General features: G+C 36.9%; 4 protein-coding genes and 1 pseudogene across 5 annotated transcripts; 2 read left to right on the top strand and 3 right to left on the bottom strand.

The window, feature by feature from the left end:
- The first annotated feature begins 586 nt into the window (after window positions 1-586).
- LOC140154995 (DNA damage-binding protein 1-like) lies at window positions 587-39,508 on the top strand. Its single transcript, XM_072177664.1, has 25 exons — window positions 587-768; window positions 8,215-8,363; window positions 9,961-10,077; window positions 11,308-11,453; window positions 12,805-12,880; window positions 17,853-18,065; window positions 20,565-20,723; window positions 21,365-21,448; window positions 21,755-21,871; window positions 23,084-23,186; window positions 24,202-24,277; window positions 25,077-25,185; window positions 25,622-25,800; window positions 26,545-26,708; window positions 27,977-28,084; window positions 29,144-29,351; window positions 30,531-30,865; window positions 31,867-32,031; window positions 32,841-32,935; window positions 33,919-34,089; window positions 35,171-35,280; window positions 37,020-37,189; window positions 37,727-37,829; window positions 38,441-38,564; window positions 38,945-39,508. Exons 1-25 carry the CDS (start codon window positions 708-710, stop codon window positions 39,023-39,025), a joined length of 3,423 nt encoding a protein of 1,140 aa, XP_072033765.1. The 5' UTR covers window positions 587-707; the 3' UTR covers window positions 39,026-39,508.
- LOC140154994 (uncharacterized) lies at window positions 3,106-4,689 on the bottom strand. The gene has a single exon (XM_072177663.1). It carries the CDS (start codon window positions 4,599-4,601, stop codon window positions 3,168-3,170), a length of 1,434 nt encoding a protein of 477 aa, XP_072033764.1. The 5' UTR covers window positions 4,602-4,689; the 3' UTR covers window positions 3,106-3,167.
- Window positions 39,509-42,748: 3,240 nt separating the features above from the next.
- LOC140154358 (meiosis 1 arrest protein-like) lies at window positions 42,749-60,576 on the bottom strand. Its single transcript, XM_072176925.1, has 12 exons — window positions 60,453-60,576; window positions 57,477-57,634; window positions 56,576-56,758; window positions 54,774-54,887; window positions 53,295-53,481; window positions 52,387-52,476; window positions 52,044-52,132; window positions 50,067-50,202; window positions 46,407-46,519; window positions 45,340-45,582; window positions 44,249-44,381; window positions 42,749-43,869 (listed from the first exon to the last, which is right to left on the bottom strand). The coding sequence occupies exons 1-11, from the start codon at window positions 60,493-60,495 to the stop codon at window positions 44,289-44,291; spliced, it is 1,449 nt and encodes a 482-aa protein (XP_072033026.1). The 5' UTR covers window positions 60,496-60,576; the 3' UTR covers window positions 42,749-43,869; window positions 44,249-44,288.
- Window positions 60,577-64,023: 3,447 nt separating this feature from the next.
- On the top strand, window positions 64,024-104,398 carry LOC140154993 (battenin-like). 2 transcript variants are annotated; one of them, XM_072177660.1, is made up of 15 exons: window positions 64,024-64,230; window positions 71,759-71,838; window positions 72,257-72,324; window positions 73,867-73,941; window positions 75,843-75,895; window positions 80,725-80,759; window positions 81,340-81,446; window positions 83,124-83,153; window positions 84,964-85,018; window positions 86,233-86,429; window positions 87,368-87,513; window positions 88,580-88,699; window positions 89,774-89,884; window positions 102,021-102,183; window positions 103,841-104,398. In XM_072177660.1, exons 1-15 carry the CDS (start codon window positions 64,171-64,173, stop codon window positions 103,921-103,923), a joined length of 1,383 nt encoding a protein of 460 aa, XP_072033761.1. In that variant the 5' UTR covers window positions 64,024-64,170; the 3' UTR covers window positions 103,924-104,398. The 2 variants fall into 2 exon arrangements, with proteins under 2 accessions (XP_072033761.1, XP_072033763.1); XM_072177662.1 differs by lacking the exon at window positions 83,124-83,153 and having other exon boundaries at window positions 64,025-64,230; window positions 103,841-104,397.
- Window positions 92,723-94,405, bottom strand: LOC140154992 (G-protein coupled receptor moody-like; annotated as a pseudogene).
- Window positions 104,399-114,384: the final 9,986 nt, after the last annotated feature.

The raw sequence follows: 114,384 nt of genomic DNA, 5'->3' as shown, positions 1-114,384 counted from the left end.
TTATAAGTAGGCCTACGGTATAATAGGCATACATGCAAATGACACACTCAAGTACATGCATCGGCACATATTAATATTTGAAAAATACATCAGTTTTGGACGCAATTGAAAATTTGCGCATAGAGGCCCCACTAGGTGCTGACTAGACCTTTGACAATGCATAAAAAATGACTAGGTAGTTTTAAGAGTGGCTCAATCCATCCAAGTTTATATCAAAATTGCCGCAAAAATTTTGGTTTTTCCCCTCAAACAGGGGGGGTGTCAAGAAAATGCCCCTTCACCCCCGGCCTTGCCCCTCCGTAGCGCCGCCACTGATAGCAGCTTCCACCACAATATGATCCCCCCAACCTATCATTCAATCAATCAATTTTTCCTCGTCATGAGATTTTCGTATCACCAGCGCTTATTTTTATCCCCTCACCCCTCTTCCTTTTTTTCTCAAAAAAGTTTTTAAAGTTTCTCTCATGACGATATTTCCCGCGGAATCCCATGTGAGGTCACGGAATTACTTCCTGTTGTATAAATATATTCCGTACAACAATAATGCTCCTTTGTGAATACAGATCATAAGTCGGTATAGTTGTCACGTTAAAAATGTGTACCAGCGAGCGAGATCTGCGCTAGTTCTGGTTGGATTTACGATATCGTTAACTTTTCACTTTATTTTGTCTATCTGCGGTCTTAATTGAAGTTTGATTGCGTGCATCATGGCGTATAATTATGTAGTAACAGCTCATAAGCCTACAGCCGTGAATGCATGTGTCACAGGTGAGTTATAAGACTTGAAATCTTTGATTATAAATAATGTAAAAGAATCAACCCCACGAATTCAACACCCATGACCACCTGTGTTACACAACATGATATAACAATATTAACATTATAAATCATTCCCTGCCTTGATAGTGATACCAGACACGAGCTCACCACGTCTAAAAGCGTGTCAGTCTTATTTCTAAAGATTGGTAATGGTAGCGCATTCATCAGATACTATTATATAAATTTCTAATCTATTAGTATTGTGGACACGTAACATTACCCTGACCTGAGACTGAGTATTAAAAGATAGTCACTTGAATTGTGCTGAGCATCAAATTGGTCACTTATCGCTCACTGTTCAAAATGTGACATCTACACCAATTACAGTCCCCGAAACTGTCTACTTTTTAGCCGACCTCAATTCCGAAACATTTAGTGAGAGTTAAAAATGCGATCCCCAACCCTTCTGGTTACCTTTGGACGAATTTGTCGAAATCTCCGCGGAGTCTCCGTGTCTGAAATTCCCCGGTACAAACATCGAAAATGTCGCAATTCTCAGTTCCGGTGATCTGGATCTGGATCTGGATTGGTTACTCCGTATAAGCAGGTACCTGCATCTCAACAGAGGTTTTGACCTTTGAATCCTAAGCTTGGTGTGCGGTGCAAGAAATAATCATGGAGAACTAAGTAAAATGGGTCCGGATGGCAGTCTTGAAGGCCTTGAAGTCAGTAATGTCCAGTATGCTGTGAGGGAGGCTGTTCCAGTGAGGTATTGTCCAAGGGAAGAAACTGTTTTCGTAGCTGGTTGCTTTAACTTGAATTTGCATGTAGGTTGAAGGGTGATGGCGTCTAGTTGGTCTGGTTGGTTTGGTCAGATGGTCTTGCCAGTCGATGTCAACTAAGTTGTGGGTGATACGGTACATCATGGAGAGTCTGGTTATCAGTCGGCAGGTCTCTAAACTGGTCCACTCAAGATTGGTCAGCATCTGAGTCACACTTGAATCACGGGAGTAGTCGTTGAAGCAATGACGAGCTGAAGATCTCTGGATCATGTCAAGGAGATGTTTTTCTTCTTTGGTTGACGGGTACCAGGCAGCTGTGCCGTAATTTAGCTTCGCTGAATCAAGGATTGGTACAGGCGAGACTTGACATCAGTTGAACAAGCACGGAAATTCCTTCTGATGACTCCCATGGTTCTTCTGCAATTACTGGTCACTTTTTGGATGTGGTCTTTCCACTTCAGATTGTCAGCAAATTGGAGACCAAGGTATGGATGGGTCTTAGTAGACACCAGTTTGTTTCCCCAAAGCGAGTAATCAGAAGTAAGCACAGTCTTCTTAGTCGTGAAGTGCATGGTATAGCACTTGTCAGTATTAAATGTCATTAACCAATCAGAACCCCATTTAGTGAGGGCGTCCAAATCTTGTTGGAGGATGGTAGCATCTCCGGGAGAATTTATTTCACGGTAAACAAAAGCATCGTCAGCAAAAGTCTCGTCTTTGTGCCGCTACTGACACAATCAGGCAGGTCGTTAATATATACGAGAAAACTCAGCGGGCCGATGACCGTTCCTTGGGGAACACTGGAGTCAACGTCAACTGGAGATGATTTTTCTCCTTCTAGCACAACACACTGTTTCCTCTTAGTCAAAAATGATGAGATCCATTTATGGATTTTCCTCTGATACCATAGTGATGATATTTGTGGAGAAGTCTTTTATGCGGGACACGATCAAAAGCTTTTGAAAAAGCCAAGAGCATTGCATCGACATGCTTGCTGTTGTTGATTGATTGAGATATGTCATTGGTAGTGAGAACAAGTTGGGTATCACAACCCCTTCTTCTCTGAAAGCCATGTTGAGAGTCATGTAAAATGCTGTACCCGTCAAGATGTTTCATGATGTGGCTAGTTAAAACATGCTCCATAATTTTGCAACATATCGATGTCAGCGCTATTGGTCTGTAGTTTGAAGGGCAGCTGCGATTGCCTTTTTTAAAAACAGGGGTAATGTAGGACATGAGCCAGTCGTCTGGTAGATCTCCTGTCTCCAAGCTCTGATTGAAGAAGGACGAAATAATCGGTGCCAATTCCATGGCGCACAACTTTAAAATCCTGGCAGGGATTTGATCTGGGCCAGAAGCCTTGTTTGGTTTTGTCTCATTAAGAAGCTTGTAGATCCCCTCCGGGACTATCTGAAGGTCAACTATGTCAGGGAAACTCTGACTTTCCATAGATGGAATACTACTAGAGTTTTCTTTGGTATACACAGATTTGAAGTAATCATTCAAAATGTTTGCTTTCTTGTAGCTGTTATCGGTCGTTTAAGTCACCTGTCTTTAGCGGCGGCACACCAATGTTGTCTTCACGCTTAGACTTTACGATCTTCCAAAAAGCCTTTGTGTTTTCATTTAAGTTCTCCCCATGGAGTCGTGAATGTGTGACATCTGGGCGTGCCTCAGTTCTTTTTTATATTTAGTTCTGTATTCTTTAAATTTCTTCTCGTCATCAACAGATTTTGTTTTCCTCTGATGATTGTACAGTCTCCGCAGCTTACGATGCATGCGTTTAAGTTTAGTACTAAACCATGGAAGGTTGTGTCTTGTGGTAACACGTTTCTTTGGGATGTGCTTTGTCATCAAATCAGATAAATTTGTCTTCAAACTAGTCCAATTTTCCTGAACTGTGAATGAGTCTATGTTTTCAATAAAAGTTTTTCCAAACGAGTTTAAATCCTTCTTGATTGACTGTAGGTCAGCTTTAGAGTACAAGAAAATTTCTCTTGGAGGCTGTTTTTTGTGCACAGGCTTGATGTTACTGATAACTTTCACAATGCTATGGTCACTAACACCAATACCAGGTAAATTTTCAACCTGAGTTATCTGAGTTTCATTGGTTGTCAGAAAGAGGTCGAGGATTTTATCACCTCTCGTGGGTTCAGTAACCATTTGCTGGAAGTGATAGGTAGTGCACATGTCTAAAAACGTTTTACACTGAGTAGCAATTGGGCTGCCTGCTTTGACAGAGTTTGTAGGCCAATCTATATCACGGAGGTTGAAATCCCCTGCAAGCCAGATGGTGCTCGGTTTAACACGGAGACTGTTTATGTATGCAAGCGACTGATCAAGTTGTTCTAGCGACTCACGGGAAGTATGAGGATTATAATATGCACAGACGAACAGCGGTTTGCTGTTTGCGATTTCAATTCTCACCCATAAGAGTTCAGCATTTACATCCAACTCATCCAGATGAATGGCGGGTAAATTTCTGACAGCGATCAAAACACCTCCATACCCATCTTCGCGGTCTTTGCGAAAGACTGTGTATTCGCTTGGAAAAAGCTCACAGGAGTTTACAGAGCTGTTTAACCAGGTCTCTGAACCAATTATCACATCAGGTTTTTCAGTTTCTAACAGCACCTGGAATTCAGCTTGTTTATTCTTCAAGCTCTGAAAGTTTAGATTGAGAATTTTAATCTCTTTCACAGGCTTCTTTTTAGGACAGTTTTTGAAAAGTTTTCTACGAGATTTTTGTTGATGTTTGTCATCAAAACAGTTCTTGTTTGCAACTGGGGTAGATGCTTCCTTAGGTGACCCATCGTGGACGCTGTCGCCAACAGATGAGTCATGGCTACTAAATGAATTTCCGGTACTAGAGTTTGTTTTATTTACGTGATCGGTTGGATCGGAGTCATCAGATAAAACCTCAAATGAGTTTTCAACAGGAATACCCATATAGTTGTTGTCAAAAAATGAGTCTGAAAAGGTCGGTAGACCACAATTTGCACATATCCAGGAAACACTTGAGTTTGCCAATTGATCATAAATGATGGAATTCATTCCCATGCAGTCCACATGGTACCATATATAACAATTGTCACATTGCACACCTCTATCAGGGTGATAACCAACTTCTTTGTTACAAATACCACAATCAGCATCCTCATGAATGGTAGAGTTTGTCTGGGGTGGGCCTGGGTTTGGGTTTATATCGCCACCCAGCACTAATAACAAGGCGTGAATCCAGATTAATCTTCTAGAACCACGAGCGGAAATAACAGTTTTAAAAGTCTTACGATGGAAGAACACAGTAGATGCATATCCATACAGGTTGGTCACTTCTTGGTAATTCACAGGCAAAACAATGGAAATTCTACTTACAGTTTCTTCTTTGGGCTTGACATGGGTGGCTTGCCTCAATGGAACATGGGCAGCATCTTTAAACAGGGTCAGGACGAGGACATATGTAACACCACACAAAAACATCTTGGCACAGATCCAAAACTAAATCCACAGGTGTATTCCGTCAGCAGGAATAATCCCACAACAGATGACAGATGGCAATCCTCTGTTTCCGCGAAAACCAGTGCAGAATGGATGAATCAATCAAGATGGCCGCGTCCAACAATCAAAATGGTCGCTTGGCAAGAAGGTGGCTGAGATGTTACGTAATCAGGTGTAGAACAATACCCTTGGCCAGCATTTGTTAAAAATACATCAAAAGTTTGAAAAACGAAGTTACAAAACTAAAGATTGGCCAGCGGAGGTTCCAATGGTGGATATATAAACAGCGTATAGACCTCAGCGAGCGAGTAATACTAATATTTCAGAGGTGACCTTTCAAAACATCCGTCGTGATGCAGGATAGGCCGTATACGTATACAGTACAGATTCACAAGGTGCAAGAAATCCTTAAAATCTTCAGTTTAAAAATCCCGTAGGCGTTAAAAATCCGATGAACATGTAGATCAAAGTTAAAACTTCACCAAATGTGAAGGATGGGTGCAGATGAAGTGCGAAAATAACAGATAAAATAGATAAAAATTTGATGCGAAGCTCCGCGAAAATTTAATGCTCCCGCACCAGCTGAGGTCAAAGGTGGTCATCCATCATGATACTATATCCGCAACCGCTGTTTTCATACATGAATATGCATATCTCTGACCCCTGTAAGGTCAAAAACGTGGCGTTGATTTCAACCAATCCGATCCACCGTTTAATAAGCAGCTTGATACTGACGTCATATCTGAGGTGACCAGGAGGCAGGAGCTACCATTTTGGTAAACTGAACTCGACTCGTGCGTTCTTTTGGTTCACATAAATCGAACAAAATTTTCAATAACAGGTAATAGTATGATTTCAATTTTTTATTAATGAAGTTACTTGTAGTTTTGAGGAATGACAAAGTTGTTTTTGGAAACTTAGATGTTTGTTTCAACTGATGATGTAGGATCGCAAGGTGAGTGAATTCGTGAAGAGATTTGCTTGTTTGAGTGATAGCAGGATACGGGATGTAGGCTAGTCCTCTGTGTTTGACCGGCTCCGACGTCTCAATTCACGACGTCTCAATTCGTACCTGCTTACCAGACAGCAATACTGCCAGACAGCAATACTGCGTATTGCTGTATGGAACCAGATATAACGTAACATAGTCTCCCGAGTCTGACTCGAGACCCGGCGAAATGTCTTTCCGCAGTAACAATTGTTGAATTTTTAGTAAATAATACTAACTTGAAACCTATTTACTTACTTCAATATCATCTATAATACCTTTAATCAGTTTTAATCAACTTTTTAACATCAAAACATTGCTGGAAAATAACGAAGCAAACTTTCTTATGATATCATGAAAAACCTGTACAAAATCCCCATAGGAAAAGTGGCGGCTCTAGCCTCTGTACTTAATTAGCTAATTATGACATCAGTCCTTGACGACCACCGTAACAACAGATGACGCCCGGGGTATTTGAACTCTTTTTTTAAAACATGTGATGCATAACAAATGATCAAGGTTATGAATTGTATACTAGAGGAATAAAGGTATCCCCCGATTACAACGGATTAGTAATTGTTATGCGATTATGTTACTAGTATTTGCCATGATCCAAAAGAGATAACTTCCATTCAGAAGAGATAACTTCCATTCAGTTAATATCATGCAGCCTCACTACAGGGATTTCCTATAGCAGCGCATTAATCTGTCGGTCCGTGCCATGTCACTTCCGGTTGATGATGCGACTCACGGTCAGTGAAAACAAGTCCCTGATTCGATTTTTGTTGATGATTTCTGTCATTGGTGTTATGTAAATTTCGATCGCAAATAGTCAGTGGAATCAAACAACGCTTCTAAGTCTTCAGAGTGGAAGAAACTTACTTGATTTACCGCTTATATACTGACAAACTTAAAATTAAATTCCATGGTGGAGTGTCGTTTTTTCCGAAATTGAATGTCACTCCAACAACATCGCTGTAGTGAGGCTGCATGATATGTCGCCCTTTTCTTTGCACCATGGACCATACAACCCTATTGGAGGGTTCTGTTCCAGTATTCCTGTAGATGTAGATGTAGATCGCTATGTAGCCTCCTTCACAGCCGGTTTTTGTTGTTCATAACAGACTGTGAGCCACATGCAGTTTGGGCCCGAGACTAGAGATAGCCCGGATGTTGGACCGACAGAATAGTTACTTTAATTTCGTCTTCCAAAATTGTTCAGTTTTATCTTTTAACATAAGATCAGGCTCAAAATGACAAAAATTACATACCAGAATGGAATGATAGAAGCATATATCATAGTGAAGGAAAATCAAACCGTGAAGCCTGTAGATGAACATACCGGTAGCTAGGCTTGAGAGATATCGCACCCTGCGATATATATCGTGATATTAAATCCTTATCGCGATGACGATATGTAGAAATAGTGACAGGCGATATACTTAAATGTAATTGGTCTCCCATCCACTCAGCAGGCCACGATCAACTAAATGTTTAATGTGCATGAGGGCAGCAGTGGTCTCCCATCCACTCAGCAGGCCACAATCAACTAAATGTTTAATGTGCATGAGGACAGCAGTGGTCTCCCATCCACTCAGCAGGCCACGATCAACTTAATGTTCATGCAATGCAATAGCGGAATTGCGGAAACCATGCACAATTATAATGGCAGCAAATGGTTTCATACTGTTTTTAATAACGTTTCGGATTATAAAGAAGCTGTTTTGAACGATGGCAGTGGATTGAATAAGTATGTTTTGTACTTGTTTATTTGTATACAAATTGCTTCACTGTTTGCCGGGCCGTTTTGCACCCGTATACCAGTGAACTTCTGATATATGGCATGCATGCATGTATGGATAAAAATATCGTTAGATGGCGGTATCGCGATATGTTTTTGGCTGCGATATGCAAAAGACTGACGATGCCCAAGCCTACCGGTAGCGATGATGTTCACTGTTCAGTCTTCCAAATTTGGTCGCAAAAGGGTAGGGTTTCAATTCCTGATAAAAATACTATTTTATTCTTTGAGATGAATACTAACCAGCCCCAAAATTTAGTTCTAAGTTGGCCTAGTTAGGGCCTATTTACAAAATATGTCTATTTTGGGACATGGAGCACTAAAGCAAAATGATGTATACATTTACTTAATTACATATTTGATTGAAATCTGTTTTTATTATTTAGGCAATTTTACGTCAGCCGATGACTTGAACCTCATCATAGCCAGAAACTCTCGGTTAGAAATATACCGTGTTACACCAGAGGGTCTACGACCTGTCAAAGAAGTGGGTATATATGGACGCATTGAAGTTATGGAACTATTCAAACCTCCGGTAAGTTTTGCCACAGAGATGGATAAAAGCCATTGAAACTGTATTCTCATGAATAGAGTGCTTGCACGAAAGGTCATTAGTTCAAATCATCCTCCAGACACGCTCCATAAGATATGCTAATGCATACATGTAGTACAAAGAATTACTTTGATCAATACCAGTTAAACAGGTGATTGGTATTGTACTCCATGCATTTGCATGTATTCTGGAGTGTGTCTGGAGGATGATTTGAACTTATGATCTTCCGTGCAAGCACCCTATATTGTGATTTGAGGCTTACTACTTGCTTTCAAAATTAGTAATTGTGATCAATAATTTTTATGAGGATGGTTGATTAACAATCTGTTTATGCCCTAGGTGATTCAATGCAAAGAAATGATTGCATTTTTGGGGTTGGTTTACAAGATATTACCAAATGATTGCAGCGAAAAGGGCTTATTGTGGGGGTACATTTTTCATGTATACATGTGTTTATTTCCAAAAGTGTACACCGCTGACAAAAATGTGTATGCCAAAGCTACTGTAAAAGTGGTATATTTGTGTTCACAAATATTTTTAAAATTTAAAACTTCCATTACCATACTGCTGAAGTTTTTAACAAAAACTTACACACTAAAGAACCAGTTTTGTGCAAGGTTGGAAGGGCATGTGCAGGGTTGGCGCGATTTAAATCAATTGATTTAAATCATGATTTAAATCACGATTTAAATCAAATGATTTAAAAAAAAAAAAAAAATCACTGATTTAAATCAGTTTTTACCGTTTTTGATCAATTTAAGTTAATTTCTATCTTGAATTGCCTGTTTTACTTCATTTGTAATGTTTCTACACCTTTTGGATACAATTAAATACCTCTATGATGTCATTTTATCTACTGATAAAAAATCATTTTTAAGGTGCAGAATTCAACAGGTTTTTTCCCATGATTTTACCAATTTTTTTCTTTGAAATCTTCACATCTGAAAACATGTTTTGATTTTTTTGTAAATACCTGATAGTATTGTGCATATGTCTAGCATTCTACTGGTCTCTTTAGACTTTATCATGGGGTATAGCAGTTCTTGGGATAAAATAAATCAAAAAAATAGATTTAAATCAAAAAAATCCGATTTAAATCAAATAAATCGATTTTTTTGATTTTTTACAAAAAATCAAAAAAATCGCCAAAAGGACATTCACATATCCAAAAAAGTTTTATGATGACAGTAGTTTCCATAAATTTAGTTTGAGGATATATTGTTTTAGCTGTGTGCATATATGTATCCCCAGCTGGGATCACTATCTTAAATTATGGTATATTTGTGCCTTGGGCCACAGTAGTATCATGTAGCAACATGCTACACAATTTTTTCAATTTGCTAAGCAATTTTGGAGTTAAGTAGCATTTTTATGCCATAGACTTGCACACTGAAGTATGTGATATACCAAGAGAAAAGTAATGAAAGCAAATTTTGCTACGCATAAAAAATGCTTACTTCCAACACTGCACAGTAGACAGTGATTTCCTCTAAAGTGTGCCAAGGCATGGGGTTTATTGCTTTATGATCGCTCTATATGTCACTGCACTTTTTTTTTTTTATTACACTACTAATTACAGGGTCAAGAAAAGAGCCACCTGTTTATCTTGACAGCAAGGTACAATGCATGTATCCTGGAGTATGTGAAAGATGAGGATAGTGAAGATATTGTCACCAGAGCTCATGGAAATGTACAGGTAAAACATAGTCAGTAAGGGCTCATATTGAAATACCCTACCACATTTTCACACAGAAAGAAGGCAGGATTCCCCTCGCTAAGCGCGCGCCTCAGGAAAGCTCGGTCATAAAATGGATGGATTATATGCATCAGTGATACACCCTGCCCAGGATTTTAACAAAAGAAGGCTAGCACAGGAAAGCTGCAGGATGGCGTACACCTTCCTGTGTAAGGGAATTTCAATATGAGCCCTAACTCAACATCATCATCATTGTGTCATTGAGTTCCACTGTACAAACGAAGAAATATCACAATATGTGGGCTATAAGCCCAATCGCCATTCTAACTTCCGGTTTTTGAGAGCAGTTTTGGGACACTTTGACCTCTGTCATATCATGAAAATTGACATAATTTTTATTAATTTTCTTATTATTGTCATAATGTTGATTATTAAAAATACTGAAAAATTAATTTATGAAATACTAATATTTTTTTATATTTGTTTTAATTATTGTAAAACATTTAAAATTAGATTTTGTACGTACAAAAACCCAATATTTCTGAATTTTCTGAAAGGTCAAAGGACAAAGTGTCCCAAAACTGCAAAAACTGTCCTACAATGCATTGCAAACTTCCAATGCCGATTTGGCTTATTTGATGGGCTCAACTCAGTGTTGAGGCTTTCTGGCTAACTGCAATTGGCTATATTGAGATGTAGCTAAGTAGAATTGTGTTATATCTACAATATGAAGTTTCATAGGTTAAGGGGGTACTACACCCCTGGTCAATTTTGTGCCTATTTTTTGCACTTTTCTCAAAAATGATAGCACATTGGTGACAAGTAAGATATGCATACATACAGCATATTATAGGGGCAAGGACTACAACTACTCACTGAAAATTCAGCAACTTAAGGCAAGTAGTAATTGATTTATTGATCACATATTGGTTTTCCCTCATTTTTTACTGTAACTCCACAACTGTTGTCTGTGCTGAAATAAAATTTCCAGTGCAGTAGTTTTGCCCCTATAATATACATATTTACTTGTCACCAATGCGCTATAATTTTTGAGAAAAATGAAAAAATAGGCACAAAATTGGGCAGGGGTGTAGTACCCCCTTAAAGTTAAATGATTGGAAGAATCTGTGGGTGTGAGTGATTATTTTGGCACCAAAATCTCAAAATGGTCAAAAAGTGAGTTAAGGCTTTCTGGTTCTGAACCCTTGTCTTTTTTTCTTTGTGATACAGGATCGTATAGGAAGGCCTTCAGAAACTGGTCTGATTGGAATCATTGACCCAGAGTGTCGAGTGATTGGTTTGAGGTTGTATGATGGTCTCTTTAAGGTTATTCCGCTAGATAGAGACAATAAGGAACTCAAAGCCTTCAATATCAGGTAGGTGTCAAGGGTAACACTAGACTTAAAAACTTGGGGTCCAAGAAAGGGTCCATAGGCTCTTTACTACATGAGAAGTTAAATTTTAGGAGTCCAACACTTGGGAGGTCTTGGACCACCCCTGGTAGGTACTAGACAGGCAATTGTGTTCACAAGTATTGCCAAATAAATTTTCTGGCAGTTCAAGAAAAACAAAATGACAGAAATGTTTGTGTAACAATGAACTTTAACGAAGATGCACACAGCTGTTTCATACACATGAAAAAATCTGTCAAACAAACAGATTCAAGGACCTGCTGATACGTGTGACAAAACTAAGGCAGTTAAAATGAAAATATTGGTTCTTGTCCCTGTCTACATAGTTTTTGGAATTGATCCATATTTATTTGTTTCAATTTTCAAGTATGTCTTTTGATTTTAAAATTCCAGCCATTCAGTATGATGATAAGTTGATTTATGCTAATGGATATAGGGTAGTTTTGCCATCCATGTTAAACAAAATGCTTTGTTGGATTCATGCTATAATTTCTGTTTCTGTTTACATTTCTGGAATTCCATAGGGAAAATCACTTTCATTATCACTTCAAACATAGAATTTACTAATGTGATAAGTGTGATGTAATCAATTTGATTTCTTGAATGTTACTAAACATTTACCAATAAAACTAACTTTGAAATAATTATATGACTGTTTACTAAGTGTTGTGTGAAAATGAAAGATGTCCATGACTTAATGGCTGGATGAGCACAAATGGAAGACAAAAATGGCCCTATTCAAAAGTCATAAAAGTATGCCATGCTTGTTAACTGCAAGGTGCATTGGGACAAGGAATGGGACTGGTGACCTTACAACTCACTGTGTTAAGCTCTGAACCAAGAAGGGGATTTGCAAGGCTGAATGATCATGAATTTATTGGACATTAGTGTAAATGTTCACTTGGTGGGGATTTTAAACTGCACTCAACCAAGCCTCAACCACATGAGTTTTTCCAATTGTAACAAGCCATGAATCAACTTTTGTGACTTCTGAATAGGGCAGCTTTTGACTTCCATTTCTGACTTTCGAATAGGGCAGTTTGTGTCTTCCATTTGTGCTCATTCAGCCATTAAGTCATGGACATCTTTCATTTTCACACAACACTAAGGAAACAGTCACATAATTATTTCCAAGTTTTGTTGGTAAAAAGTTTTACCTTACAATGTTATGACAAAATGTTGAGAGGGGGACTTATTTTTCGTGATGTGTTTATTTATGATAGCATTTCTTGTTGGTGCGCAGAAAAGAAAAAAGAAAACTGCAGTGGTTTTTTGAAACATTGGTAGTAAAGTTCAAATACTATTTCTTTCTTAGATTGGAAGAGCTGAATGTGATAGATGTTCAATTCCTTCATGGATGTCAAGTTCCAACTATTGTGTTTGTTCATCAAGTAAGTAATACATAAGTAAAGGAACCCTTCCTCATGGGATTGTTGTATTTATACAGCCACCTGTCATTGAGATTTCTCCATTATCTGGCTGAGTAATCCTCAAAGGAACAATATTTTAGAGCATTAGTAACGGCAGCAAATTGTGATACAAGGAAGCATTTATATGCATTGATGTTCTTATAATGTTTGCATTGTCATTATTGTAACCCCTCTCCCATTTAGAACTTCGGACATAAGGCTAGAAAAATGGGGAGAATCCAGGAAGCTCCAACTTTGAGGGCAAATCTTGCCAGTGAGAAATATTGCTATCTTTGTGGGGAATAAATTTGGCTTCTCTTCTTGAGAAGTTTTTGAACAGTTTTTCCATACCTCTAAGACATTCAATGATGGATTGTATATTATCTTACTATATACGTCTAGCCCTTTTCTATTCACAGATTATCCATTGTATTCCTTTTGTTTAAGGTTTGTTGCCTCGACCATTACCTAGAGTAATGGAGGTAGCTAGCTGCCCAGAGACCATTATCAACACAATAGCTCAAGATAACGGTCTCGGGGCAGCGAGCTAAACAAAAGGAACACCATGGACATTCTAGAAACACTATGGAAAGGATCACAACATACATGTAGAATCCGAGTTGGTTACTTGTCTCGGATAGTCTCGGAACAAATGCTTTTACAGCTCGATTTAAATGCAAATGTTACATGACAAGAGAAAATTATAGAGGGCTCCTGAAGTCCGTATAACAGTAATTCATATAACACCACTGGTGCTCAGTTAAATTTATGCAAATTAAATTTTAATTAGCATAACGAAGTAAATATCCATAAATAAAAAGTTACCGTATACTCAGTACATGTATATAACCTTGCCATTGGTTTTTAGAAGGGAATCTGTCTTTATCCTTGCCCAACCCAAAAACGCTCAACGGTCCATGCGAATTAGCTACTAAGCAAGAACAGGGCATGGCATCCTAGTATTACGTAACAAACCGGAAGATGTAGTTTAAGTCTAGACAATAGGCGGATTAGCGGCCATTTTGTCTTCTACATGATTTTATTCACGTGTCCTTATACTTTAGTACACAAGTATATAAGTTAACAGGTTTACAATTTTAAAATTATATTTTGTGTATACAATATATTCTGTAGTAAATCGATCAAATGACGGTGATTGTTCAGGTATTATATGCTTGATAGAATTAAATTGTCTGACCAGCTAGTATTCTCCTCCGCTGTCATTGTGATTCCAGTCACTCCATGTACCATGTTGCGAAGGTGGAGGAGACTAAAGCTGTATTAACGGAAACAGAAGGGGTTAAAAATGATGTAGTTTAAGTCGAACAATAGCGTGACGTAGTTTCCGGCATTGTTCCTATGCACTTTCACCCTCCCGGCAAGAACCCCCGGGATACTACCCGACCAGGGGAGCTTCGCAAACTAACCTGCGGTACTCATTACAAGTCAAGAGGCTGGGGGCAAGGGGGTGACACTAACTTCACGGTTGTTCTATTATCAACGCAAACCTATGACAAATCCCGCTGGTTTGCTATTTAGAAAATGAGGCCAGTTATCGATCGTTTATGAATAATTAATTTCGATCCCTTTTAGGGTTGGCAAATAACGACGCCGTTAGTTTTGCGAACTCTGCCTGTTCAATGCGAGTACCAAGCTTGAAAGTGCGCCAGCTAGCAGAGCAGGAGCAATCCGGTGATGGCGCACTAGTATTTCCCATCAGGCACCAGTGATTTGTTTTTTACAGAAAGTCTACTAATTTGATAATGGAATAACCTTTCGCAATAGTAATGTCGAAATTAGGAATTGGTGTCAATAATACGACGGTAGTGTATCACTTGAATTTGATACGATATTCAGCCAGCGATTTAGCGATAAAAAAACCTTTGACCACTGACCTGACCTGAAGCACGTGAGGCGCCATATTCGTTTGTTTTTATTTCCTCGTGTGATAATAAATATTATTCAAACTATAGTTGTCGGCCGTGAACGTAGTTTATAACTGACCTAAGAAGTTTGTTTTTAAAAATAAGTAAATAATCATCACTCACCGTTCTATTTGATCTTGTGGATTTCCCAACACGTAATAAATTGAAACGCCACTACCGGATTGCTCTCAGGTAGTAAAGCGGGCGCACTTTCAACCTTGAAGCTTGCTATTCACTACCGGTAGTAATATTAATTAAGTGATGTCACTGATGTGCAGCGTTTCTGGAATAGCACTTGCATCGTGCATGTATAATTTGAATGTAGCTTGCTGTATTCAATATGTGCATGCATATTACAGGAGCTTAGGTCCATCGAAAAAACAATAATGAATAATTTAGGAGATTATCAGGGGCTGTGAATAATTATGAGTCCTGGGGAGGGTAAAATTGGGGTGAGGGTGCGATTTTGGCCTTAAAACGCTTTAAAAGGCTTAGGATAACCAGGGGGGCGGGTACTTGGATTATTTTTCGACGGAGATGTGCGGCCCGAGCTTCCGAACCCATAACCATGTCTAAGGGTCACGATTTTACCGAAAATAGGTAGGCCCCTACCCATATCTAAGGATTGTCAGGAAAGTAAGGACCCATATCTAAGGATTTGAGCTTGAAAATAGTAAAAGCAACATGTTTTCCGGCATGTTTTTCACACATAGCACCGAAAATCTAAAAGGGAGACCCATGTCTATGGATTTTTCGTGGAAAACCTTATACGTGAGTACCCCGGGAGGAAGATAGTAAAGGTCCGGAAACGCTTATGATATGGAAATTTTATTTTGAACAAATAATGAGTAAAATATCGGTTTAGTTTTTTAAAAAAATGTTTTTTTTACTGTAGGCCTACATCTACAAATCTGATGTATTTAATCATTATTTGGGATCCCAATAATTTGAATGTGCAACAGGGGTGGTCACAATATTTTTACAGGCTGAGAGGGGAAAGCGATTTATTTATTTATTTATTTATTTATTTATTTATTTATTTATTTATTTATTTATTTATTTATTTATTTATTTATTTATTTATTTATTTATTTATTTATTTATTTATTTATTTATTTATTTATTATAATTATTAAGGCTTGTTCAAGTAACTCACCTCTAACATTTCACGCACTCACTTGCACCGGCTCAATCAATCAATCAGTTAATTAATCAATCAATTCACAAACAATGAATATGAATAAATTATATGATATTCAATTTCAATCAATAGACATATCATATCAAACCATCAAACAATGAATAAATGAACTGATCGACCAAGAGCCCTTTTTTCTAAAGAGTGTGAGTGAGTGATTAAACAAAATAAATACAAGCATAATTATTTACATAAATAAACAAATAAATAAATAAAAAAAAGAAATAAATAAATAAGAAAAATTTGAACAAATGGTATCGTAGCATTGCATTCACAAAAACAAACATTGCTGACAGGAGGACTCGAACCAACAACCTTTGCATCACCAGTCTGATGCTCTACCACTGTGCTTCGACGTCGTCTAGTGGTGAGGACCTAGTTTTTAGCCTATACAGTGTTCGTCTGTGACAATGCCGCCTCGTGAAATGAATTTAAAGTTATTTTGATATCAATCTTTTTTTTTCAATAGGGCCGTAACATTTTGTTTTGAAGATCTCAATTTTTATTTTCTTTAGAGCAGAGACAAATATTTCCCCTTTTCTACAATTTGAGCCCAAAATAAGAATCTACGTCTTTTATTACTGATTTAATGTTACACGCCTCACAACAGATATTTAGCTGGCTTAGCGGTCTTGCACTGTGCTTTTTAACCGGATGCTACCGAGATCGATTCCCACCTCTGCCTGTAATTTTTTTTCAAGCCTGGGAAATAATAAGTTTATTTGGCTTCACAACGCTAAATTATTCATGACTTGCCCAACCTGGTGGTGTAATGTGCTCCCCATAACATATGAATATTAAGCAATAACACAATGGCTAATTTAAATAAGAAAGCGTCACATGCAAATGAGGGATTGCCCTCTCCAGGAATTGCTTCATGCTGGGGGTGCAAAGCCTTACTGTGACCTACCCGTAATGGGGAGCACCATTGGACACAACGTTGCTAGGTTTTTCAAATATCTGCTTATACTCACATTTTTCTAAGATATAAATTTCATGGTGTTGAAATAGATCGTAGTCCAAGCGTTGAAAACTCTATACAATTTGCATTATTCATTAATCATTTGAATAACAATGGTCACTGGGTGATTATACTCCAGCGGATTAACTATGCAAGTGAATAACCTACCAAACCACTTCAAATGCTGAGATATCAATTGAGATCAATTCTGTATTGATTTGATTAAATCACTTGCATTTGTCATTAAATAGATTTGTAGACTACACGCAGGACACATGGGACTAATATTACACTATCTCGGGTGTTTTTATTTTGGGAAAAAACCACAACTTTTACAAAATAATACATCAGTTTTTTCCATTTTGTCTTTTGGAAAATGAATATACCATTACAACAAATTCGTTTTATTTTCGGTCGCCAGTATATGTAAGATAACGGTTCAAAACCGACCATTACCGTATCAGATAATCGGTGTCTTGTTGAGGTATGGTTCCCATGTTAGTCGCTCGGAAGGCTCCACCCCTTCAGGGTCTCGCCCTCCGAGCGTCTCACATGCTCACCATACCTCAACAAGACACCGATTATCTATGTTAATGGTCTGTTTCTCACCCTTTATCTACTACTTAACCAGTCAATGCTGTGTCCTACCATGGCTTGACTATCACGGATGGATAGCAGACCCAAACCTTGAATTGAACCAGTTCTGATAGACAAATTTGTCAGATCCTTTTCTGAGCTAATAAATGTGATGATACATACATGTACATACCTTATAGCGATGCCGGGTACCAATGTGTACTGTGTTTGATTACATTGACTCTCAACTGTTTCACTTGATTTGATTTTTTTAATTGTTTGTTTGTTTTTTAGGATCCACATGGTAGGCATGTCAAGACATATGAAATCAACCTGCGAGAAAAAGAACTTAATAAAGGTCCATGGAAGCAAGACAATGTAGAGACAGAAGCCAGCATGGTGATATCAGTGCCACAGCCATTTGGAGGAGCTCTTATTGTTGGCCAGGAGTCTATTACATATCACAATGGTGATAAATATGTGGCTATTGCACCACCAGTAATCAAGGTTTGTCTTCAGGTTTTTAGCTTTAGGTTAAGCACAGATTAAGCCTAGTGTACTAGGAATGACTTGATGGACGGGTAATAATGCAGTGTAAGCTATGTAATACCTCAGTGGAAACTTTTCCAAAGGCTGATTCTGTTCTTCATTTTTGACCTAATGATATAAAATTATGAGACATGTGTTCACAGCAATGTATCATAATGTAGAAATTCTCAATAATCAAAGTGCAGAGAATCTCAATTAAACCTAATGACAGCTTGAAGCTTCTCTTAATGAAGCAGGCATGAGAGTGAGTAATTCTAAAAAAAGAGGAAAAATGGCGAACGGAGGGAGCGTGGCGACGGAGTATCGCCTCACGGCGGGGGGGTCCAGGGGCCCGCTTGAGGGCCCCTGGTGGGGTCCAGGGGCGAGGCCCCGGTGGGGTCGAGGGGCGGAGCCCCCGAAGCCAGAGGGCTTCTACACTGTAAAAACCCTATTGAGGCCCTCTCAGGAGAGCAATTTTACAGGAAAAAAGACACATAAATGAAGACAAAATGTTTAATTTGAATGAAAAATAGCACTTTTTAGTACAATGTGAGTGAAAATCAAATACTTACCCTCACTTTGTGACCTCACCTAATTTGACCCTAGATGACCTTTGACCTCAAGACCCTTCACCTCAGCCCTAGTCCCCCATCCACTGATCATTGTTACCAAGTTTGGTTTTAATTGGCATAGCAAATGTATACATAAAAAAATGTGTTGCGTTTGGATGATACAGCGATTTGAAATTTCAACTGCCTATACTTTTACATGCGGGCGGCCATCTTAAATTGGCCATATTTACTTAACAACATGACCGATGCAGCCGATTCTTGGATATGTGATGCACAATTAAAATTCGATTATTTTTTGACCTTTGACCCCTACATACCCTTTGGCCTATATAACCCCAACTTAAATCAACCCTAGACTTTGGCACAACCATGTGAGAAACGAAATGAGGTATGTGCCTCCTAAATGATAGTCAACAAATTCAACAATACAATGAATGACATGCATGCATCAGTGCATGAAGATACAAAAAATGACAAAGAGTTTTAAGCTTAATACCTGGAAGAACAGTGTTACTCTTCCTCATCTTCATGTCTTCAATATCTTCTTGTGGCTATCATTTCCCACGTGGTCAACTAGAGCCACGCGTCCCCTCATTGCGTATTTGATCTCCTTATCACAAACAATGCAGAAAGCAAAACCAGGTTTCTTGATCAATCTTATGCAATGCGACAACTTCTGCCCGGTTGCACTGTGTGTATGATCCAGCCATTCCCACCGCCATAAAGTTCTTCACCAGTGGGTCTTTTCGATCTTCTTGATTAGCTAGCTTGCTTGCAGAAGTGCCCCTTTCTAGGAAATCACAATCCCTCGGCGCCATACTAACTCTTTGGTAATGTTTTTAGTTCAAATATTTCGCTTTTCGGACACGATTGTTTGGATTTTATTCACCCGATCGCATCTCTTTACAGGCGAAATTCATGACACGAAACCATCTTTAAAAAGTTTACTATCGCCGGGTCAAAGGTCTTTGCTATATAGCCTCATCCCCAAGCTTGTGGGTAGCCCAAGTGCACGTATATGTTAATCTTTAGCGTCATCAAGAGTCTGATGGTGAGACTACTTTTGCTAATATTCGATTCCAGTCGTTTATCGCGAGTAAAACATGTACAATTCAGACGGGGATTTCCGCGATTTACCTAATACTTGAAAAACGCGGAAAGCAGTTATTCTCGGATTTGGGTCATTGAAAACGCGGAAAATCGCGGAAACGCGGAGATTTCTCATGCCTGATGAAGGCTTTTAAACACACTATGAATAGCCTTGATGATAATCATAATTGTGATCCACTCTGACAAAACCAGGAACATGTCACATTTTTGACATTTCATGATTTGAATAAAAATGTAAGCACTAGACAAAAAGCTTGATTAAAATGATACCAAAATTATATAAAAATAGCATCAATAGTTTTCAAGATGTGGATAACTTTGTAAACCATACCTTGATATGTTTGTCAAATGCCTATTCTGAGTAATGGGCCAATTAGTTTCCTGCCTTACAAAGGATGAATAGGGATTATCATAGTTCAACTGTTATTTATTGATTAATAAATTAACCTCTTTTTAATAAGTATTTTCAAGGATTTGAAAGTCCACTTAGTCCCACTGTCAAATGACATTAAATTAAAAATTCAAAATTTGATTTTTTTTTATGGGAATGTCATCTTTAGGCCCATACCTCAAAAACATGTCTGGCTACTTGTTCCAGGTTTTGTTGCAGTTGGTCATAAATATGTAAATTCTCTTTCATATGCATGTATCATAGTTGGGATAAATTTGTGGCAATAACACCCCATTGTTGTTTTGAATTGAAGGGGATTGTTCCTTAAATTTTGAAGTATCCAATGAAGGTCCATTAAGTTGTACATTGTTAATTACCACCTACTTTAATATGTCTCCTCTACAGACAAGTACCCTAGTGTGTCATGGTCGAGTTGATGCCAATGGATCTCGCTATCTCTTAGGCGATATGGCTGGTAGACTCTTTCTGCTGCAGCTAGAGAAAGAGGAAGGAATGGATGGCACTGTCATGGTGAGAGACCTCAAGATTGAATTGCTAGGAGAGGTAAGGCATTTTATTGTCTTGTTTAATGATGATATCTTAATTTTTAGATATAAACGTATCACATCAAGTAATTACCCCCTTCATTATGAGATAATAACTCAAAATTTATGCATCAAATATTAAAACAGAAATTTTAAAAACAAACACAGATTTGTTTGTAAATTTTGATTCATTTGTTTTAACAGCCCAAAATTTGTTGCCATAGTGGCCATTTGAATGTAATAGGATGTGGATTCAAAAGTTGCACCTAAACCCATTGATATAATGTTGCTTTTGTTGCTAGCCTGTTTGTCACCAGTCACCGTTGGTCATCCTTGATCAGTCATGTAGAGAATGTAATGGTACACTAGACTTGAGTAGCTTTTAGTGCTTTTAAACTTTTGAATTTGCATCTTTTTTAATTCAACGAGTCATCAACATGGCTACAAATTTTGAACTATCCAGACAAACAGGGTTTCAAAATTTGTGGGTATTTTAGTTTTTGCTAAATAAAGGGGGTAATTACTTTTTGCCATGTTTTTAGCTACACGAGAATAATATCTTTATTATTAAACAGTTTGAAGCATCTAACGGATGAAGCCCATACCTCACCAGGTATGATGTTATAATATAATATTGCAATCATTCTCTCTTTTTCTCAGACCTCAATAGCTGAATGTGTAACATATTTGGATAATGGAGTAGTGTTTGTTGGTTCCAGACTTGGTGATTCACAACTGGTCAGGGTAAGTGTTGTAGTAACCCTTGATCAAAATGTGTGTATTTCAATGTGTTATATTTTGTAAGTTTGAAACAAAAATTGCATCTTTGCTTGTGCATGGCATGTTATGGGGTCAAGAAAAATGAGCAGTAAAAATTTTGAGATGATTTTTCAAATCTTGGTACATTTGATTGTTTTCAGAAATTTTTTATTTTGGGTTAAATTTTTTTCTATATGGATTTATCTTCATTGTTAATAATAAATGTGATTTAGATGCAGCTATTAAATCTAGAAATGCTTGTCAATGTTTTAAATCTTCTTGTTTGTACAGCTCAATGTGGATTCAGATGAGCAGGGCTCCTATGTAACGGTCATGGAAACATTTATCAACTTGGGACCTGTAGTCGATATGGTTGTCGTTGACTTGGATAGACAAGGCCAGGGACAGGTCAGTATAAATCTTGAGGGAGAGGGGATAATTAGTTGATACTTGGTTAAAAAGATCTCCAATTTGGATTGTAGTTAAGTCCCTACAGGAAGATCATTTAAAGCAAACAAACAAACAGAAATAGGTAGGTCAGATCAAATTGAAGCAAGAGGGTAATTATTTTTGTCAATGTAAGGAATATTTCAAATTCTGAGACAGTCAAAAGACATTGTGGTAGTCATGGATTTCAATATGTATGCTGAGGCCAGGGTTCGCAGGTTTTTGCCGCAGGTGGAAAAAACCATGGTTTTAACCTCTTGGTTTTTTCATCTCAGAACAAATGATTAATTTACAAAAATAATTTCCTGAATGTAACAAGGCCAGATTTTGTAATCATAAGTAACATATTAAGAAATTAAAGGCATGCATTTTCATTGCTCAAGTGCATTTAACTGAAATGTGGCATATATATCAGATTCAAAACTTTTTCATTTTAAGGACTTGATGAGACAAAAAATTATGTTAAATGATTCATTACAAGTTGTGTGCTGCTGTTTATGAGCTTTCTGTGTTATTATTTTAATATTGAGTGACTATATGAGAGTTTTTGCCATTTCTGCCAGTTTAAACCAGGCAAAAACAGGTTTTTGCCCGTTTTTGCCACCAGCAATGGCAAAAGCAGGTTTTTGCCGGCAAAAACCGAACCCTGGCTGAGGCCAGAATCAATCATAATTTCCTTGCACATAGTGTGTTTATTTCCTGTATGGGAGAATCCTTATAAGGGGCATATTAGTTTCAGAGAGGCAGGCTGTGTAAATGATTCGAATAATGCAAAGTATAGATGCGATAACATTTATTTAGGATTTAAGGTGAATTATGCTGGTGTCATACTGTTATGCTGCTGCTGAGCAGTGTGATGCTTCATTGTGTAAGCGGTTGTTGCCAAGCAGCACACCACTGAGCAGCAGCGACATGACTCTGAAAGCAAATGTGCAATACAACTCCAAGCGATTTGCTGCTTGCAAAGTGGTGGGGTAATTGATATATCAGCTTGCTGCTGGATTTGCTAGGCTGATTGCGTACAGGCGTAAAATCATTGTAAAAGCTGCATGACAGTATGTAACCAGGATTAAAGGTTATGAAAGCTTGGAGCAGTGAAGGGCTTAGTGCACCCATATCAGAGATTGAAGAAAATAAACAAACACCTATGGAATATATTTTTGTTTTCATCAGTTGGTGACATGCTCTGGAGGTTACAAGGAGGGATCGCTACGAATCATCAGGAATGGTATTGGTATTCATGAACATGCTAGTATAGACCTACCAGGAATCAAAGGTATTGTGTGTGGGAGTTGTGGGGTGCGTTTGTTAAGACCTAATACTGTAGACCATGATCTGACTTTTTACCGCCTAAATTCGGGACACACCTGCAACCGAGGATGTCCACGGTTGTTGGAATCAGCTCCAAAATGTACAGCAGTTTCCGTAAACAAGTTCATCAGGATTGTCAATAGATATCATTTATAAAATTTCATGTAAACAAATCAAATTGATTATTTGGTAAAATGATGTTTAACATACCTAACAATGATGTTTTGTGCTACATCGCAGCACTTTCTCAAATCGACTGACCAATTCTCCCAGTCCTCCTCGTCTGCTTCCTGTCGGAGCGTGATGTTGGTTGGTGGCGCTGTTTTAGGACCAATAATCAATTTGATTTGTTTACATGAAATTTTATAAATGTACAGCAGTTTGTATTTCACCATTTAAGTTGGTGCCCACATTTGTTATGGTAGGGGTACCCGCTTGTTATGTTAACAGTCTGGTGGGTCTCCTCGGCTGGGCGGTTAATTTCGGTCCATGGGAGTCCACGGTTGGGTATTTTCTGGTAAAAAAAAAAGGTTACAGGTCTTTCCACCTGGGTATGTACATTTCTTTAAGGCATGTTTCTCACATTTGCAACAGTGGATCCGCATCCAACCGTGGACTGTCCTCTATCGCTAACCATATATAAGGGACTAGAAACACTATAAAATGCATTTGACTGCAAGTCCCCTATTAGCTAATTACCATACAGTTGTCAAGTTGTATTGTTCTTTTAACTTTTCTTTTAAAAAAAATTGTTTAAAAATTGGGAGAAAATGTTCATGGTATGTTGATTATCTAAGGAACAACACTCTCCATTTTGCTTTGTCCTGTACATTGGCCACAATTTACACTAAAAACATGTAAAGGTATATGTGTGCATACAGCATTGCGTTTGTGACTATAGGAATATGTTTATACGTGTAAGATAATTCCTTCCATAGGATTGAGTACTATGTAATATTTTCTTGTGCTTTTTCATTCAGGTATATGGCCTCTAAGGGTAGATCAGAATTCACAGTTTGATGACACATTGGTCATATCATTTGTTGGACAAACCAGGTATGCTTTTATTCAGTTTTACTTTCGTATGTGCTGTATTTTGATATAAGCACCCCTTCTGGTGTATGTAAATACATTCATTTATCAGCTCTATTTACCTCTGTTTAAACAAGATTTGGCCAGGATGTCATGCACCGAACGAAAGTTTGACATGTAATCGGCTGATCAGATTTTCCAGTCTGTCATAATTATAGTGATTGGTTCTTCTTTGAAAGCAGGTGTAGTTATGTGTAACTTCGACAATCTATTAGACATGTGAGAAGTGCGATTTTACAACATTTTAATATTTTGGAATAATTGTAATAATAGACACAGGAATTACCAGACATTAATGGCAGGTTTATAATCTATGCCCATACTCCATACAATTCACATACCCAGTGTTTTTCGGGTGTTCATTTCTTGATAAATTGTACGATTCACATTCGTCACCTTACTTTGTACAGCTTATAATTAGTTAAGACTCATTAACAACGTGGATTGATATAAAATCATTAGAATGGCATGCATACAATTGGGCGAAGCACCTACATTAGTTGAACAAAATGTGTAACTGGCACACATTTGTGAATGTACTTAAACATAAGTTGGAACTTTATTGATGCATGCAGTAACGAAAACCAAATAATTTTCGCCAATTATAAGCGGAACAGAGTATATGTGATACACCTGTTTTCCACATCTGTTTCTATATGGTATACTTGCCGATTTTCTCCAGGACCACATTTCCCTTCATAGCCATTCAAATCACATGAGTAGGACCCAATTGCAAATGAGTCTTGTCTTACTTAAATTACAGGGTATTGATGCTGAATGGTGAGGAAGTGGAAGAAACTGAGTTGGCAGGTTTTGATGGGGAACAGCAGACTTTCTATTGTGGTAATGTTTTCAACAATCAACTTGTACAGGTCAGTAGCAACAAATCGTTGGTTGGCTGTCTGCTTGGTGGTAGCACATGGGTTAATGCAAAATGTCTCACTTAATATTTGATATATAACTAAAAGTTAATCTCTTTAACTCTCTTATTTCTTCATTTTGAAAAGCCCTATACAGATTAAGCTTTTAAGAAAGAGAGAGGGGTGGGGAGGGGAGGCGGCAGGGAGAGAAGAGGGCGAGGGGAGTGGAGAGAGAGGAAAAGGTAGAAAGATTAGGCATGATATGACACCATGAGATTCAGTTTTAGAGTTAAGGAGTGGTAGCCATCATCTTGATGATTTGCCAAATAATTCAAATGTCTACAGCCATACAGAACCAAAACTTCAAACTCTGCTAAAAGGTGTAATTTTGTATGAAACTACATGAAATTTGCACATCTGTGTCATATTTTGTTCTTGTCTACTTCAGATTACAGCCTCTTCAGTGCGACTTGTCAGTGCCCCAACAAAGCGCATGGTAAGCGAATGGCGCCCATCATCTGGAAAGAACATCAGCGTAGCATCATGTAATTCAAGACAGATTGTGTGTGCCGTGGGAAAGGATTTGTTTTACTTGGAAATACATGAAGGAGAGGTTAGGCAGATGAGGTGAGTGTCCTAAAGCACTAGACAATCTTTATCCTAGACTTCAAGTTAAAGTTGATATGCATTTGGTTCAAGTATTTTGTGGATCATGAATAAGGCATATTTATTATGATGTAAAGTGAAACTAGAAGGTCCTGATCCCAGGACTCCTGTTAACTTTTAAGAATCTGCCCAGTTACATCACCAGATACACATACAATTTCTGTCTAAATAATTTGGTGGTGATTTGTAAAAGGTTATAAAAGTAAGTGAAACTGAAATGGGAAAGAGAAAAGAAAGCAAATATTTGTTAAATATATGACATGTGAACAGGAATTGAGATCTAGTTAAAAGTGAAAGTCATAAATTGGCAGTTTAAAGTTTGCATTTTCCAAAGGAAAGTGGTCAATATTTATGAGACTTAAGTCTTGACTTCCTGATTGGAAAATAATAAACCACATTCTTTATTTTATCTTTCTGTGGGACCAAACATTAAGCAGAACAGGCAAATGCACCACACTTTACAATGTTTTTCTTTGATCAATGCAGATCTTGGAGGAGTAAATTATATGTCTCATTTGGGCTTTGGGCCACCCATTGAGAATTCTGATATATTTCATTTTTTCAGCAGGTGCTCTGCTATTTCTGCTATTTATTTTGAGGGTAATACTATGGGTTTTATCTTGATATCACCCTCAACATCATTGAACGCATCAGGTGCAACATTCAAAATAGAATGATACAAACATTTGTTGATTCCTTACACAGTACTGTTACCATGGAGCATGAGGTGGCCTGTCTAGATATTACTCCATTGAAGGAAGGATCAGACTTTGCAGAGTTGTGTGCAGTTGGTTTATGGACAGACATCTCGTCAAGAATTCTCAAATTGCCCAGTTTGGAAACCATGCATGTAGAAATGCTTGGGGGAGGTAAGCATGTGATTTGATTTTGAAATCCTGGATAAATAGGAAATGTTTTGAGCCTTGAGTATTAAAGAAAAGCGTAGGAGATCAATCTAACCTGCTATGGTTAGATTACACAAATGAGCGATTCCCAATTATTGCTATTTAATTAGTCAAATACATTTCAGATATGATTTCAAATGTAAAGCTTCTCTTTATTGGATATGTGACAAAAGGAGGCATTTTTGCATTGAGTTACTATAACTATTACCTTATACTAACATTAGGCTATCATATACCAAAAACACCAATGTCCGTATGCACAAAACAAATTAGATTAGGTCTAACTTTAGACCTGATCTAACCATGGAGATTAGACTTAGGGAGAAGGAACTCTTAGGTATTTACATACCTTATTTTATATAATTTTAAATCCTGGTAAGGGCAAATACATGTATCTTAATATTAGATGGCTCCAGGTTAACTTTTGGACTTCGCTAGGAATGAAGGAGGAAAAGAAAAGAGTGAAAGGATTCCTCCCCGAGTCCAACCTCCCTGGTCAGACCAGGTCTAACGTTAGACCTGGTCTAACTTGCTTTGTGCATATGGACCTAAAGGTCTAGCATACTTGGTTCTAAAGTTATGAAGTTTTGTGATGCATATTTTCTTATGTATTTTATTGTTTTTTACCCCATAGTTTTGCCTTTATCTCAATATCAAATTTGCTGCCTTTGCCCCCATGGACCAAATCATGTCACATATTGAAGTTCTTTTCAGGATACATGTACTTATAGAACACAGATACTAGTAGTACTACATGATTAAAAGGGGTGAGGGCAAACTATTCTCTCAAGGCACTAGATGCTTGGCCTTTTTTCTGGAACCCACACACAATTCTGGATGTGGTTTTCAAATGATTTCTTGGATTTGTCTAATAAAGATGTATTTGTCAGGCAACTGAAGCCGATCATTTGATTATTCCTCCTCAACCCAGAAGAACCCGATGATTGCACCATTGTAGGCTGATTTATGATTACCTTAAATGTAGCTTAGCTGACAGTAAAGTCTTTCTTGTTAATGCACTGCAGCAGATACATTAAGATGTGTATAAAAAGCAAATTGTGAAAATGATATCATCTTTATGCATGCCTTCTGTAGGTATTGAGTTGTAAATCTGTTTAACTAGTAAGTCCTTACAAGACTCCTATAATTCTGGAAGGCTTTGATTTTGAAAAATAAATGTGTTCATCTAGGCATTATAAGTGGATAATGTTTTTGTCTTGTTTCCGACACAGAAATCATCCCACGGTCCATTCTGATGACAACATTTGAAGGTCAGCACTACACACTGTGTGCTCTTGGAGATGGTTCACTATTCTACTTTCAGCTAGATGTAGATACAGGTAAATCACTGCATTATTGATCAATATATGGCTGTAAAGATAAAGGGGACAAACCTGTGATCACAGGCCAGAGTGCCCATCTCTCTTTTGGGCCAGACTCCACCATGAAATGTTGCTGTGGGGGATCGCTGCACCTCCTCCACAGCGAATCTGATATCTTCCCAGCATTGAATAAAGCTAGTACACATTTTTATCATACCATCAAGTAGTTTCCCATGTTTTCATTGGATAAGCGCCCGATTTACTGACATGATATATCTCGTATCATACCTGCTGAGCATGTCACATGCACGTTTCAATGCACCGTATCATTTTAGTAAGGACATCGCATGCACGGCTCTGCATTAAAACTCGCACAGCAACGATTGTTTCATAGCAATCATTGCACTTCAATAATAAGCTACAATGCCGGTGTGTCCATATTGAAACACAGATTTCACTGAGATTTGCCACTCCAAATAATGCAGAGAGCTTTCCTGAACGAAATTTGCAGTGAAAAGCAATTTCAGTGGTCTTAGCAGAGTTGAGTTGGTGTGGAAGATGACCGTGCTGTTTGAGCTCTCAAGCTTTATTGGAGAATAAGACCTACTTTACGAGGATTATCGTGTAGACGGGTTTGAGAAAAATTGTTTCAGCCAAGAATTTTGCCCGTGAATGTCTTGTTGTTGTTGTTATGTGAGATTATTTGTACGGTATGATAAAATTGTTATTAGGTGAGGTTTTGGGGTTATACGGAATACATCTAGTCTCGGAGTCCGTATCACCCGCAAACCTCACCTAATAACTAATAGTATACCTGGGTGGGAAGAGACAGGGATGAAGAGCCTTGCCTAAGTACACAACACCTTGAAGCTGTGGGGATTTGAACCCAATACCTCAAGCTACCTTGCGATTACAGGCTTTATCAAAATGATTGGTACTCATCAGTTTTAATGTTTATTAAAAAGCCTGCTTCTCCCAATAGAATATTTCAATATCTCATCTCTAATACTTATGTATTAGTGAGAATGATAGTTTGTGACAGTACTTATTAATTAAATTTATATTACTTTTCAACAGGTTATTTAAGTGAAAGGAAGAAAGTCATTCTTGGAACACAGCCAACTGTTCTGAAGACCTTCAAGTCCCTTTCTACCACTAATGTGTTTGCGTGTTCAGACAGACCCACAGTTATTTACTCCAGTAATCATAAGTTGGTGTTTTCCAATGTGAATTTGAAAGAAGTCAGCAATATGTGTCCGCTGAATTCAGAAGGCTATCCAGACAGGTATGTATCGGAGGGGTAATATTAGAAGGAAAAAATGTGCGGTCATGACTTATCAGATACATTACAGATAACAGATAATAATGTAGGGCAAAGAAGATTGTACTAAAAATCTCTTTTGTGCAAAATTATCCCCTCTCTTAACTTGAAACACACAGTCAACCTTTCAAAAAGTTGGTATCCAACCCTTTCACAAAATGTCATGGTTATATCTTATGCTCTATCATCAAACCGTTTTACCAATGCCATAATTAGTTTATTCCAAAGTTTGTATTATTGACACCTTGTCCCACATTTTGTCCTTCACTCCAGGTTGGTAAATGTCCTCACTTTGATTCATTGGTCCCCTAAGTGTGGTGAAGAGTTTTGAGGAATAAGTAACTCAAACAAAATAGATCATTTAAACAAGTGATGTGTCTCAGTAACAAGGCATTGCAAATATTGTCACGTTCCTAAAGTTTGGTCGGCTTATATAAGGCGGAAATTGTTTGGCTTTTATTACTGTAAAAGTAAAGTACCAACTCACGCTCGCGTACATTAGCATAAGCGTGCGCCAGTCACGCATTACGCAACGCACAACTAGCGTAAGCACATTGCGCCCAACAGTGTGCATGCCATTCTATATCAATACACAGTGTTACGAGTCTTATTTTTTCCGCCTTATATATAAGATGAACAAACTTAGTTCCAGTTTGAGAAACTAACAAATCAATTTTATAATTTATTGTATTGAGGATTAGCCAACCAAAACATCCCTGTTCTACAGCCCAACTGACCCAGACCCAGAAATAATTGTTTTGGTTTATTAAAGCTAATGAATAAAGGTTTCTTTACATACCAAAATATATGTGATCAATTTCTCAAAAATAGGAGAAAAAGGCGGAGCAATGAGGGTTCTGTTGGGTTTTTTTTTGGACATCCTGTAATTAATCTGTATGTAAGTAATATAATACTGCGGTTTTTTGCCAGAGTGGATTAATTTTGACTGAAATTTTTTGAAAAAATTTGTTCAGATTTTTCAAGCTTTCTGTTATTCTTTGGGTTCAATATATTCTTTCAGAAAAAGATAATTCCTACCAATTGACCCTACTTAGAGAGTCTGGCCAACCGTAGAACAGGGTTTTGTTTTTTATTCGTTCACATTATTCAAATGTTTTTTCTTCTTTTCTTTGTGTGTGCTAGTTTGGCTTTGGCCATAGATACAACACTCATGATAGGCACAATTGATGAAATTCAAAAATTGCACATCCGCACGGTGCCTCTTGGAGAATCACCACACCGCATATCATATCAGGAAGCATCGCAAACTTTTGGTGTCATAACCACGCGAACCGAAATCAAAGATGGTTCCGGAACGACTAGCACTGTGCCAAACAGGCAAAGTGCCAGCACAAGTGCACTGAATTCTACAAGTAGTTCTACGAGAGTTGAACAGAGTTCATCATCAGAGGGCGCTAGTTTTGGGGATGAGGTGGAGATCCATTCATTACTCATCATAGATCAGCACACATTTGAAGGTAATGGGCTGTTCCATTTAAAATCCACACTACCCCTGTGAAAGATTTAGCTTTAGTCGTCTACAGACGGAGTATGAGTTTTGAATAAAATTGACAATTGGGTAACTTCCATTTAAAATACTCACTCCAATTGTGGAAGATATAGGTCAAGCCATGATACAGGGGGATTATGGGTTTCAAAATGATGAATGGTACTACACCCTCGATAAATTTGTGTTTATTTTTTGCATTTTCTCAAAAACTAATAACACAGTGGTAACAAAGTTACATTATATTATAGGGCAAGGAATTCAATTAATACACTGGAATTTCAGTGATCCAAGACAAGCGGTTCGTTATTTATGATAAAAAATAAGGTACCGCTAGGATGTACCTCATTTCCTATCATATATACTGAACTGCTTGTCTTGAGTCCCTGAAATTTCAGTGTAGTAATTGGATTCCTTGCCCCAATAATATACATAACTTTTGTTACCAGTGTAATATTATTTTTGAGAAAAATGCAAAAATAGTCACAAATTTACCACAGGGGTGTAGTACCCCCCTTAACCCTGACCAATTACATTTGAAAAACATACTTATAAATCCAAAATTTATTTATTTATTATTTATACTTCCTCTGTGGAAGATATTTCCAAAATCTTCCACAGGGGTAGTGGATTTTAAATGGAATAGCCCAATTTGACGAATCAGGGGTTGAATTTAAAGATTTGAGAGTTGAATTTGAATATGTTAGAGCTGAATTTGATGATTTGAGAAAGATTGAGGAATTAATTTGAAGATTAGGGAGTTGATTTTGAAGATTGGGAAGTTGAATATTGATTATGAAGTTAGGAAGTTGAATGTAAGATGGATAAAAAGGTTTTGTCTAAAAGCTAAATGAATGGAATTTGATTTTTTAATAATTAACATTTTTGATAGCAGTATAATTTTTTGTTGGTTTGTTAGTGTAAACCGCTCTTGTTAATTATAAACATCATTTCTTTGCCTTGTTTTTTCAGTCCTACATTCTCATCATTTTATGCCATTTGAGTATGCAACAAGTATTTTGTCATGTAAACTCGGTACTGATCCCAACACATACTACATAGTAGGCACTGCAATGGTATACCCAGAGGAGGCAGAACCCAAAACAGGCAGAATCATTGTGTTTCATTACAGTGATGGTGAGTACAGACGCGTATATGTAGGATGTTATTTTTTGTATTGATTGCATCATTAGATATTCTCTTCATAGTTGTTTCGTTCTGGGTTAAGATGATTTACATGATTTTAGGAGACAAACAAAATCCCCATTAATGTACTTGTGCAGGCATGAGAATTTTCCTGCTTTTTTGTGGTCCAAATTCCACACTTTCTTTTAATTTCCCTGCTTGTGGTATTATTTAAAAGCTGTCCACACTGGGCATGTACTTGTGTTATGCTTCATAGTGACGACTGAATAACTTACAGGTTGTAACATGTGGGACTCATAAAAATATTCTTACGCGACTTTGGTTGTGCACCATAGTGCTATTTACTAGTGGTGCCTGTGTTCCACGCTGTTGTATCGCATTGTTGTGACAAGATTGTGCACTGAAATTCTAAAAATAACAAACTTGGTCAAAAGGGCACAATTTGGACACAACTGCATTAGTCTCAGTGCAACCAGAATCTGGTTGCAAAGTCTTGTCACTTTTTTTCCACAGTCATCAACCCAGACATTTGACAAATGAGGGCAGTCTATTGGCCATCTATGCCATTTTTCACCCTGATGTCAGTGGCAGTGGTGCCAGTGCGCATTTCTTAGCCGCAGCCTCAAATAGCTAGAGTTGCTCAAACCGCTGGTGTACACACAAATCTGGGTGAGAAATGTCATCCATACCAGTATTTTTCCTCACCAAATTTATTCTTTGAATTTTTCATTTTTATAATTAACTTTTTCTGAAATTATTGTGGAATCAATCAAAACAAATATGTGATACTCATATTTCAGGTAAACTTCAAGAAGTAACTGAAAAAGAAAACAAAGGTGCCACATACTCACTGGTGGAATTCAACGGCAAACTACTCGCTTCAGTCAACAGTATTGTAAGTATGACTCTCTTACCTCATCTTAATTAATCTCTATCTTGATCTTGGACCCTCAGGATCTTAATTACTGTCTGGATTTCAGTTAATCTTGAACTCAATCAGTGCTTTGGTCTCTTGATCGCTCTCAATCTCAAGTTGAAATCCATACACCCCCTATAGAAGACATGACCTTAGTCTTCCACACAGGGAATGTGAATTTCAAATGGGGTTACCTTAATGGGTGACTCCATTTGAAATCTGTACCTGTGTGTGAGTTTAAGGTCATGTCTTCCACAGAGGGTGTATGGATTTCAACTGGAATTTGCTACCCTCTTGATTGATTTTGCCCACCATCTCTCTTTCTCTTGATATCAGACACTTGGTCTCTCTTCTTCTTTTGATATTACTCTCATTTCTCTCCTTTTCAATATCAATCCCTTAATCTACAATCATTATCCAGGGGCGGATTTAGGGGGAGGACTCCCCCTGTGTCGCCCCCCATCTTTGGTATTTTTGCAGAGCGGCATCGGACTTTGTGTTGGTGCGACGTGACAATGGCTCAGCCCCCTGTCTAAAAAATGCTCTGTGTGTAACATCTCATTCAATGACAGTTTCTTTCTATCCAACTTTCTTAATCAAGATTAATATTTAGGGGGGAGGGTGCCCCCCCCACCCCCCATTTTTGCAGAGCGGTGCCTGACTTTGTGTATTTTTGCAGAGAGGACTGACTTTGTGTGGGTACCGACACGGCGGTGGCTCAGCCCCCCCTATTGAAAATTCCTGGATCCGCCCCTGGATCCGTACTTGCAGTAAATATTGCTCTGTGTGTAACTTCTCTTTCGATGACAGTTTCTTTCTAGCCAACTTTTTTAATCAAGATTAATATATCTCCATTCTCAGTATATTTGTGTTGCATTTAAATGAATTAATATTTTACAAAAATGCAACAGAAGGGACAGTCAGTTTGTAGACAATTCAATAAACAATGTTTTTGTTTTCAGGTGAAGTTGTTTGAATGGACTCCAGAGAAAGAACTGCGACCTGAATGTAGTCATTACAACAACATCTTAGCTTTGTACTTGAAAACTAAGGGTGATTTTATCATTGTTGGTGATCTTATGCGCTCTATTACATTGCTAGCATACAAACCTATGGAGGGTTGTTTAGAGGAGGTAAGGCTAGCCATAGCAATTAGCAGTTATCAGTAGGGATATTACACTAGTCCATTATAATATAATTGGAAATCTGCTGTATTTTCTACTCGTAGGGACCTAAATCATAATTGTTACCCCAAAGGCCAAAATCGAATAATATTTAGCATCTTCATGTGCGAGATCTACGAAGAGGGAGCGTGGCTGTGCGGTTAAGGCGTTGGACTGTGAATCCAAGGGCCACGGGTTCGAATCTGAGGTCCACTTGAGCTCGGCTGGCTCTTTGTGTCCTTGAGCAAAGCACTTCACTGTACTTGCATAGTGCTTCGGGGGGCACTTTAAGCCGTCGGTCCTGTGTACATGTATTTCTGACATTAATGCAGTGTGCACGTTAAAGAACGTCACAGGCTATTCGAAAAGAGCAGGGGATCATCCCGGTACTGTTGACTGTACTTCAAAAATACACTCATCTACTCTAGGTTCCAGAGCAAAAATAAGTACAGCTTGTCTGTACACAGTGCGCTGATACTCATACATATGAGGCCAGCACTAATAAGGAAGAAGAAGAAGACGGTTTGTGCATGAAACATTGTAAACGTGGACATGTTTGTGCTTTGTCAAATATGAACTGTTTTTCACAATTCATTTTCTTTGACAAATACACAAATAGGAACATGTTCACATTTAGGATTAGAAATATGAAAATAAATGTAGCCTGAAAATTTCCACTTTCATAATAATCAGGAGTGCTGGGTATGACAAGACCATAAAAGATACTGATCCAATGATATATTATTAGTTACCCCCTGTTTGTTCACGAAAATGGAAATATCTACGGTCTGGTGCCGAGTCCATGAAGCCAAAGGCTGAATGGAATACGCATTGCTTGTATATTCACACTTTTTTTTTTCTTCCAAAGGAACAAATACTTGATTACTGTAAAATGCCCCTATATCTCCTGACTCGTCAACCCTCTTTGATATAATATAAATGGTTAGTTTATAGTAATAGTGAAGAAATAATAGAAATTATAATTTTGGAGATAACAAAACCAAAAATAAAATATGCTAATTTTGAGTGTTTATTTTTTAATATATTATAGATTGCTCGGGATTACAATCCAAACTGGATGTCTGCTGTTGAAATCCTTGATGATGACACCTTTTTAGGAGCAGAGAATTCTTTCAACTTATTCACATGCCAAAAAGACAGGTAAGCAAGGCCATTCAGAAATATATTTGGCATTTTCTGACTTTGTCAACAGTGGATGTTGTGCAGCTTTGATTTAGCAAAACCCGGAATATCAAACAATGTAAAATCATTTTCAGTCCATAACAAATGTTGACTTCACAGGGACAAGATGTTAATTTGCCTATGTATAAGGAATATACAGGGTGTCCCAGAAAAAATTACTGAGTGAATGAAATTGAACATAAGTCGAGAAATAGACATCAGAGTCAAAAAATTTAAAATGTAGCGCATAGCCTATTTTATTGTGCATCACATGTGAAGTTTTTATTTGATTCGGTTGACTGGTTGCGAAGAAAATAACGATTACATAATGCGCGCATTAATGTAGTTCATTCCAAGTTTGATCAACAGTCGCCTTTTTGTACTCGCTCACCGCTTCCTAAAGATTGCGTGTCTCAATAAATTGAGTTCACATTATATATTTTATAATCCGACGGTGTTATGTTATTCATGCTTTCACTGAAGATGAATAACAGTTTGTCCGAGAAAACTTTGATTTCTGCAATTGGAAGCTTTCCAACTTTAATTCTTCAGGTTGTGCAACTATGTTATATTTTAACTTTCCAGAGAACATTTGAGCCAAGAATGACAATGATCAAGTGCTCACAGTTTTACGTGTGGTTTTTGATACCATGCAACATTAATATTGAAGTTTTAAAAGATTTAAACTTTGCATTACAATTTTTTGGAAATATTCCAAAACCATTAATGTTTGTGAGAATGTGTTTAAGCCACCTGAAATACTTTATGCAATAATTCTTTATGCAACATTGATATCAACATTAACGAAAACAGATATTTACAAGTACCGAGCATCATCTTACATGCAAGCTTTTATTTTCAATATCGTGCAGGTTTTCAAATTTGACCGAAACCTAATTAAATGTTTTGCAAGAAATGGAATGTTTAAAAAGAACGAAAAGGATTTCATAGAACAAATTATGAAGCCGGCCCATTGACAGTAAACCACTAGTGCGCATTGTGTTGAATGATCTTTCTTTCAAACTTGGAATGAAGTGAATTGACGCATGCGTTATGTAATCGCTCATTTCTTTGCAATCAGTCAACTGATTCCAGTAAAATTGACATATAAGAATCATTTAGATGATTGGATTCTGATGTCTATTTCTCGAATTGCGCCCAAATTCATTCGCCCGGTAATTTTTTCTGGGACACCCTGTAGTCCGTCTTTTCTTAAGTTGAGAGTGCCATCAGTGCGTTTATGCAGTTGCGTCACCAACGTACAGACAAAATCTGTCCCTTGTGTATACACCCCATGGGATTAGGTTGACACATGCAATTTGAAACTGCCACTACAAAATTCAACATGGCATTACTCTCAACTTGAGACGAAACACATAATAGTATTAGACATTGTAACCTGATGAAGGATGTGTTCTGTGGCTCAAAATAAATGTTTGGAAGATAATTCAGGAAAAGAAATTTTCTGCTATGAAATTAAAACAAAAAATTGCACCAGATTTCCAGCCTGGAGAATAAAAACAGTAACTTTCTGTAAATGTCACTTGGCCTCTACATATTGTCTAGTTTGTTTTCTTATATTAACATTGGTGTCTTTGGCCTTGGAGGGGACCAAGTCATGATTTGAAACATTTGATTATAATACCATAAGAAATTTGGGGGCAGATTGACAGATAGTAACATTAACTATGCCACCACTGATTTACTCCTTTTTTTAGTGCGGCGACTACTGATGAAGAGAGACAGCACCTCCAAGAAGTTGGTCTATTTCATCTTGGTGAATTTGTCAATGTTATCAGACATGGTTCTTTAGTTATGCAAAACATAGGAGAAAGCAGTATTCCCACAACAGGCAGTACTCTCTATGGGACAGTCAATGGCTCTGTTGGTAAGACACATAATTCAAATGTTTCTTCTGGTCAGCATGATGCTGTTTCAACTGAAAATGTCAAGTCCTTGAGGGCTGGAACAAATGGGAATGTTGGCATTCAGATGGAAATTTTGCTGTCACAAATACATAAGAAATAGTGGGAAATGTTACTACATGTAACTTCATGGACAATTTGCCCAATTTTGCAGGAAATGAGTATTTTTCTCTAAAAGCCGGGTGTTCAGCTAGCTTGTAATCAGTTACTGTTTTTGTAATGATTTCTGAAGTAAATGTTGATCAGGAGTACAGTTGACATCATTAGGACAGAGCAGGATATGTCAAACAATGTTACTTTTAATTGGTGTGGGAAGCAAAAGTAGACATTTTCTTATACACTATAAGTAGTTAACGCTGTATATCGAAAGGAAGTACAAAAACAAATACACTATCAGCAATATGCAAAACTAGAAATTTGAGGAGAAAGACATGGAAGATTGTTTTGGAAACTTTCCCTGGCTGTTTTATTAACACTGAATTTCACTTTTATTTCTCAAGGTTTGGTGACTCAGCTGACAGAAGAGTTCTACAAGTTCCTGCTGGAAGTGCAAAAGAAACTCACACGGGTCATCAAAAGTGTTGGCAAGATAGAACACTCATTGTATCCTTGTATTGATAAAATCAAAGAATTTGAAAGGTAGAATTTTACTAAGCGTAGATGTGCACAAGGTGACAAAGTAATGTAGCCTAAAATTGATCATTTAAACAAGACTTACATTGGTGAGGTGAAGTTTGACTCAAGTTCTTTAGGACCTCTGCACGAGTAGAGAAATAATGCAATGCATGTCAACTATAAGTAACATGACTTGCTTTGGTAAAGGTAAACCTAAGATGCAAATACGTTTGTGAAGGTTGTCAAAGATGCAAATCATTTTCTGAACATGATTCAATCTCAAATTTGACGGGATAGTTTTTACTGTTTTTCATCCATTGAGAAAAATGTCAGGGACTCATTTGGAATGAGATAGTGGATAACTACATGTAGGGTTTTGACAATTTAGGGACCTTTCAACTGAAGGTTTACAAAAAGAGTGCAATCTTTCTTATCCTTTGAAGAAACTCTATTATAATCTTATTTCCAGCTTGGTATTTTCTTGGAATGGAAAAGTGCTATAAATTCTGATATTCTGGCAAAACTATCTTCATAATTAATTATACTATATCATCATAATAAGATTTAAGTTGTTTGAATGGACCTTGACTCTGATTCAGTTGGCGGTCATTCTACACAGAGAGAAAAACCGAGTCGGCTGAAAACTTCATAGATGGGGATCTGATTGAAAGTTTCTTGGATCTGAATAGAGACAAGATGGAAGAGGTTGTCCAGGGATTACAGGTAGGCACATGGTATAATCATTCATATAATTTACAGGGTTTCTTGAGAGACACATCTGACGAAAGCTCAACTACTCACACAGACTGGCTGCACCGATACTGTGATAACCGAAGGCATACTCGCAGAAATACTTTCTAACTTATCATAATTTATAGATTATTAAAAATTGGGATAATTAATTAAATATAAATTTTCATTTGTCTGAGAAGGATAATATAGTTCAGAAATTTCGCTGTGCAAAGATGTCATTCATAAAAAAAATATTGAATATATATAATGGAGGGAAAAAGGATGTAACAGAGAAAGTTAAAAAGGTCAACAAATGTGTGCTAACATTGAAAAGCTTAAATAACTCAATGCTGTGTCAATGTTTGTTTCAGATTGATGATGGTGGGATGAAGAGAGATGCCACAGTGAATGATCTGATTAAGATTGTAGAAGAACTGACGAGGATTCATTAGTTATGGTAGTTTGTGAACATCATATAGACTGACTTTCTACTACAATCTATAGTTGACCAGAATTCAAATGCTGGTAACTTCTTTACAGCTGGGCTATTAATGAGCAGGTGGAACCCCAAATGAATAAAACCAAGATAGAGACGTGGTGTGATGTTGGATTAGTGTTTTCAATTCAATTAAGTTCATCTACCATGTTCCCATGCTCTTAAGAGGCTACAAAATCTGACGATCATTGCTAATATGGTTAAGGTATGAAAATGGAATGGAACTGCATACATCCATATATGTAATGCAAGGTTGTAGCTACAGTGGATAGTAAAGCCCACCACTCACTTCTGGAGCCCACCATTAAAGGTTAATTTCAATACTGGAATCCACTACTCAAACTGAAGATGTGCATTTTACTGAATGCATTCTAAAAATGCTCAGTATTGGTAAACTTTTGCTAAAAAATATCAGGTTTCTGTAAATTGCCTCCCACATTGCAAACTTGGCTAACTATAGACCACTTGACATGTGACGTATGTAGTATGCGCACAAATTATGGCAATTTCCATTGTTCTTTGCCCTGCAGTGTGTGTACGCATCATAGTTTGCTTGGGCATGTGCATTTTAAATTGCACACCACATTTCATATAGTACAAAAAGCCATTGAACAGTGTAGTGGTTCTTATCAACAGACCAGTCTCTCACCTTTGTTGATAAACAATGATGTCAAGTGGTCAATAATTGGAGCCAGTAATAAAGAGTATTTTGCATCTGACTTCCCACAGCCTGTGATTATAGCGCATAAAAGGAAGTTTGATTCATCTGGTGCCTTTATTGAGGAGTATTTGCACTGTTTTTAGTTACATTGTTCATCAAATTTATTTATTTCCAACTAAAAACAAAATATACAAGAAAAAGAACAACTTTTGCGTGCCCATGCAGCAACCTTGTCTTCTAACACCTAAAGAAGATGGATTTACCTCGTCCATAATATATGGGACAATCTGAACATTCAGAATCGAGGTAGTCACATCTATATACACAATGCATGATATAATAATCTACAAGGTAAGATTTAATCTTTCCCTGAAGAAGTCCTTTATAGAGGGCCAAGCTCAGCCCTCTGAAAATGACTTCATCAAGGAAAGATTTACTCATGTTTACCAACCAAGTAATTGGTATTATATTCAGTATCACTAGCAAAGTTGTGAGCCATCCAAATTGGATCTGGCAAATAATGTAGCAGGGTCTGTTAACAGTATAAACCTGGTATACATGTTGACTGCTCAGTGCCAGAAGTGGGTAAGTGCAATTGCTGCCATGTGTAGGTGAGTATAATATACTCTGTAAATTACCAAATGTCCACATAGCAGCTTTTGCACTTAGCCACTTCTGGCACTGAGCAGAGACGATGTACATGTTCTTGATAAGACAATCCCAGAAACATTTGATGGAAAAGTACTGTGTATTACTTTTATTTCAGAATCTTACATGAAATACTCAAGAGGAATAATTTATTACAGGATTGACAGACTTATTGAACTTATTGTCATTACTGTGAACATACTGTAAACTTGACCTTATAACATTCTCTGTTAAATATAAGCCAGCTTATGCTGTTTCGATTATAATCACCTTTGTTATTTTTCTAACTTAAATCAAAAGTCTTGCAAAATTATGATTGATGATATGCAGGTTTTATCTTTTTTTACCTGTTGAAATTGAAAATATTGAAAGTGTAGATTTGTAATTAAATGAAGTATCATTTCAAAGAGTGACATGTTTTATACAGCAGGTGCTTCATTTGTTACGTAATTGTTTATACAGTTGAACCTCATTAACACAAAGTTGACGGGCCTCTGATTTTAGATTGTATTCACTATTGGCAGGAGTTGTGTTATTAGGTCATATGTACTAAAGGTAAATTGCTTGGGACATTTTGTGTTATCAGGAATTTTGTGTAAACAAGTTTCTACTTGCATAGCATTTTCAGTGATTTGAAACAAAATGAATTGTTGTATAATTCATACAAAGTATCCAATATCTTGAGTATAGACTGAAGATCTATTCTTGATTTTGCTATTTTTATTATGGTTATAAAGAAGACACAAATTCTGGTAATAATAAACATTTGTTATATCAGAATTCATATACTTGTCTTTGTACAATACTGAAATTGATTGTCATAGTTTACAACAACACTACAAAGTTTGGTTAAGGTAATACACTATTTTAAAGTGTTGCGATTTGGTAGTTCACAACATCTTGCGAATGGTAATGAGCTTTGGCAAAAATTGCATAGCTCATTTCCTTGCGAGCATGTAGAAGAATTCAAATATCACAGAAATAATTTTGTAGGTCCTGTGGTTCTTGAGTTATGTTGTAAAGAGGGCTGAAACAACAACACTTTTGTAAAATGTACATAACTCATTAACAACAATAAATTAAGCAAACTTTCAAATTATATAATTTGTAGAAAGAACCTTTGCAAAACATCAAGGTGTTATTTGTCAATAATTTATTGATCTAGAGAATGAAAATCGATTTTTTTGGTTGCTTCGACCAACAACTCCTCGTCTACCCTTAAATATTGAAATCTCTGTTCCCAGTTATGCCACCAATTCTATACTATTCGGCTAGGTCCTTCAGCACTGCCCGACCACTCATTCTGATTTAATATGATTCTCATTATCATGTGTAAAGAACTGTCACGCTTGGGATACGCAATACCACGCAGCTTGTTTGGTGAATGAGGTACCGAAATGGTGATGACATGTTTCAATTAGCCAATCGGAACCCCATTTTCCATGTTTACGCTTTAAACATTGCCAAATCGGCTATGGACATTGCCGAATAGTATAATTAAAAGAAAAGTACCAATTTTTTTTTTAATAGGGACTAATATCATCGGAAGTGTTAGTGCCATCATCAGAAAGAAGTACCCATACTGTTTTTGATTACAAATTACTTCCGTAACATAAATATTTGCAATAATAATATTAACATTTTATGCCAAAGGATGATATGTCATAATTTTTTCTAAATATTTTCTACTCATCTGAAATTGCATCCCTTTGTTCCAAGCTATGCATAGCTGCTGGTTTGTCACAAAATTTTGTGAATCCAATTTGTAGAAATATAATTTGACAGAATTATTAGTGACCCACTGCAAGTTTTTCTTGTATGTCACAAGGTTTAGTAATGCTATAATATGGGAATGTTTGACAAAAAGTAATGCTTTTAAACCACTTGAGCAAGGTGCAAGATGCTGGTAACGTTAGCTGCAAATCATGTGTCAAACTACACATTTACCTGGCTTTCACCTGCAAAGAAGCTTAAGTCAATGTTTAATTCTTCTGTGGTCCAATTAAGCACTGGCAAAGGCAAGGTCCCCTTCCCTTCTACAAGCCAATGACCAATGGGTCAACCGTCTTGTTGTCATGACTGTTGATCAGCCAATCAGCATGATTGTTTATCACTTCTACATTCATACTTGTATAATGGTCAATGCACAGCACAGATCACAGAAGAATTAAAAATTTACTTTAAATATGTGAGAAAATACTTTAATGTCTCACATGAGTCCTAAGCATATGGATTTTTTTAAAGCTATGTTGTTGTAGAAAGGTATCTTTCATTAGTTTTAAGTTGTATTTACCAGTACTTGTCCTCTATCAAAACTTTCACTTGGCTTGGCTCAAATCACTATTTAAATAAACAATATTGTGATTGAACTTCAATGATAAAAATGTATCTATATATCTGCAGGACTAAACTATCATTGATTATTAAGTTCTCCATCCTAGAGACTTCAATTAATATAACTATACGTTGGTTCACCTCAAGATCGGTAGTGACGTAGGTCAATGCCTTTATACAGTTGCGCCATGTTGTCAAACTGCCCTTGTATGTGTGCATGTACGATCTGTGCGTATTACTTAACATGCACGTTAGAGGTTGCAACCAGAGAAATATGCACCTGCATCACTACCGAACTTGAGGTTAACCAACATATAAGCCTGGGTTGAACCAATTATGTTAGATTAGTTTCTAATAGTGTGTGTAAATGTTAGAGCTGTAAATAAAGGAAGTATTTGACAAAATATGAATGGTGCTAAATATGTTTATTGTAAGTATGTTCAGGAAAATTATTTCTCTCAGCTGTAATAATTAATTCTGATCATTGCCAACTGTTCAAATATTATCTGCCCTCATATTGTCATATACAGTAAACATAGTTTCCTTTGCCATAACTGACTGACCCAAAAAAACTCTGCCACCCACATTTTTTTCCCAATATTAAAGAGAAAACAAAATATAATTTGTCAAACATCGAAGACAAAAAAGATTGCCATTACTCTTTAACAGCTTAATTCTCAAATGTTCATGTTGGTATAATTTTTGCTTTTTAATTGCAGTAGTACAAGCTTTGTCTCTTCCTTTGAACCAGACAAACAAAACAAACCTAACCAGCCCTCCCTCATATTTTTTCCATCTGTTACTGCAAACAAAGACTTTTCAGAAAGAATCTGCAGACAATAACACCTTCCCAAATTTCAGCTGATATAACAACTAATAGTGTAGCCCACGGAACTATCCAAGGAAATGTGAGGTGTGTACAGTTTCAGATGTAATTTCTCTATTTCATTAGATGACAAGTGTTCCTCTTAATTGAACAGGGACTACTCTTTGCCAGAGGGGTATCCTGTAGGATTAGTTGTGAATAATGGTCTGAACTGCTTTGTACGTGTTGGTCCAGAATACTGTTGGTTTGTCTGAGGAGCGACTTGTGCCTGGTACCTATTGCTTGTTGTGGAAAGCTGTCTACCAGCTGATCTGCCACGACCTCTTGGGGCCTACAAAAGGATATTACAAAAACTTGCAGTTACTTGTTTGGTTTGGGTTTATACTTCATGTGAGACAGCACAGAAATCGGTTAATAGATTACATTTAGGGATTATGGGTGTTAATGTCCCAGCTGATGAGGAATGAGTTACGGAGGGAACGATGAAATAAGCACCACACAGTTTAATGATTTCTCCCTCATGCTTTGATGGATTTCAATGGGACCTGGATACAATGACCGTTAGGTACATTGACATGTGTGAGATCATCGCAAAAGAACAATATTCAGGTAGGCATATTACAAACATGCACTACAGAGGCTGCCATTGGGTCAGGATCTGCACCAGGTCTACTAGTTTTACAATAAACCCGATGCAAAACAAGACATACCTGTGTATTTGCAGCTCGTTTCCTTCCACCAGGTCTACTGTCATTTCCAGGGTGTTTTTACCAGCAAATTGTGCAGGCTTTCACGGAGTCCACAATGTGTAAGAAGTGGGTTGTAAATATCAGTGGTCTGAAGCTGCAATATTAATATTGTGAAAATGTTCAGTTGACAATAAGTGTCATATAATTTTTAATTTTTCCATGCCAAGTTTATCATTTTATTATCCTGTTACATCCATCTCCACTAGATATAATGTCTGCAGTCAGTGCAGTCATTTAGATACCTAAAGCTATTAAGGTTAGCAACAACTTTAAACTATTGCGATTTGGTAGTTCACAGCATCTTGCGAATGGTAGTGAGCTTTGGCAAAAATTGCATTGCTCAATTCATAGCGTGCGTGTAGAAGAATCTAAATATCACAGATATTAATACTTTTGTGATTCACCACATAATGCGCCATCAGTTGTTGCTCTTGCGAGTCAAATTTTTGACCGCCAGGGTCGACATCACAGTTTATCTAGCCACCATTGGATTTTCATGCAAGTGTGAAAATAATAATGTTGAAAACAGTCCCACAAAGGATTCTGTGTGATATATAGATAGAATATAAATCTATGGAACAATAATTACATAACATTAAAAGAAACAAATTTATTCCAATAATTACATATATGTTCCTGGTTGTATTCATATTGCACAAGCATCCTGATGTCAACATTTTCCCATGATGTACTGCATATTTTAGCCTCTCCCCAGCATGCAGCAACCACTGGAGAGGCATCAAATTGTGAATCTACCAAATTCACACAGTGTTTCCATAACATACTAAACAATTTTCCTACCCAACAAATAGTGGTATTTTGCCATTTTTATTTGAGGTCCTTTTCAAATACCCCTTAGAATGTTCTATGGGGTATTTGAAAAAGACCTCAAATAAAAAAAAATGGCAAGAATTCTTGTTTAGAGTCTATTTGAAAGGCCATAGTACATAGCGTAATATCCACCTTGGAATACAAGTTGCTCCCTGGGATGCTGCTGTAGATCACATGTACATATTTTGTCTCTGATTTACATAATAGTATCACCAACCTACCTGTTTAAGTGATACCTGCATACCATCCACATAATCTGACAGCGGGTTCTCCAACCCAGCTTGGAAATCCCCTTGTGCACCAGGTAGCATGAGCTCATTACAAGCTATAGGTTTTATTAGCAATGTCAAACTATATGCAGGCATCAACATGAAATGACCATTGGGAGGTGCTACTTGGTTGCTAGATGGGTGCTGCATAGTGTGCATGTTGGAACTTTCTAGCCTGGCTATCATGACTAAGTTCTGTAACAAATGCACAGTACCAAAGATGACAAAATGAACAATATGCTAAGCTATCAACGTCAAAAGTTACAGACTTATAGTACTTAAAGAGGCCCCAAACCCCTGTTCAGTCCTCTCCAAGTCCAAACTACAGCAAGGAACTGAAAATACTCCTGCTTTGTACTTTTTGTTCAAAAACCACTCTGGTTTTATGGTGAAATGGCAAATTTGAGGGGCTTGAAAATCCCCGTTCACAAGCATTATTATCGCAAGCTTCACAGGAGAACAGGACTTGTTTACCTTTTAGCGCGTACACTAAAGTTGTTGATTGATCCATTGTATGAATCATTGACACCTCATAACTAAGCCACGTAGCATCCCATGATCCCACCCTTTTTACTCGATAAACAGTCAAGAGAGTTCCAGTCTTCTCTGCCAGATATTTTACCTTCATTTTATACAATTTGAACACTAATAACTAGTACAGTAAATATGCTCATTAAAGGAAATGTGTACCCTTCCAATACAAAATTACAGTGCTTTCAGGGACAAAACCAGAATGAGACAAAACTACCCTTTATTTAAGATTTTTCAATTTGGCAAAATCAATTGTTGAAAATACTCCATTTTCACAAAATTTTCCATTTGTTTTAAAATGTTTTCATTAACAATTGTTATGAAATAATTTCCCTTTTACCAATTCATCTGGGAATTTATTTGGGTTATTCAGATACACATTTGGAAACCCACCTAGCTGATATACTTTCAATCTGCTTTCAATATGGTATCTGACTGCTTTAATTAAATATATCCAAATTACCATGGTAGACTAGTAACATGTTTACCTCTTTTTGAAGCAGGTGACAGAGTGCATGGAAATGCTGTTGATGAAACTCCAATTCCTCCCAGTCAAGTTTCCAACAAGAAGTTGCTCTTACCAGAAGAGGTATGCCAAAATCTGAAGCAAATGATTTCATCAAAGCAACATTATTCATTGTCAATTTGCAGATTTCAGTTGGCATATGTAAGTTTGAACTCGCTGAATAAAGACAACATAATATTATACACTAAGCCAAAAAAGAAACTTATAATTTTTCACAAGGTCGTATCTTAAATTCCTGTCCATCAAAATTAACCAAAATGACACACATGATTGCCTCAATACTCCACTCTAAACACATGTCAATAACCAAGCAGTTGTCCAACTGACACAATAGCAAAATGCAGTGATATGGAACAGCTTCCTGGACCACATTCACAGCAGGGACAGACTTAGGTTTCAGTTTTCTACTGGCCCTCCGGGCCAGTGAATGGCAGATCTAGTGGCCCTGCAATAAATTTACTGGCCCAGCTTTTTCAATATGTTCTACTGCAAAAAAAAAAAAAAAACTCTAATTTTTTTCTTGGTGTTTGGGGGAAAAATCTATACCAATTTTTAATCATTTGCCAAAAAAATGTGTATTATTTCACGAATTTCAAAAAATCTAAATTATTTGATATCAGAAGGACATTCCTCGTTTTCAAAATGCAATTCGATATGTCTGATGTGCTCTCAAGTCCCACAAAAACTATGTGGAAACATCGCTATCCGAGCCCTTAGAGTCAAGCAAACCTTAACATTTGACTTCTTTTGTACTGAATGTAGAGAGTGTAGTCACTAAGACGAGTTCAGTCAGTAGTCTTGCCCAGTGGCGTAGAGTTGGTAGCGCCCGGGGCAAGAAACAAAATTGGCGTCCCTACCCCCACCCAAGAATATCTTAGACGCGGGCAGTGGCGTAGCTCAGGGGCTAAGGATACATAATGCTCCCCCCATTCTCGAAACAATTGCGCACCGAGCGTGCGTAAATGTGGACAAATAAGGCCTATAGGGCCTACACTAATTAATTTTGGTTACTAGATGTTGGATATCCGTCTTAAAATGTTCTTTCAATTGATTTTGTGCTGAAATGCATGGGCGTGTGCAGGATTTGTTACTGCGGGGGGCTGAATCTAAATCGTTTGCGCCACTAAGTATATTGCGTCCCGCTTGCGCGACGTAGGGGGGGTGTCTGAGGGGGGATGTGCCCCCCTGAGAAGTGAGAAACTTTTGCAAAATGAAGGACCAATTGAAACCATTTTGTGGACTATTTTGGTATTATTATTGTGCACAAGTTCAGTTTGAAAAAGACGAAAATTGGTGAAAAGAAGCTATTAAAAAGCCATTCGTGGACAAGTTCTCACTATTATAACTGTATAAATTATTACTGTAAACATTAAGTGTCGGGTGTCCAAAGCAGAAACAAAAAAGGCGAAAGCAGGGGGGTGTCTGAGGGGGGCTGTGCCCCCCTTAGAAGTGAGAAACTTTTGCAAACTGAAGGCCAATTGAAGCAATTTGGTGCATCATTTTTACACTTTCTTTAAGCATGTTAAGTTACGTAAGAAAATTTTGTATTTGGTGAACTAAAAATGCATAATTTCAGGCCCTCTTTTAGTCTAAATTCACCAAATTATCAAGAAAAAAAGGTTATATTGAATTTTTTTGGGGAGGTGCAGGGCAAAAGGATACTCCAGCCCCCGCCACCCCCACTTAAAATGTTGGGGGCATATCTCCTCCATTCCCCTGGATTACCTACGTCTATTCTGACGTATCATAGGCCTGTAATATGGCGGCATACCGGGTACTCTAAATCCATTAAGCGGGAAAGGAGGGGGCTCAAATATCGTTGGCTATCATTGGCTTTCTTTGTTTACTTTTCCTTTACTTCTTCCTTTCTTTCCTTTTCTTTCTTCCTTTCTTTTCTTTTCTTTCTTCCTTTCTTTCTCCTCTTCTTTTTTTTCGGGTCCGTGCGTGCAAGGGGCTGAAGCCCCAAAGCCACCCCCCTGGACACGCTAGTGAAATGCGTGCGAAAATTTTGACTTTCATCGCTTGGAGGGGCGCAGAATCGATGCTGAATTGGTCAATTTGGCGCCCCTCCTAAAGGAGGCGCCCGGGGCATGTTGCCCCCTCTGCCCCCCCCCGTAGTTACGCCACTGGTCCTGCCTTTTTTAGTTCCAAAAGTTCAAAGGTTCAAATATGCGGTATTTGCGGTATCGCTATCATCATCAGATAGATCATGAAAGAGCTTGGAAGTATAGGCTACGTAGGCCTATCGCGATCGCCGTAAGTGAAGCGGCCGTTTATTTCCAACTTGCCAGCAATGCAAGAATAAGAATTTAAATATACGAAAAATCATTGAATAAAGATATAAATTACAGGGGATAGGCGGAGCAGAAACTGTGTAAATAGTGTCCATGACTGATCTTATATCTTGTCTCATATGTGTTGGCTCAAAAATCTAGTGGCCCGCCGGGCCAGCGTTATTGGAAGTTTACTGGCCCGACGCAAAATCCACTGGCCCCGGGCCACCGGGCCACTGCTTAAATCCGTCCCTGATTCACAGCCCTATTGGCACCCCTCAAACGAAATCTGTGAGAACGGCATCTTGAATCACAGGTCACAAACTTACCAGGATCATCATGTCACATGTCAAGCAAATAATGAAGTCCTTTAGTAACGGGTATGTCCACCGTGCGCTTGCACGCATGCTGTGCACCTGCTTCTCATGCTTCCAACCAAGTTCCTGATGATATCCTGGGGAAGATTGCCCCATGCTTCCCGTTACTAAAGGACTTCATTATTTGTTTGGACATGTGACATGATGATCCCCCGGGGATGATCCTAGTTTGTTTTGACTCTCTTTAATGTTTTTAACTTAATGTTGTTAAAATTGTTGGCTGTGACCTGTGATTCAAGATCATTCTCACAGATTTCTTTTGCTGGGTGCCAATAGGGCTGTGAATGTGGTCCAGGAAGTTGTTCCATATCAGTGCATTTTGCGGTTGTGTCAGTTGGCCAACTGATTGGTTGCTGACATGTGTTTTGAGTAGAGTATTGAGGCAATCCTGTGTGTAATTTTAGTTAATTTTGATAGACAGGATTTTAAGATATGACCTTGTGAAAATTATAAGTTTCTTTTTTGGCTTAGTGTATATTATTATTTGCTGCAACCTTGCCTCAAACATGGAAGTAGAAGGAGCTAGAAGACAGTCATCTGTTTTAGGCTTATTATTTCTGAAACCTGTTTCAGTTTATTCACCATTAGACAAAATGCAGAAAAAGAAGTGTACAATGGTGGGTTGACCAAAAAGAGCATAATTGCTTTCGTACAAAGTTTGGCCAGCCATTGAGACTTAAGATTTATTAATTTTATCAATAAACTGCAAAGTGCAAAGGCCTGGTCAAATTTGCATTTTGGGTGGTTGTCCTTTTTTTCTTTTTCAGATGAAATTAAAAACAGCAGTTTTGGCCAAATTGGATTGTATTTTACTGTAATTTTGTTCTTAAAATATGTTTGCCGGAAATTCCCAAACGACCCTAATTTGCTGACCGTACAACAGTTGTCTTAACACCATTATGAATACTTTTGGCATTGACTCTTGAGAAATCAGCCTTGATTTCTTCGAAATATATTGGACCCTGAACTGACAGGAATTGGGTTTAAGATGTCTTACCAGTGAGTCACATATTCCATCAGCTTTGACTACTTGAATAGCTCGCAGTTTCATCACTGGTACTGCATTTGAAGGACTCTTTCGTAAAACATTTCCACAATTCTGTAAACCCTGAAAAAAAAAAGAATATTTAAATCAGTGCAACCTCGCATATGATGGAAGCAAAGAAAAATGTTTAGTGCAAATGACCCTCAGATATTTTTTCACCTCACAAGTGAGATGAGAGTGACACTAACTTCATTGTATTCCCAGCAAACACAAAACATTTTCGACATCATTCGCAAAAGGTTATAAAAAGGTTGTCAGAAAACGTTTAAATGCCGGGTTATATAAAGGGTATATTAAGGTTATAAAAGGTTTTCATAACATTAAAAAACATTTTTTGATAATCTACTGCCCAGCAAACACAAAATGTTATACAGAAAACGTTTAAATGTCAGGTTATATAAAGGGTATAAAAACGTTTTAATAACTTTCCAAAACATTTTTGAAAACTTTCTAAACAGAATGTTATTTTGGGGTTGAAAAAATATTTTGCGAAAAATTTTTGCCCAAAATATTTGCAATAACGTTTTAAAAACATTTCCATGACCCGACATTTAAATGTTATTAAAACGTTTTGAAAAAACATTTTAAGAACATTTCTGTGTTTGCTGGGGCAAATATCTTAACATAATGTTATTTAGTGTTGACAAATTATTTGGCAAAAATTTTTGCAAAAATAGTTTACAATAAGATTTTGAAAACATTTTAAAATATTGTTGTAGTGTGTTTTCATACAAAACGTTTTGTAACATTTTCATGACCTTTATATAACCCGATAATGTTTTCATGACCTTTATATAACCCGACATTTTAATGTTATTAAAACGTTTTTACCTAAACCAAAGCCAAAATATAACTTATCTAAAACGTTTTTATTTTGTGTTTGCTGGGGAGTACAAATGTAGCTTACCCATGAGTTTGAAAGAAGAGGTAAGAATCTAATAGTTCAATAAAAAATAAAAATAATTTCCATTAATACAAATTAGCTTTCTTTCAACAAATGAAGAACCACGCTTTTTATTTGATGTTTATCATAATTTTTGTTCTAAAGCAGTCATTTTTAACTGCTAATGAATGTTTGCTGAAGTAAAATCCAGCGGGGGTTCACTCCCATTGTGGCCTGTACACCATCCGCGATAATAAAAACACATAAAAAGGGTAGTTTTTCATGGGTAGGCATGATACGTGTGTATCATGTTTAGGGTGTCAAAAACATGAAAAAGGGGTAGCAAAATTGCAATTGCTAATACGCAGAAATGAAATTTGATGCAAGGAATAAAATCCCTGTTTAAGGTGTGAAAACAGGCACATGTTACTTGTTTAGGGTATCGTTTTAGCCAAGGGTTAAATCCTTGTTTAGGGTGCTTTTCAAAAGTTGATTATCGTGGGTGGTGTACAGGCCACAATGGGAGTGACCCCCGGGGAGTAAAATCATAAATATATTTCCACCAGATCTTCAATGTCAAATATAAGTGATTTTTTGTCATCAAATATTTGTTACTAATTGAAGCAGATTGAATAACCAGAGAAGTTTCCCTGCATCAAATATTTGATGTTGGAACTTGGATAGAGCATGAATCAGCTATAAGGGTATCCTGTTCTTTTCATTTGTTAAAACCCAACAACCAACTAAACATTACATAATAAGAATGCTGGACCCATGTTCAGGCATGAGAATGATCATCCATGAAAAAACCTGTAAAGTTTGAAAAAGCCTGAAAAAGCGTATGAAATGAGGCTAAAAAGGCCAAAAACGGGCTGAAATTAAAAGAAAGTGCGGATATTTGAACCACAAAAAAGCAGGAAATCCTGCAAAAGCAAGACAATTCTCATGCCTGCATGTTATGGTGATCCTCTTGCTCTGGAGTCAGTTTATATATATAACCTGCACCATCAATAATACTCACAAATTGTGCTTGGAATGGAAATGATGCTGGATCCAAAATACGCTCATGAAGGTCACATTTCAACGTTATCCCTTCTGCAGCATTTTCATCTGTGTTTTGGAGATACAATAGAAACAATGCACATTTGGAATGGTATGCATTACAAAGTAATAGTTTAACTTCTTATCCTGGTATATAAACAGGACTTTTGTACCAGATTAGTCCACTTGTACTTTCAAATAAAGTGTCCCCAAAAGTGAACCAAAATGACAATTATTTCCTTCATCCAATCTACTCATGTAAAACTCCTGTTAATAAATAATCCATATAAACTCTGAATGGTAAGTAGATTGTGTAAACTTGCCTTTTGATGGAAGCAACAAATGAATGTGTTCAGAGTCGGTACCACAGTCATGTAGCCAACCTTTAAAGAAGTCTTGAATGCTCAGAAAATCTGAAAACAGGTCAAAATCAAAATACACAATAAGTATTTTTGGAGTGATGCACTGATGTTACTCTGATTGCATGCATATATATCAGTATACATGTAATGATACAGCAACAGTCAATTTTAACACATAAATAAAATGCTCAACTGAAAAAGTTCAAAACAACAGAGTAATACAAAACAATCTAAGTAAGTGTGGTTTTACTCTAAATCAAGAGTGACAAATACTCATCTTTATGCCAATTATCATTTTTAATTGGGCAAATAAATGTAACCAACCTTTAAAAAAATGCAAAACAAGAAACCCAAAACATGCTATTCCTGTATGTTGCATTACCAAAATGAATATTGGATTAATGAATTTTATTTCACTGGTCCAAAAATTCATCAGTAGTTCAAAATACGAAAAAAATAAAGAAATAAAGAAAATAATAATAAAAAAACCCTCATCAATTCAATTATGATAATTTATCTGAATGTAAAATTTCATCTATTCTTGTTATTATTACTTTTTGTTAATAGGATATGTTCTATTACACTAGCTTTCAGAAAATAACATCACTCTCTTGCTCAGAGTGATGCGTGCACCCTGCTAATGAGCGACATGTATATAGGGCTTTGTATTCCTTTTATGAGTGCCGCTATGTGCCAAACAAAGCTTTGACGCATAATCTGCCAATCAGATTAGTTTTGTTATGATTTATGTGGAAGGATTAAATCAGCCAATCAGAACCCCGCTTCAATGTTGACACTCAATGTACGCTCACCACAGACAAGAGAGTGTGGTTCTTCTCTGAAAGATATTGTAATACTCCCGGTAATACCTGCTTCTAAACAAATAACATCCACCAGTCCAAATGTGAGTGGGTCATCTGTTGATGAACTGCTTTGACTTGCTGCTGGAATAGTGTTTCTAGGGCTTGCTGTTTTGTCATCTGAAGCTTGAGTTTCCAATTGCTGATATGACAGTGAGGTATTTCCAACACCAAGCATACTCACGACTTGAATTTTCTAGAGAAAGAATAATGTGAAGTTTGTTTTGAATTATGTATCATAATGCTGTAGTATAACATGCCCCTCCTAGAACATGTTGTAAAGCTTGCATTATTAACCACAATATATAAACATAATTGTTCATTAACCTAACATTTCATTTGGAATGTACAATTACAAGACTTGTCTAATTTACTTCATCAACGCCCGTATATCTATTCAAAATCACTCTCCTGTGACGGGATTATGAATGTACAGGCTTGTGATATGTACAGGGTGTCCCAGAATGATCTGTACCGGGAAAGATGGAATTTTTTAGGTATGAAGGGCATGTTGAATGGTCATATTGTTTTGCATTTTAAGTTCTACATATATTTAGCTTTCTCAGATTTTTAGATTTTAAAAATTTGACGTTTCTTGTAGAAGTTATAGAAGATTGCGTAAAAATGGTGAATTCTAAGTTTTGACAACACAACCTATTTTGAAAATCTGTAACATTACTAACCGTTCAGCACAAAGTTATTTGGAAAAGTTATGCAGGTATTTTAGCTGTGCCCTGTTCATTTTGCCAATAAATAGCCGATATCTATCTATTATTTATGACGAATGAAGCAATCATTATATGGAATTAAAGATTTGTGGCCTAATCCCATTCTCTATTTGGCGGTAGATTTAAATATAGTTATTGTGGTGTGAGGTCCATGTCATTTGAAATGCTTGCAGAGATCGAACTGGCTGTGGTACAGAAAAGACGGCTCCTCAATTTACTGTACAGCAGCGTGGATTTCTTTCAAAAACTTACTGGCAAACCGGCAGCTATGTTGAGACGCATAAAGAAGATTCATTAGCGATAGTGTATAACGTAAAGAAGTTTGACGAGCACGGAACTGTCAGTAATCGGCAGAGTGCAGCTTCAGGTTCTCGTAAGCATGTTAAGACTGTAAGAACTAGAGCGTACATTGCAGCTGTCCGGCAAGCTTTAAGGCGCAGCCCCAACAGTAGTTGTCGTCGAAATGCTGTGCCAAGCATCACACGTTCTTCATTTAATCGTATCGTGCCATTTTTCAAAGGTATGCGAGCCGTTTTTCATCGATTTTACACTATTGCATGCCACGCCAAAACAAATAAAGGTAGCGTGCTGAAATTAACAGAATAAGTAGGAGACATGTCCAACATTATAATGCTGGTATCAAAAATAGATACACTGCCCGTCTTCTATTTTTAGTTATTTTTGCAAACACGGTACAAATCATTCTGGGACACCCTGTATGTTTGAAAATTGAAACCTCTCTAATGAGTTATTTACTTACTCTGAGTGTGTCAAGATCCATTTCTTTGGTAATCTGCTCCAAAAGTGAACTAATTTTATTTGGTTGTTGACTAGTCACAATTGTCACCTCAAGTTGGGCAGGAAATCCCATCGCCTGCATGCATCAAAATAGAAAGAAATCTGAGAAAAATGTTATATATTATGCTTTTAAAGATTTAGAGCAGCCACAGGGCATCTGACTTTTCCAAGCAACTTTTTATTACTTTTAAGTTTGGTAATGATGTTATGCAGTGCAGAGGTGTATAAATTGGTCCCATCATACCCATCCACTGATTTACCTTACACCCACCTTACAATAAGGACATCTTTGCATTGTTGCACATCAGGCAAATCCCTCCCCACCCCAGAAATGATGTCTTGGACGTGGCAACACTCTGGGACATTACTAAACCAAGATTTAGTACAAGCTTGGTTCCTTTCCCAACCCTTTCAATCCTCATCCTAGGCCAGGCAATCTCATCAGCTGCTTGATCAACCCGTTGGCTTTGTGGGATTCAGAATCTTTCTACCCATGTCCACCACACTGGAATAAGCTTCCCAGCAATATTTTCAAATCCCCAACCCTGGTAGTGTAGTCTTCAAGTAGTCAGTCAATATAATGTGTCTTAGCCATTTCATTTGTTTTTCCAGCATATGATTTTTCATCTTTTTGTTTTGTCCATTTCCTCAGTATGTCCTTTCTATTTCAACTTGTTTGGTGTATAAATTCGGACACCCTTTAATTGAGTGCTTTTGCACTATGACCTCAATCTAATGCATGAACCAACTTTTTTAAGTCATTTCATTAAAAATCACATATTTTGTCACAACTGCAGCATCTAAACCTTTGACTTTGCAGGGTACATAATTTCATTACAATTGTGTAAAAATCAGATTTTTGAAAGCAATTTGAAGCATCTTCCTCGGCAAATGTTATTGATTTAACATTATGCCGTGGGTCCCTCTTAAAACCAATCCATTACAATATGAATATGATTAACAAGAGCAAGAACAACATTCCCTTGAATTTGTTTCAGTTTTGTTTTGTATGAAGAGCAAACACAAAAATGTTTTTAAAACATTTATTTATTCAAAACATTTTATTAACAATAAACAATAAAATATCAGGATAAAGATCATTAATACGTTTATAAAATGTTATTGTAAATATTTTGGGAAAACACTTGTGCAAAATATTTTGTCAACAGTTATATAACATTCTGTTAGAATGTTTTGCATCACCTTTTCACAAATGTTTTATGAATGTTATTAAAACGTTTTGACACCCTTTATAAACCGACATTCAAACCTTTTCTGTTAAACGTTGTGTGTGAGTGCATACCCAGCAAACACAAAAACGTTTTAAAAACGTTTTTAATAAGTTATATTTTGGCTTTTGGTTTACATAAAAACGTTTTAATAACATTTAAATGTCGGGTTATATAAAGGTCATGAACACGTTTTAAAAACGTTATTGCAAATATTTTTGGCAAACATTTTTCGCAAAATATATTTTCAATCCCAAAATAACATTCTGTTTAGAATGTTTTGTATCAAGTTTTCACAAATGTTTCTGGAATGTTATTAAAACGTTTTTATACCCTTTATATAACCCGACATTTAAACGTTTTCTGTAAAACATTTTTTGTTTGCTGAGAAACATATAATAAAAAAATGATTTTAATGTTATGAAAACGTTTTATACCCTTTATATAACCCGACATTTAAACGTTTTCTGATAACCTTTTATAACCTTTTGCGAATGATGTCGAAAACGTTTTGTGTTTGCTGGGTATTCACTACCTGTCTGATATGTGGCGTTTGTCGTTTAAATTCTGAATTCATCTCTTTCAAAGCTTGTGCAAGACAACAGTTGTAGTTTGCAGCAGCATTACCAAATCCAGTAGCATGGTAACTCTTCAACTCTCTCAATGCATTACACAATCTTGGAAAACTTCCTTTCATTGGTTGTAGAGGGAACAATCTCTGAAATGTACAACAATTTCATGTTAATGTCACATTTACAGCAGCATCACTTTCCATTCCTGTTATTTTTTACATATTTATGATGTAAATTATAAATTTATGATGTAAGTCCAGCAGTATATAATAGTCCCCTCTTTACTGTTCTAAAATCAACACATTTCTCAATTTTCTGAGCAATAAGTTATTTCTTTTCAATGTCGATTTTTAAAGTTCAAGAAAAAGTTACACATTCCAAATTTAGATTTTATCAAACTCTTACAAACTCTTGATTTATTTTTTAAACCTATATTACACTTTTTTGAAAATAACTGTTATTTTTGCTATTTGGGGCATATTTTTCTTGACCCAAAATATCTTGCATCTCAGTTTTTGGGACACATCCATTTTGATACAATTAATAGTATGTGTTCCGTCTTTATATGGTTTCATTGAAACTTGAAGTGGGGGTACTGTTTTCTGGGGTCTTGGGCATACATGACCCCAAAGTGTGGCAGTTAAGACAGCATCTTTTGGAGTTTGGACCCCTGAAAATATAATTTTGCCTAAAGTCAACAGTCCCTGAAGTCTCTAGATTTCGTTTGCTACCTTTAATAGGCCCAAATTAGATTCAGTGATTGGAGGCTCCTATTTTAATATTCTAAAAAATCAAAGAAAAGAAACTGCCATCCTTGTAAGTCGTATGTCAACTTTACCCTCCATACCACAGGCATTTATTTACCTCATGATGAGTGCCAATGGTATAGAGACTAAAAAATGGTACTCTACATGGTCCATGCTGATTGCAAACAATCGCAAACAATTCCTCCAAAGCTTGGTAGATGTTGGAACACAGGCCTGCCGGGAAAGGTGGTGTTAAATCCACAAGTAAGGCCCTGGCTGTATAATGCAATGAAAAAAGAACAATCTGGTCACAAATGTAGGTGTACATTTTTTGGTGAGCCTAGCCCTTTTCTGATCGTGCTCCCGTACCAGCTTTAATATTTTTTGCTGTGTATGCAAAATACCAGTTGGAAAACGGCTTCCGACAAAACATGAAATCACTAGGCCTACCTTTAACGCCTATTTGTAGGCCCAAATGGCTAAAAAGGCTACCCTTTTGCAAAAAGCTAGAAATTGATACCCTTATGTCGCAGCCCAAGTGGGCCGCACCACAGGCTGAAAACCCTGCCCTTTTTGGCAATTTTCTGCTCGAGGATGACTTCAAGTTTGATTTCAGTGCCCCCCCCCCCCGATCCACATAGGACAAAAATCCAATGGATGACCTCATCCTTAAAATTCCCGCCAAACATATCAGCTATCAAAATTTAATGCCAGATTGTCCCATTTCTATAGCTAGTTCTATACTATGATCAGCTCTTAATAGGCGGAATTATTTGGTTTTTGTTACTACTGAAGTCAATAAAGTTCCAACTTACGCTTTACGTAAATTCACAAAAGCGTAAATTCATTCACGCAAAGGCAAAGTCCAGTTCGGCGTAGGTGCTGCGCCTAGCTGTGTGTACGCCATTCTGTATCAATCCACGATGTTATGAGTCCCGTCTATTACGAGCTGATCAGAGTATAACCTTGGACGGTATTTAGGGGCTTACTCTAGCCTTTTGGTGACAACAAAGGATGTAGGATTATCTGAATCCCAGTCTTCCTTCCTTCTACAACTGTAAATAACAACCTGTGTGTACCCGGTACCGGTACCACATCGAGGTCACTGACTGTCAAAATAGTGCCTTCCTGAGACAAAAGCAGCAGTATTTTTTAAAACCAAAAGGCAAAGTATTAAATACACTTTTTTCATGACTGTAGTGTACATCTACGCTGGGCCTACCCCATTAAGCTAGCATTAACACAAACAACAACAACAAAAAACACGAAAAGAATGAATAACAATTGTGACAACATTATGTTTTTTGTAGGGCAGGCCTAGGCCTAAACTATAGCCAAAATATTAAATTCTCGATCATGAGAGCCAACTTGAGTGCGCACAGTTATTTGCGTCGAGCATACTACGCCAAATACCAGCGCTTACGGGTATAAACACAGCTTTTGTGTTTTGAGAATTTACCGATCACACAGTTGTTGCTAGGCAAGGTCAAGTCATGCAGGTCGTGTGATCGTGTTATTCTATGAAAAGTACGCTGACGCAGAAGATACATCCTCTCATGATCGAGAAATTGTTATTTTGGCTATAGGCCTACCTAGGGCTAGGCTAGCCCTAAAAGAGGCAAGTCTGGTAGTTGTTATTTCCTATGACATTCAACGTTTTCATGACTTGAATCCTATACCCAGTTTAAATGTTATATGACCAAAACCAAAACAAACATGTTTTAATGACTAGTCTTTAATTTGAGTTTGACTTGTTTGCTAGGACATGGTCATGATGGTGGGACGCTGCGACTCAGTACGGGTCCGATGATGGGAACCACATAATTTGCACACTGCAGAACTTGAAGAATGACACACTTCAGCTCTGAGTGTCTGATTATGTTAATACACGTCTATCATTACACAGGATTTGTCAACGATTTGTGTTCATACATCAAACAATGGCTGATGCAGCATTCACTCGGTCGGACATCCGGGAACATTGTCCCCTTCACCCCCTTTGCACAAGCATGCGCATAGCAACCAGCTCGAGAAAGGGGAACTGCACATGCGCACACGGCACACTGGTTTTACAAGGCTATTTCCCCTTTGTGACGTCAGCCCGACCAACCGTCCAAGTCAATGTCTATGATGCATGGATGGCATATGTATGTCATGCCCAGTGCACGTACCACGGATGCGAAAGGGCTAGAAGCATGTAAAGTATTCAGATTTCCTTTGTCGACAGCCTAACCATCGCGTATACATGCGCGACATCAAGCGTGTGCATTGGACCTTGTGTAAATACAATGAAATAATACGCGCTGGACTAGCAGTACGCTTTTATTGTAAAAACTTTAGGAAATCTGAATACAACTTTACATGTGTAGGGCTAGCTAGGCCTGCTAGGCTAGCCTAGGTTCCAGGCCCCGCTTCTAGACTGCTGCCCTCAGTCGTCAACCGTCTGGATTGACGACTGAGAAAACTACGTGGAAAAAAAAAGTGACGGATTTTGCAACAGGATTCCTGTGGCATAGAGCATGCTTGAGTTGTGTCCAAATTGACCTTTTGACCGAGTTTGTTGTTTTTAGAAGTTCAGAGCGCGATCTTGTCACAGCGGTGCGGTACAGCGACGCGGTACATGGGCGCCGCTAGTCAGTCGCGCTACGGCGCACAGCCAAAGTCGCATTGAATAGTTTTCAGAAGTCCGTCATGATATTGGCTGTAAGTGTAAGATAATCAGTCTGTCTGTCTGTCTGTCTGTCTTATTGGAAACTCCCGGAGGAACTCGGCAGGGGCGATTTTCATCGCCATTTCACCAAGCTGACACAGGGTCAATTTCTACAAACTTTTACGTCTATTTGGAAACATCATAGCCTGATGGTCCATTTTTGGGACGGTACAATGATTACTCTAGGGTCTGTTGAGTAGAAGCAATGGCGAGATGGGGTTCGAACCCACAACCTTACGATCATGAGTCCAATGCACTAACCAATTAACCATTGCGCCACACGACCCCCAACGTCACTACGAAGCATACACAGTACATGCGAAGTGTAGACGGCTGATTGGAATTAGTCTACCCCGCTCCGAGGTATCATGGACGCAACTTTACCTGGCTGTCTGGAAAATTCTGTTCTTGTTTGCTGTTTCTCCATCCTAAAAAATAAAGCCTACACAGTACACATGCATCCAAATTTGCCGCGATAGCAGCAAGATTCTGTGATAGCAGCCGACAGAAACTTCGCTGATACCCGGGTTTACTGTAACCTTCCATACACATAGACTTGATCCACCAGTCCTTCAACTGCTTACGCACGGTCATCGGGTTGTGCTTGCAGGTGAGGACTGGTAACGATTATGCGTTCGAAAAGTGTCGGTATGCGCACTCATGAATAATTAATTAGTTGTGATCACGTGGGTGTAATAACTTTTTATGAATGAATTTACTACGAAATACGATGAATGGCAAACAAATAAACAAGATATTTTAAAAAATAACAAATAAATAAAGTGTTTACTATTTTAACCGTATTTTAAATAATATTATTTCTATTTTATTGATTAAAAAATAATGTTACTTTTAAATAACAAACCAAGCAAATCATGCATTTTTGAGTTGTCACTCATCTCAGTCTCATTTTTGAGTTGTCACTCATCTCAGTCCCCATGCTCTTAGACTTGTAAAATAATAAAAATATGCATTAAACTTTTTGACTCGAGATATAAGGGGCTGTGCAATAATTATGAGCCATGGGAGGAGGGTAAAATTGGGGGGAGCAAGAAATTTTGCCAAGCCAAAATGGGGGAAGCAATAGGGATCCCCAAAATTTGGCATGTTCAAGGGGGGCAAAGATTTTTGGCGGGCCGAGAGGGGTGGGCAAGCGATTTTTGGCGAGCCATTTGGAAATTTTACCCCCGGGGGACTCATAATTATTGCACAGCCCCTAAGGGGGGGGGTCGTAAAAAATTTAGCCCGCGATAGGGGGTCATAAAAAAATTCACTCCGGTCACCGACATATATGTGACCCCCTTCCGCAGAAACTGACATCCCCCTTAGATTATACCGTTTGTAAGTCATGTATAAATGTGCAGTTGGGAGTGGGCCTAGGACTACGGTGCGGGATTGGTAGTCAGTATAGTGTTACGGTACTGTAGTCACAATGTTACGCAACTTACGTCACACAACTAACGTGGCGTAACTAGCGCGTTGCATCGTTAATTTACATAGCGTAACTTACGTTGCTTTGTGCGACTTACGTTGCGCAACTTACGTTGCATTAAGTGCGTTGTTAAGTTACGCAGCGTAACTTACGTTTAATGCAGCGTAACTTACGTTGCGTTGTTAATGTATGCAGCGTAACTTCACGTTATGCAACGTAACTTCACGTTGCGTAATTTACGTTGCATTGCGTTGTTATAGTTACCGCGTAACTGGCGTTGCGTTGCGCAATTTATGTTGCGTCACGCAACTTATGTTGCATCGCGCAACTTACGTTGCCTAATGTAAGTTACGTCACACAACTTACGTCACACAATGTTACGCAACTCACAGTGTTACGCAACTTACGTCACAATGTTACGCAACTTACGTCCTAATAACAGTAGGATAACAGTAGGCCCACGGCTGTCCTCCCGGCTGTAGACTACAGCAAGTGTAACACACTTACACCATGCATACATAACGATACGATGTGTGTATAATAGGCCCAGTCTTAGACTAATGTGTGTATGCATAGACTACGGCAAGTATAATGCCTGCCCCTGACAGTACGGTACGATGCATGAGGGCCCAGCCATAGACTACGGTAAGTGTAATGCCTTAATGGTGAAATGCGTGCAAGGCCCAGCCGTCTTGGAAAAGGTTAGGTAAATAGAATTACATGTACCGTACAGAGTCATGGTACTACTACTACTGCTATGCCTAGCAGCCTAGCAGGACCAGTATTTTGTCCTACATTCATGCAAAACATATCATGACAGGCTAGCTTAGGCCTATCATTCTTCTAGGCCTACTCACATTTGAATACTTTGTGGCTAAGCCTAAGCCATGAAGCCCGAGCCTAGGCATTCTTTTCTAGGCCTAGTCATAATTCCGTTTGTGGATCGAGTCTTTGTCTTGTAAAATTGAGACTTGGAGATCCAACCCATGATTTGGCATGAAGACATGAACTTACCTTTTGTAACATGAAGAATACCATCCATTCGATTTCAAGTGCAGTGCAGCGTCTGATGTAGGAGACGTGCAGTTGCACAGCACAGTTCTCGGTGAGGCAAGTTACAATGTATTGACAGGTTGGCACTAAACTTTCACAGCGGGATTGACAGTCATGCAGTGACAAGCATACTCCGATTCAGACATGACAAACACTGGGACATCGTATTCATGGTAATTTAAATTTGTAAACCAGCACCATCACGATCACACTGTTCATGCTTTTCCCGGGGCTATTCATTGTAGGCCTATTCATGGTTTGATTTAATATGACATGAAGACCTGGGCGGGTTCAAGAACATGACAACATTCTGCTCTTCGTGCAGCATATTTGTCAATTATGCATGTCTGAATCTGATGTACATTGATGTATGCCATACTCAGGATACTATCATGCCTGGTATGCAATCATCATGATCATTCATGCATTCATGATCATCACGACAATGAATTTTTTTGTCTGTCTTGAGACCGTGCATGACTGAGCTTTCTGTAGTACTTACATGCTTAGGTGCCTAGCCTGCACTGACCAATGAATGATACAAATCACTCGGTGTGTGTACAATCCGTATAGTTGAATTTATCAGGCTGCTTGTTGACAGTGCACATCCAATTCATGAATTGCAAACTAGAAAATCATGCCGATCGCCGTTTGTTTGGCACAAAAATGCCTCCTATTTTGCTCTAAAAGAACCCATGACTTCAGATAAACGGTCTAAAAGATAACAAGCAACGTCACCTTCAACTTCTCCAGCCAAAGTTTCACCATTGACAATCAGGTTTGAAATTAAACATATTTTGTTGTTTTTTCTATGCACTTTCACACAGACAAGCTGATGGCATCTCTCTGCTCTGATTTCACAAAAAATTCAATTTCATGAATAATTAATCATGTAATCATCTCTTTTACAAGCCCTTACTGGCCGTACAACAAGTATTGCACAGGCGTCAACGATAATACTGCTGATGAGTTTGACTAGTTTCTATTGAGCTACTGCGCATGCACCCCGGAATTCCGTCGTGAAAACAATAAAATACAAAAGAAATTTCTCGACACTTTTTTGCATGTTTCGTTCTCAGGCCCCGAACGAGAAACGGCCATTTTATTCCGCCATTTTGAATTGTTTCGAGGTCGGGGCCAAGGGACTCAGGCTACCATACACACGGTATCTGGTATTGATAAATCAGCTTTATAACGCAAGGTATCCCACGATGGATATTTTAACGCATAGTTTGTGAGAAAGGGAAACAAATTTATATTCTGTTCCTGGATTCTGCTTTATGTTAGCATTTATACAAGCACTCAATTTTCATGAAAAAAATATTTAAACCATAGGGATTACCTCATATAAATAAAACAAATGTTCACCTTTGAAAGTTGTGTCTGTTATTTAGGCGGTGATAAGTAATTAATTTAACCTGTAGTGCTCGTTAAAATATTTCACTGTTCCTGCTGTTGCTCACAAGGCTGACATTACTGCTGTCTAAAACAAAAACATTCATTCACGGAAAAGTCGGAAATACAAAAAAATCAGCTGCTGCAGTGCATGACCAAGGACACGAGTGTTACTTTAGTTGAATTGATGTTTAAACTGTGGACCTAAATTGTTATTCCGTCATGGAAGATAGCGGTGAAGAATCTGCTTCGCGAAGCTCTCCTAATTTTAGACGAAACTGGGTAAGCTTAAATTTAAGATTTGCATAGTTTGTCATGTTTGTTTGACCAGGCATGGTCATGATGGTTTGACATATCTCATTATATGATCTAGGTATGCTAGGTGAATTCAAATTTGCCATCAAACTGCATCATTTTATATATCAAATTAAAGCCCTTGAGTAAACATAGCCAAAACTGAAAACCTTTTTTTCATAGCACTTTCCGTCCGTAGCAAAGTTACATCTTGTCAAAGTCAAAGTAAAGATTGACTTTCTTTTCATCAAAAAGATTCAGCTAGCAAAATTCCCCAAAACGGCATTTCGGCAAATTCTGGGGGTGTTTCTAGATCTAGTCTAGTCTCATTATGATAGCAGCTTTTTTTAATGGAACTGCTATCAAAATCCCTCTAAAATTCCATGTGCGATTGTCTTATCACCATAAACAATCATTATATTTGGGTCAAGTGAAGTATAGAAAACATATTTATGTAGGTTTCCTTCTTCGGCCAGTTGTTTTAAATTTCTATGTAAATATGCATTGACATTGGCGGCGAATTTGGCTGACTAGCAAATTATGTATTAACTAAGGTTTGCCTGACATACCTATATGATCATGTGATATTGTTTGATTTCTTCTTCGTCGATCTTTTCCTTTTAGACCACCCTCGCTTGCTCGAGAAATCTAGCCAAGAATTTGCTCACCGATAGCTTCACATTCTAGGCTAGACCGTAGCAAATGTAGTTGGATTTCAGAAGTAAACACAGAGTCGATCACGACAGGCGATTGCATCAAAAATGTCGGCTAAAATACATCAAAAAGCAAAGTAAAATTACGCAATACATACAAAAGGAAACAAAAGTAAAATAGTCCCAATTGGCTAGCCTGGAAGAGTCAGAAGCATCAAGACACTGTCACCAAAAGGTGTGACTCCTCCAACCGATTGGTTTGCTGAAATGTAATTTTAGCAACGTTTTTGATCCAAATTTCAACATTACCAGAATAAATAACCTCCGGTGCAAAAAATTGCACCGCTGTACATGCTGTCCGACCGAAAAACCATAGCAAAGCATCCTAGCCAAAGCACTCTAGCTTTGAGTTTGAATGCGTAACTATCGCAAATTCGAAGCTAGAGTTCTCGAGCAAATCCGTGCTCAGTTCCAATAATTGAAACTCCCGGCTCCGACCGGGAGTTCCAACAGGTGCTGTGTAATGCTGTTTATGTGTTTAATGTACATTCACATACTTGCTCGAGAAGTCTAGCTAGTACAACTCCTCATTCACAAACTGATACTATCTTTCCATCGTGTTGAAGGAATATTACAGAGTCAAAAATAGGCTCTGTCACCCGCTGTTTCGGATTCCTCACAGTCTCCCAAAACATCAAAATATCAAAAGCGTTGCACGTATACTTACATGTACTTAAGGGGCGCACCATTAGATTTCCAGGGGGGCATGGGAGTTTTTTGAAAAAAAAAAAAATTTGCCCACTAGTGAGACGAAAAAAAAAAAACTTTGCCCACTAGTGAGGCGAAAAAAAAAATTGTTGCCTCACTGATAAGTAAAAAAAAAAAATTTTCCCCCACCCAACTTTGTATACAAATTTACATTAAAATTGAAAAAAATTCTTCCCGCCAAAGGCGAAAAAAAAAAAACATTTGGTGCTCTCGGATGAAAAAAAAAAAAATCCGCCGCCTTTGGCGGCGAAAAAAATTCTGCCCGACCCAAACTCCCATGCCCTCCCTGAGAATCTAATGGTGCGTCCCTAAGACTGTCCTTTTTCACATAACGCAGACAAAGTAGGGCCAACTTGCCTAGAAATGGTCAAATTTTGGCAAGAAATATCTCTGTGTAATCCTATGCAAGTCCCACATCATATCGATATCGGCGCTTGTGTTTTTTTACTGAAGTTATGTTAGGCTGGTTCCCACCAGCGTCATGCACGTGACGTGACACAGCTAAAATAATCAACCGGAAATCGGGGATCATTAAAACGTCAACAAATTCAAAATACGCAATGACAGTAAACTTAATGGCGAGCGGTCCAAATTTTGAGCCATACAAGTTTATGTGGTGAACTAAAGTCTAGCCAAGAATTTGCTCACAGATATCTTCACATTCTAGGCTAGAGACCATTGCATTCAAAATCTAGTCAGATTCGCTGATACATGACACCGTGTAAAGCAATGGAAGTTCAGAAGTAAACACAGCCGATTTTAGACTGTCCAAAATAGGCAAATGCTCAAAAGATCCAGTTGACTCATCGAAATAACTTTCATAAAAATTTCAACATTACCGTAACAGAATATAAAACCTCCGGTGCAAAAAATTGCACCGCTGTCCGATTTCGAAAGAGCGATAGTAACGCACTCTAGCATCAAATGCGTAACTATCGTAATGGAAATTCGAAGCTAGAGTTCTCAAGTAATCACATACACACTTAGCCATTGGTACGAAGAATCGTTGCTCCAAAAATGATTGCAAATTATACATTTGTAATCATTTTTCACCACAAAATATGATATGAAAACACAGGTGAGCAATGTATGAATATATGGAGAGGTCAAATATTGTCAATATTAATATTTTGCGACATTTATAATGAAAACAATTAACAACGGAAGACACCCTATGGCACCTGCTACAACTTGAGAACAAGTCCTCAACTGACCCTCGCTATATTCTCTTGGTCGGGCTCAATTGTTCTACAAATTTCAAACGTGTCAACATGAATACAAATTATAATCTGTTTTCTCTCTCCTCTGTGATTAGGTCTCAATACATAAAACACTTTTCTTTCATGCCTTTCTTTGAAAATGGATAATTTTTCAAATAAGTACCGGTAACAAAAACTGGATCTCTACAATAAAAAGATTTTCTTGAGTGCCTGGTGGTTTTAGCAATTCGTTTCCCTATTGAGGTGTCATCTTGAGTTCTTAGAATTTTCTTTTTTGTTGACTTGTTAAGAGCTACTGTTATTGTTAGTTTTTCATTGTTACATGAAAGTCAAATGTTGCACTTTTGGTATCCATTTTTTAGATTAGGAGGGCCGTTTTTTTAGGGTGGTACATTAGATGTGGTATTCATTTGCACAGATTGCACAACTTATTCAGGAATCCTCTTGGTCATCAGCAGTGCTGCATTTGGGACTGGAGCAGCTGGTTCTCATCGCTGACGCTTCATCTCTTGGATGGTAGCTACAGTCAATATGAAACAACATGTTTAACAAGTCCAGTCTCCTCTCTAGTTTTTATTGCAATGAGCATATGCTTGGGCTGGATCCTGTGTCTGATATCAAGTATTACATAAGAACTCAACACATTTATGAATATCTACCTCCTGTCACTGGTGGCACTAGCTTTGAAGTTCAGCATGTCTTTCTTTTGCTTATATTGTTACTTGGTGCATGTACATACTTTTACGCACATGTACATACTTTTACGTGCGCGATCAACATGCCGCATATATGTACACGTAAGAAACCACGCTAAGCCAATGCAGCACTTGTATGCTGAACTTCAAAGCTACTGCCGGTGACTGGAGATAGACTATAGACACTTCTTTCCCTTTTTGTCTCGCCTGAACTTTGTTCAGGATGCAGGATGGGACTTAGTAATCACTATTTCTGTCTGTCCGTCCGTCCGTCCGTCCGTCCGTGTGTGGATGTGGGGGTGTGTGTGTGGATGTATGTGTGTCCGTCCGGAGCTGTATCTGGGGAACCGTAAGACTTACGGCGACGCTACTTGGTGGGAGGAAGGGTATCCAAGTTTGCTCCCCGTATGTTTTCGGTGAAAAATATGCAAATTAACATAGCTAATTTGCATAATTTATGCGAAAATCAGCGCACATTGATAGCGGAGTTTGTGGACAGACTATCTCAAGATCCGTCGGGCGCATGGTAACGAAACCTGGTGACAGGAATGATACACACCTGCTGATCACCTGATTAGTTTTTTTGAAAAGTATGCGCATTTAGTTGTTAATTTGCATAATTTATGCGGAACGATTCTACAAATATGGTTGGAAATCTGAAGAAATCCGCCTTATGGAGCTGTATCTGGGGATCCGTAAGATCCATAAGCCCTATGATGATGAAACGTGGTAGGGGTAGTATGACCAGAAGATCTCAACCCGATTTGATTTTCAGCGCAAAATATGGTAATTAAGTACCTAATTTGCATAATTTATGCATAAAATGCAAAAACCTATTTTCTCGGAGACTAGGGGTCGCACGTTCTCCAAACTTGGTGGGTGGGTGCATCTTCACCCCAGACAGAACAAGTTTGTATTGGTTAGTGCGTCAAGGTCACCCGAGGTCATCCAGGGGTCATCTGAGGTCAAAAATAAAATAAATGACTAAAAACTGTCGTATGGGCACGAAACTTGGTGGGTACGGTCAACATAACGTGGTAGGGGGTAGTATTTCAGCGCAAAATATGGTAATTAAGTACCTAAGTTGCATAATTTATGAGTAATAAGCAAAATACCTTGTGAACAGCTTATCTGGAGATCCGTATGGGGTACAGTGACGTAACTTGGTGAGGAGTAGTGGGGCCAGAGGTTCTTGACCTGATTAGATTTTGAGCGTACAATATGGTAATTAAGTACCTAATTTGTATAATATATGCGTAACTAATAAGCAAAATACCTTATGAACAGATTATCTGGAGATCCGTATGGGGTACAGTGACGTAACTTGGTGGGGAGTTGCGTAGCCAGTGGTACTCGACCTGATTAGATTTTCAGCGCAACATACTTTATCCAATTTCGGGAGGTCAAAGGTCACATACAAGGTCAAAGGTCAACTGAGGTCACCAAATCTTTTAATAACTAATTTTCAACTGTGCATCACAGCTTGATCGATCATGTAATTAAGGAAATACGACGACTTTAAGATAGTCGCTTTCCATGTAAAGTATAGCAAAGTAGCACTTTCAATGAGTGATAACGCGTAAAGGAAGCATCTTTCTGTTTTGATTTATTTGATGAAATAGTTCTTTGGTATTGCCAAATTTGATTTTTCAGAGCAACATACTTTATCCAATTTCGTGAGGTCAAAGGTCACATACAAGGTCAAAGGTCAACTGAGGTCACCAAATCTTTTAATAATTAATTTTCAACTGTGTATCACATATCCAAATAACAGCTTGATCGGTCATGTAATTAACGAAATATGACGACTTTAATATAGTCGCTTTGCATGTAAACTATAGCAAAGTAGCACTTTCAATGAGTGATAACTCGTAAAGGAAGCATCTTTCTGTTTTGATTTATTACTTTGATAAAATAGTTGTTTGGTTTTGCCAAATTTTTGGAAGGTCATTACGGGGTCATCCGAGGTCACTCAGGGGTCATCCGAGGTCAAGTTATTAAAACTGTCGTATGGGCATGAAACTTGATGGGTACAGTCAACATTTCAAGCCAAATTTTTGGAAGTTCATTTTGGGGTCACCAGGGGTCATCTGAGGTCAAATTAGTAAAAACTGTCGTATGGGCATGAAACTTGGTGGGTACAGTCAACATTTAAAGCCAAATTTTTGGAAGGTCATTTTGGGGTCACCAGGGGTCATCTGAGGTCAAATTAGTGAAAACTGTTGTATGGGCATGAAACTTGGTGGGTACAGTCAACATTTAAAGCCAAATTTTTGGAAGGTCATTTTGAGGTTACTAGGGGTCATCTGAGGTCAAATTAGTAAAAACTGTCGGATGGGCATTAAACTTAGTGGGTACACAGTCAACATTTAAACATATTTGGAAGGTCATTTTGGGGTCACCAGGGGTCATCAGAGGTCAAATTAGTAAAAACTGTTGTATGGGCATGAAACTTGGTGGGTACAGTCAATATTTAAAACCAAATATTTGGAAGGTAATTTCGGAGTCACCAGGGGTCAACTGCGGTCAAATTAGTAAAAACTGTCGTATGGGCATGAAACTTGATGGGTACAGTCAACATTTATAGCCAAATTTTTGGAAGGTCATTTCGAGACCACCAGGGGTCATCTGAGGTCAAATTAGTAAAAACTCGTATGGGCATGAAACTTAGCACAAGGGGTACAGTCAACATTTAGAGCCAAAATTTTAGGTCATTTCAGGGCCACCTGGGGTCATCTGAGGTCATATTAGTAAAAACTGTTGCATGGGCATGAAACTTGGTGGGTACAGTACAGTTACAAATGTACCATCAGCCAGATAATCGTGCCCAGCCGATAACCGCCAAATTCATTTACCTCTACCAACAGTTATCGCAAAAGCAGGCGGTCACAAAAGCAGGCGAGACTCGTGGTTCGAGAACCGCCTTGTCTTTGTTTACAGTCATAACATTGACTTTGTATATCAGTGGGGCTATATTAACCAATGCTAGACCTTCACTTCAGGAAGCACAGTGAAAATTGTTTATCGAAAGATTTGTAGTTACAAAGTACAAAAATCAATGTCATCCAAAATGGGTAATCAATTAATGATTAGTCATACATGTATATCCCCAGATACCAGTACAGCACAGTTTTGAACAGTGAAGAGAATAAATTTCTTGCAGCATATTAAATAATAAAGAGCAGTCAAAGCAAACAAATTTCATCTAAAGTGTCATAAAGTACTCACAATTTATAATATTTAGCATAAAATAGCTCAAATTCTTTAAAACATGTGACATAATGAATTTCTTTTTATCAAGACCAGTCAAAACTTTATTTTCTGGATGTTTCATCAACCATCGGTTGACTTCATCAGCAGTGTTGCTGTTTTGAAGTGCTGCACTGCTATGTGATATTGAACCGGCAACTCTAGAAGTTGGAGCAGCATCACCTCTTGTGTCAAAGTCATCCATTTACTGTTTTTCTTTTCTTTGCAAAAATGTTTTTTTTATATTTAATAAATTATTAAATTCTATGTCTTCCATTGTAATATTTTCATGTAACCTTGGGTGCCATCAGCCACACGCTCAGCGTTCTTGATGGCATCCACATCTCATATAATTTATAATGTATTTGATTATCTGTATTTAATAATAATTTGTATATATGTGAGAAGAAACCAAATAAACTTGATTTGAAACTTGAAACTTGAAACACAGGATCATACAGATGTGAAAGTTGGTAGGCCCCCTCATCTCTGTTTAGGAGCTTGCCGCTGTTCCTCCGGATCCAGATTGCTTCCTTGATCCATCTTGTCTTGCTGTTTGTTTCCTTATCTATGTTTAAAACACAATTAATGATAATAGCAAATTTCTCAGACACTTTCTGCAGCGGGTCGAGATCAGCACCCTCAGGAGGCTTAAGAATGACAATAGATTTTGACAAATGTCACATAATGTCATTTAACACTCACTTTCTTGAAATCAATCAAAGATTTCTTGTTTAAAGGGGGACACCAAAAATGTGGGTTTCATTTACCAGTATGTGTGAAACTATGGATTGTGTTTAATTGTACCCATTCAGTTAGTAAATGTCAATCAAAATGATCATTGTACAAAAGAATATATTGGATATTTGATTTTGGACAAAAGTCATTTTGATTCGCCCTAATACTGTGTATCCTTGTTTCCTATTTTCAGTTTGGCTTTTTCATCCTTGGTCTGGCAAACACATTGCCATACGCAATAGTCTCTACAGCAGCTAATACCATTGCTGATAGGTAAGTTAAACCATGTGGTATAATAGCGCTGGCTCTCATTGAACAAGCATGATACCCAACAGTGTAGGCTACCCGATTGTTGAGGTCTAAAATCATTAAAATTAACATTGCATATTTCATTTGTTTGAAGTGTGCACGCAATCAATTAGTTAAAAAATAATGAATTACTCCACCCCATTATTTTGTAAAACAACCTAGATTCAGTCATTCAGCCAATATTGGTTTCTACAATGTAGGAGCCCAGTCCCTTTGTTGGGATACTAAACATTTTACTGTTCATTTTACTGTTTTTTGCTTATATTTTGGTGTATAATTTGGCCTTCGCAATTTTGTGTGAATAAAATCATATCATATTAAAACATGTTATTATTTACATGTCTTGATCATTTTAATACATCTCATTTCTATAAATTTATAGTTTTGACAAGGGGCGATTTGTGGCAACTGTGTATGGAGCTGGTGGCTCAGCAACTATAATTGTGAAAGGTGAGTATAACCAGTAGGGGTAGGTAGGGGAAATTTATCCCTTGGCTCAAAATACCACAACTATATCAACCAAAACATGTCATGTGCATCTATCTTCCTTTAGGCTTGTTCGAGACAACAATCACCACACTATTGGCTGCATTTGTGTTAAAAAAACATTCCACCCATGAGGCCTGCTAACTTTGGAAGCCAAAATCTGTTGTTGTTTGAACTTGTTCAAAGATCTGTTGTTGTTTTGTTTGCGTATTTTTTAAATGCAATTACTGATTGTGCATAATGTGTCTGTCACATCTTACCATGATCTATTTGATGCAACATAATCATTTCCATACAGAGTTATAAGTTTAATACTGGTCATGTTAAACAATGTTACTTGAAAGATTGCTAAATTAATTTTACTACACAGATTTTTTTAATGAAGAAGACACTTGAAAGTGTTATTTTTGGTCATATTTACATGGCAATTTTTTGAGTAACATTGGTTTTTTTTAACATGGTATTATACATATAGCTCTGTATGTGATGAGACCAACGGATGTTCATGTATAGTCTTTACGAAAGTGGTGGGATAACTTTCCAGTTTTGTGTAAAAACTGGTATGCTGCTGGTTACTAAGGCTCTGAGTGAGTCCCGGGAATTCGAGTCCCGCACGATAATCATATTACCCGGGCAGGAAATTCCCTGCCCGGGTACCCGAAATTAAGTTTTTGTAGTGTCTCTGGACCTAGACCTAAATGCTAGGTTCATGGTTGACCTAAAAAAATTGAATTTTGCACAAAACAATGTGCAAAATTCAATTTTTTTTTTTATGTCAATCATGATCCTAGCATTTAGGTCTAGGTCCAGAGACACTACAAAATCGAAAACAAACTTTTTTTTTTTTTTTTTGCAATTTTTTTTTTTTTTTGCAATTTGGTACCCGGTACCCTTTCAAAAAAAAAGTTCGGGTACCGGGAGCGAATTTCCGAAAATGAGAGCCTTACTGGTTACCAAAAATATGTATACAATATTGATATAATTTGGAAGAACTTTATACCTATGTTGAATGGTAGCATAAGGGGTAAATACATATAAAGACTTTTAAAAAAGTGGTTCACGCTTAAGTCTTTGTCTTAGACCAAGCCTGGGGGATTTATTTTGGACGGGGGTGTGCAGTTCTGGCCTCAAAACCCATACCTGCTTCTAAGGGTAATTTTGCCGGAAAAGGGAACCCATGTCTAAGGATTTTTCTTCAAATGTAGACCCATGTCTAAGGGTTCCTAACGCAAGATTTTAAGAACAACATTTCACTTAAATGAATCAAAATTCACATTTGAAGTACCATGCTTCTGGCGTTGAATTTGGGACCCGGGATTCGGGGTTGAATTAATCAAATTGAATCCTGGGAATTGAATTCAGGTTGAATTCAATTGAACATGTAAAGAATATAATTTCAAAATTGTGTGTCAGATTCATTTTTTTAAATGACTATCAATCATTAAGGTTTATTAGTTTTATTGCACTTTTGCAAAATAACCTTGCATTTTGTATGATTTGTTACAGCTGTCAACACATTCTTTCTCACAAATGTGTCATATGGATCAAGAATATTGGTGAATAGTGCCCTTATGCTCATTGGTAAGAGAAATTTGTAATTTCTTGGTATGCTGCAAATTCTGCCCCTACTATGTGGTAAATGGCCAGGTGCCTATTTAGCCTCTGCAATCAAATATTAGATCCATTTTCCCCCTGAAGATTATGAATAATTTAGACTGCAGATGTCTTAGAATACATTCATACACTCTTCTTAGATAGCGAGAACCAATTAGAGCAAACGTTAGAAAAATGCGAACCATGCATTGATTGTGTATAATGCATTGCGCTTACTTCGCATGTTATGCACAGTGCTTTCGGATGCGTTCATTTTCTTGCGGGTTGATGTATTTACATTTTTTTGTATTTTCCATCAATTTTAGTGATAATTTTGTAATAAAAATGGCAAAAATCATGGGATTTTATTGTGGGCATTAGAAGTATTACCATTGCAGCACTCTCAACAATTGATACAGAAACAGTACTTTTATAAAGTCAGCATGATTGTTAAATGTGATAATCATATTTGATCTAATTAGCACCTCGGACACTCAAATTTACACATTTATTATTACTGTGTACATTATGCAAGCTAAACGAGTAATTATAACTGTAGAACAAATGTTACAGCCTTTATAACTCAATACAGAAATGATACTCTAGTGATTAATTTCCAGTTTTGCCCAATATCATGCTAAACAGTTGAAATTAGAAAAGTCAATAGTATATTATGATTTTTGATAAGAAACAAAGCGAAACAAAAACCAGGAAGTTATGAAATACAATTACGGCATATGTGTAATGTTTTGTTGACTTAATCTGATGTCGATCGACTTCAGTGGGTATCTGTTCCTATATATTAATTTCATGATATATTTACATTTCTTATCATTATCAATATATATGTTTGTAACTGATAGGTTCAAATAATAATAGAGCGGTAAAGAAAACCTGTGATAAGCTATAATCAAAGACAAAATTAAAAAGACTAGTCTAGGTCTGACATCATCTGTCAATCAAATTCAGGCACGGTGTGTTTACGAGTGTCGTGATAATGAGTTGCTGAATGTGGCGGTAAAACGACATGCGTTATGATTTGCACCTTCAAATATACAAACCGTCTCAAAAGTTAGGTCTTAGTAATAGGAAACTTTATTTCCTGAAGGCAACAGTGCCTAGAACAGTTTCTAGAAAAAGCTTTTTGCCTTGTAAAATACCATAATATTAAGCCATTTTCTGCGATTCTTTTCCCCGATCGACACCAGATGAATCTTTTACATGATGCTAAACAATCAAAGGTTGTGGGGAGTTTGATTGACAGTGACGTCAGATGCAACCTAGTCTTTTTAATTCTGTCTCAGATTATGTATTTAAGGGTATATGATGTATTGTTGGTTGAAGCAGCAAAAATGTAGTTCACAGCATCTTGCGAATGGTAGTGAGCTTTAGCAAAAACATGTAGAAGAATGTGTAGAAGAATTCAAATATCACAGATATATTTTTGTAGGTCCTGTGGTTCTTAAGTTATGTTGTAAAGAGGGTTGAAACAACATCACTTTTGAAAAACATACATAACTCATTAACAACTATAGATTAAGCAAGTTTTCAAAGTATATGATTTATAGAATGAACTTTTGCAAAACACCAAAGTGTTATTTTCCAATAATATTATTGATTCAGATAATGAAAATCAATTTTTTTTTTGGCTGCTTCGACCAACAATACCTCGTATAATCTTAATGGAAGGTTTAGAAAAAGTGACCAATGTCTAATTTATCTTTCTTAGTCAATGGGTGTGGCTTTAGCTTGTAAGTGCCAAATTTATAAATATAGTCAAAGCATACTGCTGAATAAAAAAATTGAATGTGCAAAATGATATCAACAGAATACAGGAAACCAACTTGTTTGTCTTTCTAATCTTATCATATGATGTTGTTTTCATACAGGTTTGGCTGGTCTTGCATTTGCAAATTCTTTTATATTAGCTATCTTTGCAATTGTAAGTATACTTGTAATCATATGTGGTGCGATCAAGCAAAATCAGTTGGAAATCGGAAATATTGATTTTGAGATATAGCCAAACAAAAAAAATATTTCCTTTTGTTTCCTATTGTTTTGGAAACTCTTTGATTGCTCATATCTTTTGAACTGGGTGTTCAATTTCAATGGGGTTTTCTGCAAAATCCAGATTTGTAAATGCTTTTAGTATCCTATAAGAAACTGAAAATTTAATATTTCCGAGTTCCGACTGATTTTGCTTGATCGCATCACACATGTACATGCACATGAACATGGCCAAAATTGTAAAATTTTGACATTCAGGGATGTATGTCTTTAGGACATTGTCACACAATAACGCATTGATTAAGTTATAAATTGTTATAGCCTGGTTAAATAAATTCATCAGGATCTGTAGAATAAAGTCAATGAAAAGGTTCTTCTTGCTGATCCAATAAATTGCATTTACTGTGTACATTTCTATAACAAGCTGTTATCTTTGTCAACACTGGATGATGACTGCTACTGAGATTTCGTCATCCAATTATCTATTGATTAAATACTGATATATAAATCGGATGTCATATCATATCACAGAATGAAATCATGTCATCAGTTCAGGGGGGGGCAGGCAGAAGTCATAGTAGTTAGGGGAAAAAGTTCACTGTGGTGACCACTCTCTGGCTAGTAAGGTTTGACGATTGATTCGCCTGCTATGGACCAGTTAGAAAAAAATAGCCACCATGTCCCTCGCGAAAATCCGGCATTTTTAAGCTAGAGGCCAAAATCCAAAATGGCCGCCACCACCATTTTGAAAATTTAAGTTTTGAACCAGAGCACCTATAATCATGCACAAAGACACTTTTTCTGATATGTCGAGTACAAGGATTCCGATTCTGACATTAGTTTGACATTACGGCATCATTTTCCCCCAGAAATCCAAGATGGTGGCCGGCACCATCTTGAAAAATTTAGTTTTGAACAAGAGGACCTTAAATCGTGTACAAAGACACTTTTTGGATAAGTCGACCACAAGGATTTCAAATTTGACATTACTTTGACATTACGAACTCATATTTACCCAGAAATCCAAGATGGTGGCTGCGGCCATCTTGAAAAAAAATAAGTTTTGAACCAGATTACCTAAAATCGTGTACAAAGACACTTTTTCCGATAAGTCGACCCCAAGAAATCCGAATCTGACATTATTTGGCGTTACAAAATAATTTTTGCCCAGAAATCCAAGATGGCCCCCATTTGGTAGGCGTAAATGTGATTTTGAATGAGAGCAGAAGCATAAGTGTGTCATTTCCGCCTTATCTGGGGTTCATGTCTCTTATATGGGGTTTCAACTGCCTTATCTTGGGTTTACATCCCTTATCTAGGGATAAGGCGCCTTATCTGTGGTTTAGACGGCCTTATCCTGGGTTTACGTTCCTTACCTGTGGCTAAGATGCCTTAACCTTAGCATATCGCAGTCTAAACCCAGATAAGGCATATAAACCCCAGATAAGCGACGTAGACCCCAGATAAAGCAGTCTAAACCCCAAATAAGGCGCCTTAACCCTAAATAAGGAACATAAACCCCAGAAAAGGCATCTAAACCCCACATAAGGTGCCTTAACTCTAGATAAGGGTTGTTAACCCCAGATAAAGGTCGTAAACCTCAGATAAGGCATCTAAACCCAAGATAAGGCGCCTTAACCCCAGATAAGAGACGTAAACTCAGATATGGCAGTCTAAACCCCAGATAAGGCGCCGTCTGGGGTTTACTTCTCTTATATTAGGTTTATGTTCCTTATTTATGGTTAAGGTGCCTTATTTGGGGTTGGGACTGGTTTATCTGAGGTGTACGTCCCTTATCTGGGGTTACTGGCGCCTTATCGGGGTTTAAACTGTCATATCTGAGTTTACGTCTCTTATCTGGGGTTAAGGCGCCTTATCTTGGGTTTAGATGTCTTATCTGAGGTTTACGACCCTTATATGGGGTTAACGACCCGTATCTAGAGTTTGGGCACCTTATGTGGGGTTTAGATGCCTTATCTTAGGTTTATGTTCCTCGTTTAGGGTTAAAGCGCCTTATTTGGGGTTGGACTGCTTTATCGACGGTCTACGTCTCTTATCTGGGGTTACGGCGCATTATCTGGGGTTTAGATGCCTTATCTGGGTTTAGACTGCGATATGCTAAGGTTAAGGCATCTTAGCCACAGGTAAGGAACGTAAACCTAGGATAAGGCCGTCTAAACCACAGGTAAGGCGCCTTATCCCTAGATAAGGGATGTAAACCAAAGATAAGGCAGTTTAAACCCCATATAAGGGACATGAACCCCAGATAAGGCGGAAATGACACATTTATGCTTCTGCTTTCATTCAAAAATCACATTTACGCTCTACCAAATGGGGGCCATCTTGGATTTCTGGGCAAAAATTATTTTGTAACGTCAAATTAATGTCAGATTCGGATTTCTTGGGGTCGACTTACGAAAAAGTGTCTTTGTACACCATTTTAGGTAATCTGGTTCAAAACTTATTTTTTTTCAAGACATACCATGCCACCATCTTGGATTTCTGGGTAAATATGAGTTCGTAATGTCAAAGTAATGTCAAATTTGAAATCCTTGTGGTCGACTTATCCAAAAAAGTGTCTTTGTACACGATTTAAGGTCCTCTTGTTCAAAACTAAATTTTTCAAGATGGTGCCGCCACCATCTTGGATTTCTGGGTGAAAATGATGCCGTAATGTCAAACTAATGTCAGAATCGGAATCCTTGTACTCGACATATCCGAAAAAGTGTCTTTGTGCATGATTATAGGTGCTCTGGTTCAAAACTTAAATTTTCAAAATGGTGGTGGCGGCCATTTTGGATTTTGGCCTCTAGCTTAAAAAAATGCCGGATTTTCGCGAGGACATGGTGGCTATTTTTTTCTAAATGGTCCATAGAAGTCTAATCAATCGTCAAACCTTACTAGCCAGAGAGTGGTCACCAAAGTGAACTTTTTCCCCTAACTATAGGCAGCAAGATGTATAAATGAAGAGCTTTGTTTCAAAACCCTTTACATCCACTTGCCCATTTGTGAGAACACATCCAAAAATCATCAAAAAATCACTGATATAAGGGGGTTTGCAACAAAAGCAGTTTTGGGATGCTTGGGTAGGGTGAGCATCCCGCCAGAAACTGCTTTGGTTGAAAAACACCTTATATCAGTGATTATTTTGATGATTTTTTGATGTGTTCTCAAAATTGGGCAAGTGGATGTAAGGGGTTTTGAAACAAAGCTCTTCAAATGTTGGGCCAAAGAGGCTATAGAAGTTAGGAAGATAAGGGTGTTAACATGAACAGAGATGAAGGTCAATATCAACTTTCTCACATTTTAATGAGTTGCTGCATCCTGTGACAAAAAAATCCAACAGAAAATAATAAGCTGGCAACACCAAGTCAATCCCCTAAATCAATAGGTGATTGGATGACCAGTTCTCAGCAGCAGTCGTCATCCAGTGTTGGCAAAGATAACAGCTGTTATCGAAACATACAATAAGTGTAATTTATTGGATCAAAAATAAAGAACCTTTTAATTGAATTACCTTATAGCATTTTCAATAAATGCATTAAGGAATAATACTGGCATTTAGGAAACTTCCTATTCCTGCTAGTGTTAGTAGCAGAGAAAGCTAGAGAGACAGATAAAAGGCAATATGTGACCCCTCAGCACAACTGAGCCCGGATGTCGCCAATGCCACTATTGAGATATGCTCCATTGAACTTAACAATAAACAATAGGAAACAAAGGATTTATTGACCGTTTTATTGAATTTTCACTACTTAAATGTCAAGTACTATAGACATGATATACATCATTTTAAAGCTAATTTCAAGCAGAATATTTTGGTTGAATATCTCAAAAATGATGACTGGCGACTTCCGGGCTCAGTTGTGCCGAGGGGTCACATATTTAAAAAAACAAATTTTAAGGTGGTGTTAAAGGCAAGGTTTAGGGAAATCATGAATAATTATTCCAACATTTTTACAAATATCTCCAAAACCTTTCATGATACAATCTCAAGTGTGTTTGTACTTATGTAGGAATATGTTGGCCATGTTATGAAGGTAATAAAACCGTTGCCATGGTAACCAAGCAGTCGCTATTGGCTTCTGACCAATCACATTGAAAGTTGTTTTTTTCCTGGTTTTTTTTGCAAATCACTTCGTTTGTCCCAATAAAAGTATACTCACATGTTGAGTCATGTTCCTGCGCACCTCCACTGATTTTCCCGTAAAATAAATCGTTTTTGGCCACAGATTCCATATTCCAGGCAAAGGAAACAACATTATTTGTACATAGTGTTATACCCTATCACCCTACCACCTGTTAAGACCATGTAGCTGGATTGATACTTGTTGGAATTAGAGCAAACATGGGTGATATTCTTGGTGTTTCTAGCAGAGACACTTCTGACAAAAGCTCAACCACTTACCCAGGGACTACAATGTAGCTGCACAAGTACTTTGATAACCAACAGCACACTTGTAGAAATACTTATTATGAATTTCCATCAAGAAAGCCTATCTACTTATTTTAAGATTGTTTTATGCAGATTTCCACTGTTTAATAATTAAAAAAATTCAAAATTGCGCTTTTACACTGGGTTTAATATGGATGGTCAATAATTTTCTTATCAAGTGGTGGATGCAGGCAGGGAAAACATCAAAAAATTCTAAAACTGTTTAGTATAATATGGGCTTAAGTCATAAAAGTACACCACAGATTATTAGATACCCAATCATTGAAATATTTATCAGCATTATTTTTTTTATTTATTTACTTCTCAAGGTTCTAGTTGGTGCTGTGAATGCATTTGGAGAAAAGTAAGTAAAACCCCTGATACTCTGATGTAATTAAAATTGCAAGCCACAACTGAGTCGGTGTGTCTATGGTGGACATCATTTCTGCGTAAAGCAAGAACTATTTCCCGCTGCCATGCAAACAACCTTTCAATTCAAGAATAATTAAACTATTTCATGTCACATGGTTTTAACCAATCAAACAACAAGAATCTGTGTATGTGGTATATAATAAAAAACATCACACAGACAGGTTGATAGTAAAAATGATAAATGGTGATCAACCAATGAAAATCCAAAATTTTTGTAGTAGTTGTCAGCACTATGGTAAGATAGTTTAGATAATCTAAGTACAAACATGATTTGGAGTGAACTGAATCTGATATCCGCTAGAACATCAGCTTGGTGATCTCATGAAATAAAACAATATAAAAAGTCCTATGTGTGTATATATATGTATTCAAGTTTCCCCCACCCAAGAAGAATTCCCGTAACTGGACATTTGCCCTGCAAGAGACTCCATAGACTTGTTATGAGCCTAGGTCACATGGTATTATGGTATTTATCATCTAATTTTGCACTTTCTCTTTTATTTTGTTTACAGTGTAGCACTTGGTTACCTTGCTAGGTTTGATGGCAAATTAGTAAATGCATGGTCTAGTGGTACTGGTATGGCTGGTCTAGCAGGAGCTGCTATGTATGTCTTATTTGGTAAGTAACTTTTAAAATGGTACACCTTAGGGATAGGGTTGTGGGATCAGGATGAAAAACAAATTTGAGAAAGATTGTGCAGGACAATTTTTTTTGAAGAACAAGTCATGAGTGATTGGTCATCACAAGAAATTTCTGATCAGAATTGGGAGTGAAATGAGCAAGTTTCTCTGTGAGCGGGAAACAGCATAACTGCATAATTAATACTTTTTCGTTTTTGTCCATCACTGATCAGGTCAAGTTAAAGAAATTATGTGTTAAAGAAATTAATGTGTTTTCAGTCAGATTTCTTCATTTTGTTTCTTAATGGCATCCATTCACATGGGCAAATTTCTCTGTGAGTGGGAAACAGCATAATAATACTTATTTGTTTCTGTCCATCACTGATCAGGTCATGTTAAAGAAATTATGTGTTTTCAGTAGGATTTTTTCTTCATTTTGTTTCTTAATGGCATCCATTCACATGGGAACCAAAAAAAGTGAGATTTTCTGTTTGCCTAGATTGAATTAATCACATATCTGAGCATTTCCCAGATGACTGGGAGTATACACAGTGTTATGCACACCCACTGTGTGTAATTTGTGTATTCATCTTCATTTCTCTTAATTAGAACCTACCACTTTGAGTCCAATGACTACTACACCACAGCTTACATTCTGGTGCAGTCTACCTTCATCCATTCCAACCATTGGGATATTTCATTTTAAAAATCAATTTGCCCTTTGCACGGATCTGCCATCTTACTTCCAACACAAGGTTCTCCCTGCAAACGCATGCGCAAAAGTGCATTTTTATTTCTCTCGCTTTTCTAGCAACGCACCAGAAGGCTTTTGCAAAGCACGAAGCTTTTGACTAAGCACGCATTTGACAGGTGTACGCACACACAACGCGCACTTTGCAGGTAGAACCCCATTTTGAGATGACCATGCAAAGGGTCAACACACCCTCTGGATAACAAGGCTTCAATCTCACACAAAGGGGATGTATATTTCATATGGAGTCACCCATTCAGGTAACCCCATTTAAAATTCATACTCTGTGCGAAAGATTAAGGTCAAGTCTTCCATAGGGGGTGTATGGATTTCAAATGGAGTAGCCTTATGTAACACCTGACAGCATTTTTAATATCTCTTCTTGCCTCCATAACCCCTCCGAAAAGAAAAACAGCCAGCTGAAAGATAAAGGTCATGTTATCCAGGGTGTATGGAATAGCCAAATGTATTTTGTAGGCGGTATAGGACACGCGACACTTGACGTATGAGGCTGACGAAACTACAAGGCTAACAGCCCATTCAAAATAGATGATAAGCAGTTACAAATTGAAAAACAATACACATACAGTGGGGTACTATGTCGCACCTCAACGGTTTTAGAATAACATAATTTTGCTTTGACACCACGCAACACATTTCAAATTGTTTGTGAAGATTTCATGATTATGTGTTAATCCAATGAAGACATCAAAAATGGCGATATCGCATCCGTGACCATCTGGTATTTTGAACCTCTCTTCCTATTTTCACAACCCTTAAGAAAAGAAAAACAGTCAGCTTTATTGCATTGTAAAAAAGGCGCATTGGACTATAGTGCGCTACACACAGGCACAATGCCTAGACAAAGCCTCAGCACACTTTACATACATACTGTATTCTTTCCACTTTTTGGCTGTTTCTTAGGATGTTTGTTTAGGATCTTGTTTCACAGAGGTAAATATTATTCACATGTTTTTGCAGTAGCATTGTCCAGAAACCTGTGGCAGGTGATAGTAGAATACATCATTGTTTTTTAATAATTGTCACAAATGCTTGAAGCTTGCTATTATGCCAAAAAATAGTACGGCAGGACTTGATGGACAATTAAAAAAAATTAAAGCTTTTAGAAAAGTTTGTATGATTGAAGCTTAAATTAACAAACACAAATGGGCAAATACTAATACTTTTTATATGTTATTATTTTGCTATTGCCTATTTTTATTTGCTTGCCAGAAAAAGATTTGAATGAAAATTCTGTCAATAACCAGTGGTGACTAGCCAGTGGGTAGGTTGTTAGTCACCATGGTCCATGGGTACATCTCTGGTCGTCAGTATACGATGGTTCCAGGGTCATGTGTATCGACAGTCCATATTAACAAAATCTGTGATGTTCTTCTTCCTTTTAGCCTTTTTTAGTCAAACATTAATATAATTTTGGCTAATTTAAGCTTTCATATTGCCATGCATTCTTTGTCGCACACATTTGTCCCAGTAAAGTTATTCTTACATTTTGAGCGGTGCGCCTCTGAAAGCTACTGAACTGTTGAACTGGAGGGTCACTGACATGGCATGCTTTACGAGATTACTTGTCATTGAAATTGTGTTTTGCCGGTACATATTTCGCAGCCTGTTCCAAAACCTGGCTACACCACTGAATATAAAAGGGACGAAATCAAGCATAATAGGTAGTTAGATGCTAAACTGACATTTAAATCATGTCCAAAAGCAAATGTAGTGTTTACAATTCTTTTGATGTAGGGGTTAGCTTTAAATATCATGTTGCGAAAATGACAATTTTACTCCAAGGTAATGTTGGCATTAGTGGGAAATGCTGGTTTTCTTAAACAGATCATTGATAAAGGCTTTCAAATTCACGGCAGGGAAAAGCAGAGTATAAGGGTGACTGACTCATCATCACAATTACTACTAACAACTTTCCAATCATATGTGTGTGACTTGACTTGAAAGGGGCAAAGTAATTAAGAAGCAGCAGAATAATCAGCTCTAAGATTAATATGTAAATACTGATTAGACATCATTATATCAAGATGTATAAACTCATAGGCTTTGGCACTGGATGGCAACTGGTACTCAGGGGTCTTGAATACCCTCAGCCCCCGATAATTCCAGGTGAAGTAAAAAAATTGATGTGATACTGGAAAATTGCCATATTTTTGCCTAATTTTCATACTCATCGATCAGTGGTGACCCACCCCTTGGGCACCTCCAGAACAGGTTTTTAGCCCCCTCATGTCAACAATCTTCCAAAGCCACTGGAAGTTATTGAACATAGTTTGATTTGAGTGGCAATGGTAAAACTCAATCTAAGGACAGTCACATCATAGTTCACCATGCAGTGTTAATTTCCTTCATAACAAAATGGTGGATTCTAGATCAGACTCGTGCACATTTGAAATGCACATTCCCTGTGTGGAAGATTAAGGTCATATCTTCCGTAGGAGGTGTATGGATTTCAACTGGAATAACCCAAAATTTTCTCATCATGGAACATACTTGTGACATACGACTTGGTCAGTTTTGCAAATGTTCCAGCTGCACAGTATCAACTGTGTATTGCTGCCCACAAAGCTGCACACATGCATGTTCCAAGGTGGTCATCAAATTTTTGCTTTAATTTTAATTTTATAGTAATTTCTTATCATATGTTGTTGTTTAGCATGACTGAGAAACCCAACATATTCTGATATTTTCAAATATCTAAAATGAGATGAATTTTAATCATTCAACTTGTTCTTTTATTTAGGTTGTTTGATAGAAAGTGTCAATGGTAAAGAAGATGAGCTACAAAAATTGGACAGGTGGGTGTAATGTTTCTTCAGGTTTGTTGATTAAGTTTTAAAAGTTGTCTCCAAGATCAGTCATTTTTACTCACTTTTCATGGAAAGAAGTTGAACAACAAATGAATACTATAGCTGCCAGGGTTTTGTAAAGCTGACCATTGGAAACATGAAAAGCTGAATGGTTTTCACAAAATATTTACAAAAGGCTACTAGCTAAATGAGACAAGCTTAACTATATACCACAAAAGACCATTGTGGATGCGCTGAGGAAATTTTCCTCTTGCAGCTTTTATAGCATAGCATAGTTTGAGGGGTAGTTAATTGATGTGTTTGGTTAATGTCCTTTTTCCTTGTTCAATATCTTTGTGGTTGAGTTGGCATACACAGGTATCCAAACCACAAGACGCTATTCACACACTACCTACACCTGCATTTGCTAATAAAGTGTGTGGGGGGTGAGAAAAAAAAATTATATTGTACAGTTAAATTGGGGGAAATCAAAGACATAAATCCCAATCAAGTGAGCTCTCAAATAACTGAATACTGTTGCCAGATTTACGACCTTATAGGAGCATTTTGAGATAGGCAAATAAATTCTCTCCAAGGATCGAACACTCGCAGATCATATTATCCCGGCCAATGGCTTAGCACCTTGGACCACTCGGCCATCTCACCCCCTTGTGATGTATTCCAGGGGTGGGGACACTTGTATTTCAACTTTAGTTGTATATCACCTGCGTACAAAAAAACAGGAAAAGGGGTATATTTTCACGGCTGGTCAGCATACGCAGGTATCTTGCTTAGGGTATCAAAAACAGCAAGAATGGGGGAAAAGGGTACCATAATCACACAGATGTTACTCTAAAAAGGTAACTAAACTCGGCATCGAGATGCCAACAAAAATCAGTTGAAATGAAAGAAAAATCTGGGGTGAAATTGTACTCAAAAACTCCTCAAAATGTGTGCTCTTTCATTGTTTTTTCTTCAGGCCTTTTGAATGATCGCTACTTGCTTAGGATAGGAAAACAACTGTAGTACGTGCTTTGAGTCCATTTTACACTAAATGAAAAACGCTTCATTTGGGTACTTTTTGAAAGTCCTTGTATGTGGGAGATAAAAGTACCCTCCCCCCACCATCATCCCTGATGTACTTTGTAATTATATCATTATGATCAGACTCTTAGATCATGAACTTACGTACAGTCGTACATGTATGTGTTTTTCTTACATAGGTGGGCTTTTATGTTAGTAATACCAGCAGCTATTGCATATTTGATAGCATTCTTTCAAATCATAAGAGAGCCAGCTTCTACACACCCATATCACCCACCAGCACCTGTTGCAGTACCACAAGCACTACCAACAACACTATATCCAAATATACAGCAAGATAGTAAAGATAGTCGGCCACTTCTACAATGTACTGCTGGTGAGTATTGGGCAATTCCAGGGATATTCCAAGGTCCAAAGCAAAATGTTTAGATATTTCACGATACCTGCAATGTAACTGAGGCAAAGTTAATAACCTACTTTAGTTAAGGAATTGGATATTAATGTTTAGCAATGTTTTCACATATTTTTTGTGGGAGCTGAGAGTACATCAGACATATTGAATTGCATTCTGAATACGAGGAATGTACTTCTGATATCAAATAATTTTTATTTTTTGAAATTCGCGACATAATAAAAATTTTATGACAAATTGATATTTAATTTTTTTATTTTATTTAACAGTCCTCAAAGTAAACTTTATAAATCTAATGATATGTACTTAAAGTGTATGTAGCTGAGATGTAAAGCCAGCGATAAATTGAAAATTTTGACCTTTCATATTGAAGATATTTTTTCCCCAAAAAGACCTCAATTTGTTTGGTGTTTTGGGGGAAAAATCCATATCTTGATCAATTTTCAATTGATTGTCGGCTTTTCATCCCAGCCACATACACTTTAAGTACATATTATTAGATTTATAAAGTTTACTTCAAGGAACGTTAAATATCATTTGCCATAAAATGTGTATTATATCACAAGTTTCAAAAAATCAAAATTATTTGATATCAGAAGGACATACTTCGTATTCAGAATGCAATTTGATTTGATATACCTGATATGTTCTATTGTCCCACAACAAAATAGCAAGATTTTATTATCTGAAATTTGTACAAATAAACTTGCCACTAACGACTAATTCAGCAGCATACTTATACTAAAAATGAGTTCATCATATTGGAATCCAGACAATTTATCAAGTACCGGTAATATTGTTTGCTAAATATTTAATGTTGACAGTATGCATTAATCTTAGCTTTGAATAGGAAAATAAAATATGCCTTAATTTCTGAAACTTTTTTTGAATGTTTTCTTTAGCTATAGTGCAGAGAACAAATGAAGCTGGCGGTACTAATGAAGTGGAAATAAGACCATCAAGATGGAGTCACTTTATACATAGTTTACCGTCACGTTTAAAGCGCTACAAAACATGTCTAGGGCTAGTTGCTCTCTTAGCTATTAATGTAAGTGCCTGGTAATCCTTGTTACAACAAATCAAGCAAAGTCACTATACTGTGTGTCATCTCAAGTTGAGAGTAACGCCATGTTGGATTTCGTAGTGGCAGATTCAAATTGTGCGCCTTAACCTAATACACACGCATAGAAGAGTGATATGTCTATTCGCTGGCAATGCAACCTTGTAAACACACTGATTTGAGTCTGCCACTACAAAATCCAACATGGCGTCACTCTCAACTTGAGACGAAACACAGTATAGAACAACTCCAAAGATGTGCATGCAGGATCATCTTAGGCCAGAGATTCACCTCATATGATGTGGTTGTGCAAGCCTGCAGCTTGTGAATTTGAGCGCCTGTCAGATAGAAAAGATCTTCATTGTCGAAGGTTAGCCGAAGAAGGGCTTGCCGACTTGGTATGTACAAAAGATCTTCTTCTTCCATCCAGACAATGAGCTCATGGTCATTCCCTTTGCACTGCACATTAACTCACCCAGCTGCATTTCAGGACATCCCGCTTCAAAAACAGTCCTATACCTTATTACCCTACTTATTAAACAAGGATTGTTTTTTAATACTCCTTTTATCCTGCATGCACAATGGTTGTGCAATCCTCCATTTTTAAATTACCATTTCTGATGTGTATACAATGTTTTTAATTTCTATTTTTAATTTCTATTTAAAAAGTGCAATATTAGTTCTTGTAAATGTAATTTTATTTCATTCTGTGTGTTATATTTATGGCAATCTTTATAATTTTAAGTCAAAACATCCTTGTATGAACTTTTTTCTTAATCAAGTGCATTTTGCCACCAAGTATCCCTACAGAGGTATTACTTGATGGCAATGGCAAACCCTTAAATACAAAATTTTCACATTTGAGAGCCATATATTTTATTTCTTGACTAGTAGTTTTAATCAGAGTCCTTCATGGCTGTATATATTTGTATATTAATTACTGAATGTGTTTGTGTTCAAAGTTTTGCTGTGACCTAAGCGTATGTTACACCATTAATCATTAGACCAATTTTAACATTTCATGTGCTTCAATTTGCCTATTTTCCCCTTTCAGTTAGGTGCTTCCCAATTCTTGTCATATGTAATTAGAACAGCGGGTGCTCAAGCCAGACATTCTGCTGAGTATGATAAAGGCTGTCCTGAACTCTATGCATCATTACAACTCTGTTTTCAGGTAAGTAGTACATGCCATATAATTTCGGTCTCATTCTAATTCACATCACATCATGCAAAAGTTAAAGCATCTTTGGGATTTCCCCCCTTATCAATATTTCTTTGATACCCACTGTATTTGACTTCTGCTGTCCTATATTTTCATTCAAAATGTTCCTATATCATTTCTATGTTTTTGCTAGACTGCTGCCCTCAGTCGTCAACCGTCTGGATTGACGACTGAGAAAACTACGTGGAAAAAAAGTGACGGATTTTGCAACAGGATTCCTGTGGCATAGAGCGTGCGCAGTTGTGTACAAATTGACCTTTTGACTGAGTTTGTTGTTTTAGAAGTTCAGAGCGCGATCTTGTCACAGCGGGCGCGGTACAGCGACGCGGTACACGGGCGCCGCTAGTCAGTCGCGCTACGGCGCACAACCAGAGGCGCATTGAATAGTTTTCAGAAGTCCGTCATGATATTGGCTGTAAGATAATCAGTCGTCACTACGAAGCATACACAGTACATGCGAAGTGTAGACGGCTGATTGGCATTAGTCTATGTTTTTGCAAGGGTTGGTTTGAAGCCCCGAGTACTCTTCTCAGGTACTGTTGTCCTTGAATATTTTCAAGCAAAATGAAGAAGTTTAATACCCAGTCCACACTGGTATTTTTTCATCATCTTGTCATAATTTCCCAATTATAACATGATTATAATAAATGAATGAGAGCATTCACATGGTCAACACCTCGTCATGATGTCATAATCACTTCTGGTTATACACACACCACAGCAATTACGAAGGTCCATTGAGTAAACATGATACAATGCCAAGATGCATACACACTGGTAATTTTCATCGGCAATTACGAACCGGCTCAATGATGGAAATTGTGTGAATGATGACACGATTGTATTATGCCAACAACATTGAGCGGAATACTTTTGTAATACGATCATATTAAATCAACAGGAAAAAAACACCTGTGTGGACCAGGTCTACTATCATGCTACATTTTTTAGGGCTCAATAGTAATGCACTCGGTGTTATTTCAAGCATTCTTATGAGTTTTTAATACTGTCTTTTTTTATTTACAGGCAGGTGTGTTTACTTCTAGGTCATCAGTACAAATTGTGAGAATACGAAAGGTTGCAGTACTCAATATCTTACAAGGAATCAACATGATAGTCTGGATTTTAAACCAACAGGTACAAATAAGCATTAAATGTGTACCGTATTCATTCCATTAACTGCCTATGCCCCTATAAGTGCCCACTCAGCGACTTTTACTACATATGATCCTTCATCATTATGTGCAGGATCCAACTATACATGTATCAAACATGGAACCATCCACAAATAAAATCCTTATTTTGCCCATATATCCAATTATGTAAACAATGTAATAAATTAGCACGTCATCCAAAATGACTTTGTTAAGTGCCCTGGGCAGTTAATGGAACAAATAGGGTACATATGTTTGCTCTAATGGGCTGAAATTACTATGGTCTCTTACCTTGTCTTGTGGACAGAAGGGGTGTAGGGGTATTCAGACCATGTACATAGGGGGATTTTTCTCAATCCAAATTTTTCATTGTCCCTGTCATTCTTTCAGCCCATATTTGTTTGAAATGCAAAAATAAAATTAATCGCTAACTTGTACATTTCATCACCCATCCCTAATATTACAATTACAAAAAATTTCTCAACAATATAATGGTATGTTCTGAAGGTTTTATGTTTTTCACTCTCAATAACTAAAGCAGTTTTTTCTTATTATTGCATATATTGCGTATTACATACATTGCCTATTTGCCTTACTTTGTCTGTGGTATCACATAGTTGTGTATGTCTTTGTTTTTTACCAAATACTTTTTCTATCTGCACTAACAGACAATCAACAATTATATAGACCAACTTGATCATAAAAATCTCATGCCTATTTCATAAACATTGTAAGTAATTCCCTCTGTAAGTGTAAATTTCTATAGATGAGTTGACCTCAATGTTTATCAACAAAGACAAAGGACTGGTATATCGATATGTTGAGTGAACTGCATACAACCTGTACACTGTTCAATAGCCTTATTGTGATGTGGCTGGAGTTTAAAAGCACAGGTCCTGAACAAAATATGATGCATGTGCATACTGCTGGGCAAGGAACAATGGGAATACCTGACAAACCACCTGGCAATGACATTACAAGTCAACTCAGCTACACAGTGTCGGCTAGCATGCATACACTAGCCATGGTTCCAAATTTGACACCCTCACTCGAGTTAATACACAAATGGAAGTAATAGGTTTACTTAAAGCCATATAATGTATGATTTCCGTCAAATTTTAATTTTGTTAAACTTCACCCAAAACACTGAAATAATGTTAGTAATAACTGTTGAGAAAGGTTTCTGTCCATTTTAAGCTAAAATAAAAGTGAATGAAACCCCCACTGGTTATTTAGGCTGTTTGACATGGTTATATGGGGGACTTTTTCATAAAGTCATAATTACAACTTTATGTCCAAATTGCTCTGTTGACCTACAAACACAACAAATTTTGCTAATTCCATTTTGGTGCAAGTTGGGACATGTGTAAACATTACAAATATCCTAAAATATGAGGTTTGAATTTTTTTTTAAATTTTATATTACAAGATTGTACATTGTAGCTTTAAATAGAAATATTACAACTTCAGGTAAAATTTTATCAGAATCTTCTTTTCTCAATATTTTCCACATACGCCATATGTTATAACACCGACTACTTGTAAGTATATCACTCTACTCTGGAACTGTAGAAGTAACATGCACAAAAGGACAGGATCATTAGCATAATTTGTCATTAATTTGTTGACTTTGAGATATTACCATTACCAAAATAGTGTACAATTATACATTTTTGAGAAGTTCAAATTCTGTAAAGTGAAAATCATACAAATAATACGAATACATGATTTGTACCTAGGCCTGATTTCTATCCTCCCTCTGCAATATATACAACTAAATAAGCTGATAATATCTGAGCTTGTCACTTTCATTCTGCAAACTTTTAATATACCGGGTGTCCCAAAAAAAGGTTACATGTAGATTTTTGAAAATAATCTAAGTTAATGTTGACAAATATAAATATCCTTTTCATGACATAATTTATGTACCCTCTACTAGTACCCCTGTGAATGTCAAGTTCACAACCTACATACTTAGTTCGCATTCCTGAGCAAGCTCTTTAAGTGACATAATGCAACACGAGGTTCATTATACCGTCACAGCCACCGTGCATTTGGCGGGGCACTTGAGTAGGCCCAGCCATAGCATGGCAGATGCATAATTTTATTGACAAATAAAGAATAAAACTTGTTAAGTTTTACTTTAAGAGTTCAGTCAGAAATGCAAAAACAAACAGCAGCAATTTCAAGTCAACAAAATTCAAACAAGGCCTAAATGCGAAAGATTGTTATTCATTTCACTATGTTGATGACAGGAGATACAGCATGCAGAACTGCTTTCACCAAAAACGTGTTCTTCTCTAATGACCATCTTCCTTTATTTGTTACCACCAAGAGTCAAGAAGCTCTAAAATTGATTTATTTTCGGTGTACAATATTTAATTTTTCAATATGTTTCTTTTGTGCAATAAGTTCAACAATGAAAAATGAGAGAAACATAAAAAGTAATTTTTTAAAAATCTGAAAACAAAGGTGTGCATGTGTTCAATTTTCGTTGTGCGATATTTTGATGGTTAGCCACTCTTGACACCCCTGTCATCTTGCGCTCATAAGTTAAGTTGCTTTTAAGATACGGAATTGAAACTTAGTAAACAGTTACAAGAAGGATGAATAAATAATATCTGAAAAAAATGACATTGTTTTGTTGTACCATCACAAAATGCGGTTCATTTTCTACATGTAACCTTTTTATGGGACACCTTGTATTTTGTTAATGATATAATCTTAATAACCATAAGTAAAATTTTGAAGGCAGTTTCAGTTAAAATATAGTATTTGAAAAGGGCCAAATATCTTTAAATAGATATAATCATTACTCTTGATGTTTAGCACTTCTTAAAAAGTAGCAAAAAGTTTCTGCTGGTGTACTTGATATGAAAATACAGGCACATGTCAGATCAGTGTCTAGAGATTTGCAGTTAGAATCGTTGTGACAGAAATTGCCGTAGAAGTCTAGAAGGTTCAGGAATTTCAGAATACGATCCTCTTATCATGTGACCCAGAACCACTTTGAATTCTGGATGTTTACGAGCATAAATAGCAAAGTTGATGGCGCTGTTGCATAATGTTATCACACGAGTATAAAACAACACATGATGAATGTTTGGGATGAATAAAATAGCAAAATATGGTAGAAAACACAGCAAGAAGGAACACACAACCAGGAAAAGATTCTTTGTGATTTTGATCTGGTCTCGACTTATTTTGTCCATGTGGTAAAGTGATGTTGAGGATAGCTTTCTGTTGAAATCCATTTGAGAGTTCATACTCAATATTGGTCTCCATTTGAGAGCTGATTGTCTCCAAAGAACTTCCTGCTTCGTTATTGTGATGCCCTGAAGACAGCAGCATTTGTTTCCTTTTATGAAAATGTTTCTTTAAGTAGACGAAAATCCAAGTGTAGGTTATGATGATCACAAATAAAGGTATGGGGAAACCAATAAGCAAGATTACCAGAGAAAGCCTGAGTTCATTTTCAGGTGTGTCAATGGCAGCACATGCCAAATCTCCTGGATCATAACCAAATTTACCCAATCCGTTGTACTGAGCTATAAGGAAACTACCCATTGGTACTAACCAAGGAATAGCGATGCAAATGGCAAGCTTCCATGATGTGAATATCTTTTGGTAGAGTTGTGGCTTAGTTATCAGAATTAGTCGGTTTACGCCGATTGCACCCAGTGTGTACAGACTTGTTCCTGTACAAGCATATATTATGAAACCAGTTAGCTCACAAAGCCAGTAGGCCTGGGGTATGGGCCAGCGGTCCTCTCCAAGTATGCCGATGATGAAAAAGATCAAGAAAAATGATGTTGTGAGATCAGCTACACTTAGGCTGGTAACAAATGCGTTGGTAGATGTTTGTAGTTTGCGTGAAAATAAAACTGCTAATATGATCATGGAGTTGCCTATGATACCAGCGATGGCTATCAAGGCAATGAGTGTTGCAGTTAGAATTTGCTCCCAGTAGGATACATGTAAAGTGTATGCCGAATTAGAGCTGTTACTTGGTACCAGGCTGTCATTAACACTTGAGAGATTCATCATTTTGGAGTGCAAAATGTTGATGTGAATTCAGTTTGTTAAGAACAGGTGTTCTAAACAAAAAGTACATTCAATAAAGAATTCAGATTTTGGATTCACAGATTTAACACCAGACTAATGTCCAACAAGGTTGCCATAGTTGTTTATTTAATTAAGAAAACAATCAAGCGAGCCCAATTGTGCAAACAAATGGCAACATTGGTTACTAAGAATAGAAGGGATGGTAACATATTGTCCAGAATAAACTAATTGATCAATCACATGGAAAGCATTCATATAAAAGTGACAAATATGCGGAAGTGATCATATACAATACTTTCCCGTATGGTGGATGCACAATTCAGTGTCTGTGACTAAGTTGGGTATTCATACAGTCAGAGCTCTATTCACAGATATCATTTCTGTAAATGGGAAAATCCCAGATATTAATAGAGACACTCCATTTATAATATTTAGAAAATCCAGCATGTTTCATTGTTTTCAGTTGTAAATACATTTTGGTTATTTTGTTCATAAGATCATGATGAAGGAAATCAACTTAAAAGTTTATTTCTAATTAAATAAGCAGTAAAGTGACACACAAAGTTGAAATCAAAAGATGAATTAATATATTATAATTAGCATAATATTAAGCTGGAGGGTAAAGTGCTTCCAGTGGCTCTTAAGGATAAGATACACAATTTACCGACAAGTTACTCATTTCGGAATGCGATCATGAATTTTGAAGAAAAAAGTTTCCACAGGCTTCGATGGGACTCGAACCAACGATCGTCGATTCCAAGCATCATTGAGTTTCAGTCCCGGTCTTTACCGCTCGGCCACTGAGGCAGATGATCAGAGGAGTGTAATAATAAAAGATAAATCTCGTAATGCTATCTTTAGCCTTTTGTTTACATAAAAATGACGCATTTTGTAAAGATAGATTGGCCGCTTTATGCATAAATAGCACTTAACGTTTGGAAAAGGCCTCAAACAAATAATAAAGACACTGATATGATGATGAAATTGCATAAGTCGGGGAATATCTGCGTCACAATGTTTTGTTTTGATTTTAGGAATTTGACCTTAAAATCTACGACGTTAAGACATTATCATTGGAAATCAACAAAAAATATTTCGGCAGTATATGGCCACATTCTTTCTCTAGAGTGTTTTGAACATGTATGTGAAATAGCTTCAACAATGGTTGGCTGCATAATGGTAAAAACAGCCTTGACCTGAAAAAGGGGGAGAGATGTCATATTTACGGATTCAGGCTAATTTCAAAATTGGTATAAAACTTTTGGTTTTTGATCGATTACAAAAATTCATTTTTGTCATTAAAAGAAATTGTGTCTGGCGTGAATTACACTACAATTTTTATTTCTAGGGCTCTTTGATTTCTTCAAATATTTGTTATAATGACAGAGTGAATCCAATGGCCCTCTATAATTACGCACAGAAGATCGCCTCCCCTTAATGGGCAGGCCATTTTGATTTATCAGGTAGAAATTCAACCAATATCGCAGTGTGAATCTTCGTTTTGACCTTTTGACCCCAAATTTAACATTGATTAGGACTAGTGTTTATTATATCACTCATACATACATTCTAGACAGTTCATTGGTTGATAGCCATTTATCATTTTTACCATCAGCCTCTCTGTGTGATAGTTTTTACCATTAGTGCTGCGCCATAGTGCGCATGCACCAAGTCGTGCGCTGACTCTTAGTATTACACTGCAAAACATGGTTTTATGTTGATAAAAAAATGTATTCCCTATCTTAAATAGTATTTTTGAGCAACAGAATTTATGTATGAGTGATATAAAACAAATATTAACTGTCTTAAATTTGTGTAATGGTTGAAATATAATCACTCAGTGAAAGATGTATTGTTCCATTCCACTCGCCATTCCGGCTCATTGAATGGAACAATCCATCTTTCACCTTGTGATTATATTTGGACCATTACACTCATAGACAGTTAATATTTGTATACTATCACATTTTCATGCACAAAGGATGCAATTGGCCCAGTAAATTATAGGCCACTGATGCACACCAGGAATTTATCCCCCCATATAACTTACCCCTGATATACCTTATAAATATTTATATTTATAATCTATATAAATAAAAGGAAGGTTGCCCATCTTGTGCGCGAGTGTTCTCCGAATTGCCTAGGCTTTCGGCTTTGATTTAGTGGTATATTGATCGGGTACATATTGCCATTTTTCCATCGGACATTCGTTTTTGCAAAAATTGATGGTAACTAAGAGAATAACATAAAAAACTGTCGTGTTGCTATGCAAAATCGATCGCAGTGGCATTGTGGGTAATAAGGACAGTGAACCGCGTAATAATATTTCCATTAAAAACCATACGCAGAGCAACATTGCCCCGTTTTCTGCCAACTGCGAGGTGGCCAAGAAATTATTCAGGCTATCTAGATGCACAACAGCGCATAATTTAATAATGACCTTACGAGCTTTTCGTCCCTTGGTTGGCAGCCAAGAAATTAAGGCTACGACGCGCGAATCAGGTCTTTGCGTCATCACTAAGGTAACGTAGGAAACGGTGGTCTAGTAGTCTAGAGTGGTGATAGTGCCTGCGGGTACAATTTCATTATTTATTCTAGGCCTATGAAATGTCGAGATTGAGGAATATATACGGGAAATGCATTGCACTTTATTTGGTTGAAAACGGTCAACAAATATGGTTAAAACCGGTTTTTCCCCAGGCTTTTTATTGTCAAAACTCAGTGGTAGCGCTACCATAACTAACTGGCAGCGCTGGTGTTAGTGCGTTGGCGTACAAGGGATGTGACTCGCACGCACGGGGCGCATATGCATAGGCCAACTTTCCGTGCCAGAGAAATAGAAAAGAAAAGTGTTCAAAAAAGGGCTGAAAACATTTCTGTTTTCAGAAACATAATTGCTTGTTATTGGTTCTTGTGAACTTTTTGCTTATATTCTATCATGTTTTTGTTGTATATTTCTTGCTTTGTTGTTTTGAGTGCTGTGATCATTTGAAATGGCGCTATATAAAAGCCTATTGTATGTATGTATGTATGTAAAGTAGGACAAAACTGAAAAGGTAGGCCTAATATGGATGGGTTATGGGTACAGGGTTGTGGATTAGAGTAAATAAATAAATAAATAAATAATTCATGAAAAAGGAAGCTAAAATAATGAGAACATAATTAAATGCAAACGGGAAATCACACGCTAAACAGGAAATATGAAAAATGGGAACTAAATAACTATGTAGAAAAAAAGCCAAAGCTAAAAGGAAGGACAAACGTAAGAAAGGGTAGATTTATAAAATATCAAATAATAATAAATAAATAAATAAATAACATGGAAACGGAGAATAACAGCATATATTTATTGGAACAACATAGATCTATGTAGAAGAAACTGAAAAGAAAGAAAGAATAAAATGAATAAATAAAAAAAAAAAAAAAAAAAAGATACGGGTTATGGTTACAGTAACTAAATGAAACGGGAGCAAAATAAAGAAGGAAAGAAAGAAACTAATCAGGAAACGTAAGAAAAAAAGCTAAAATTAGATTAAAATTAATCAGGAAATATAAGAAAAGAGAAGCTAAAATAATGAGAACAGTTACAGAATTAACATGGAAACGGGAAATCACAAGCTAAGCAGCATATAAAAAAGAAGCTATTTATAAAAAGGGAAACGCAAGAAAGGACAGATTTAGAAAATAATGGGAATGCGGTGAGGCCTAAATAAATAAATGACATGGAAACGGAAAATCACAAGCTAAATAGCAATGGTTTTTTTTAATGGGAACAAACAAGGCCCATGTAGAAGAAACTGAAAAGAAAGAAAGAAGCTAAATGAATGCCAGAAGGGACAGGTTTAGAACAATAAAATTGATCTTTTCAATGGTTCTACCTTTTCAGTAATTCCTCCTGTTTTAATGATCGCTCCCATTTACTCATCTAGCGGGGACACGCACGGAGCGCGGGTATCCCGCTAGTTATAAATATTTCCATTAATTTTTATTGCATATTTTTAGCCTTTTTCTTTTCTTTTCCTTTCTTGTCGCTGGATTACCGGTAGGATGAAGCATATAGTAGGCACCTCATTCTTCATTATCAAATTTTAATTTTGTTAAACTTCACCCAAAACGCCGAAATAATATTAATAATAACTGTTGAGAAAAATTTCTGTCCATTTAAAGCTAAAATAAAAAACAAGGTAAAAGGAAAGAAACACCACTGGCTATTTAGGCTGTTGAACATGGAGTTCTAATTACAATTTTATGTCCAAATTGTTCTATTGACCTACAAACACAACAAATTTTGCAAATTCCATTTTGGTGTAATTTGGAACATGAGTAAACATTACAAATATCCTAAAAATATGAGGTTTGAATTTCTTTTTTTAATTCTATATTACAAGATCGTACATAAATAGAAATATGACAGCTCAGATCAAATTTTCTCAGAATCTTCTTTTCTCAACATTTTTCACATACGCCATATTTAATAACACCAACTACTTGTATTAAGTATATCACTCTAGAACTGTAGAAGTAACATGCACCGAAGGACAGGATCATTAGCATAAATTTGTCATTAATTTGTTGATTTTGAGATATTACCATTACCAAAATGGTGTACAATTATACATTTTTGAGAAGTTCAAATTCTGTAAAGTGAAAAATCATACAAATAATATGTGGGGGTAGAGTAAACTAGTCAATCTTACATGATTTGTACCTGGGCCTGATTTCTATCCTCCCTTCCCAATATATACAACTAAATATTAAAGCTGATAATATCTGAGCTTGCCACTTTCACTCTGCAAACCTTTAACACTTTTTGTTGACTGCTGTAATCTTAATAACATATGTAAAAATTTGAAGGAGTTTCAGCAAAATATAGTATTTGAAAAGGGCAAAATAACTTAAAATATATATAATCATTGCTCTTGATGTTTAGCACTTTTAATAAGTTCTAAGTCGCATAAGTTTCTGCTAGTGCACTTGATACAGGCACATATGTGACACGATCTGGTCCATGGAGGCCAAAGAAGGCATTTTTGAAAATTGAGTTACTATGATTATTACCTTATAGTACACACATTAGGCTATCATATACTGAAAACACCAAAGGTCTAGCATACTTGGTTCTAAAGTTGTGAAATTTTGTGATGTCAATTTAATGCATTTTATTGTATCTTTACTCCATACTTGTCATTTTATCTTGATTTCAAATTTACTGTCTTTGGCCTCATGGACCAGATTGTGTCACATATTAGATTAGTGTCTAGATTTTGCAGTTAGTATCATTGTGGCAGAAATTGCCTTAGAAGTCTAGAAGGTTCAGGAATTTTAGAATACGATCCTCTTAACATGTGACGCAGAACCACTTTGAAATCTGGATGTTTACGAGCATAAATAGCAAAGTTGATGGCGCTGTTGCATAATGTTATCACACGAATGTAAAACAACACATGTTGATTGTTTGGGATGAATAAAATAGCAAAATATGGTAGAAAACACAGCAAGAAGGAACACACAACCAGGAAAAGGTTCTTTGTGATTTTGATCTGGTCTCGACTTATTTTGTCCATGTGGTAAAGTGATGTTGGGGATAGCTTTCTGCTGACATCCATTTGAGAGCTGATTGTCTCTAAAGAATTTCTTGCTTTGTGATGCCTTGAAGATAGCATCGTTTGTTTCCTTTTATGAAAATGTTTCTTCAAGTAGATGAAAATCCAAGTGTAGGTTGTGATGATCACAAATAAAGGTATAGGGAAACCAGTAAGGAAGATTACCAGAGAAACCATGAGTTCATTTTCTGGTGTGTCAATGGCAGCACATGCTAAATCTCCTGGATCATAACCAAATTTAAGCAATCCGTTGTACTGAGCTATAAGGAAACTACTCACTGGTACTAACCAAGGAATAGCTACACAAGCGGCAAGCTTCCATGATGTGAATATCTTTGGGTAGAGTCGTGGTTTAGTTACCAATATTAGTCGGTTTACGCCGATTGCACCCAAGGTGTATAGACTTGTTCCTGTAAAAGCATAGATTATGAAACCAGTTAGCTCACAAAGCCAGTAGGCCTGGGGTATGGGCCAGTTGTCCTCTCCAAGTATGATGATGATGAAAAAGATCAAGAAAAATGATGTTGTCAGATCAGTTACACTTAGGCTGGTAACAAATGCATTGGTAGATGTTTGTAGTTTGCGTGAAAATAAAACTGCCAATATGATCATGGAGTTGCCTATGATACCAGCAATGGCTATCAAGGCAATGAGTGTTGCAGTTAGAATTTGCTCCCAGTAGGATACATGTAAAGTGTATGCAGAATTAGAACTGTTACCTGGAACCAGGCTGTCATTAACACTTTTAAAGAGATTCGTCATTTTGGAGTGCAAAATGTTGATGTGAATTCAATTTGTGAAGTACAGGTGTTTTAAACAAAATGTGACATTCAATTTTGTATTGTATGCAAATTATGTCATTTGTCATTGTATCATGTATTTGAAGTTGTAAAAAAATGTTTCTTGAATTGAATTAAATTGAATTGAAATTAAGAATGCAGTGACGCATACAAGAAGTTTTTGATTCATATTTAACACAAGACTCCACTTTAATATAAATTCCCAACAAGGTTGCCATAGTTGTATTTTTGCTACAAAAACAATCAAGTGAGCCCAATTGTGCAAACAAATGGCAACATTGGTTACTAAGAATAGAAGAAATAATATCACATTGTCAAGAATTAACTAGATGATCAATCACATGGGAAGCATTCATGAATATAAAAGTGACAAATATGCGGAAATGATCATATTCAATATTTTCCCGTACGATGGGTGCACACATACCAACTAGAAAAGTTTTCTATATAATTCAGTGTCTGTGACTATTTGGATATTCACACAGAGCTCTATTTACAGATATTATTTCTGTAAATGGGAAAATCCCAGATATTAATAGAGATACTCTATTTATCATATATAGAAAATCCAACATGTTTCATTGTTTTTCAGTTGTATATACATTTTGGTTATTTTGTTCATAAGATCTTGATGAAAGAAATCATATTACCCGGGGAGGGGGGAGCACTCACACAAATGGTCTGTATGCATGTGTGACAAAAAAAACAAGGAAAAGGGGGTGTTTTTTAGGCAAGGCAAATTATGCCCGAAATTATGCGAGTGACACATTTAGGGTCTAAAAAACACTGATTTTCAAGAATAAGGGTAGTTTTCTGAAACTGAACAACTTGTTTAGGGTACCTTTTCAAAATTTTTGCAAATTAGGAGTCCAAAAAGGGTACATTTTTTCATTTAATTTTATATTAAATTACCTTAATAAGGGCCTAAATTTGCTGGTAGGGTAAAACTCATTTCTAGGGGGTGTTTAAAGAAAATTTGGTCACGCAAGCGTACACTATCATACTTGGGTCATATCAAAAGTTTATTTCTAATTGACTTTTTGAATAAGCAGTAAAGTGACACAAAGTTGAAATCAAGAAATCAATTAATATATTATCATAATATTAAGCTGGAGGGTAAAGTGCTTCCAGTGGCTCTTAATGGGCAGGCCATCTTGATTTATCAGGTAGAAATTCAACCAATATTGCAGTGTGAATCTTCTTTTTGGCCCTTTGACCCCAAATTTAACCTTGATTAGGACTAGTGTTTACTATCACATTTTCGTGCACAAAGGATGCAATTGGCCCAGTAAATTATAGGCCACTGATGCACACCAGGAATTTATACCCCTCCCCCCATAACTGACTCCTGATATACCTTATAAATATTTCAATTTTTGACAAAATCATTTCGCGATTTATTTTTATTGCATATTTTCAGCCTTTTTCTTTTCTTTTCCTTTCTTGTATTTTATTTTTTGCCAAATTGCCAATTTTTTTACAGATTTTTGTTTATTTTGACAACTAAATAAAAGCGGCAAATCCGATTTCACATACCTATGCTTGTGCAGGTCTATAAGACAAACGTCTCTTTTTGGACTTAGTCATTGTATTTTGGCATTCTTTAATGATATTAATTCCCTTATATTATGTGTTTTTTTATCTGTTACAGTACAAGTTTATACCTGTTTCCATTCTACCAGCATACATGATTTATGTAGGCTTATTGTCTGGAGCAGTTTACGTCAATGTTTTCTACATGGTCCAAACTGACAGTAAATACAAGGAAGAGAGAGAACTGTGTGTTAATATAACTGCAATATTTATCACAGTTGGTAAGTTGACATATGTGACCCCTCAGCACAACTGAGCCCTGAAGTCGCCAATCATCATTTTTGAGATATTCAACCAAAATATTCTGCTTGAAATTAGCTTTAAAATGATGTATATCATGTCTATAGTACTTGACATTTAAGTAGTGAAAAATCAATAAAACAGTCAATAAATCCTTTGTTTCCTATTGTTTATTGTTAAGTTCAATGGAGCATATCTCAATAGTGGCACTGGCGACATCCAGGCTCAGTTGTGGAGGATGGTCACATATAGCACTTAGTGTGTGGCCTTGTGTGTAAAAATGAAATTGCATGCTGATGCTCTTAATAAGAGAATCATAATTGGTCAAAATGTGAGTATTGTATATATAGTTCAAGAGAACTTACTAGTTCTGTTGAATGACCTCAATGCATTGACATCATGGCTTCAGATAAGAAGTTTTTAAATGAGACTGAGCAAGTCACTTAGCTAACAGGTTAAGTAAAATAAATCAATATCAGTATTTATATAGCTGCTATTCAAATTGTTAAAACTATAATTCCGCTGCCGCCAGGATATATCACATCATGTGGCTGCCAACAACAATGGTGCCAGTATGATTACCGCTAACAGCTCCCATTTTAAACTTGGGTGGAGTGGAACAAGCAAGATAAAGTGTCTTGCCCAAGGACACCGCATGTTAGTCCTAATGGGTACACAATATCATAGGCCTTCGGCCTATGGTTCTGGTGGGTCAAGCTTAAATAATTCTGAGCATGCAATAATTAACAGTACCATATTGATGCTAAAACCGATAACATATTTATCCTCCTTTTCAAAAAACAAACAAAATCATCTTGAAAAAAAAAACATTCTCAACCCAGCTTTCCTTCCAGGGACTTAATTGAATTTATAATATCCCAAGAGTGTTCAATCTGTTTTGTTTTGATAACTTTTTATGTTGCGCATGTTTCCCAAAATAACCATATTATAATGTTATGATGCATAAGGCGACAGAAAAAACCCACTGCTTTATGGGCCTGACCTACCCAGAATTTGCATTTTTGCTTAAGGGGGTACTACACCCCTGCCCAATTTTGTGCCTATTTTTGCATTTTTCTCAAAAATTATAGCGCTAGTAAGATGTGTATATTATAGGGGCAAGGACTACAACTACTGCACTGGAAATTTTATTTCAGCACAGACAACAGTTGTGGAGTTACAGTCAAAAATGAGGGAAAACCAATATTTGATCAATAAATCAATAACTGAATAACTGCTTGCCTTGAGTTGCTGAATTTTCAGTGCAGTAGTTGTAGTCCTTGCCCCTATAATATACATACCTTACCTGTCACCAATGCGCTATAATTTTTGAGAAAATGCAAAAAATAGGCACAAATTTGGCTAGGGTGTAGTACCCCTTAAATCATGTAAACATAGTTTTAAAATGTTTTAAAACAGATTTTCAAGCTCTCGGTTTTGGTGATATTTTAGGGTCATTTTAGCCAGCCCTATAACAGAGTTATTGTTTTCATCACCTACGCACATACCAACTGACGTGATAAAAAAGATCTATTAAAAAATAATCAGATTGGAAGTACTAGTATTTAATGTTTCACTTGTAGGCTTGTATGATACAATAGATACTGATCAGCCATTGTTATGATTATCCCTGTACAGGTATATCATTGAGCTGCATTCTACAGACAATTCTTTTCAACACAGTTACTATACCAGACTCAAAACCACATGGATTGTGGTAAAGTAACATACCAAAGAAACATTCAGCAGTGTGTTTCTCACATGCTGCAAAGAGACCAATTTGATCATCAACAGTCTTTCAGAGCATTGTGTGAACTGTGAAGAAGGTTGGAAAAGGTAACAATTTCAGAGTCTAAATTAGGCTGTGAAGACACAATGGGATAGTGGCAAGATCTCGACTATAATTGTTGCTTAACGTGATATGGTCAATACTCGACAATGCTTTGCCTGTATTGTCTCTCCATCCAGGTATACAATGAGTAACACAGCAATAGCTAGAGTAAGTAGGCTTTCTTACCTGGCAGAAGGAGTGTGGCCAACCCTATAGTGGAAAGTGTGCTGAGGCTAGTGGATCAATATCTAGGCATTGTGCCTGTGCGAAGCGCACTATAAATCATTACGCTTTTTATATAGGACAAAATTTTAAATGCTTTGCGATGCTTTATATCAATTTGATATGGTCAGAAGAAAGACATAAACACATTTTTTTGCTCAAGATGATGAAATGTGTTCATTTGTTTCTGTATGCTGTCAGACCCAAATACCTAGAAATGGTCTTCTATGGCAGAAGGCGCTATTGTACATAGTGTACATGTTTGGATTCTCTCTAAAAGGGAAATTAGATGTTATGACATGAATTTTGGGAAGTATTCACAAAAGGAAATAACTTTGGTCCTGCAACTATAGCCCTGGACCAGTTGGGATCAATGTGTTTCAATTTTATTATGTGATAGAGCATAAGTTAGGGCTCTTTTGAAATTCCCTTACACAGGAAGGTGTGCGCCATCCTGCAGCTTTCCTGTGCTAGCCTTCTTTTGTTAAAATCCTGTGTGATTATAACACTGCAATTACATTTTGTAGCCACTTAAATTAGGAGCGCGCTTTCCTGACCGAGCTTTCCTAAGGCGCGCGCTTAGCAAGGGGAATCCTGCCTTCTTTCTGTGTGAAAACGTGGTAGGGTATTTCAATATGAGCCCTTAATTGATTTATAAGTCATATCTTAATTGACTATTTCTTTTTGAGAAGGAATAACCAGTTGGACCAAAGTTATCACATTTTTGAGAATAGACATACCTTCTTAGATTCAACACCACTTATTGAAGTAACATGCCTATTAATATATTACATGTCTAATAATGTTTTTAAAATTGTTTTGCTACATACCTATTAATATTTGTTTTGCTGCTGACAGACCACTTAACTTGAAGCATACAGTGCAAATGCTTGAAAAGTATTATCAACTGGCCTTTTTTTGGCATGTCTAACATCTGATTGATAAAATTACAGGGTATGTATATACATGGTACATGTATCACATTTTTGTAGTGGAAGGGAATGTGTTAGCATAATATTCAGCTGAGAGATATACATGTACTATACAGTAGTTGACCAGAGTCAGGTATCATTGTGCCTCAAATCACTTACTTAATGTCAAATCAGTGCAGATTGGGTTAGAAGTTAGAATAAATTGCTATACACTTGATCTGTGAACTTTGTCTTTTAAAGACAATCTGGTTTTTTTCATCCTGGGCAGCAAGGGAGAACAGTGCTGGTCACTGATTGCTTGTCCCAGGTTTAAGAATAATAAATATATAAATAAATAAATCATAGCGGTATCTCATAGAATTTCCTCATGTTTCAAAGACACTAGAGAACAAATAAATTAGATTAAATGTATCTTGCATTCCTTTTCCTTTTCTTTTTCCAAGAAATCCAAACTAGATGAAGGTAAATAAGAATAATGTTGTAAATGCATGATTCTGGTCAGCGTTTTTGTGACCATCATGTTTGCAGAATAAGTTAGCCATGTTAGATCATATAATAATTTGATGGGAGTAAGATCAAGCTGCAGCTTGAAAACTGCTTGACTGAGTTAGATTTGTGTTGAGAAAAATATTTTTCTCTTATAAGTTTTATGAGAAAAAAACTGAAATGAATTGAGAATAGAAAAGCAAAATAAATATAAGTAGCTAAAACACTGAAATAATAAATTATATTATTATGTTTATGATTTGAAACTAGATGATATATTATGTGAAGGATTAATAGAGAAGTCTGTATTATAGAGCCTGTCAAAATATCCTCATTTAAACAAAATTCTGTCCACCAGGAGGCTTCCATGGGATAATTTGTAAAATAATAAAACAGATGATAGGTATAAATGGTTGTGGAATTGAACTAGAGATCTGTCCGCATTCCAGTTGGTTTATTTGACAGGATCTACATTGGAGTATGATAATGTTATCTTGTAGTGTTTTTATCTAGCAATTCAGTAGCAGAATCAGCACTTGACAAAGGGTATTCGCTGTAGAAGTACTGATGAAACAGGATTAATTACCATAACAATGGGTCAAAATGTATTGCCCTGCACTAGACATTATACTGTATCTCTGCATCGCACCTTAGATTATCAAAGAATAGGCATAAAGACCTGGATAATAATTCTATAAAAATTTTACATTATGCTGAGTCCATGTACATTTCACTCGCATCTGTACAATTAGGGTCTTTGAAAAGAGCAGTATTGTATTCAATCTATGATTGAACACATACACAGACATGGCAGGTGATGAGTGCAGCCTGCTTATTCGCTGCCATAGTGCACATTACTGGTTCAAGCCTGGGCTCATGCACCTATTCCAAATTATGATATGCCATAAGCTTGTGTTGTGATCATTTTGATCAGTGGTTCGTGAATAAAGAAAGTGTGAGCCAGTTGACCTAGCAACAGTTATATTCTAACGCACTACGTCAGCTAATAGTGCAGTGCAGTACATTCAAATATTGTTTTGACCCATTATTATAGTACTTAATCCTGTTACATCACTACTTCTACAGCAAATTGTGGTCATGTAGAAATATGTTATTGACTTTCTTCATAACAAGCAATAGAGGCCGTCAGCCTTTCGCCATCTTGTGGGTACAAATGATCTGTGTGTTCATGCATCAGACACTACGCGCAGGGCACAGCTTGCCACGCAGCTGTTATCGCGCATCAACGCAGTGAGTTTGCTGCTCATGCATGGAGATTGAACGACCATCACAGCGTGTACCCACAAGATGGCGGCATATGACGTCACGCTGACGGCCTCTATAGCTGACATTTACTGTAGGTGACGCCAATTCCTGAGAAATACTCTCCTGAGTGTACCCAAGTTACAATATCCTATCCTATCAGTTGCTTTGAAGATGGCATTCCTATACTTTGTTCAGCTAGTAATAAGTGAAAATTTATGTGGTTTTGTTTATGTCCACATCTAGAAAATCCAAACTACTGTTTATGTACATTTAGAAATGCGCTATTATTTGATCAGCTCGTAATCAGCAGGAATTGCGTGTTAAAGAAAGTAGACAATGTACAGGAATTCAATTAATAATTTGTAATGCTTCTGGTGAGATGTCACAAGACAATTCTCAAGTCAAAATAAAATAAATATTGATATTAATCCGCGATATTATAAGGCCAGCGGATTACAATCTGATTAAACTATAGTCCCACATACTTGGATTAGGTGGTACAACCAACTGTATGCCAATTATGTATCAATCCACAATATTATGAGCTGAACAAAGTTTAAACAGTCCAACCTCTCTTATCCGTACTCTCTCTCTCTGTTATCAAGCTATAATGATCTTCATAGGAGAGCATGTTTTCAATGCTTTGACTTCTAATTAGGGCTATTGTATTTAAATTCCACACTACCCCTGTGGAAGATTAAGCTAAAATCTCCAATGGAGGGAGTATGAGTTTTTGAATAGAATAGAATAGACAATTGGGTAATTTCCATTTGAAATACTCACTCCAGTTGTGGTAGATATAGGTAAAGCCATAATACAGGGGGAGTATGGGTTTTAACCCTGACCAATTACATTTGCAAAACGTACTCCCCGTGGAGATATTTCCAAAATCTTCAATAGGGGTAGTGTGGATTTCAACTGGAATAGCCATAGCACTTAAAACTACCTTTCGATGTTATTATTCAATATTGAATAATATTTGGTTGTCACAATGTAGCCTGTAGATTTTTCACTGAGCCGGCCAATGATTGGTCCCATCATCATCCCAAAAGAGGTTGGACTATAAAGTACTGTAATATCAATAACTCAACTCTCCAATGACTTCACTTGGGGAGAAATTTAAAATCATTGAAAGCATTAAAAAATGCTGATATATATTTTATTTATTTAGCCTAATCATGAATTTAAGTAATTTATGACAGTATTGTATAATGACTGAAATTGTATTATTGTTTTAATTATTACATTATATAAAATGAGCTTAAACAACCATGTTATCATTAATCATAACATTTTATATTTTGTCATTACCAAGTGCACATGGCTGAATTATTTTGTTAAGTTGTATATGTATGAAGGAATGCAGCAATAGTTGTAACATAACAAAAACATGTTTGTTTTAAGTAGAGGTTTATATTAAATATTTTGCATGAGGTTTATATTAAATATTTTGCATATAATTACAATGGTTTCAGTGAAACTTATGCCGTTTGATTTGTCAGACAAGACTAGTTGATTTCCCGTCAAGTGTTCAGTAGTATTGAATAAAAAAAAGACAAAGGTTTGAAACTTTGTTATTGTTCAAAAACAATGTTTATTTCCTGTAGGCTGTATATAGTTCATCTTTGGGAGCAATATTACAGCATTTTATTTGTTTCTGTTGAGAAGTAAAAAATAAAAAGTGCCAAAGAAAATGTTGTTCTCTCGTAATAGTTTGTTTTCAAGTTAGATGAAATTAATAATTATACTTTTCCTTAATGCTGAGTTCACATAAGAGTATACGGTATTCGCTATACGCTATTCGATCAGGTGTGTATAGGTCAGTTTGCCAATTTTAAAACTGAACCTTCATCTAATCAAATGCTTGTAACTTTACTTCTTGAGGTTACATTGTTTTCAATGAGGTGTCATAATGTGCATCCATTTAAAAAATAATTAATTTACCCATGTATGGTTTAGTTTTAAAATTAGGACTGTAAACGCTGCACTAAAATCGAATGCGCACAATTCCCACTATACTATACTACATGTATACACGAATAGTGTACTCCTATGTGAACTCCTATGTGAACTCAGCCTAAAGGCATCACAGGTGTAGAAGTGAATTTAACTGACCAGTTGTAGTCCTACTAATGTTGGGCATATTGGGTGGTGTAGGGGAAAATCAGACCCTAATTGTAAGACTATTCCTGTGCTCTTGGTGAAATTTGCACCTGTGCTACTCTGTGACCATTGTCCTGGGAAACAGTGAATTGCAATTCGCTGCCGTAGTGCACGTTAGAAACCATTGGTTACTGGTTCAAGCCTGTGCTCATACACCTAATCTGAATTGTATGATATGTCATAGACTTTGTATTGTGTTCATTTTGATCAGTGGTTCGTAACAAAGAAAGCACATGAGCCAGTTGACCAAGCATGGTCATACTCTTACATGCACTACGCCAGCGAATATGTGGCTTTAAAGTTTCAGTTTTCATTATCTAACCTATTGGCCATTTGGAAGTGTCACCATATCATGATATGTTTGGGTACAGTCTTGACACTAAGGACCAATTTCGCGAAGCTTGGCTTGTGCTCGTTCTTCCTAAGCCATCAGGCTAGCCCCACCAAGTGAATCCATTTGATTGATTATCTTTCTAGGTGATGTACGATGTGAAATTGTAAGCAGTGGTATATAGGACTAATTGGTCTTAAGCCTGGTGGCTTAGGAATCATGACCAAGAAACCCACCCGAAGAATTTTTTTGAACAAAATTCAATGAGGAATTCATGTTTTGTTAGTGTACCGGGCCCCCATGTTTCTTGAGCTATCTGTGATATGATCAATTCAGGCCTGTGTATCAGACGGTGCGCGGTGTTGGTTGGCGTCACTGCCATGTTTTCTGTTAAAAAGTTCAAGAAATGTATTAAATTCTTAATTATCCCCTTGGGCACCAGCACTTAACACAAATGACCATACAGGTATGTTCCCCCAGAAAGACCCCCCTTTTTGGATTTCGCAGCTCCAAAAGATCCCCCAAATTTGACTAAAATAGAGCTCCGAAAGACCCTTGATTTATATAGATAATTTCAGCTCTAAAAAGATGCCTAAATTGCTCATTCCTCACGTTTTTTTCAGTCAATTTTCAACCAGAAAGCCAAGAAAGACCCTTGATTTTGACTGTTTGCAGCTCCAAAAGACCTCCATTTTCCTTGTTAGCAGCTCCAAAAGAACCCCTTTTATACCGGTATGCCATCAGCACCTAAAGATCCACCACCTCAAAATTCCGGGGAACATACCCACCATAAATTAGCGGTGATACTATCATGTTGTGCTTTTAGACAAGGCTCTCTCCACATGGGTATAAATGGGCACAGCATAATTATTATTCACTGGCGAAGTGATGTAATAATCAGATTAACTACCACAGCAATAGGGTAAAACAAATTCTGAATATATCGCGCTGCACTACAGACAGGTTGCACTCTATCACCTGTGTATGTCTGAAATCATAGATTGAAAAGGTGCGAGTGATCAGCATGATACGGTTCAATGCAGAGGTACCATGTGAACGTACTAGTGAAGTCAAGTATATTCAATAATTGTCTTACCCTATTGCTATGGAGTTAATCCGATTATTACATCACTTCGCCAGCGAATATTGCTGGGAAGGTAAAACAAGACTCTTTATAGGAGTAGCAAACTTTCCCATTACATGTTAATTAAAAACACCTGAGGGAAAAGATGGGTACTTTGGCCTGTGAGCATTGTGCAGTCATGACTTTACCTTACCTGCCGGGGTGGGGTGTTATATATCAAGGGAGGACAACCAGTGTGGTACTTGCTACATTACTAGGTACCATGGGTTGTAGCATGGTAGCACCTCATGTGGGTGTGGCAAGGGACAAAGTGGTGGGTATGCATGTTGGGGGAGGGGGTAGGGTTGCTGACTTCTGATGTGCATAATCAGCAGTGCATTTGGTTTGCTATTGCAATATAAAATGTTCCACAAAACTTGAGTTATGTTTATTGGTCGATTTCTGTGGCCCCATTTGGTTGGCAATAGACCCACCCTATGAAATAACCAACCAAAGCAGTATTGCAATTGAAATTGAAGGGCAGCTCTCTAGATTGAGTGGAATTGTATTGTATTATCATGTGCAAATCCCCATGGAGGCCTCCTGGAAGACAGTTATTTTATTTAAATGACAATGAACAAACGATGTGATATTGCTGGGGTGCCAAATATGTTAAACAGCTCTGTCCCATTCAAGGGAAGGCACTGACTGAGTGTGTGGGGAAACTGGGGTTTGCTAGATACTTTACATTTGTAAAGGTTGTCACATTTCAATAAAGACAAACGATGCAAAGAACTGAAGTAGACGAATAAGTTACTTTTATTCTCTACAAATCATGTGGAAAAAGTATATATTTATATATTTATATATATAAATCATCTTTGCAAGAAAGATTACAATTTTGACTTGTTGCTATTCACACTGTCCAACCACTGAATTGTTGATTTCTCTTGTGTGTTTACATTAGATTGAACCTGACCTTTGGTAGTCATTGAGTCAATTAAAAAAGGTCAGATGTCATCTTTTGAGGACACAAATGAGAAATGACGAGATAGAAGTGACAAGATTTTGCCTGTAGTATGACGGTTAAAACCAGAAATGAAGTCAAACCATTGCACCAGAATAACTGGAAAATACAAGAGTGAGTTCATCTCACACACAAGATTTCACCCAGGTTTACCATGAGTCGTTTATCTAAGCTGCAGAGTCGCAACTTTATCATATGATTATTATCATATGCTAACATTGCAAAATTAAGGTGATATTTAATCCAGCAGCATCCGAAGCAATGCAGATAATGAAACAAGACATGATTTACTTGTTTTCTGACTAACCTTTCTGACAAAATCTGTTATTCCCATTCGCATAGCTACAGAATACCCAGAAGTGTTATAATTATGAAAACTTACTTAGCAAAATGTTGTCACTTCATACTCAGTTACTAAACACAAATGAACAAGGACACAAAATGTACTGTACACAGATACATAAAAGAGCATCAAAATGCCCGTCTGTCTGTCTGTCTGTCACTCAACATCTATTTACTACAAGGAGTTGACAAAAGATGTGAAGGGATGCATCTTTCTAATAGAGGGAACAGTGCAACTGTTGCAGAAAAAATATCCTCCCCTGATTTTGTTTGAATATAAGGTGACATAACGAGAGTTCTCCTGACAAGATAAAAAAGCACATAAATTAAAACACTGTTGTCTGTTTTTAAAAAAAGAAGTTTCTTGTGATCCTTAATTTGTTGTAGTTTCGATGCACGACTTGTGACATAGCGACATTCACTGTAAATCACTGCAGATGCAACAAGCCAAAATTTATATAAATAGAAACAACAAATTAATCATCACAACTTGACTAACTTTTCTTAAAGAGACTAATCTTTGTAAGACTCAAAAAATGTCTTGACTACATTATATTCATATTAAATATTAACAGTGTATTTCATAAGCTTTTTATTGTACATACAATACATTACATGTACAAATACATACACATTAATACATTCCGCCATGTTTCACAATTTTGTTTTGTATGTACAAGGACACAAAACGGCGGAACAATACCCATTTTTCTCTTATAAAAATTTCAAAGAGTAAATAAAATTCATAAAAGCAACAACAAAATATATTATTTTGTATTTGGATATATTAAATTTCATACATCTCGAATACCCATACATCTTACATAGACCAAACGATACTGTGCTTGCCTTGGCAACAGTCAAGAACTGCACTTGTCAGTAACAAAATGAGCTGCACTTGTTATTAACAAAATTGAAGAAAATGAAGCAACCTATGGTACTTAAGGGACATGAGAAATGTACCAACTTACCAAAGGTCTTATACATTTGGCGATGAGGTTGCAAATATTTTGATGAGTACCATAGCTGAATTATTGTAAATTCTATTTGCATGTTTCTAATAATAAATTAACACAAAATATAAATAACACGGTCCACATGTTGCGTACAAAGGTTGAAATTAAACACTAGGAATACAGATGGCATTATGTGTGTAGCTTTCCCACATACCTTCAGAATCTGTCATCCATGCATGCACTGATTCCTAAGTACCTTCATATATATCATGGACACCACCAATTGGATGGATGTTTATAAATAAAATTACATTCCTACTGCAATGGGCTATTCCAGTTGAAATCTATGGAAGACATGACCTAAATCTTCCACAAAAGGAATTTCAAGTGGGGTTACCTGAATGGGTGACTCCATTCAAAATCTACACTCCTTGTGTGGGAGATTAAGGCCATGTCTTCCATGGATGGATTGCAACTGGTATAGCCCAATGTGTACATCAGTTAAAGAAAAAATTGCTTCATTCAAGGTACATTTCCTATCATCACCAACACAAACTTGCTATATATTTTGATAATCAGTCATATAAAACTGGTTTATCAAGATTTCCAGCATTCCCATTGGTGGCAATGACAAATCCCTATTGCTCAAATTATTATTGTAGGCCTTACAACTTGCTTTACAGAGAAAACAAATTGGTCGTTTTTCTTCTGCATAGAAGGTATTGCTATGTTAATGAAGTATTAATTTAGCAGTATTATGCATAATTAGTCAAAATCAACCCCTGGTTACTTTCCTACAACTTCATTCCTTACAATCACAGGGGAATATGTTCTTCCTGTACACAAGGTTTTACTAACAAGCAGATCCACCTTCTGTATATTAATAATAGGATCAACATTTCAGATCAAATGCCCACAGTGGGGCATTGCATTAAAAGAATATAAAATTGCATTAATTATTTTTCAACCTCTCTCAAGAGCTTTTGAACATGTTTTTCTCTTTATATGGTGTAATATGAGACATGGTCCTCAGCGCTATCACACTGCATTTTTGCAGTGACAAGCGTTTACTCTTATACTTGTACAAATTGGAGTTGTTAACCCTTCATAAATCTGCAAGTAAATTATTGCAAAACATTGCTCATGACCTGATGGAAAAATTGTGTTGAAAAGCTTCAGAAATGTTTACGTATGAAATGGTTGCCATAAGATACCTTCAGCTTCTTTGTGTGGAATCAATACTTTGTGGCTTGGCTAACTAACTGAAGACCATTTTTTGGTAACTCGCTCAGTACACAACCACCAAATTGTAATAATTTTTTGATAAATATTGATTTATTTATCCCAATAAATTGAGTCAATTTAGTGTTGTTCCCAAGTTAGCCTGATTAATGTGATGACTGTGTTAACCTAACATCTTCTAGGATGGTCCAATGGGCCATTCCAGTTGAAATAAATACAACCCCTATGGAAGACATGACCTTAAATCTCCCAAATATGGGGTGTGAATTTCAAATGGGGTTACCCAATGGGCGACTCAGTTTGAAATCTACACCCCCTGTG

This window comes from Amphiura filiformis, chromosome 6 (genome assembly GCF_039555335.1).
Source record: "Amphiura filiformis chromosome 6, Afil_fr2py, whole genome shotgun sequence".
In the NCBI taxonomy this organism is placed as follows: Eukaryota; Metazoa; Echinodermata; class Ophiuroidea; order Amphilepidida; family Amphiuridae; genus Amphiura; species Amphiura filiformis.
Note: the sequence above shows the minus strand (reverse complement) of the source record. Positions and strands in the feature narration are given on the sequence as shown.

What these genes read in the sequence shown, in the direction of transcription:
- LOC140154995 (XM_072177664.1), top strand. Translation starts at nt 708, where the DNA reads ATGGCGTATAATTATGTAGTAACAGCTCATAAGCCTACAGCCGTGAAT. An exon ending in TTGCACCACCAGTAATCAAG is followed by an intron (nt 18,066 to 20,564) that starts GTTTGTCTTCAG and finishes TCTCCTCTACAG; the next exon opens with ACAAGTACCCTAGTGTGTCA. An exon ending in TCGCTTCAGTCAACAGTATT is followed by an intron (nt 32,936 to 33,918) that starts GTAAGTATGACT and finishes TTTTGTTTTCAG; the next exon opens with GTGAAGTTGTTTGAATGGAC.
- LOC140154994 (XM_072177663.1), bottom strand. Translation starts at nt 4,601, where the DNA reads ATGGGAATGAATTCCATCATTTATGATCAATTGGCAAACTCAAGTGTT.
- LOC140154358 (XM_072176925.1), bottom strand. Translation starts at nt 60,495, where the DNA reads ATGGAGAAACAGCAAACAAGAACAGAATTTTCCAGACAGCCAG. An exon ending in CCATTGGCACTCATCATGAG is followed by an intron (nt 56,759 to 57,476) that starts GTAAATAAATGC and finishes TGTACATTTCAG; the next exon opens with AGATTGTTCCCTCTACAACC. An exon ending in TTTGTTGCTTCCATCAAAAG is followed by an intron (nt 52,133 to 52,386) that starts GCAAGTTTACAC and finishes TCCAAAACACAG; the next exon opens with ATGAAAATGCTGCAGAAGGG.
- LOC140154993 (XM_072177660.1), top strand. Translation starts at nt 64,171, where the DNA reads ATGGAAGATAGCGGTGAAGAATCTGCTTCGCGAAGCTCTCCTAATTTT. An exon ending in AGCAACTATAATTGTGAAAG is followed by an intron (nt 72,325 to 73,866) that starts GTGAGTATAACC and finishes GATTTGTTACAG; the next exon opens with CTGTCAACACATTCTTTCTC. An exon ending in GAGCTACAAAAATTGGACAG is followed by an intron (nt 85,019 to 86,232) that starts GTGGGTGTAATG and finishes TTTCTTACATAG; the next exon opens with GTGGGCTTTTATGTTAGTAA.